Source organism: Chiroxiphia lanceolata, chromosome 10 (genome assembly GCF_009829145.1).
Source record: "Chiroxiphia lanceolata isolate bChiLan1 chromosome 10, bChiLan1.pri, whole genome shotgun sequence".
In the NCBI taxonomy this organism is placed as follows: domain Eukaryota; kingdom Metazoa; phylum Chordata; class Aves; order Passeriformes; family Pipridae; genus Chiroxiphia; species Chiroxiphia lanceolata.
The window spans coordinates 15727518-15833125 of NC_045646.1; the positions used below are offsets into that span (position 1 = coordinate 15727518).

Consider the following 105608-nt stretch of genomic DNA (forward strand, 5'->3'; position numbering starts at 1 on the left):
TTGAGAAACCTCTGGGGGAAGGTCAAGACAGACGAATTGTGAATTGTGAAGCTCTGTACAAAGGCACATACAAGGAACTTCTTCCTTCCCCAATACACATTTTTAGGATTTCAAACTTCTCCAGACTTGGCTGCAGAAACTCAAAATATAATTCCTCAAATTAAAGGTTATAGGGAGATTAATTTTCCCCTTAAATTGTTCTCCTTTGAATAGCTGAACATTCACTGGAGAAGGAAGGTGACTGCAGAATCTAGAAAATAGTGTTGTTGAGATTCAGGAGATCTAGAGCCAAACATTTTCCTCTGTCCCAGGTGAATGGTCTAAATCCCCAGTCTTTGTTTTCACCCTTGGATTTGTCACTGCAGTCCAAGCTCTCATTTCCCTGTGCAGTGTCTTCTACTGAAAAAAAAGTCATGCTCTCTATTAGTCTTGGTGATTTATCTCTAAATCCCTTCTCCCAGACTATTTTATCTCATATTCTATTAATTTTCCATAGATTAAAAAAAATAAATCTCTGCTTTTGGCTGGATTTTGTAGAGTGGGGGAGACCACAAAAATTTGATTTCAAAATTAGAGTATTCAAGTGCTTCTGTCCTCATTTTATCTCATTTTCTCTTGCACAATATTGTTGCATATTTACTACAATTTCAAATGAATCTATTGGTTTTAAAACAATCCTTTTTCATGTACCTTGGTATAGAAATTGCCCATTTTACCCTCACATAAATCTATACAAAATGAAAGTGGAATAAATATCAGCATACTGAAATACCTTAAAGGAGATAACTATAAAATAGAGATTTCTAAAGTCATGATCTGTATACCTAAATATTTTTGATTTAATTGGTTGCTTGAGGCCAGTATCTGCTAATCTGTTGCCTAAGAATTTGTAAACCTAGGCTCAACTTCCAAGCCATGAAGTCAAATGCCTTTGCTAGATATATATGTTTGAATTCTGAAATTAATTAGCACAGTGAAAAGTACCAGCTTACCTGCTTCCTTCATCTGTCCAGTGCCTGTCAGTGTAGATGCAATTTTACTTATGAAAAAGCACCCCTGCTGGCATAGGTTTTTCTACTCTTACTCTAACATAGTCACAGCTAATTGAGAAATTGATACTATGGTACTGTTTTTTTGCTTTATAGCAAAGTTTTTCACACAGTTGCAGCTACATCCACACTACAGCTTTGACTGTGTAAGGAATAAAAGAAAATTTGAGTTGGACAACAGAAACCTTTAGGCTTAGACAAAGCTATGCTCATTTTGCAAGCAAACGAAGCTTTGGCTTCTAGGTCACTTCAAAAAAGGGAAATTAGGTACCTTACAATTTTACTCACTTTTCACCACGAAGAGGCAATTATGTATTGTGTCTAAGGTATGGAATCAGGTAGCACTGCCAACGCAGAGGTCTTTGTGAAAGAACTAAATAAAATGTTAAATCACTTCAGGCAGAGTGAGAGCGAGACTCTGCTCACGTGGTGACACTGAGGCACTAAAGCAGGGCTGCTTTGATCCCTGGGGGATAAGCTGGGGCAGAACAGTAACACACATGGGCATTGTTTCATGTAAGGCTACAATGGCACATTGTGATTAACTTAAAAGCAAGAATGCAGATCTTGTGGAACTGAAGAATCTGTTAAGTCTCCTTTTTTCCTCCTGCCTCCAAACCCAGTTAGATTCTTGGTAAGGAAAATATTTGACTGGCCAAAGGAGATTATTTTGAGAGTCTTGATTGGGTTAATATGCAAGAATGTGAACACTAGGAAATGCAGCCTGGCAGAAGGGACTACACTGGTTCCGGCGGGTGGTGGTGGTGGTGGTGGTGGTATGTACCTCAAAACTGCTGACAGGTTTTGTCCTGTTTCCTTGGAAAAGAAGGTAAAATGGTTGCAGTTAATGAAGCCTTCATTTATTTAGGGTTCCCAGAAGTCTCTGAAGGACAACTTTATAGGAGTAAGCACAAATAATGAAACACATCTGAGTGCAATAGTGCAAGAGTCCACCAAACTGAAATTAAACTAAAGCCATGCCCTGGTGCCATTCCTTATTTCAGGCATGGACAATATGAAATCAAAGAGGTACCAGTTGCTGCCTGCTATGTCTGTGAAATTGGATGCATTTTGTTCTTCTGGCAATTTATTACCTTTCTTTTCAAATCTAAGGTAGGGCTTTCAATGTCCCTTATTCATTTGACAATTGATACGAAAGTCTGTCCTTGCATTTGCTATAGGAAATGATACAAATTACTATTTTGTCTACACTGATAGGTTTACATCACTACAGGATAACAGTTTCCTTCTGATGTGCACTTGTGAGAAGAAAAAATAGGTCTCTCTCTTTGGCATTTATTAGACATAGTCCATTTTTCATCTAAGGGATGTCCATTTCAGATATGCCACAGAGTCTGAAGTGTAAAACCTATTAAGCTGTGCTAAATAAACTGTTCTCCAAGGAAAAAAACATTTTCTCAGACCAGTGTGTACTTGGGAGTTTGTAGGGCCACAATAGTCATCACACAAACCCTCCCTGCCCTATGTCTGCTTTGGTTTTGGAGAAAAAAAAAATTACTATTAATAAATAGCAAGAGATTAAAACAATTTAGTTAGCAAGCAAAAACACAACAGTGACTGTAGCAGAGTACAGCTGTAAAGACAATGGCATATGGAAAGAAAGAGGACTTCCTGGTGTCAAGGCAAACTGTTTTGTGAGTTGCTATTAACAAATATTTCAAGTGCATGAAGAAGAAAAGAAATATCTCAATTTCAAAATTTCATATGTAGCAACTATGAAGTTGCTAATTTTCCCCCACTTCACTCATACTCTGAAGCATCAACCCACTTAAGGGATTAGCTCTGTGTGCATGTGTGCATGATTACCAAAGGCTTCCACTTAAAGCATCTGAAAAACATATTAGTAAAATACAGGAGGAAGATGGAGTAAAAGCTTGGAAAAAAAATAATTGTCTTTTCCTTTGGGGAATGCAGTAGTTATGTTTGAGCACAAAATCTGCTGCCTTGCCATGGCCTCCTCCCTTTTCTCAGTTACATACCTGGTTTATTCCTATTTTAGTATCTTTCCTCATTAGTTTTCCTAGACTTTGCAGGTGGGAGAAGGAATACATAAAAAGTCAAGAAAATAAGAAAAAAAAGTAGCTCAAGCTGTTTCTCACAGCTGCCAACAGCACAGGTGCTTTGGAAGGTAACATCTAGCTTTATACAGACTTGTGCACAGATCAGAGAGACAGCACAAGAGCGAGAGACAATGCAAAGGGAGGGGATGTGCTGAGGGGAAAGCAACACTATCAGAGGGAATAAAATATTACTCTTGAGGATCAGAGTCTTCAATTGTGAGCATGATACTTGCCATTTATTAATGTGATTAAATAGGCAGACCTAGATAAGACTGCCACAAAGAGATTATTCCACTACTTAACAGAACAAAGGATGCAAGCTAAGTGCAAGGCATAACATTCCTTTCTAGATGGATAACACACTGACAGGTTTCACTTAAAACCATTTCTTTTAGTTTTGTCCTCCTTAATTCAGTTTCAAGGTCTTCTTGTTACAATTTCGGGTCTAGTCTATGCTTTAAATTTCTTATGCTTTGTTTTTTGGGTGGTCTTTTTTTTGTTTGGTTGGTTAGGTTTTTTGTGGGTTTTTTTGTGTGTGTTTTTTTCCTCTTTCTTAGAGTAAAGAACCCAAACAACAGAACAGAACAGTCAGACTCCCCGCTATGTGCACAAAAAGTCCTCAAGTGCAGCTGTGCAAAGTAATTTTTAGGGAATTTGCACCTCTTTTAGCAGGGTATGTACACATAACTGGCAATCCTTTTTATTACAGATGAAGTCTTAGTTTAATCATCCCACTGCTCCCTTCTTGGATGCTTCTTATCCTCCTGATTTGTATACATCTGCAACCAGTCTAATCTAATATCTGCTGAAAACTGTTTTCCTATATTCTTATGTGGGCATCTCACTTTCAGCACTGACATCCCTCACTCTAAATTTGGAGGAACACCTAGTGCAGTGGCCCCTAAAATCTCATCACATTTTTTAAGAACAGACTAACACTATCAAAGTGTTTTTCAAAGTTCCCTTTCTGTCTATTTACAGCTTTAATTCCACCTCAGATTGAAAGATAGGAACACTAAAGAATCCATCACATTGTGCAGACATTCTGATATACTTGATTCCTACCTATGTCTCCAGTTTGCAGAAAAAGCTGTGTTAACAAGTATGTCCTATTTCTCAACCAGTCCTCAGCTCAGTACTACAGGCAGCATACTCTCTGAAAAGCTGGTTGACTTTTTTTCCTGTTTCTTCAAACACTAGGTCTTTTTAGTCCAATTTTAATTACTTGTTTTACATGAAACTTAACATTTGTTACCTTTAGGTTTCAGTCTCATTGTAAACTGCAGAGGTGGGAACAATTGCACAATTCAGCTGTAGCACCACCTTAGTGAATGCTGAAATCTATCCTTTCATTATCATTTGTCATGATAATTTGATGTGCACATATATTAAAAACATACATTGCCTTTTCTGTCACATGTATCTGCTTGCTTTTTTGATGCTTTCCAGCTACACAGCTCCTCTTGCCTGCAATCCCCATCTGTTGTCATTCCTTTCACTCTATTGTTCACTATCATCCTATTATGTTATTTAGAACTCTGGCTTCAGACACTCTCTTAGGCTTCTGCAGTATTATTTTGCCTTTTCAACAAATCATTTTGATCATTTTACTGTGCACTACTGTTTGTTCTTCTAGTTCCCACCCTCCTCCAGATAATTTGTGTAATTTAGGTTTCAGCCAACAAATGACATTTACACTGGTTGCACTCAGTGCACAATTTTAATCTAATTTAGTGAAGTCCATCCAAAAGCTGCAGGCACTTTTACTTTGGTTTAATTTAGGCTTATTTCTGTTTAACACAAATTGATTTAGTTTATACTCAATTGAAATCAAGCAAATATTTACAATAAGAATCCATAGAGCAGTTTAGACCAGCAAGTTTGTTTAAAAACCCAGTTTTTAAATTACACTAGTGCATCTTTAGATAAGACCTTTCATAGCCTTGCCCACACTGAGCTAAAAATCCTGATTTTTTTCTAGCTTTGCCTTCCACCTTTCTTGCCTTCTTCCTTTGAACACTTTACTGAGTGCATTTAACTGACTTTTGGTAAATGAACAAAGTGTAAATATATGGTATGCTGAGTTAAGTAAATATCCCTGAAAGTTCTTCATCACAAATGCTACTGTGTATATGGGAAATGAAATGAGGTAAATTGCTCTTGGTTAATAAAGGTAACAGAAAAGAAGAAATAATGATTTTCCTAACTTGAAGCAGAAAAAAGCAAAACAAGACAATAGATAAGAACACAAACTTACCTTTGGTAACACGGAAGTGGAATTACTCTTGAAGAATCCCAAGAGAGAGAACAACATGGATAAGGATGTACTACCTAAGGTAAGGCAAGTGAAAAATATAACTAAATCTTTCTCTGGAAGAAGCACTGACAATAATGAACATGTGAGCAACACTTGGGTAGAGCAGGAAATGCTGACTTAATTAAGCAGAAGGTACTTGTGATTGCTTACCTTGAGAAACTATTATACCTTCATGAACTGGAAATCATCCTTGGCAGGTAGGACGAGATCAAGCATAATACTTTTGAAGAAAGCCACAAACATTAAAATCATGCCTAAAACTTAAAATGGGAGCTTAAACATTGCAATTCTGCGTGATTCTGCTGTCTGTATATTAAAGACTAGTTATGAGGAGACAAAACCCAGCTGACACAAAAGAAAAAAATACATCTCTAGGCCACCAGTAATACAGAAAAACCAGAGTAATAGCAAACAATGGTAACAGAGAATTAACTGAGATTACTTTATCATCTTTAACATACCTTAATTGAAATTGATACAAGAATATTCCACTGCATCTTCAAAGGACAGGTCAACTACTACAGAAAGAATTTTAAAAGCCCACACAACAGTACAGAGTTATCACAGGCTCACAAACAACTGAACTTCACAAGTAATAACTACTTAAGGACTCATAATCAGTTATATTTCTAATTTCAAATAATAAATGAATGTTTCACAGAGTTTCACACAGTTTAGTAAAGTTTGTGCGGAAAAAAACCCAAAACAACCACCCCTCAAAAAAGAGAGAACTGAGTCTTCTGGAAAGGAAAAAGCTCACCACTGACATTGCTGCATGTGATGCTTCTGCAGAGAAATCTTGATCCACCAATAAGGAAAGCCCTGGAATGCCAGCACTGCTAGGGCAATACATCAGAAATTGCATTTCAGTTGTTAAAAGCCCATATTTTCCTATGTCAGTTGGGTTCTTGTGCTGGATTACATCTTCAATTTGCAGCATGACTAAAGAATTCCCAAATCTTCCCCAAAACATTATGGATAAGACCTAGCAACTGCATACATCCAGAGGTGGTGCTTCATGGAAGAAGTGAGAGGTACTAAGAGGCATCCAAACTATAACAACATCACAACGTTGCTAAACCAACATATTTTAGCTTTACACAGAAATACCTGACAACAGTATTCATGTCTTTCCAACACAGCATTAGTTCCCCAGAGAAACTGTCTCCATTTTCCAAGCAGCTCTACTGTTTTCTTCAATGTCTGAATTAGAGACAGCAAAAAAGCAAAGGAGATTTCCCTATGTATTTTAGGAATAACAAACATTCTGCTGATAATAATTGATTAATACTGTGTGATACCATTACCATGAAAGTGTTTGACAGTTTTGGAAATACACTTTTTAAGCATAACAGAGTATTTTCTGAGCTGGGACAAAATGGCTTCTTTCTGAGCTCAAACTATGCTTGAAAGGTTTCTAATTTAAGACAATAACAAGTTCCTAGTTTTATGCAAATAAAGTCCTCCGTACAGATAGTTCATAACAAAAATATAATTTTTTTTAAACTCCCTCTAGAAAAATTTCTGTGCTGTTTTTGTTTGTTAAGAACAAATTCTTGCTTTGAAAAGTCAAAGAAGAGACTTAAATAGAATTGGTCCAGATAGGCAATAATTGGTATGGCATCCTCCAGGTTTCAAATGCAAATAAAATAGTAGAATTTTGAAAAAGGTTCATCTCCCACAGATCTTTACTTAAAATAAGACATCTTTCAAAAAAATTGTTTTGTATAACATGAAATTAATTTCAGCTCAATTACTATTATAACATCTGTTAATTCCCCCCCTTCCAATCCATCTGGCTTAAGCACTTCAAATGGCATCTCCTGTCAATCAAATAGGTTACATATCAAATGTCATCATTAAGACTTAAAAACAAGGCCAGCATTCAATAGTTAACTTCATAATACCTTTTTTCCCAAATGGAGGAGCTATCCTTGCAGGTTTAATAAAACCCAAAGGTACTCACAACCGAAAATCAACCAGCCCACAATCATTACAATAATCACCTATTAATATGTCTCCTAAAATTGAAATTTTATTGAAAATGATAATTTGTGAGTGGGGTTTTTTTCATGTGTGGTTTGTTGGGTTTTGTTTGGGTTTTATTGTTGTGTTTTGTTTTTTTTTTTTAATTTAGTACTTACAGGGATTAGACATAGAGTTGAGTTGTTTATTGAGAAAGGATTTTTAAAAAAAACATTCTTAAAGATTTTAGTGCTGTAGGTTCAGAATTTTTACTTAAAACTAAAAAGCCAGAAAACAACTTTATTTTTTCAATTAAAACAATTAATTATAGGGTCTTTTAAGAAAATACTGTAGTTCTCAGTATCCAAAATAACATGCTGTGTTCAGAATGTATTGATTTAATCAGAAACTGATTGAAGATGTAGAGGCGAACACTAAACAATAGGAGCAATGAGGGGTAAAGAACAAGAACATCCATCAGAACTGTTTGCCTGGTTACTTGCACTGTTTGCTCATCTACATGGCCTGTATATATTTGCTAGAGAATGCAGTTGCTGAGCTCTGACCAAACATCCAATTCTGCAGTTGCATATTTGACAAAGTTCAGCCATCCTGCCTGTTGTAGGAGCAGATCCCGTGTGGAATATCGCACACAATGCCGGTGGTGTTGTGTACGTGGGAGTCCTGCCTTTTACAGGGAAGTAGCTCCACATTTTACTAACATGACAAAATCCTCTGATTAGTGCAGCATTCATTAAATGGTGACAGATGCTGGTATTAATTACATGTTGAGTGGATCATTTTCCCATTACGTTTCTTTTGTTACCAGCCTCATCATTCTAGTTATCAGCCTGCCCTATAAGCAGATTAAGCACCAGACTTTTTTTGGGGGGAGTGGGGGATGTGTGTCTATATTCCTTGTTTCACCAAAATGAGTGACCCGTCTTTTCTACACTACCCCACCATCTGGATTCCTCTCACTGCACTTTTCAAAACCTGTACTTATCATCTGATAGAAAATTTATAAGAAATTTTATTTTGAAGGGTTATTTGTGTGGCTCTTTTAAGCCATCTTACATTTAATGTTGGAGGCCATATGATTTATCACTTGCTTTGTACAAACAGATAACATCTATTGTTTGTGATAAACCCTGCCAAATTATAACTGGCATATCAAATATTAATTTGGCATTTCAAGAGTGAAAAACATGTACAGTGAAAGATAATGGAAAGGCATACGTGACACAAATTGCCATCCCCCATGTCAGTCTTGAGAAAAAAATTCCCATTCTATGTAATATTACATGCACTCACGCAAAACAAAAGCTATTCACTGTTCCCATGAATTCTAGCAGGATTCCTAGTACACACTTTATGGCCAAGCATGTTTTTCTATTTAGTATGTTTATCCTGACATGTACACCAACTTCTTCACAACTCAGAGCAGTGGGGGGGGGGGGGAGAAAACAAACAAACAAAAATAAAAATTGAAAAGTGCAAATGGCAAAGTCATTGATTGGGAAATAATTTCTGCTGCAAACCAGAAGGTTATAAATTGAAAGTGGACAGAGGAGGAAGACATTGGAATAATAACTAATCAAAGGATGATCGTGAGTCATTAACGTGATTGTGACAGAGAAAGTTAAATACAATCCTAAAATTTAAATCACACAGGATTTTCCAGAAGACAAGGGAAGTAACAATGCCTTTGCACACAGCACTTGATAGGCTTATTAAGAACAAAAGTTCTGATGGGAAGAAATGCAGTGAAAAAGATACTGGGAGTGATCAGGAAGCAGAGAGTCTGTTTCACAAGCGGAAACTCAAAAAACAAAACAAACCTATCAAGAGGGCATATTTATTAAATATATACAATACTGTATGTATACAGAATCACAGAATGTGCTGAGTTGGAAGGGACTCACAAGGATCATCGAGTCCAGCTCCTGGTCCTGCACAGGACTATCTCCAACAGTCACACCATGTGCCTGAGAGGATCATCCAAATGCCTCTTGAACTCTGTCAGCTTTGGTGTGTGACCACTGCCCTGGGGAGCCTGTTCAGTGCCCAACCACCCTCTGGGTGAAGAACCTCTTTCTAATATCCAACCTAAACCTCTCCTGACACAACTTCAGGCCATTCCCTTGGGTCCTGTCACTGGTCACCACAGAGCAGAGCTCAGTGCCTGCCCCTCTTCTTCCCCTCAGGAGAAGGTTGTAACTGCAATGAGGTCTCCCCTCAGTCTCCTCCAGCTGAACAGACCAAGTGCCCTCAGCCGCTCCTCATACGGTCTCCCCTCAAGGCCCTTCACCATCTTTGTTGCCCCCCTTTGGACACTCTCTAATAGCTTATTATCTTTCTTATATTGTGGTGCCCAAAACTGCCACAATATTGCAGGTGAGGCTGCCCCAGTGCAGAGCAGAGCGGGACAATCCCCTCCCTCACGTGGCTGGTGATGCTTTGCCTGATGCCCCCAGGACAGGGTTGGCCCTCCTGGCTGCCAGGGCACTGCTGACTCACATTCAACTTGCCATCAACCAGGACCCCCAGGTCCTTTTCCTGGCACTGCTTTCCAGCATCTCATTCCCCAGTCTGCCCGTACATCCAGGGTTGCCCCATCCCAGGTGTAGAACCCGGCACTTTCCCTTGTTGGACTTCACATGGTTGGTGATTGCCCAGCCCTCTCATTTGTGGAGGTCTCTCTGCAGTGCCGTCGAGGGAGTCAACAGCTCCTCCCAGTTTCGTGGCATCTGCAGACTTGCTCAGCATCCCCTGGAGATCTGTGTCCAAGCCATTTATGAAGATGGTGAAGAGCACTGGGCCTAAGAAGGAGCCTTGAAGAACCACACTATTATATACACACATATACAGCATTGTTACCTACACACAAGATATCCAAACAGAAGAGGCTGTAAATTAGTCTGCATAACTGCCTTTCTAACCATCAGAGAAGTGATGGTCTGGAGCAGTTGTTCTGTGTGAAAAACCCTCACTACCTTTGAAACACATCAAATCCCATTTATGCTATGAAGATCTATTATGTGGCTGAATGAAACAGCAGGCACTAGGACTTGATGACCCGGAGTCGTCTTTTTGAGTCTTATATTTCTGCAGTGGAACTGGCAGATGCCCACACAGGGGAAATATGTTCAATAGTTTCTCTACATTTGTAAGATTATGATTGCTGACTTGAAAGAGCTATTTGAAAAAAAATTATTTTCACTGATGGCTCAAAAGATTTCTCCTTTCACACAATCCAGCTGGTTGAACTGTATTCCATGAATGCTCATTTATGCATCTGCACCTATGTAGTCTCCTTTTGGAAAAGTTATTTGCAATGAGTTACAGGGCTCCCCCTTCTTCTTACTCTTCCTCCTTGAAGCAGCCCATGCAGAAACTAGTGTGCCCCTGTAGTGTCACATTCTAGGTTCTCTGTTTGTCTGTCTTGTGCTCTTTATTTGACTGTTGTCCTATACTTAGCTTCAGCAAACTTATTAGTGTATACTTAACTCTACTCTCAGAGACATCCTTTATGTTCATTTACAGTACTTCCTGTTAACTTATTTTTAGCTATACAGCATGTTGAGCCTACTATAGTGACTTGAGGCAGGCACAGCAGACTTCAAAAATGCCTTCTGGAGAACATCCTCAAGCTATCAGGTTGCAGGATAGAAGAAGGATGTCGATTCCCTTGAACGGGGGAAAAAGCTACACAAAAGCCACAGACACTTCACATGACTCATTTGAACACAAAGTCTGCTGCCATGGACTTGTTTTTACCCCTCTGATATGGTCTCTTTGCCCAACTAAATTTCTTGCCCTAAGCCATTCTTAAGATATTCTGTATTTGTACAGGATTTCTGGTTCTATGACAGCTGGACTTGAGAGTCAGTTGATAACTGGAAATCCTGGCAATGACCACAGGTACAAACACTCTGGAGCTGTATAAGACATGCCCAGCAAATTGATAACTTCATCCTGAAGGAGCTGAATTTACTGCTCATGTAAAGCTCAAGTAGACCATTTAAAGTAGGGCAACACTTACAGAAATATGGAAGCCTTCATTCAAATCCAGTATGCAGCCACAAACTCCCTTTTTGTTTTTAAAGAAAACCAACAGACAGTTTTGAAGGCACTTACTTTGAAGAATGGGACTATTCAAAGCAGCAAGTTTCAGTGTCCAGGTAACTGTGTGCAAGATTGGAGGCACAGACTGTGAGGTCTTTCAGGCAATTACTTTCAGACAATATAGTGATATATTCAAATACATATGTTCACTGCACCATACTCAAATGATCTTATCCTCATAAAAATCAAAGCAGAATTTTTCAAATAATCTAAACCAGTTATTTTTCAATGACACCAAATTCCTAGTAAGGCTTTGTACAATGAACATTTGCAGAACAATTTTAACTTCCTTACACTGACAGTTATGTTAACTGACTGGTTCGTTTTCAGGATATATTTGGGCAACTGAAAACCCAAGAATAGATAACTGAAGTGTTTGACAGGAAACAGATATGAGAATCAAAACACTGAAGACTGCAATAATAATAAGGGACATCTTATTTTTATTATCTGAGTGCAAAAATGAATGGTAAATACCCCATAACACTGAATTACATATTCCATGAACAAGCAGGGCACTGATAGGATTCCCATGGGGTCAATGGGACAGGCCCATTACAAGACTTCAGCTGTTCAAAAGCATACATTTCCCAGTTATTGTGCAGCAATTTTTCCCTGAAATAAAATATGTTCATTATTTTGGTTTACTTTATGAAAACAAACCAAAAACTTCCTTCTAGTTTCAAAATACATTGGTGTTTTGTTATGTTCTGGTGAGACATTTTAAAAACTTTCTCAGAAAAATTTTTGAAATTTTACAGCTTCTAAATCAGTATGTCCAGCCAGACACAAGCATTTGTGTTCATCTCTCATGCATATAAAGTCAACTAAGTAAAAAATGTAACAAAAATTATAGAATATTTGCAGTTTTATTTTGTAACCTTATTAACTCATAATGATATCTGTTAAATCTCATTTGTTTACTGTTCAGTATTCCTCATTGATGATTCCTATTAGAGTATTCTGAAAAATATTCATAGAGTGCATTTTGTAGCATATATTAAAAAAAAAAAAAGTTCAAAAACTCTTCCAGGATATTTAACATTGCTTTTCTCCCTGTTTGGAAAACCAGCTACGTACACAGGTGTTAGGCAGGATACACAAACATCTTCAGGTACCATGTGGAAAATATATATAGCCTTCCCATTCCCAGATGTGCAATTTAATTTTATATTCCTGGAACGACAGATTAGACTATTGTTTACCCCCCACCTTAATCTAGTTATTCTGAGAGTGCAGCTAGACTTATCTTAGGAGGAATATTGTGACATTACTTAAGGATTTGTTACTTATTCACTTTAAACGTTAGTACCTCATTTATTTGTGAGGCATTTCTGAGCGTAGACTTCGGTCTATTTTAAGGCTATGAAATCACAGAAGATACTTCTTTGCAAGGCTATTAATTCACCATTTTGAAGGATTTTTATTTCCCCCTTTCCTCTGGTCCTCACCCAGAGCCCCTTCCCAGGTAGAAGGAATCTCCCATATGCGGAGGCTCCTCGTCTAGACGCACTTTCACCAACGCTTAGAAATAACCCTTTTTGTACCCAGCCCTTACCTGCTGCCCAGCTACTCACCGACACCACATCCCCGGGCCGCGGCCCTGCGTTCCCAGCCCTCAGGAGGCCCGGCCAGCAGCACTTACTGGTGGCGCCTCTCGGCTCGCTTCCCGGCGTTAACAGGCGATCCCCGTCCTGCCCCGGCACGGAGGAGCTCCTTGCTCAAGCGCAAGCCCTCAGGAGCCGGGGACAGGCCCCGGCCGCCTTCCTTCTTTCCCGGGCGGAGGAAGGAGTAGCAGCTCCGCGCGGCTACGCCGCCGCCATTTTGGACGCCGGCGGGCGGTCCCCATGGCAACCAGGAAGGGGCGGACATCGCGCGGGGTCACGGCGGGCCCGGCCCCCTCTTAAAGGAGCAGCCCCAGCGGCGCCGCGGTGCCGGGCAGGGTCCGACCCCCGCCGCCGGTGCCAGCGCAGACCCGCGGCCCCACCGCCCCCCGCCCGCCCCGAGGGCGGACATTCTCGGGGACCCGGGGTGACGACCCCGGCGGAGGGATACCGGCCGCCGACAGCGGCCCCGCCGAGCGCACCGAGCGGGCCGCGGTCCGGGCCGCGGCGGGGGCTGCGCGGGGAGCGGCAGCCGGGGCAGGGGCCGCCCGCCGGCCCGGGGGGCGCGCGGGCCCCGGCGGGGCCCCGGCGCCGGGAGAAAGTAGTCCCGCGGCCTCCCCCTCGCGCCGCTGGAAGGGGTTCGGCGGCGGAGGCGGCGGACGAGGCGCCGCTCGGTGCTGCGGCTTCAGCTGATAATTGAAGGGAAGCGAGGCGGCTGCTGCCGGGAGGAGGGAGGCACGGAGCGTCTGCGGAGGCCGCACCGGGACAAACTAGGTACCCGGAGCCCCGCCGCTCGGTCAGGGGGCGCCGCGGGGGCGGGCGCGGGGCGGTGGGGCGCTCGCTGGGCCCCTCGGCAGCCTCCGGGCAGGGCCTGTTGTGTCATTCCCGGCATTAGCCGAGCTGCCCTTCCTGGCGGCCCGGGGCAGGGGGAGGGGAGCGGCGCCATCCCGGAGCATTGTTGCAGATGGGGGGGGAGCGAGGGGGAGCTGGGAACGACACGGCGCCGCGCTGGTGAGTGTGTGTGGGGCGGCCCGGAGGGGGGGAGTGGGGCCCTCGCCGCCGAGGGAAGGGGTGGAAACGTAGCTGACAAAATGGCCAGGCAGTGCCCGGGCCCGCTGCGGGGACAGCCCTCGCCCCTCGGCTCTCCCGGGCCGCCCGGCGGGGGGGGGGGGGGGGCAGCGCGGCCGCCCCTCCGCGGGCCTTGTGTGGCTGCTGATACAAAAGGGCAGTGTCAGTGTTGACACTGCCGTGCCGATTTCGATGCCCTTCCCCGTCTTCCTTCCCCCACTCCGCTGGGCCCCCTTTCCCCCAATGGCCCTTTCTCCCCCCCCCTTTTTATTTTTTCCCCTAAAGGAGCTATCGAATATCTTAAAGGAAAAAACAGCAATTCCTCTTTCTTTCGTCCCTACCCGGCTCGATAAAAATGCCAAATAATCGGCCGACGTCCATATTTCACAAGGTTTTTTTGGGGGGAGGAAGAAGGTGGGCAGAGAACAGAGGCGCCCGTGGGGTCGGAGCCCCAGGGCTGGCTGCCCACGAGGGGGGTTATTTTCGCAGCCAAATGTTTTAGGCGATGTTTTTCTTGTTTTCGGTCGAGAAGCAAGTTGCCTGGTCCTTGGCGTTTGCTTGCATAATGCGTCGTACTTGGAGGCTGATCAAACGCTGGGTTCTGCCTTTCCTGCCTGGCTCTTCCTCCTTCCCCTTTCCCGGGGGGCTGGGCAGGGGGACAGGTTGTGGGGTGCTGGTGGCAGGGGGGGGGTCCCGGCGGTGCCCCCGGGATCCGGGGCTGGGAGAGGATCCGAGGCCAGGGCTCTCGCCAGACCTGCAGGCCCGTCTTCCTGTGTCCAACTTTTTTATTGTTCCCCCTTCCCCTTTCCGAGTGCACGGGCTCTCCGGCGGCCGGGGGTTCGCACGGCTCGGCAGTCCCGAAGTCTAGACGGGCAACCGGAAAATAATAGGGGAAAGAATGGAAAGTTATGTCAAGGGCTTTGAGGGAAAAACATCGACGTATCGAACAAAGGTCCTGCCTGTGTTGGGGAGAGAGGCCTGCATGTGAGGCCTGATTGTGTCGCATTTACACACGGGGAAGAAATGAGTGCTTGGTACTGGCCTAAATTTATTCTGTAAGTCTGGCGTGCAACTTAAGAACGTTTTTAGAGAGTGTGTAGTTTGTTTTGGGAGTGTTTTTATTATGTGTAGCAATCCAATAATAATTTTTATTTGAAATACTTTTTTTCCCCCGAAAAGACTGTTCAGTTGTTTTTTTTTTATTTCCTGTCTTTTTCAGCAGAAATAATATTGATACAGAGCTTCTAACAGTGTAACGCAAAACTTTGCTCAAACAGGGTAACTTTCACGGTTAATGTATTGTGTGTATTATGAATATTGAGCTTCCTGGTGCTTTAAAGGTTGTCAGAAAGAGGAGTTAAGTAGTTGCCACCTGATAAATTTGAATTACATCTATGTTAATGAGAAAGAAGAGGAATTCTGAACACTTAAACTAATTTTACAGGATTTTCTTAGGGGTGCTGTCACTGTGGATGTACTTTTGTAAAACTTTAAAAGCTAACAAGCATTGCTGTGATTACTTCTGTTTATCTCTTGTATAGTCTTTTCTTTCCAGTTCTTTCTCTTCTCTCCCACTCCTAAGACTAGAGTTCTAGTTGTACAGTGTTGGGTTTTTTCCTTTTTATTTTGGTATTTGATTTCTGCAATTGCTGTGATTTATTAAGTTTTTCATTAAACTAAAGGTTTTTTAACATTTTATTTTACATACATATATAAAAATGTGCATAATGGACATGAGAGCAGTGCTTGAAAAATAACTGTATAGCTTTCTATTGTTTGGTATCCTGTTTAATAAATATTGATAGGAATTAAATGTATTTATGAAAATATTAGTGTTTCGGTTTTTGCAGCTGATATCAACATTGTTATGTTTAAGTTTAAAAAGTGTTCTGATGAGTAAATTCTGTAAATAATACTTCAAGTTTCCAGAAATATTTTTTTAACTGATAATATTTTCTATATTTGTAAAATGCAGCTGATTGTGAATGGCCCAGTTCTGCATATACACTGGTTTTGGTCTTAAATGGAAAAGTATTTTTAGGTTTTTATTGTTTGGTGTATTCTATTGTGTTAGAAATATAGGTAATTAGATTTTTTTTTTTCCCCATTCCTAGGGTATTTCTGCAAAAAAATGTGAGTAGTAAACTTGAATTAACAGCTTTTAAGTCTTCAATCTCCAGATGGTTCCATAGGTAGTAACATAAACATTTCTTATCTGTTAGTAGAAAAACTGTAGGTCACCCCCAGTGTGACATTACTACTTATTAATATAGCAGATCTACTTCAGTAGGAGGGCTGACCTGTTGAGTAAAGCTTATGAAAATGGAGTCTTTTGATGTCTTGCAAAAGTTCATCAGGCCAGAGTGACCATTAGGGAATCAACCTGCATCTTCCCAGTAAATGAATAATCAGAACTGTCATTCCCAATCAGGAATCATGCCCAATTTTTTTAATTTTCTTTTTTTATATTGGATTTTAACTGTTTGTTTTCAAAACTAGAATGTAAATATTACAGAAAAAAAATTGTAATCAGAACTTGTACTTATAACATCATTCCTAAATTTGAGGCCTACAGCTGTAGGCAACAAAGACACTATTTCTCTTGCAGAAGTGTAGTAAAAACAATGTGTTTGGCTTTAATGCCATGAATGGAGACATGATGAGTTTTTGTGGGGGTCCTTCACCATTGATAAGTACAGGTATTTACTCCATGGTAGTCCAGAAACATAACCTAAGTTCCTTTTGTTTCTGAGTAATGAAACTGAAGCATAAGTAGGAAAGTTACTGTTTGACTAAACTACATGTTTGTACTTAATTTGCAGCGTAAGTGAATCTCAGAACTATCTGTGTTAATCTTATATTTATAGGCCATGCTATATTTTCTAACAAGCTAATTAGTAAGCAGCATGTAGAACACTTCTGATCATGAGTCTGTCTTTTGTCACACTGAAGCTAAATTATTGTGACAAAGTATAATCAAATCCCAAAGTTGTACACCATGGTGTACTACTGCATTGTCAAAAACACAGCCCATCTCCCATTGGCCTGATGAGCAGTGTCCTGTTCATCACCTGTCAAATTAGTAACCCTCCCTGTAAAGCACTTTGTGGACTCTGACACTCTTCATCAAGCTGCCACTGCCCCAGTCATTACTGACTCTGAAGATAAGAGTACACCCGTGTTGTTTTGGCTTTTTTTTTTTTTTTTTTAAGAGTAGCAGATTACTTTTGGGTCAGTAGGTTTATTTTTCTGAAGAAGTAATACTTACTTTGAATTTGCTCATAATATTTTAATCTGCATATAGCATCATAACAGATTTATGGCAGTATATGAAGCAACCTCTTCCCGAGTGTTTTCATAGCTCACTTTTAACTTGGGGTATGAGGTTGATAGCAGCAAAACAAAGCCACATTAACTCTTTTTTTCCTCCTGATGCATTTTTTTTTTCCAATTTACATGAAATGAAGTGCCTTTAGAGGAACAAAACTATTTTCAGACTTCACACTGGTGATCAGTAATGACAAAAATGCTTGTATGTAGTTGCTTGTTTCAGGATGTCTTTTTTTTTTTTTTTTTTAACAAAATGCTGAATTCGTGCTTTGAAGTTAATCAGTCTTCCATAAATAAAGACATTCTAGCTACATGTCAAGTGTACAGTCTGTGTGACAGGCAGGGCTAAGTCAACTGGCTTCTCCACTGCCTGCTTTCAGATACCAGCAATGATTGCTTTTTTCAGAGTTTAGTTTTGAGGACCAATTGTCCTCCTAATCCTGCCATCAAGTTGGTAGAATCTGGCTGTGTAAATATGCAGTCATATTCTCCTTCAGCTCTGTCTGGCAGCTGAGGTTGGAGCACTCAGAACCAATCTGTTTGCTCTCACTGTCTATAATAAGGCTCCTCTTGCAATGTACTGACTGTTGCCAGTCTTACTTGACTCATGAGTGTGCTCAGAGCAAATATGGCAGGAAACTGCCATGTAAGAGCAGTAGGGAGACAACTCTGGGAGTGAAGGCTTTTATGTAGGAAAAATGGAAAAGTTAGGCGTATAATAAAAAAATTAATCATGGTGATCTAATACTGGACTTTATATTGAAGGTGCAGTTGTCATGCATGAACAATGGTGTTCAAGCCATAGTTGCCCTCAATTGCTCCAGAAAAGCTTCTCTTGTCAAGATTCATATAGTAAGCCAGTTTGGAAAGGACCTTGGAAGTTACTTGGCCCTTCTCCTGTTTAACTTTATCTACCCTCGAATAAAGTTTGTCATTGATCACAACTGATAAAAAGAGCTCCATTTTCTTGAGTGAGAAAGGGAAAAACCCAACAAACCTACAAAGGTATGTGTGGAGAAGAAACTGGAAGGTTTCTGCAGTTGTGTGGTAATACAGTGCTGGCTCGTGGAGCAGGGGGAAATCCTATTTTCTCAGTGTTTTCTGAACGGTCTGCTTTGATAGTGTCCACAAGGAAGTGCACATACTGAACTGCAAAGATCTGACCTTCATAAAAGGTATGAAAGGGTCTGAGTCATCCTCTGGAATGTGAACCTTGAGTTGTAGGGTGCAATTTGGTGTTTCAAAATGGAAGCTGAGGTCCCTGGTACTTGTTGAACAAGAAGGGTGTTTTAAGATCTGAAAGGCGGGGTATATTTTATGTCAGAGCAACTTGTTACTGACAACTTTTGTTCTAGTGTGTGACATCCAAATGCATACACTTATTGTAAAGAAGGGCAAATATTTGCTAGACTTTTGTAAAGATAGAAATGAAAGAATACAAATGTTATTTTTTGATGTACATATGTTTTTTGAGAACAAAGGTGTTAAACTTTCAGAAGGCTGTCTAGTCCTGAGATAGGCATTAGACTCAATACCAGCAATGTGCACCTCCTTTAGATTTGTGGCTGGCTGTTTGAAGCATGGCTGATATAAATTGTTATTAGTGCAGAGCAGTAACTGTAATTTTATACTTTGATTTTTCAGGAGTAGCTCTTAAAGGTAAAACAAGGTAAAACTATTAGGAAAAATAAATCTGTGACAAACTTGTGCCCCAAGATCTAGTCTTAAGCTGTCTTTGTTTTAGAAAGCAAGTATGCAGTTTTGTTTTCCCTCATCTTTCTCCATGTCTGACTTCTGTCTTACTTGCCTTACTTTGAGCTTGTTATGGTTTGTCTTATCGGCTCTGGGTGGGTGAAATTATCTCTGTACTGTGGGCTTTTGTGTACTTGAAGTCTCTTCTGTACCTCTGCTCTAGTCCAAGACTGCTAAGATGTAAAAGTAGAAGTACAGGTGAATAAACATGGAAATAAAAAATACACTCTTATGTAGTATCTTCTGAGTTGAAAGCATGGGTTTTTTTGTAGGAGCAGGAGCAACATAAATGAGTTGAGGCACCAAAACAGGAAAGATGGAAGCAATGCATAGTAACATGGTGGACTTGAACATCTCCCTTGCCTGCCTTCCCCCAGTCCTAAAGAAAAGAAAAAGCACACAACTGCACCCCTCCCACCTCTCAAGGGACTCAAATTAAATGTCCTTGACACTGGTATAATTATTAGTTGCATACTTTAACTCCTGAAGTTAGTGAGGAGGAGCTGTCTTTACATCATACACCTTTGTGGAATATGTGGTGGATGTGTGTTTTTGGACAGGGTGATATTGTAAGATGTGGTTAAATCCCTTATGTGTTAAGATGTGTCAAATCCCTTATGTAATTAGCTTATTCAGTATAGAGAATGTCCTGTCCTGGAAAGTGTGTGCAAGGTAACTGAATCTTCTGATCACAGGTGAGATGTGGCTGTGCATTTAAAGAGAACTAATGAAGAAAGTAACTGAAGGTGCATATTAACTGGCTGTATGCTGAATATTAAATTGGAATTCTGCCTTCCTTAGAGAGTGAGAGTTTTCTTCCTCTTTATTTTGAGGATATACTTCGTTAATAATCAAGTTACTGACTGGGAACTGTAACCTCTCCTTAAAACTTCACTTGTTTTGAGCTCTGCAGTTGTTTCAGTTGTGATGGCTTGATGAACTCATCCACTGTATTGGGGTGAAGGGAAGGTAGGAAGTCGCTCCCTTGAACAAGGACACACAATCATAGTCAAACTTTGTGAATAAGCCTGAGTGAACAGCACCTGAGCAGAAGCTCCATGCCTAGGTGGGTAGGTAGGTTTCAGATCTTTAAATTAAATAACTGGAAAAAACACAATTTCAGCTGAATCTCATTTAATGGAAGTGATGGAAGCTGCATAACTTTGGCAAACTTTAAGCCAGGATTCCCAGTGTTAAAAGTTGTGCTTTAGAGATCTTCTGCAGTCTATTCCACAATATTTTTCATATTTATGTGATGACAGTGTGTGCTGCCATGTCTTATTGTGGTAGTATCCTGCCTGTTGTATATAGCAGATAACTTTGTACTATAAAATACTACTAATAAAAATTAAGAACTGCATTATGTCTTAAGATTGTGGATAGAAGAAGTTAGTTTCATTCCCTTTCTGAGTTACAAGAAACCTGGCAGAAGAACAAATATATTTCTTTGCCAAAAATAAGATAACGAATATGCGTTCTTCAAATTTCTTGTATGGCAGCTTTTAGTTGATACAGTTCTGCTGCATATTTGTAGACTTGCAACTGAGCATAGCGGTGTTTTATCCTGAACTCTTGACAGCCCCCTCAGAACTTTCATCAGCACTTTTTGGATTTGGAAGAAACATTTTAAGAGAAATGCTGTTGCACACCTCAGTCTGCATATTTAAATGCTTCATGGAGTCAGTGGAAACTGAGCTCTCTTCAGAGTAACTGAAGAGGAAAGATGAATTTTGTGAAATTTAGTATGTGAAGGAATGGTACCACTTACATGCCTTCTATTAATGTTGAAATACTCAAGCACTGTGGTCGTGCTTTTTTTTTTTTTTAATAGCTTAGGAGTTCTCTACATGCTGTCTAAAGAGAATTGGAGTTGGAACAGAGTGGGCATTGAAGATTCCAGCTTTACTGTGCTGTATGCAGAAGAACTGAAGTGAGCTAGAACCTGAGAACTGTATATTTAGAAACTTGGGGTAAATAGAGATGTAGTGATGTTAGTTATTGAGAGTACACTTAAAAGTAAAGTCACCTGTGAGACTCCTGAAGTGACAGGCAAAGTAATCTCAATGTGTCACTTCCAAAATGCAATGCAGTGGACACACTTGTTGCTATACTTTATGGCTTCCAGAGGTTGCTTGGAATGAAGTATACTCCCTGGCTGCTTCAGGCTTTGTCATCTGTCCCAGAGTTAGCCAAAAGGTGTTAAAACTATTCTTGTAACTTAAATAAAGCAGATTCCTATTAGTAACAGGTCAGTGGATAAACAATGTAGTTGTGTTATCTAGTTTTTAAAACTCTTTGCTTTATGTATTTTATTCGAGTGAAATCTGAGGTTCTTTCAGATTGAGTTCTCACACTTAAATGCTAACTATGATTCCTGCTGGTAACACCTGTAGTGTCACAGAAACACTTTGTCAACTCCCTCAGCCTGTTCTCAGCAGTCTGATTGTTGCTTGTTTGTGGGATCTATTTTGTTGTTGCAGTTTCACATCCACTTGAAATTACTGGAAACCCTATTAGATCTCACCTGTACTATTAATGCAATTAATTTTATTTGTGTTTTAGTGGTGTTGGAGCATGTTAAAAACTTAATCAGAAGTAAGTCAAGTAGATTACTCTGCATCACAAAATTGAGATTACTCTGCATCACAAAATTGAGTAGTGTGTTTTAATCAAAGAACTGTTCCCTTTCAACTAAGAAATGATTTCTTCCTTAGACTTTCAGATTTGCAATATTGTTTTCCTTCACCAAAATGATGTCGTTCTCTTTGGAAAGTCAGATCAGTATGATGGCAAATCAAAACCAGATAGCAGGTGATATTACTAATTGATCTAATAGCAGAGTTCAAATAATATTTTGACTTGCTCTGTTCTGTAACCCGTTCTGAAATATCAATTCTCTTGAATGTTAGTAACTCAATTACAGAATTTCTCTGGTGCACTTTGATAGCATTCCTGTGTTTTTGTCTACTGGTTCTACATGGAACTCTGTGCAGCAAATGGAGGAGTTGATTTGGTTTCCAGAATATATTAACTCTGGCATATTCCCCCCCCTGCCCCCCCCGCCCCACACATGTGGCAGATATCAAACCTGAACATATGGGCACAGAGTGACACAGCAATTGAAGGATCAAGCTGGATAAACAACCTCTGCACAGACTAACCCTGTCCAAAAGTCTGGTATATGGTTTGTGGTTTTTTATTTTTAAATCCTAGAACTTGCTGCTTACTGCAATAAATTGCTTTGTGGAGGGCTGTCTTCTGCCTCCCCTTCTCCTTCCCAGGAGAAGGTGTGGGAACAAGTTTTCTTTCCTCAGTCATAGCAGAGTTTCAGTGGTAGGTCCCATGGGACAAGAAGGACAAGAAAAACTTTGCAGATTGCAGATAATATAGGTTTGCTTCTTTGCAGTGTCTTCTCTGACTTCTTATACCTTCTGAGAAAGAATGGGTGTTGTGATGATAAGAATGATGTTCCAGTTACTTCCTTAGCAAAAAGATCAAAGTGGGGGAACAAGCTTTTTCTAGGAACTGAGCCTTTAAAGAGATCTTTCTGCCCTAATGTCTCAGTCCTGAGCAACATCTCTCTGCCTTGAAGAACAACAGAACTTGTTATTTGTCGGTTGTCTGTAAGGACAATGAAGACTCTCCAGGAGCTTAATAAGAGATCTTGCAATGTCAAAATGATCTAATGCTAATGTTGTTGATCTATCACTTAGCTGCTTTTTAGATGGCTGAGAGTTAGATTTAAGTGCATGCATTGGTTGTGTTTTCATACTGGCTTTTTTAATTCTTCTTTCCTCCTGGGATATTCTTTCAGCATGTCATTTCTCAAAATTTAGGGTCATCTGATTTCCAGCCCGAAGGTTTCTCATAACTCTTTGCCTGCTAACTGTATCAATACACCCCTCTCTTTCTAAGTTATTTTCTTCTGTTGTTGTTTTACCCTTGGCACTTAAAAAAAAGTATTTATGACCTTGTTGCCAGGCTAAATAATACAGGCTTTATTAGTTAACTCCTCTAAGAGCAGTCTTCTGTTTTTTGGTTGGAATTCATGTCTCTTGACCAAGGCCAGCTGGGATGGGATAGAGTACTCCAGATAACCACTTTTTTTGCAAAAGCACTGAGAATTCTTGGTTACTCTGTAATGGTGTTTATACCTAAGCCTTGGTGCCTCTTCCACACTTCACCTCTTCCATTCCCCTCCAGTACCACTCTGGGAGGGACTGGAACATGTAGTCACTAATGCTTTTGTCAACTGACACGGGCTTGGCTTATAGCAACACTTTTTGGGTTCAGTTCTGAAGCACAGCATCTCCATATTGATTGGTATTATTACTTCATAGCATTGGTAGTGTCTCATGAGAATAATTACTGTTCCAAACTTTTGATTCATACTTACTATTCTGGGGGAGGGACAGAGGAGAGGAAAGGGAACTTGAAAGTTTTGAGCCTAGAAATAGTAGCAAGTGTCCTGAGTTCTGCTGTCAAAAAAAAAATCTTTTGCTTCTGGAGACTCCAATGTTATTACTGAACTAGGATTTCAAGATTTAATATCATGACAAGTTAAACATTACTGCCTGCCTTCAAGTGTTACAAATGTTTAAGAACCCATGGCTTACAGAGACACTCATTTTCAGCTGTTTTTCTCAATGTTGAGCCTTTGAACATTCAGAGTAGCTGTGAATATTTTAAGTCCTTCCATCGCTCAGACATAGCTGTACTTTAGCCAAAAATATTCTTGCTCCAGTGTGTTTGCTGTAACACAGCTTTGAAACTGGTGGGGTGGAAGCTGTGGTCCTCATCAAAGAGTGCTTGTACTCTTTGCTAAACTCTGCTTCAGTGACAGTGTCTATCTACATACCTTCATAGAGTAAACAAATACTATTTCGTGGCATTACTGACATAGGGAAGGAAGGCTGTCCTGTGAAAAGTACCTGAAAAAAACCAGGCTTTCTTTCTTAGGAAAGGAGAGAAATACTCCTGGAAATCCTGTCAACACTGAGGGGACTTCTTTTTAAGTAGTGATTTGTTTTTATTTGTTCCTTTTTTGAAGTGAAGGGGTAATTCTTCCTTATTGTATTTTTGTATCACTTTAGATTGGAGAATTTAAAATGCCAGCTGAAGGCTAACAGGAGGAGAAAAAATAAGGTGCAAAAGTATGTGTAAGTTTTCATACCACTGACTGAGGCTGCATTGCCATAAATATTATAGCTGTACCATGGAAGTTAGTTGCTCCCATGGGGATCTCTGTTCGTGTCCCTTAAGGGAGGGCATTCTAAAGATGTTAACCAGCCATGCCTAAGCCTTGAACAACTGAGGCAGGGAATTCAAGGATCCAGAGTTTTGTGCCCATGGACTCACGAATGCTGCTGGAAGATCACTGGGTGTGACAAGTAGAGGAGATGCAAACTGCTGTATTTCTTCTGATTCTCACGTAACTCGTGTCAGACATTGCTGAGTTGGGGCTTGTAAGTCCCTATCTTTGCTTTCTGTGTGTTACCTGACTTGTTGAAAAGCTCCTTCAGAGGGGTTTGGGCTCCCTGTTGTATCAAAAGCAGGAAGTGACTGGTGCAAGCCCAGACCTGTGGCAGCCAGAAGCAGAAACTTAACCTATTGTACAATAGAGTCATTTAAACGTCTGAGTTTAATTTAGATATGTCCAAAATCAAGATAGTTTGTTACTACTTAATAGTATTCTAGGTTATTGCAACAAACTAGAGTTGCACCTACTCTTGGTGTGTGTTTGCTGCATTGTTGGGAGGGTTGGTGGCCCAGCTTTGAGGCGGAAGAACGCAAAAATACAAATTTGTGATGGCTATCATCTAAGCTGCTTTGTTCTTTGTGCTTGCATAGACTGGAGTAGAGTTTGTGGTGGGACAGGGAGGAGAAGCTGCTGTAATTTCAGGTTGCTTCAGCAGAATTTGAAAAGTTTTACTTGTGACAACTTGTGATAGATCAAAGTATCAGGTTTTAAATTGTCTGTATAAACTTGTACAGATGCAGTCTGTATATTTGACCAAATCCTTAAGTTTCATGTGCTGATTTTTAACATGAAGATGGTCTGCATGTTAATGTGGCATAGGAATGACACTAATGATTGTACTCTATCCCTGTACCCTCTGAGCTATTGGTGTAAGGGAAGGGGTTTGAAATGATGACGTTTGGATATTTATTTGGATAAATATATATAATAGTTAGAGACTGCCTTCTGCCTAGTACACAGGACTTTCACTTAGGTTTGGATTAGAGGAATTAACTTTCTAATTTATCTAGATGACCACACTCACTAGGATGTCTCCCAGGAAGTGTAGTTGGGATTTTTGGCTTCCATCAGTACCTGGTACTCTTTGGAAGATACAGTGGAGCTCAGCTGAGAAACTGCACAGTGCAGACTGAGAGCTCTAATGCCTTCAAGTCTGGCCTGCTTGTTTTCTCTCCTTTGTCTCTACTGTAACTTCAGTAGTAAGTTAAACCTTGAATGAAAATTATAAGGAAGTGTAATCACTACTAAGCTCAGGAGTTAAAAAAAAATTCAGGTGTGTTTGGCTCAGAATGTCTGTCATACTTGAATATATAAAAATGTTTATGTTGTCATTTTATATATCCATTATAAAGCACAGATTGCAGTACAAGATTTGAAGTGTTTTTCTTAAAAATTAAAAAAGTATGCCTGGAACTTTCAGGCTGTTATCATGCAGCTGTTTAATGTAATAAATATTGCCATGTTAGTAATATGCCTATGGCATATGCTGTCCTTGATATATGAAAAAAAAAACAACACCAGACTGCTGATTTGAAATTCAATGTTAGATGCTTTATACCCTCCACTTTCTAACTAGTTAAAATAGGCATTTAATAGAAAATAGTTGAAACTGTTTCTTAGTAGATAACTGCAAGTTTGGTGAGCAGTGTTCTCATCAGCTTTCAGTTCTGTGGAAGAAGTCTGTTGCACAGATCAGGTTGTTTTCAGATTGCAGTACACAGTATCTGTGTCCCAAAATTGTTCTGCCAGGAGAGCCATTAAATACAAATTAAACATACAAATAAAATTTGAAAAGCTTAGAAAAAAGCTTTGTAATGTAATTAATTTGGCAACTTTAGTAGCTGTTGGGGGTTGGAGGTGCTAGGAAATAGTTTATGTGGGAAAAGATATTTCAAGACTTGACATGGGGAATTAGAGGTAGTAAAGGTACTGGTATTAGTAGAACATTTCTTTGTGCATTAATTATGCGTTGGATGGGGATGTGCATGTTCCTAGTGGAGTATCTTTAATTAACAAAGCAGATATAGGGCTAAGAGAGGCTGCAGCCTTTATGAAATACCTACATTTTATATTTACTATGATAACATACTGTGCTGAGGGGCAGGAAGGAAGAAACTGCTCACTTCTGGGCCTACAGGTATTTTCCCCTCTACAAGCCTGTCTACTTCATATTCTTTCTTTTGTCTTTCCTTGAAGTCTCTCCATTCTCTGTGTGTTTTTTACTCAAATGCTTTTTTACTCAGAATTATTCTGCCTTGCACTGTGATGAAGGTGCCCTCTCCAGTTAGATATCCTTTTTTTTGTCTTCGCTACTAGTGCATTTTATTAAATGGCTTATAATAAATAGTAAAGAGTATGATGTGGAGTAGTTGTGGAGTGTCTTGTGGATATTTTTTTAAAGGGAAAAAAAAACAACCCACAAAAATAAACCAGAAAGACGAGAAATCTTGCATAGGCGTTAAGTGAACTTTGCTTCCAATTCAGTGTCATATTAACAGTATGGGATTATTTTCATGTTTGCAAAAATGTCTTTTAGGAGTGTAGCAAGATGGATGCATGGCTTTACTCCAACGTGTTCTATCAGTGATGTACTTGGGAGAAACACTGTCTTCCTTTCTTCTCTTTCTTACCATATTCTCTTTTAGTCCCAGACAAGACCAGAATTGATGTGTTGCTGGGGGAAATAGCTTGTAGGTTTACTCATAAGGCATAGTTAAACATTAGTGTAGGATGAAAGGTCACCTGTATAGGAGACAACTCTTGAGTATTCTGATTGGGTCACAGCAAATTGCAAGAGCAAAGGCTTATCAAATCAGCTATTGTAATATCTAGTTCTTAAATAATCATTTTGCTCAAGCTATAGAAAACTTACAGCTCTACTTATTCCAAATATGTTGGAGCTGTGGAGAAACTGTGTTCTTCTCATATGTATTCTATATCACTCTGTGAATCCTCACAGTACTTCAGAGCAGCAGTTTAGCTGAAGATAACAAAAGACATTGAAGAGATTTCAGCAGCATCTCTTGGGTGATTGACTATTCACAAGGAATTCAGGCTTTGACAAACCTGGCCGTGCTATGACCCTAGGAAAAATACCTCATTAGTGTCTTGTTAATTTAGTGAACTGTAGCATATGGGTGTAGTTACGTTTGTTGCTTGTGCAAGGAGAGTGTGTGGGCAGCCTGGGAAAGATGAGGTAAAAGTCATTGGTGAGGTAAAGCAGAAGAACAGCCTGGTGGTACTTGCACTTATGTGAAGGAAGCGAGGAATTTGTAGCAGACTTTTTTTGTCTGTATCAAGATTCAATGATGGTGAGTTCTTGTCTAGCTTGAAATTAAGACTAAGTCTGGCATCCTGCTAGAAAGCACTTGAAAGAGCTCTAATATAAGTTCAACATCTTAACCTTCTGTATTCAGGTTCTTGAGATACTCGTTTGCCTTTCCCATACTCTGTAATTTCCATGTGCAGTGCCTTGTTCCCACAAACTTGTTTTATTTATTGAGTGCTGGAAAGGTGTGTATGTGTGGAGTGGAGTGGAGTAGACACTTGTCAATAAAGTGTGCCATAAAGTTGTTTAATTCTTTTATAAAGCTCTGCCTTTTGACAACTTTTCCCATGACTCTAAAAGCTTTAACCTCCCTAAAATACAGTTGTGGAAGCTAATATGGTATGTTGTTCTGCATAGTTAACATGAAAGAATAGCTCTGAGCACTGTAAAGTCGTGATTCTATCAATTATAGGATCAGCTTAAAGACAGCTTAATCCTTAGCATTTAACAGGTGTTTCTTGGGGTGTGCCTTCCTTTTGTTCATCTTTACACAGAACTTCTGTTTCTTTATACAGCTGTTTGATAGGTAGTTCAGTTCATGATTTCATACAAGGTAAATGTCTTTAATTGTGCCTGTGTCAGTGATTTAGTATGTGTATTGGAGCTTGCTCTTAATTACATCACTATAAGGTCTAATGTAAATGCATACATTTTTTTTGGTGGAGGAAAAGCTTCCGTGGCACATAATTCCAAGATGCCACTGCTTTGAGCACTGCCCGGTTTAGAAAACATAAATGTGTTTCAATCCCTTTGTTTGTTGTTGCAGTATTCTTGTGAGAGCTAAAGATCCATATGCAGATCCAGGGCTGAGGAAGCCGGAAACTTAACCTGTTTTAATTGGGTTTCTTCCTCAACAACTACAATTACACCATTTTCCAGATTGTATCATGTGGCGTAGGAATCTTGGTATGCATTGGGCCTATGACTTTTTTTGTGTAGCGTTTGGATAGAAGTCTTTGTTTGGCAGGATGGCAAAACCTGCTTAAGACAGTGCAGGAAAGGAGGCCTCAGTGCTAAGTGTCAGTGAGTAGAAAAAACGAAGGAAAACTCCTGAAAGCCTCCTGATTTGTCCAAAACCTGTCTAAATTATATTTTGAAGATGCAAAAACCTGAGACATGTTCTAGGTGAGCAGAGAACAGATGAGTACTCACCCTTCCACCTGCCCTTGGAAACATAAATTATTTTTTTGAAATTGGTTTTATTTTTAAAATGTTTCTCCTTAAGACATGCTAGTGTGAGCAAACAGACTTCTCAACTTTTGGTATTTCTATGTGTAGACCAGTTTAAAGCTGAAGCTGGATATGATCAAAATGAAGACCCAGTCTCCTCCCTCTTTACCTTATTTTCAAGGTAGATCTACATAATGCTCTTAGACCTGTAATCTTGGCTTTATCTGTGGTGCACTTCTCTAATCTGCATGTACAAGTCAACTGTTTTTTGTTTCTTCTTCCAGCACTAATTTCTGTGAGATCTGGTCCCTGAATTTCTTCAGTTTAGGGGCTAATTAAAGTTTTGCTTTTTGTTTTGTTTGACTCCCCCCTTCTAGTTGTCTAGAAGATTGCAGAGATCATCTTGTGTTAATGTAGACTGTGGGTGACCAAACTATGTTTTACTAGCCACTGAGCTCCCTAGGTCTCTCTGTAATTTAAGACAGCTTGGCAAAAGTTGATTAGGAACTTGGCAGGGCTCAGGCAACCTGCCATGCTGCAGCTTGGGGCTTGTATTGTCTAACAGGCTCTGCAGGTAGGACATGGCTTTGTACCATATCAGTATTTGTCTTGTGCTATTGCACTTGGTTTTGCTTAAGGGCTGTGTGTGCCAGATGCAGGTGAATGGCAAACTGCAAATAAGGCACCATCTGGTCTATGGCATTAGAATACAGAAGAGGTTTGGTGTTTTGGCAGGAGGTTCTGCATTCAGACTCATAGTGTTGAAGTAAATAGAGCTGTGCAGCTCGAAGGCAGCTGGGTATTAAGTACTGGGCAGGGCAGATTGGAAGTCAGTGATGATTTTGGGTACTTCTTGGTTTACTTACATGACAGTAATGAAACCAAGCTTCTAAACTGAAATTTGCACTAATCATTCAGCTGATTTTTTTTTTTTTTCCTTCCACTGGTAATAAATGCCCCCTGTCCCAACTTTGCTGCAGCTGTTTACTTGGTCTTAGCTTGACCACCTGCCTTGTAGTTTTCTTCTCCTCTGGCAGTGTCACTAATCTGTTCTTCATGAAGGATTCTGTGCTTTAATTCATGTCTCACAGAAGGTAAAAGCTCCTCATTCAAATTCATTCCTGTCTTCTGAAGAGAATCTTCTCCTTCATTCTTGTCAGGCGGTGTGGTTTTTTTATGATGTTAGTGAAAGGTTAAGCCACCATACAGATACTGACTTCTGGCTTCTACTAAGCAAGGAGGATGGATAAGCTGAAAGTGAAGGTCAGATAAGATTTTACTTTTATTGCTTGTGATGGTTTTATTGAGAGTCTGCAAGAAATGAAGAATTCACATCAATTCACTCTGGGTACAAACAGCAAAGTTTTGGTCAGAATTTGGCTGCTGGAAAATATGTTCTTTTTCATTGGAGAGATATACTTTTGTTTAATTTTAAAAAGGAAAAGAACTGGTATTTCCATTGCTGCTAACAAGCTGGAACCACACCTGTTTGAGCACCAGGTAGCAGAATTGCATACTGAGGCTCTCATAGTGTAAATGTTGCTGTCTCGCAGCTTGTTAGTAAGTAACAGTAGTTTTAAAGTTCCTGTAGAGGTGAAGTCAAGCTCTTGATGTAGAATCTGATTTGGCAGAGAAATTTCGCTCTGTGACACAAGTGTACAGCAGAACAAACTTAGAATGTGCATTTGTTCCTCACTTTTCCTTTCTTTCCCATTGCTGTGCTAAAATGAAAAAGACCTGTCAACAAAGAGATGAAACCTGGTTCATTATTTTGCAGGGAACACTTGCTATGTTTGTGTGTTCTCCATGTGGTGTGACAATCAGTTGTGTTACTGACGTGGCTTGAATACCTCTGGGCTGCTGCTTAAGCTGAGCTGTCTCTGGTTGACTTGCAGCTATCCTGATCAGACTGGTCTTTTACGGAATATGGATTGATTCAGAAGTTTCTGGGTTCTTATGCTTTTCATGATCTTTATATTTGTGCATAGAAAAAAATTTAACTGCTGCAGAGTTGACTGAATTATGCAACAGAACTTAATGTGTAGCTGACTAAAAAACTAACATGAAATAGAACACTGAATTCAGGTTGAGAAACTACAGGTGTTGTAAACGTGAAAATATTTTCCTGAAGTGTTGAGTCCTGGCCCTCTGCCACTGAGAGAGCATTCTGAATCTTCCTTCATTAATGAATTCAAGTCAAACCATACACTGGGGGAAAACTTACAGTGAACTAGTTTGGACATGTTACAAATGGTGACATGGAAGGGTAACAAATGTGGCTTATTTGGAGAACAACTTAATTATTTGAATTTTTTTACAAGGGCAAATTCTTTAAAAAAAGTAATGAATAAATGTTCTAAGAGATTATTTTTATAATTGACTCCATTACTGATATACTCAAAACCAAGAGGAATAGTTGCTGTTGACAACAGTTTTAATATACAATGCAAAACTATAGAGAAGCAAGAGAAAAAATGAAATGCTTTCTATTTTTCCTAACTTCTCATTTGGATGAGGATCAAAGATCTGAATGACACTTGTGGTGTTTTGTGAACCAAAGTGCAGTCCAAAGAGTGACACAAATTGTAGTATTTATGTTCTTGATGAACATAAGAGAAACAAAGCAATGAGGTGGCAGAACTGAAGAGGGATGCCCTCAAGAGAGCATTATATTTGTTCTATGCAACTCCTTTGCTTTTTCTCCTCAAACTGCAGTACCTTCTGGTCTTCCAGAAGAAACAACTATAGGAGATAAAAGCTTTCACTATCTTAGTGTTAGGTAACCCCCTTAGCCAGCTTGCAAGAACTCGGTTAAGATTTAGTCCTGGTCCAATTTTCCAGTGCATGAATAGGGTGCTATTTTTTTTTTTTCTTCAGTGATGAAATGAAGCTGTGGATTCCTGTGTACCATGAACTGGGAACACCAGTTTTACAATCAGACCTGAGACACCTGAGCCTGCCTGTGTATCCTGTGCAACCATATCCAGAATAGAACATGAGCAGGTTTTTTTGTTCCTTTAAGCTATCCAGATAATTGGGAATGTTCTGCTGTCTTAACTTTTGCAGGTGCTTCTTTTTTTTTTTTTCCCCTCCTCTCTAGACAATCCATAGGCTTCTCTTGTTCTTGAGCTGATAAGTTGATTGTACTTGACTGCCAGTGGCACCTGTGCTGCTCCCTAATTTTGAGTAGTGCCCCATTTGCTATTTCAGTTTGACTTTCCACAGTCCAGAAGGACTCACTGAGGTTCTGGCGGTGGTGTTTAGGCCAATCCACTGTTGTGTTGCTAAAGGAGTGATGAGTGTCAGTTCTTTGTAATCGTCATGGAACGGGGTTTTAAGCTTTTTCTGGGTCACTGAAGACATCTCCAGTTTGCTTTTCCATACCAGGTCCTGTGAAAGGTCTCTGCAGTCTCAGACTTCTAATTCAACTGACCTGCTTGAAGCAGAGGAGACTGTTCATCTTCTAAAACTCATAATCACTGTCAGAAAACTGTTTTTATCAACACTGGAGCATGTGGTAGCATGTATTTAGATCTTTCCTTAAACAGTACTTGACCTCTGACTTCCTCAGACTGCGTTCTCAAACCATGGTGTCTTTTGCACAGTTATCTTCCAGTCCTTTCCCCAGAGAGAAGTCAGTAGGTAAGGATGCTGCTTTTCTGGCTTGGGATTGTGGCATGTATGACCTGTTGATCACACAGTCCTAACAACCTGGCCATTCCTCTAGCAAATAGTGTTTGCATCATTTCAGAGGCGTTTTCAGTGTTCTTATCTCCTGTGGGAAATTGTAAATCTTCAGTTTCAGGTAATGAATATTTGAACTTTCAGTTAGCAGTATAGTTCCCCCTCGTTCCAACCGTGAGATCACAAATGAAGATATTTTTGGCTCTTCCCCTTTCTCTTTCATGCCAAGCTTTCTGTTCCCAATCTTTGTCTATATGTCATTACAGACATATAGATACAGTGTGGAGACTCTAAACCTGGTGCTTACATCCTTTCAGGTTTGAAGCCACCTGCTTTGCTGATTCTGTGAAGGTGACCTTTGGCATTTCCACTCTCTTGGCTGGAAGGCTGGGCAAGATCTAAGCTCTTGACAGAGTGGATAAGGGCAAGGTGACTTCCTAATGCAGTAGGGCCCAGAGGCTGCCATAATCTGATGGCTGTTTGTTGTAAAGTCAGTGGAACAGAGGGTAACTCCAGTTTCTTTACTGTTTGTTTTTTTTTTTTTTTTTTTCCTTTTGAGTCTGTAGCTTGAGTGTATTTATGGCCTCCTGGTATTTGAGAAGTTTTCTGCAGTATCTGTTCCTTTCTTTAGTATGTGGGGTATTTTTGAAATGGTTAAGAAATGCTCCCACAAGAATGTAGAGTAGCTGAATTAAAAAGAACTCTGTAAATGAATCTAGGAAGAATATTGTGCTGCAGCTTTTTTCTTTTTTGTTGGCAATTTGAAAAAATCTCTGGATTAACAGCATATGTGTTGTCATGTTTACTCAGTGTAAAAAAGGACATGTGAGCTAGTCCTTAATCTATAGTATCTCCAGAAACTGGACCGCTTTGAAATTTGTATCTTATGTGCCCATTTTCCTTACTTCCTCATCCTAGTCCAGGTTGCTGGATTGTGCTGCTGAGGAGCTGAAGGGGCAGGAGTGCTTTCGGAGCTGTGTGTGTGTTCTGTCATCGTGCTTGGCAGTTGTCACTTCTCAGAATGAGAGATCTCTAATGTGATCTGAGGTTCTACTTTCAGCAAGTGGTTGGACCATGCGATCTCAAGAGGTCCTTTCCAGCCAAGGTGTTTTTAATCATTATGACTTTAACTGTTGTGCTTCAGTTGGACCCTATGTCAAAAAGGCATCTGGTGTGAAGAGAGTTTGCCTCTGTATGCTGTTAAGCTCCACTTGTCTTCCCATCGATACCTTATTAATGTCTTCAGAGAGAAGTGACAACAGTGATGCAGTTCTTTAAATCTGTAGAAATTCTGTGCCTGAGGAGGTGTAGAAATCATTTCTTCACAGTCAGAAGGAACTTCCTTGATACCTACTTATCCGTCTTCTTAACAGTGAGGTAATGTCACAGTATTAGGAGGCTGTACAGTCTTGTTTGTCCTGAAGATTTTTCTGTATGTACTGGATTTGCTCTAGTGTTTGTGCATGCATTTGTGTGTGTAGTTTTCTAGATTTTCTTTAGCACTGGGGAAGGAGAATACAAAAGGAATACAGTCCAGCCTAATATATGATTCAGTATGATTTTGTGTGGTTTCTGTATCAAAAGAAGTTAATCTGATACAAGTCACCATGTGAGTTTTACATCATAAGATGCAGTGCAGCAAGTGAGCCATAGTGTGCTCCAGCATCTTTGAATCATGTAGGCAGCTTATGGCTATTGATGGGGGGAAGGTAGAAATGGGAGCAGATAAGAAAATAAATGGTAGCTTGGTCTTCCTGTGTTGGAAGAAGAAAAGTTTGTTGTTCCTTAAGGCTCAGTGCTTTTCTGCTGCTGAGTAGCCCAGGATTTGCATGAATGCAGATGAAATGCATGCACCTTACTGTACCTTACAGCACCTTACTGTACCTTACAGCACCTTACTGTACCTTACAGCACCTTACTGTACCTTACAGCACCTTACTGTACCTTACAGCACCTTACTGTACTTTACAGCTCATGGGAGAGTATAGTTTTCCCTTGGTTGTGTATAGAAAATTGCTGTCTGGAAGGAGGGAGGCATGATGAGAATTCAGGAAATGTTGCAGAAAAATTTTCTAGTAAGTTTTCAGTATGTTATTTTGTTTACTCCCTAAATTCTTTCATGAGCTACTTCTACAACTAGAAGGGATGAGAGGCTGCTAAATTGAAAATACGAGCTTCTGCCTGCATGGAGCTTTGACATGAAATTTATGTTTCAAGGTGAGGACCTCACTGGAAAAAGAACTGAGCAGAGTGGATGACTACTGAATTTGGAGAGTATAGCAAGGAAGAATATTGTGTCAAAATCAGCTGCACAAGACTGAGTTTAAAGCAACTCTCCGGACTAAGAAGTCAATTTAAGTCAGCTGGTGAAGTAGTAGAAGTAATTGAATGAGTACTTGCAAGTGCTTGCTTGTAAGGCAAGAAAATAGGTGTGTATGTCGGCAGGTAAATAAGGAGAATCTTGTGAGCAGTGAGCAAAAATGAGGTGCAGCTGTGAGATCAGTTGAAAATGAAGTAACGTAGATCTAAAACAATTCAGCGGTTACTAAACCGTGGGCAGTAAGTCCTTCAGTTTAGTTGCAATTAAAGTCTCCACTCTTGAATGTGTTGTATGTTTGTATATTTAGAATGTTGTTTCTATATCTTAAGTGACTAGATTTACCACAGAAACAGCCGATCAAGTAAATTAATGTTGTCTACACTGAAGTAAATGAATGCAAATCTGAAGTCTTAGACGTAATATTTTCTGATATGTATGCCAAACTCTGAGTTCTGGCTGGCAAGATGTGCAAGTTGCTGGAAGAAAATGTTCTGAACTTACAAGGCATATAAACATCCTCCTGTCTTGTCCTTCTCCCCCCTTCTTTTGCCTAATACTGACCTCAGGGCAGCAAGTCTTTGCAGTTTTGAGGCACTGGATTGCTGCAGCAGCATTAAATAAGGCATGGAGTTTTTTGGGCCAAGGTATGAAAAAGCAGGTGTGCTGACCAGTGTACTGAGCTCAACCCCAAACAGATAACAGATATTATAATGGAGCATTGTAGGCAGAGGTGCTAGGCATATCCTGAAATATTCTGGAAATTGGAGTGCAAGAGCCTGAAAGAATTCTTGCGTTACCAAGATTCTTCCAAAGAACTTTAAAACCCAAACAAACAAAAACCCCTAACAAATAGGTTTTAGAGCTCATGCAGGTAGATTAGGAGGCCCTTGTGAGAGAGTTCAGTTCATGTTTTACAGGTGTTGTTACTGGTTTGCCTTGTTACTCTGTCAGTGGCCCCAGAGCCTACTGGAGTTCTTCAGTTTGCTCTCTTTTCTTCTCAGGCTGTGTCATGGTAGCTGCATTACAGTTCCCAGTATCCTACAGAGAGTGATTAGAGTGATAAATAAAAGCTCATACAGGCTTGTTGTGTAGTTGTCTGTTTCCTCTGTTTGCTTCAAAAACATGGAAGAGTGTTACTCATTTCCTGTTGGCTTTTCCACTAGGATAAAGGTAAAGGCTTCATGACAAGTTAACAGGTAATTTTTGTCTTTTGTTCCTGTAGAGCTCTCCAAGCAGTATATTGGCTGTACATTAGCTATAGTGTTTGCAATAGGTGTGTCAGGTCTACAGAAATTAATTCTAGTTGCTTTCCTGTACAGTGACAAAGATGACTGTAAATAGTAATCACATAGTGTTTGCTACAACCCAAGAACACTATGCAGGATAAAAAGCATTGGATACCTGTGCTGTTACATGGCTTCAGAAGACCTGTTGTGGGTTTATTTGAAATGCTGGGGCTTTTGGAATTCATCCTCATTCTAAAGAGTCTGCTTATGATGAGAGCATCTGTAGGCCAGTGCTTTGGCATCATTACAGCTAGGAATATGGAGTTATGAGACAGTAACTACAGTGGTTTGTTTGCAGATAACTTTATGCTAGAAGAGGACCTGAACTTAAAAATTCCGAAATCAAAGTTTGTCAACAGAAGCATGGAGGTTTGATGTACAGTTGTAGCTTTTTTCTTATTGAGTGTGGGTGTGGGGAAGAATGTTCAATGTAGTTGAGGAAATGATCTTAAAATCTGACAGGACTTCACTGGCACATTTGGCTGATCTCTACTGGGTTGCACAGTTCCTTTGAATTTAAGTGTCTGAAGGTGGGAAAGAATAAGCCAAGTGCTTCGAGTGAGACTCACATGTGGAGGGACAAGTCTGAATGAGAGCAGTTCGGATTTAGGAACCTCAGGGCTCTTGTGGTTCTAGCATGTGGAAGACACAGTTGTGAAAAGATCTCTTTGTTACTGGACTGACTGGGCACATGGTATTGTGTGACTTGAGATACTTGCAGTGAGACTGAAGTTAGTGTTTTGATGTTAAAGGTCACAGTTGAATCACGAAGCAGCATTATATTAAAAAGAAAACTGGGAGTCATATGTAACAAATACACAATAAGAAATGCAGTTAAGTTGAAAGGTTTCAATATAGAAAATAATTCTGGACATTATGTTGACTTGACAGATGCCTTACATGATAAAACAGCTGTCATTTCGTTCTTCTACACAGCTGAAAATATCATGTGCGTGGCAACACATTGTGCTGCATAACTTCTAAGCACAGTCCTCTTAAAGTGTCTGGCTAACCCAGTGCTGTGGTTTAACCCCAGCCAGCAGCCAAGCCCCAAGCAGCCACTCATTCACTCCCCCACCAGCAGGACTGGGGAGAGAATGGGAAGGGCAGAAGCCAGAAAAGTTGTGAGCTGAGATAAAGACAGTTTAATAGGGAAAGAAAAAGCTGTTCATGCAAGCAAAGCAAGGCAAGGAATTCCTTCACTGCTTCCCAATGGCAGGCAGGTATTCAACCATCTCCAGGAGAGCAGGGCCCTATGATATGTAACAGTGACTTAGGGAGGCAAACACCATTGCTCCAAATGTCCTCCCCTTCTTCTTTTTTCCCTCCACTTTATATACTGAACATGATACCCTGTGGTCTGGGATATCCCTTTGGTCAGTTGGGATCACCTGTCCTAACTCTGTCTCCTCTCAGCTTCCCTTGCACCCCCAGCCTCCTTGCCAGCGTGGCAGTGTGGAAAGTGGGAAAGGCCTTGGCTCTGGGTAAGCCCTGCTCAGCAAGAGCAAAAACATCTCTGTTATCAACCCTGTGTTCCACACAAATCCAAAACATAGTCCCATACTAACCACTAGGAATAAATTAAACTCTATCCCAGGCAAAACCAGAACACCTGGACAGATCAGTGTTAAACTAAAGTTTCCCTAGACAGGGCCAGGATTGCCTGTGCAGTGTTTTTCTGTAGCTGACTCTTGTGGTGGGGTGTGGAGAAGCCTGTGTTCTGGCCTGAAGTGGGAAAGCATGTGGCTCAGCTGGCAGAGCTCTGAGTGAGCACTGCTCCTTCTAGAATGAAACCTGCTGGAATGCACATTCTTGTCAGTATGAGGTGAGACAATAGTTCTGTGGCAACCATTTTGTAGTAGGACTAAAAGTTTGACATTAGCGAAGAGTTTCAACCTCAGTTGACCTCTTACAGAAGGGGACACTACTCCTTTTAGAAAATAGACAAAATGCACCTCATTTCTGATAGCAAAGAAGAAAATTTTTTTTGTTTGATGTTTGAATACAAGGAAACAGAATGCACAACAATATTTGACAGTGCCTGTGATTGACTTCAGCTAGACCCCCTAGGTAGGGCTGGAACCTTGGTCAGCTTTCAGCCTTGTTAATACTGGGCTTTGTTTCTTGCCTTGGTATTTGAAGAAAATACTGCCACTTACACTCTCCTCAGCTTGACTAATCTGGCTACAGCAGCAAGCTGGCAAGATTTCCAGCTATTCCAGGCCTTTTCTGTTTCATTGTAAATTTTTTTGTGCTCTAAAGTATAAGAAGTTGTAGACTAATGGTGCCATTAAAAACTTTAAACCTTACTGTTCGTGGGAATATTGGTTATGATTAAGGAGTTAGAAATAACTGTGAGGATGGAAAGCTCACCTTTGGAGGAGTAGGGTTTACAGCTTTCTCAGTTCTTAGTCATCAAGACTTCTAGCTATGAGGTTCATCAAACAACTGTGTTCCATGGGACTGTGTATTTTGTGCTTTACTTACATTCTGTCAAGTTCATAAGCATAAGGTAAAAAAACCAAAACAAACCAGCAAAGGTAGAATTGACTTGTTTGTTAATTCTACTTTCTGCTTTTGCTGTCTGCTGCTATGTGGGACCTCATAGCGAAAAGAACATGAGAAACTTAAAGATGCTTTTGACTCTTGTGATATGGGGATTAGGATGGGGAGCAATTCTTCTGCCTAACTTGTATTCTTATTTGATTCTTGGACCTTACTTAAAATATTTCTGGCATGCTAAGTGTGGACTTTTAGTTTGTGTTATTACAGTGTAACAAGACTGGATCTGAGCTAGCAGAATCTTGATCAATAATTTCTTGCACTGTGCAGGTGTCTGGATGATATACACGTTCCTTTTAGTGTGATATGTGAGGTAATGGTTTGCATAATACTAGTTTATGTGTCTGGGTTCTTATGGCCTACGGTAAAACTGCATCACTTAGGATTCTTTCTCCCTGCCCCCTTTGTTCAATTCTGTAGACCCTTTCAGAGGAATAGACAATTAAAGTCAACTATTCACTGGCTTTACTGACAGTGCCAGGTCTGGAGAGTTATTTCATTGGAGACATTTGAATTTGAATTTGCAGTTGAAATGTTTTAAACTTTTTCCTGGCAGACTTCTTGCTTACTGTGCTATTGATATAATAGATACCAAACCGCCATATAGGCTGCTGTGTTCTTAAACAAGAACACACTTCTTATGGCTTTTTTTTTCACCTGCAAATAACCTTTTCTTACCAGATTCCACAAAATTAGAAATAGTAGAACTGGATTTGCTGGTTGTGGTCCTGTTGCTATGCTGTCTACATGATAATACTGATTTAGCACAGCATACAGAAGTCACCTCTCTTCAGTGAGGAATTAAGTGAGACTTGTTCTGGAAATACCGCTGTTTCTGAGGACTGCAGCTGGGTGTTATAGTAGTCTTTCATAAGTAACTACTAAAGTATCTGTAGACCTGTAGCAGTCACAAAGCAATTCCAAAAGCAGTAATACAAGGCCATCATATTGATTGTTTTTTAAAAATAATTGTGTGCACTTATTAATCCTTCTGTCTCAAATAGCTTTTCTCACTCATTAACCTTTTGTGAGCAAGAACTTCTTGCTTATGTAGCTGATCTTTTCCTGAGTTGTTAAGTATCTTGCTTTATGCAAGCAAAAGTTGCATAAATCTGACTACAGAAGCTGCTTTAAAAGCATAGTAGTTAAGTTACTTCTGTAATCTTGTGAATACTCTTGCTTGTTCTTGAAACTGACATTGTCATCTCCTGCAATGAGAATTAAAATACTTGAATACTGTTGCTCTCTATCAAGCATTGAGTTTTTCTTTAATGTTGATAAACACAGGTTCTCCTAAATTACATTTGTCTTTAACATAGTTACAGAAGCCTACCAGGAAAAAAAGCATGTCATCGTAGAATCATTGAGGAGTTGGTAGTTTGGATTGGAAGGGACCTTTAAAGATCATCTGGTCCAATAGGTCAATGGTATGCTATATCTATGTAAAAGTGGTTGCTCTGTATTAAGGTTCTAAATGTTCTTGAGGAGAATCTTGGTCTGTGTGTCTTTTAACTAAAAATTGCGTAAAGGTTTTTTTCTTAAGTTTTTGCTTAGTTGCATTTTACATTTGCCTCTGGAGACATGGCTGTGAGTCTTCATGCCTCATGTCTTATGGCTCTTTCTCTCTTGTCTTTCAGTGAATGATAGTGTCTAGAAAGGGTATGTCCCTTCAGGAGAGAGGTGCCAATGTCCAACCGGCCTAATAACAATCCAGGGGGGTCACTGCGACGTTCACAGAGGAACACTGCCGGGGCCCAGCCACAAGACGACGCAGTAGGAGGAAGGTATGACTCTCATCTATGTGTGTTTTAGTATATAAAAGTAAAATTGCTGTGATTTAATTAGAGAATGAAGTTTTCCACCCTGCAATCCATGCCCTGAAATTTGCGTTAAATCTTTTTGCCCGTGAGATGCTCTCTGTACTGTTACTGTGTGGGGTAAAACCATGGGTAGCTCACTACCATACATGTTCAACCAGAACAGCAGTAGTAGATCTATGGGGGGAAAAAGTGTAGCTGAGTTATATTCCATAAATTACAGGTAGTAACAAATTCCTTCCCTGTCTTCCTTCTCTGATAACAAAAGTATGGGGGGAGAGGGGAACAGGGAGAATCTGTTACTGGAAATCTGGGAAAATCTGTGTTCCTATTAAAGAAGACTGAGTAACTGGTACCACTCTGTTCCTTTTACACTGCATATTAATCCTCTGCAGCTTTTGAATAATTCAAGAAAAAAAAGGTTTGCCATCCTTTAATATGCCTGATCTAGTAAGCAAGTGGACCAGGTTGTATTTGTTCTGCAAGTGATTGCCTCTACAATGCAGAATAAAGATCATTAAAACTTTCCTATGGATGCCTGTATAATTATTGCTGTGAGTGAGTGAAGTCTGTATGGATAAGTGTTTATTTTGTTAAAATACTAGCTAATGAAGGTTACAGTATGATGGTAGGCAACATCTGTCTATATTCTGCTCCCTCAGACATCTTACTGGTGCAGTTGTTTGAATACATGTACCTTGGACTTGATTTTTTTGGGATAAGGGTATTAAAATATTGCAGGTCAGTAGGACTGTCGTGGTTTAACCCCAACCAGCAGCCAGGCCTCAGACAGCTGCTCACTCCCCCACCAGCGGGATTAGGGTAAATGGGAAGGGTAAAAGCCTGAAAATTTGTGAGTTGAGATAGAGACATTTCAGTAGGGGGAAAGCAAAGGCTGCACACACAATCAAAGAGAACCAAATAGCTAATTCACTGCTTCCCAAGGGCAAACAGGTGTTCAACCATCCCCAGGAGAGCAGGGCCCTGTCACACACAGCGGTGACTTGGGAATACAAACACCATGACTCCAAATGTCCCCCTTCCTCCTTCTTTCTCGCACTTTATATACTGAACATGATGCCATATGGTGTGGAGTATCCCTTTGTCAGTTTGGGTCACCTGTCCTGGCTGTGTCTCCTCCCAACCTTCCAACTTCCTTGCCAGTGTGGCAGTATGAAAAGCAGAAAAGGCCTTGGCTCTGTATAAGCACTGCTCAGCAATAACAAAAACATCACGATATTACCAACCCTCTGTTCCCCACAAATCCAAAACATAGCCCCATACAAGCCACCATGAAGGAAATTAACTCTACCCCAGCTGAAACCAGCACAGGCACAAAAGAATTTTTTTGTTTTAAAGCATCGGGCTATAAAACTTCAGGAAGATGAGGTCTATGTCTTACTGGTATAAAGTCTAACTGAGAACAAGTTGAACAACTGTTGAATGGGTGAAGAAGGCCAACTGTTCTTCTAAGGAGCTTCTGAGAGAATAATTCAATCTCAAAAATGCAAGTTCACTTTCTCTAAACTAGTCCACTGTGCAAATGGACAAACAGATTGATAAACACAAGGATTCTCTTCTGGACTAATGTGGCATAAGGAGGGGGAAGCTGCTGCCTTATGCTGGTGATTATTTTGTAAGCTAGAGTTGTTTTTGAAGAATATTTCTTTTAACTGAGGCATACTGAGCCTTTCATTCCCTTCTGTCTATTATGTGTTGTCTCTGAATCTCAGTGGATGTTTAAGTTAGATATTGCCCTTCCAACTCCTTCCTTATACACTGAGCTTGACCTGGGGTGAATCAACCTCTCCCTAGAATAAAGAATTAGAGGCAAGGGGTGGGGGATTCCTCTTCAGATATCTACAATTAATTCAGATTTTATAGCACAATACCAGGGAGAAGCTCTACAGTGAGTCAACCAAATTGAGGAATTTTAGGGGTAGCGCTGTTCTCTTTCAGAAAAGTTACTCATGCATTGTTTTGGTGCATTGTGATCTGTTACTTATGCTGTCACACAGTGATTCAAGATGCAGTTGTGTGGAATGGCTGAACTTCTTCCACCCCTCACCAAATCTGTGTGAGTCAGACTTCCATGAGCAAGAGTGTATTGCACTCTTAAACTATGTTAGACCTTTATCAGAACCAAAGCTCCTTGCTGAAGTAAAGAGGATGGGAGAAGCTTTGAATCTGAGTTGCTTTAGAACAGGAACTCCCCTACCTTTCCATCTCTGAACAACCATTTTGGGCTGGCACAGCATCTAAAAAGACCTGGATATAAAGCATGCTGGTTAATATAAAATTTATAATAAATTAATCATATTTTACTGTCGTCAGTATCTCCTCTTTAGTAAGCTGCTGGGCAGCAATGACCATGGTACAAGGACCAATGTAAGATAGATCTGTCAAGTCCTTGGCAATTTTGTACATGACATGGAAAGAGACAGGCTCTCAGATAACAGTCGCTTTTTTTTTGCTTGCCTGTCTTTAGACACAAACCTCAGGACTCATCCTACACTGCATCTACATGCAGTGGGATACTGTGTTTTAGTTCTGCTGCTGAGCAGTATGTAGGAGAGTCTAGAGCTTACAACTCGATGTGTCATTATACCTTGCTGTACTCCAGTGATACACACTGCTTTGGCTGCTGTATTAAAAGAAAACTAAACAAAAACCAACACACCTTTTCTTACATAAGGGTTTTCTTGCGCTTCCTGACACACTTAATTTATTTCCAACCTTTTTTGTGTTTGTCATCTGTAAACTGAAACTCTTCAGTTTCAGCTGTAAAATCACTTAGAATAAACAAACTGTGGAAAGACTATTTCAATAATACGTTCCTATTGTGCAAATAGCTGTGAACCTGGGATGTATCTGTGTTAGTGTTTTAGTTGGAACTGGGAATGTTCTTTTGAAATAAATCAGTCATCCTAACCTGCTGTGCTTTGGCTAACATCATGGAATGGTCTTGGAGCACTTGGACTGGAATCTTTTTGGATGAAACTGAACTGAAAGTTATGCTCTATAAGAGCAGTTCGTGTATTCTGGTCACTTGGGGGTTTAATCTGGTTTACTTTGAAGTAGAAATCATTGAAATGCAAAGATAGTGGACACTGATCCTTAATGGGAACTATCTTGCTTTACAGATTTTCTTCTGTTCATCTGTACTACTTGTAGTTGTACAAACAGTATGAGATTTTATTCAGCCACTTTATTAGATCCACGTGCTTCTTAAAAAAAAACCCAACAAACAACAGATCAATACACAAAGATGAAAAATGCCCAAACCTCAGACAAAACAGAAAAACTACTATTGCAGAGCGAATTAGACAGTAATGTGAGTCTGTAGGGGGTTGTTGCTTCATGCCTAAAATTAGCCACAAAGTTTGTAAGCAAACTTAAGGGCCACACCTTCTGAAGTGTTGGAGGTTACTTCACTTTGGTCATAGATATGCAATCGTAGCCCTTCGAGCAAGGACAGGTTTTGATACTGTCTGAACTTGTGTACTTGATTGCACTTCTCCTTTGTATAAATAGCTTTCTAAATGCTGGAAGTGCAACAGCTTTTTTTCTTAAGGCTTTTGTGTGGCTGAGCTGCATGCATTTTCAAAATACAAATTAAGTGACAAAAATTTGGAGAGTTTGTGCAGTTTGGCACTCATAAGTTCAGACTTAGATGTGACATCCAGTAATCTAAGGTAAGTGAGTGCTACCTCTTTTATGCTCTGACTGGAGTGAATGGGATAGACTTCAGTTGAGAGAGGTGTTAAAAAGGAGAGAGGCAGGAGAATGACAGTGCTGCCAAGCTGAAGTGCTAATGTGTGTCCTTCTATAGTCTTTTGACACTTTTACAGATTTAAGGTCTTTTAAAAAAAGTTTTAAAAAATTGAACTTGCTGAGCAGCTACTGTCCACTTGCATAAAGACTTTGGAAATTCTAAACTTTTGTATGATCTATTCTAAATGCAGAATCTCCCTCCTGTGACATCTAATATTGACAGATTGGCTTAACCTGGAAGGAACAATGCAAACCCATTTTCCTCTAGACAGGGCTTGTTTCATGTCACTGTAACATCAATACTTGTAGTCAAAATGAGCAGGGAAAGCCTGTAATGGTTTTCTGCTAGAGATTTACAGGCAGTTTCACATTCAGCTCAGGAACTTGATAGGAACTTCAAGTGTTTGATTTGTAGAGATGTATTTGTTTAAAAATATGAACAATGATACTTGGCTCACAGACAGCATAGAAAGATAGATGCTTTATTTCCAATTTGTGCTGCAACAATAGTGTGTGCTTTTCTCTAAAGAAGAAAGAGTTGTGTGTTTGACAAGAGATTAATATAAACTGGTGAACTGGTGGAGTGTTGTTCCTCCCATGTGTGCATGTAACCATACTGGCCTTGGTGAACTTGGACTAATGTGGTTCTTCACTTTCTGTTGTCAGTAGTGATGCTGAAATAACTGTGCTTTGGATTGCTTTCAGCTCTTGTGGGTATTTACTGACTTTACTGCCAGTTTGAGAAGTATTTAGTGTTATCCTAATTTAGAATTACTGTTACAATGGCACCTTCATAACTGTACACCCCATACCCTTGTCTGGAGTATCTTTTCCAGCACTTTCCACTGAAGGATGTCTGCAGGTTTGTAGGGAAGCAATAATGATACTGAAGTTTCCCTTTGCAGCAGTAAACTCAAGAGGAATGGGATGCAGATGCCCTAACACAAGCTTTCTTCGTAGGGGCAGGAGAAAGGGGTGGAAGGTACTTACTGGCACTTTGTTCACTGTGTATCTACATTGTTACCATGTGTGTTGAAGAATTGTGCCCTTGTGGCTTAGCTCCTGGTGATGCTGTAGTATTTACTTGGAATGGGAGCGATTTGGAAGTGGTATTGTGAGGCACACAATAAGATCTTTTCTGGAAGTGGTGCAGTTGACTGTTCCTTTCAGTTGTGATCAATGTTGCACTATACTAGTATGGAGTAATGGAAGTAGTCTCAGATACTGGAACTTTTTACTAATGCTGCAAAAATTGTTAGTATTTTATTAGTGGCATTAATTGCCAGTGGTGCTTTTCTTTTAACCTGCATATTGTTAGCCTTATGAAATCTTTAGGAACAGCAGTATTTAAGTAGGATATCAATTTGACATAAATGACTGCTATGCTGTTGAGTTGTGTATGAAAGTAGGATACTTCATACACAAATTTTAATGATTTTTGAAATATAATATATACATGTTCGTGTGCATATGGGATTGAAGGCTAAATGATAGATGAGATCCTCGTTGGCTGCATGTAGGATGTTGTTATAAGCAGAGGGAATGCTTTTGTCAGTTATACTGCTTTTGTTCTGAACAGGATTGGTTTTGGACCAGTTTTGGTGATATGTTAAACTGTTAAAAACTTACCTGTGACCTGTGAAAAACTAAATTTAATGTTTGTGTTGGTGGGGAAGACAGGTGGAGTATTTCTGAGGAGAGCAAATAGGTGTTTTTCCATAGCTTTTTCATCTGTGCTACTGCTTTTTTTAATCTCATTTTGACAGAAGTAAGAGTGGTTAGTTTTTGCAGACTTAATGTTTGGAAGCATTTAATAGCTCACTCTCAGCTACTGAGAAAAATTACTTAGATGAAACACTTTGTTTATTAACTAACTTCAAAAGGTACTTTTTTTTTAATATGCACAGAGTAACTCTTTGAGAACAGGTTCTAGTTAGTTCTTTATTATGGTTTTGCTCAGGGCTGACGTTTTCCACCATATTGTTTATATAACACAGTGAGCTAAGTGGTGGTTTGCTTGTCAACTTGTATGTGTGCTTCTCTAAACTTGACTGTCTGCCTGTGAATTACAGTGTGTATCAGCAGACAGCTTTGCCCAGTTGAGTGAAGCCTTGGAGTGGTTTATGAAACTGTCTTTAAGTTGGGGGGGAGGTGGAAGGAAAACTAAAAACTCTACGAAACAACACTTGAAGGTGCAGCAAGAGCTCAGTCTTTCTGGACCTGCCCCTGAGAGTGGAAAAGGACAAACACAAGCTCATAAATACTTACCTTGTCATTTTTTGTCATTAATGAGGAACTTAGGCTCTCAAAATACTTGTTGCTGGAATGTTGCTTTAAATGAAGATTCTTAATGAATGATACATTAATGGAAAAGACTAAAGAGCTTGTCATGGTAAGTTACAAGTGGAAAGCCTTGGATTATGGGCAAGAGTACAGGTAGTTTACAACCTTGAATCGACCTTCCAGCTGCTCATGGATCTTTCATGGCCCTTGGTTGTTCTCCAACCACCGCTCTCTGTGTCGAGCTTTACAGACTGTTATGCTTTTGTATGTAAGTTAACTTTTTTAAGGAGACCTTAAACAAGCTGTCACAACTTCATTATAAATTGGGACTGATGCTTGCTGGTTGGTGTATGGTTAAAGTTCTTTTACCTTAATCCTGCAGACTTTCTAAGTTGTCAGGCTTTTTGCTATTGTATGGACCTTATAGAGGGGTAATTAATGTCGTGTTCCTTTTAACTGACATGCTACTGCATGCACAGTTATTGTCTTGTGTACCTTTTCTTTGGAACACATGCGAGGTGAGTGATTAAACTCAGAGGGAGAAGTGAAAGCACAGTAGGTCTTTAAAAATGAAATGAAAAAAATTCCCATCAGTTTTAAACTCCCCATTTGTTGCGTTTCTAGAGTAACCTTTCTGCTCAGTGTTTTTACTGCTCGTTTCATGGATAAAGAAAAAGCAAATGCAAGTAGTCTGCATGAGGCAGCGTTCATCATCCCTAGGATATGGTTGTAGCTTTATTATCCACATAAATTGGATGTTGTTATGAAACTGTATTTGTAAAACTTGTAAGAATCCAAAGGGTTTAAAGGTGAAAGGGGAGGAGCCTGAAACAAGTGGAAACTCTTCAGTGCATGTTTTGCATGTATTGCTTTAGCAATATTTTAGTTGAAAAGATCTTCAGTTATTATGTTCTGTGAATATCTAAAGCAAAACAAAAATCTTTAAGGGAAAATAACCTTTTAAAATACGCTTCAGAATAAGTGAACTCTGATCAGTTTAGCTTACATAAAAAATGAGATTCCTGCCAAGTGTAAATTATGTAATAACGTCTGTTACTCCCATAATAAAAACACTTCAAGGGGAAAATTAAATTTCACGCCTTAATCTTTTGTTGGGAAAAGGAAAATCCAAACACTGAGGATTGGGTGAAACATTCCCATGTTTACCTTGATGGAGTTTGCTGTTGTGACCTAGAGATCTATTTTGTGTCACTTGCTTTTGATAGTAAAAATTACTTCTTATAGTATGATAAATCAAAACAAGTTACTTGAGTATGGAGAAGATGCTGTTAATTTAATCTTTGCAGACTGTCATGCTCTTAGAAAGGTGAGCATGTTATTATCATCTGGGTGGTTGGACTTGGTACTTGTTTTCTATGGACATTGAAGTTTGCATTGAAGTCCTGAAGAGGATAGTGAAGCTTTCTAGTCAGTAGTACAATTAGCTTTGCTTTCACTACCGGATTTCTGGCATTTGGTTGGAAAAACTGTTTGAAAGCTTGTGGAACTCTACTACTTCCACTTAGTCTGTTGGCCTAAATTTTGTGATGTTTGGGGTGATGGGCTGGAGCAGGGCACTTAAATTGAAAGTCAGTGTTCCTCCTCCCCTTACACTTTAGCATTCAGATGTTTGCAGAGCTCAACTCAAAGGAGTAGATAGCTGAGGTTAATAACATATAAACATATAATCAAGAGTTCTTCAACTTTGAAACAGGGCTTCTTTCAGCATTAATACTAGACTAGTTTGAGGTTTCATAAAGGTTGATGGTGCTTGATGGTTCTCTATAGGTATGAAATGTGCAGTGGAGTTTTCCTGGTGGCAGCTGAGTCAAAAGTGTGTTCTGTCCAGGGAAGTGCAAGTGAGATGTCCCTTGCCTCAGCAATTATTTATACTGTCCTGTTCTAAATGCTGATGAGCTCTTTTCTGAGTCTTGCAGATGGTAATTCCGAGTGGTTTTGAAGCTAAATGTGGAATATGTGAAGATGTAACTTAAGTCTTAAATTTTATCCATGGTATAGTATTATCTTTGTCCTTCAGTCAGAGCTCATACAATGAACCAATTTTTGCATGCAACTGAAGGCTGCTTGGAAGGCCTCTTGTAGCTTATCTATGTGAAACTCATTCCTATCTCTGACATCACAGGTTTCCTGTCTCATCTGACTGCCTTCATTGGTAGCATGTGTTTCTTCATTCCTCTTTCCTCTTCATTCCTCAGCTGTTACCACACAGCTCTCAATCCTCTGAACTGGTGGATCTGCAGCCAGAAAATAACTGGTAGGGTTGAGATTTCCTACCAAGTGGAACTGGCTGCATTCCTATTCTGAGCACTTGATTTTTTTAAACTGAAGAACAAAGATACAAACTCATAACTGTATAAAGACTTAATGCATGGAATCTCGAGGTAGATGAGTATATATCTATTTTTGAGAAGAGATCTTTGACAGGTGCTCTAGTCATGTGCCTTACTGTGCTAGCTTAATGCTTAAGTGAATAATTCAGTAATCTTGCAGATCAGAAAAATTTGAATTTATCTGCACAACTCAGGAGTTAGATGATGTTTTATTCATTTAAAATGACTAAATAATTGTGTGCCTTACAAAACAGTTACTGGTAGTGATTTGTAATTGCAACAGGTGATTCTTTTGAAATGCTGCTTTAATATTGGGTGCTGGTATGGAAAGGTTTGTAGCTGTAAATGAATATTTGTAAATGGCCCAAGAATAAATAATAATTCCACCTACAGGTCTGTATCTGTATCTTGAAATCCTGATAGCTTTCTGTTTTGACTTTCTGCTGACAGGTCACATTTAGGGCAGGCAAAACATAAGGCACATAGCCCTCCTGAGAGTAGAAAATCTATTTCAAAGACACCCAAAGTGCAGTCTAATACTACTTCTGAGCAGTCCAAGGGACACTTTTCTAAAAGGTAATTGCGCTTCATATTCATATGTTAACCAGTGTTATCTGCACTTCACAACTGTGTATAATGTGTTGAGTTATACAGAGTTCTTATACAACGTATGACTAATAGATTTGAACTAATCTAGGTGTTGCATTCACTGGATATATTTCAGTGTTTCAAATTCTGTTTCTGTTTTGTTTTTCTAATTCACCAACTAAGAGCATTCCATCAGTGATGGGGAGGAAACGATTTCTGCATAACTAGTCCTGGAATACTTGCAAGGTCTTTCTCCCATTCTTCTGCTTCATGTTGGGGGAAGATTGCCCAAGGAGTTTGGAGCAATGTCCAATATGAATTGAAACATGCAATAATCTAAAGTATGCCTGTGTTCAGAGTAATCATCTTGGTATTGCTTTGTCTGCTCTTCATATGCTTCTGCTATTTACACACTGGAACAGTTTTCTATCATGTAGAAGAGAATTTTACCATTTCTGTGTGAGATTCACTACCTCAATTTTAAGATTGATGAGAAACTATCCTTTCATTAAGAGCCTTTCTTGAACTAGAATCCAGTTATGACTAGTTATGCATTACTGAACACTCCTTACTCTCTTGTGGAACTTACATTCTCAAACATTCAGATAACACCTTCATGGCTTGATTTTTTTTGTTTGTTTGTTTTTTTAAATCAGTTTGTATCAATATACATTAAAAAGTAAAATCAATTCAAGTTATAACTTCCTCTTTAGAAGGCAGTGTACTGTGCTTTTATTTTGCAATTTGTTTAGTTTTTATGCTAGCAAGTATGTGCAATATGATTGTTCTCATACGGGCATGTTGTGGCATTGTTTTTGTTTGTTTCAATGTTAACCTAATCAACAGTTTCTTACGTGCAGTTTCCTTTATTAGAGAATGATGACATTTATCATGCAAAACTGTTACAACTGTGAGGTTTCCTGAGTTCAGCACTAATGCTGTTCCTGCTTACTTCTACAGAGGCTGTAGTTCATCTGCTGTTTTAATACCACAACAAGAAGATCCAGAGAGAGTCAATACTTCAGAAAAGCAAAAAACGGGGCAAGTGCCTAAGAAAGACAATTCTCGAGGAGTTAAACGCAGTGCTAGTCCAGATTACAGGAGGACCAATTCTCCCAGCTCTGCTAAAAAACCCAAAGCACTTCAACACACTGAAACTTCCTCAGAAACCAACAAGCCACATACTAAGTCTAAGAGAAGACACTCAGACCAAGAACAGCCCAAGTCTACACAATTGCCATCAACAAGCAAGGCTCACACCAGAAAGGGTGGAGCTGCTGGTAGCTCCCGAAGTCAGAAAAGGAAAAGGACAGAGAATCTGTCTTGTATAAAGAGTGGGTCATCAGTTGAATCAACTGGCGCTGAAGAGAAGTCAGCAAAAGTCTCCAAGCTGGCTTCAAAATCGGTGACCTCAGCCAAAGCTGGGTGTAGCACCATCACCGATTCTTCTTCTTCAGCTTCCACCTCCTCCTCCTCTTCTGCTGTTGCCTCTGCTTCTTCTACTGTTCCTCAGGGTGCCAGAGTGAAACAGGGAAAGGACCAGAGTAAGGCTAGACGTTCCCGTTCTGCATCTAGCCCCAGTCCAAGAAGGAGTAGCAGGGACAAAGAACCGAGTAAAACAGGTGGCTCTTCAAAGTTTGACTGGGCTGCTCGATTCAGCCCAAAAGTCAGTCTGCCCAAAACAAAACTGTCTCTACCAGGCTCTTCCAAGTCGGAGACATCAAAACCTGGACCTTCAGGACTGCAGGCTAAGCTAGCAAGTAAGTTGTTCTTTTGTGGAAGAATAAGCACATGTGTTTTAAAATCAAGTCTTCTAAACAAATACTTCTGTTTTCAAGCTTCTTGGGATCTTCCTAGTAACTTTTAGTGTGTTCTGCTGAGTTTTTAAGTAAAACTGTGACTGAAACAATTTACAACTAAAGCAGATGATTTTAGTGCAGTCAGCATTCTGTAAATTTAAGTTGCTTCTCTGTCTTTCAAATCAATTTTAAAAATAAAATATATGCAAAATAATTGAATGTTGTGATGGGGACATACGTTATAAAACACTCTTGATTATATTCCTCTTGTCAGATTTTTTTTTCCTCATTTTCTTAAGCCTTCTGTCCCAAAGTGGGAACGATAACTGCTGGAAAACAAGTACATTGTATGTGGTTTCTTCTTTCAAACCTACTTTTCTAATTTTTCATTGCTGTGAGACTCTCTGTTACTTTAAGAATAGTAGTCTTATAAACCTGGTGTACCTAGTGCTGGGGATGTTAGTCACTTTGTCTTTTAGGTTCTCACAAAGTATGTCTTCTTTTTGGTGCTGAATTTGAATAGCAGGTACCATTGTTGGACATGGTCTCTAACAAATACAGGCTGTTTCCAAGCAGAGCACCTGCTTGCTATAGATATGCTTGTAGCTCTGCTGTCTTGAGCAATTTTTTTTTAAAATGTATTATGCTACCTTATCTGTGCTGAATGATTTATTTACAGCATGTATTCTCTAAAATGTAAGAAGTTGGATTCCTAAGCTCGCTTACAAAGTTCCTTTACAAAGGAATTGTGTGCATGAACCTGTAGACTGTTGTGCATGGTCACAAGTAGCCTGTCCCAGCTGGGGCACATCTGTAGCTAATACTAATGCAGGAAATAGGTGGAATAAACAACAGCAACTGGTTGTCTTCCTGTATAATCAACATGGGTCAATTAAATCTAACAGGTATGTTTTGGATAACTTGCATGACTGGAGTATTGATTCTGGAATGACCTAACCTAAGGGGTGAAGAATGGCATTGGGGAAGTGGAGATGACTTACTTGCTTTACAGCAAAGTTTGGGGGTTTTTTTCCTACCTGCTTCCTGGTTCAAGAATTTACTGGGTGATGAATTCCAGAATCAAAACTCTGAATTTGCACAGGGTGGAATGAGGGGGAAGTGAGGAGGAGTCAGGTAACAATGGGAACGACCAACAAGTTCTTGGCGAAGTCAGGCTACAGGCAGCTTTTTAGAAATGAAAGAGAAGCAAGAGGGACAAGAGAGAATTTGCCTCCAACAAGTGAACAACAAGAAGGTGAAGGCAGAGAGTAATTCATGTGATAAGGTACAAAACTTCAGCAAAGAATGAGAAGGGGAAGGGGGAAATAGCACAGTGTAAGGGGTGGGGTGGGGTGTGTGTTCAGTAGCTTGAAAAACAGTGTTGAGAATGAGCCTAAACTGTCTCCACAAATGCTGTACTGAGAAAGCCAGTTTGGCTTAACTTTCAGGTCATGGAAGAGCTAAAGTTATCTTTTGGAAAAAGCTAAACTTCAGTTCAACTAAAATGTTCAAGTCTATGTGACAAAACCAAGTTAATGTGGATTGTAGAGGTGTGTGTGTGTAAGTATAAAATGTCACCGGTAAGGAGCACAAAGCACAGTGAGAGATGTTTCTAGAAGCAGTAGAGGATCAGGTTATTTTATGTAGAGGGCAACCTACTTTGAGGTAGGGGAAAAGTGCTAACAGGTGATACTAGGAAGTCTAAAATGTCTAATGCCTCTTTATTTTACCATAGATTACAGCAAAACTTATTCCAATAAATATAATTATTCACTGAATATCACTAAGAGTAAGAGCTCAACTTAGAAGTGTTAAACTGTGATACTTTCAGATAGTCTCAGTCTTTCAAACAGTGCTCTTTGACAACAGGTTGAAATGATCTTGGAAGCAATAGTAAAGATTGTTAGCTTAGCCCTTTTTTAAAAACAAGCTTGTGTGACAGCTTCAAAATATTGGGACAAATTTGAAGTATTTTAACAAAATACACATTTTGGATAATGCTGAGAAGTGTCATGAAAATATGAAGACAGTAAACCACAGGTTGGTTTTTAAGAAAGACTGGATAAGTTCAAATTTATTTTCTGTAGCAGACCAGTAGCCTGGGAGCAGAAGCAGATGATGTCTTGCACAAATCTTAACACCCTAAAGCTTTCTAAAGCAGTAAGGCAAACAGTGATCTTGATGAAATTGGGGTGTACACTGTCTGCCTGGAAACATGTCCTTAGAAGTCATAGTAATCCTGTATAGAAACTGAAAGCTTAAACTCAGTAGGCTTGTATAGGTGTATATTATGAAACACATGCTTGAAGAAGATGGAACTAGGGCTTATAGAACTAGTAGAAGATAAGCAAAAAGCCAAACATTCTAGAATGAAAAGTGGGAGGAGAGGGGAGATTATTCAGGCTAACATAAAGTCATAGAGTGGTTTGGGTTGAAGGGATCTTAAAGGTGATCTCATTCCAACCCCCCTGCCACAGCAAGGCCACCTTCCAGGTTGCTCAAAGCCCCATCCAGTCAGCCATGGCTGTATAAATGCAGTGCTGTTCCCTTCTGGGTGTTGCAGTTCAGGAAGTACAGGAAGTATTATTAGATGTTGTGATCTTTAAGGGAAAAACAAGAAGAGCTCATCTGGCTTACTCTGCTGAAGAGAAGAACGAGGCAAAACATGGTTACCATCTTTGCGGAAGGTTTTCACATGGTGGGGGAGGATACCCTGAGGTTTCTTGTCCAGTCCTCACTGGATAATTAATAGGTTTTAAATCCAACCAAGGTGACTTTCAGAGTGTTAGCTACACAGTATTCTCTGTAACTGAGTGGTGATATCACTGAATAACAGCTATACAATATGTTGGAATAATAAAACCAGGCTAGACTAAAGTTTTTCGCATCTATTTGAGTAGCTGAGTATTTCTTCATGGGGGGGACAAAAGAGGAAGAAAACAAGTTTCTCATTTTGCTCTCTTGATTTGACTATTTTCACAGCTCTTTCAATCCGTATGTGTTGTAGGGGCTTTTTAAATATTGCAAATTGGGTCATCTTCCTGATTATGTAGCAATATAAAAACAGTAATTATGTTTCCATTATTAGGGAAATCTTTGCTGTCCTTTGTGTAGTGTCTTGTGGCCCTTAAGTAGGAGGAAGCTGGAAACTGTGGCTGGGACAGTGCTGAGTGCAGGGTAACATAGGGTAGCTGTCCCTGACTGAGAAATCTCTGCCTAATGCTGTCAGATCTGGGGGGCTAGAGGGATTGTTGGGATACACTGAAAAGCCACATGAACATAAACACAGAGTATGAATGGTGTAGAACTCCTGGCTTTGAGGGATTTGACAGAGGTGAGGAGAAAAAAGTCTGAAAATAGCTCTGAATTAGTTTATTTGGGATTGTGGGTGACAGTGCTGGCTCGGGTGATGGTTGTTGGAGCCTTGGGGTTATGGACTTGGGATTGCGGAAGTAAGATGGCTGGCTTGGAGATACTTGCTGTAATTGTGGTGATGGGCTGTGTGGGATCGTAATCAAGAGCTGGGGGTGTCTGGGTTGGTCCTGAGGGAGGGTAATAGTGGAATATTAGAATGACAGGAGGCTTTCTTACCTTCCACTGCCACAGCTCCTCCACCTTATCTCAGTGAGGAGAGCAGACCAGCACAGGAGCCAATCTTAAATCTAAACTTCCAATCCTAACCAGTAAATCTCTCCTGATTACCTTTCTGAACTGCAAAAAAAAAGGGTTTTCTGGGTTATGAACTGTGAAAGTTTGACTAACTTTGTTTTGACTTGGGTGATACCCTGACTCAAGTGATTGCAGTACAGCTGCATTCAGGACTTGTTTCTTTCACACAAAGTATGCCTTTAAAAAAAGTGCTGACCAGGAAACAGACTTAAATGTGAAGTTGTTAAGATTTTTCTAGTTTGATTTCTGTTAGGCTGTGCTATTTCAGGTTTAGCCTGTTTGAGTCTATTTTCCTTCTGACTCATAAACATGAGTGTTTGGCATGCAAATAGGATGATGTCAGGGCACAAGCAATATATGCCTTTTAGTTCTGAAGTTTTGGCAGGTATTGAATGTGAACTGCTTAAATGTAATTTTCTTTTTGTTTATTGGAAGTCCGTGTCTGTTCATAACTTTTACTAACACAGATATCCTGATGACTTTTCCTTGGCTGAGGGAATTGGGTTAGAGATCACTTAGGTAAACTTGACACCTGCAGATCCTCCATGGGCCCCAGTGAGATGTACCTACAGATGCTGAGGGAGCAGGCAGATGTTACTGCTAAGCCACTCTCCATCTTCTTTGAAAGATCATGGAGAACAGCAGAGGTGCCTGAGGACTGGAGGAAAGCCGATGTCACTTCAGTCTTCAAAAAGGGCAAGAAGGAGGACCCAGGAAAACCATAGGCTGGTCACCCTCACTTCTGTCCCTGGAAAGATGATGGAACAGCTCGTGCTGCATGTCATCTCTAAGCATATGAAGGAAAAGCTTATCATAGTAGTCACAAGGGGAAATAATGCTTGGCCAGTCTGATAGTCTTCTATGATGGCTGGGTAGATGAGGGGAGAGCAGTGGATGTTGTCTGCCTTGACTTCAGCGAGGCTTTGGACACTGTCTCCCATAACATCTTCATAGGTAGCACAGGAAGAGTGGGTAAGATGAGTGACAGTGAACTGGATTGAGAACTGACTGAATGGCAGAGTTCAGAGGGTTGTTCAGCGACACCATGTCCAGTTGGAGGTCTGTAGCTCACAGCATTCCACAGGGATCAGTACAGGGTCCAGTCCCATTCTACTTGTTTATCAGTGACCTGGATGAAGTGTCACCCTGGAATGCACCCTCAGCAAGTTTGGAGAAGATACAAAAGAGAGAGGAGTGGCTGACACAGCAGAAGGCTGTGCCGCCATTCAGTGAAACCTGGAGAGTTGGATGGAGAGAAACCAGCTGAAATTCAACAAAAGCAAGTGTAGGGTCCTGCACCTGGGGAGATACAACCCCAGGCACCAGTGCATGTTGGGGACTGACCTACTGTGGAGAAGGAGCTGGGGGTCCTGATGGACAACAAGCTGTCCATGAACCGGCAGTGTTGTGCCATTGTGACCAAGAAGGCCCGTGGTGTCCTGGGGTGCATTAGGAAGAGCATTGTCAGCACGTCAAGAGAGGTGATCCTGCCCCTCTACTCTGCCTTCATGAGGCCTCACTGGAGTGCCGTGTCCAGTTCTGGGCTCCCCAGTTCAAGAAAGACAAGGAACTACTGGGAAAGGTTCAGTGGAGGGCTATGAAGATGATTAGAAGACTGAAGCATCTCATGGGGAAAGGCTGAGAGAGCTGCACCTGTTTAGCCTGGAGAAGAGATGACTTATCAATACATGGCTCTATATGATACAGAAATAGTGCTGAATAAATAACTTCTGGAGATGAACATAAATCTAGTCCTCTGAAATCCCTTGCTGTCTGTGGCAATATGACTGATGCTTTCCTTCATCAGGCAGTCACAGGGCATCTCTAATCTCATTTCTCTTAATGCTGGTTGTGCCCTATTTGCCAGTGAAGGCTTGCAACTTTTAGCCTCCTGCAAGTCCTCTAGACACAGGACTAACTTTCAGTTGAGAGGCTGTGTTGGCCATCCCAAATTCTGATGACAGTGCAAGTGAAATGAAGAAGGTTTAGTCTGAAGAAATTAAGTCTTGAAGTTTTGGTATTGGGAAGACTCAGAGAATTCGCAAAAGATGCAGGTGGTAAGATTGGCTTAAGAAACCTTTGTAAACGACAAACTTTGAGGGCAGAGAATGGCAGTGAACAGCAGGAAGAGACAATCTGGAACATCTTTCTTTGCTTCCTTTGTAGCCTTAGAAATTAATAGGGGGAGGATGAAGCTCAAATGTGCCCTGGTAGATGCATCAGACATAGAGAACTAAAGACTTGGGAAAAGAAACATGCACAAAGATCTGACAAGTAGAACATTCTTGAGCAGCAAGAGAAAATGCACTCAACTCTTCCAAGAGCTCAGGCTGGGATGTATTCTGCAGCTCACCCACCAAATGGTAACCAGGTAACTACCTTCTCTACAACTGAGGTAATTATTGAGGTAATTCAGTTTAAAGAGGTGGCTCAGCTAATTTAATGTCTCTTAGTGAAAAGGGACAACCCATTTTATAGCTTCTTTGCTCTACTATGGTGTCTGCTCATCTGACCCTTGTAAAGCAAGCTCAGCTTGCCAAACTGGCAGAATATAAAAGAAGAAAATGTGTGTCAGGTGTGCAGTTTGTACATCTTGGGACTGATTTGGGGACAGTAAGACATGAGTGAGTGTACCATACTGTTAAAAAACAGTAAGTTGTTAAGCTAGCTCTGCTGCTTTGTGAAACCTTTACCCTTAGCAGAAATCCTGTTTTGATCCATTAAGTCAATCTTATGTCACTTACAGTGAATGTGTGGTGTGTCATTGGTGACCTGTTACTAAGCTAATAAGGTACCTGATGTTAAGGTCTGACTGCTTGAAAATGATGACCCACAGATTTGCAGTAATAAATGGTGAGCTACCATAAAGGAGGAAAATGTGAATTTTTTCCCAGTGAACTCTACTGTAACAAGATGATTGATTTATTTATTCTTCTAAATGTAAAGCAAAGGTACATTTCACTTAGAATTTCACCGTAGTGTTACAGGGTTTAAGTAGCCTAGTTTTCCATGTGTTCCATATGTTACATATGGAAAAGTATACCTCTGAACCCAGAGGGGGTAAACATGTTTTGCCTGTGGAGTAGTACAGTGCTATACCTAGTGCCAGTTAAAGCATGCATTCTCTGGTGTGAAATACAACCAGCTTTGAGGGAAGTTCTGCTGTATCTTTGGACTTCTACTACTTGAGAAACTTAGCAACTGTTTCAAGTGATTTTTGTCTTGTATCTCTGATACTTCTTTCTCCTGTCACCCCCCACAAGTGTCTCACTATATGTATGTAGTGTTGGAGTCATTGTGTATTTCTGTTGTAGCAACTTCAACTTATTTTTGCTTTCAAAGCTCATGTAGTAAGAATGCCACTGCTTCTTGAACACTTGAAAAAGCTACGTATTTTGTTTTATATGTACAGACCATCTGAAAATTCAAGTGGCTGGCCTGCTTCAGTTCAGTGCTTGGTGGCTTTTAAATACAATACCCTGTTGTGTTCTTAAGGTTGCCATATTTCTTGGGTTGGTAAGCCAAATGTGTGGTAAATCCGTGAATATCAGGTTAACCTTCATCTACATGGAATTTACCTGCACACAGCATTGTGTTCCCAGTCAGATACACTGTAGTGTTCGAAAGGACACACTGTTGGCCAGGTCAGTAGTAGCTTTTCAGATCAGTTTGCCTTTTCTGTGAAATATCCAGTCAGAAACTGCATAGTTATTACATCCCTCAGTACCACAACTCTGCATTCCTAGGATGTTTTAGGATTAAGGAAGTAGACAGGAGCCAGTTTGATAAGTACTGAACTCAAACACATTGCATGTTTAAAGGTGTTTTATTTCTGCTTTGTTGCCAGAGGGGGGAGCAGTGATCTAAACTCCTCATCTCTTCAAAATTATTTACATCTCTTCTAGTAATAGTATGTCTGAACTTAATGTTATAAATTCCTCTTTTATTATATTGACTTATTGTAGAGGTAAGAGGGGCACTGCAGTGTCAAATTGGGCCTGATAAAGATTTTTAATTTTGACATTTAAATTATCAGTTTTCCAGTTTGGAAGCTGCTATGGGATATTTCAGCCTGATAATAAGCTTGCTGAGAATGTTGTGTCATGTGGTTTTTTTGTGTGCTTAAGATTTACCTGACTCTGTGGTGGGATGTCATCAGAATAGTGGCTTTGTAACCTAGAGCAAATTAGTATCAACTGGGTCATTTTCTGCAGTGCAAATACTTGTAAATGAAAAACTTGAACTCCATTTCCAAAGCCTTGAGGATATGCTTGATTATTTTCATCAAAGGAGGCCTCGTGACAGAGGGGCTGAAGGGGTGTAGTTGAAATAGGAACGCAAATAATACACATGATAGATCTCAGCACTGGCAGTGCTTGACTCCAGGAGAGGAGCGTGGTTTTGATTTAATACAGTTATTTTAAAGCCAGACTAATGTGAATAAAACTGACCAAAAACTGAGATCACAACCACCACTGCCCTCCCTCCCCAAAGTGTAATCTCTTTTTTAAGACTAAAGCATTTTCTTATGTTTGGACATCAAAATGTGGAAATAATAAACTTATATCCCATAATTTGTTACCTATTTAGCATAAGAAAGACTTAGAACTTCTTTTGTAACCGTAGTATGTACGTTAGGAAAAGGTACCTACATAACAACTTGGAGTTTAGTGTTACTTAGCTTAAAATAATAAGTAAAAGTAAATGTCTGAACTTTTCTTTTACTGATCCAGCAGTTCAGTGTAAGGTGACTAAAAGCTGATGTGGGCTTAGTGTGGTTCTTATGTAGAAGCTTTTCTTCTGCATGGAGGTTTCCCATACAGAAAAATTTCTTTGTAGAACTGCTGTGTATTTAAAGACTGATTTCCTCTCAATTCTTTACATATTGCATAGGTCTGAGAAAATCTACAAAGAAGCGCAGTGAATCACCACCTGCTGAGCTCCCCAGTTTGCGGCGGAGCACACGGCAAAAGACCACGGGCTCCTGTGCTAGCACCAGGTAGAACTTGAGCAAACCAATCATGATTTCTGCAGTGAATTGATATTGATGTGACTTGCATGCATGAAAACTGGCCTTGTCTATCTCCTACTTGGCTGTTGTAAAAGTAACTGTAGCTTTGATGGCTCTGTATGCCAGTGTCATGGATAGAGCAAAGCATTTGTCACCAGCAGACTTCCACTATGTCCCTCATCTCTGGAGGTGGAGGGAAAGAAACACCCAAAGTCAGTGTCACAAACTTAAGTAATCCTGTCCTTAGGGAGGTTTTTTTTAAAAAGATACTTAACACAGAGAATGAGAGTGCTGAACTATTGTCCATCATGACTAGTAAAATAGATGCTTGTTTTGAAAACTGAGACTTCATGGTACCACATACCAGTCTGTTTTAATAGTGTGCACTGTTAAGCTGACTCAGCTTGTCAGCAGCTTCATCTGAACAATACTACATTTAAGTGCTTAGTATACTTCCTAATGCAGAGGAAAATTAGCCCTGAATTAGTTATTTTAAACAGCTGGTAGATTAAGTGGGAGGGGAGAGTTAATGTGTCCTGTGGTGCAAAAAACTTTTGTAGCTGTATAGATTCTGGAACTAGACCTAGGAAGCCTGAACAAGTTTTATTTTTGTTCTTATGCCTAGGCTGTGTTTAGTAGTTCCAGCAATACTTTTTTTTCCCTCTTCCACACCATAAAAAAACCCCACTTCTGAAGCCTCGGTTCTGTTGTCAAGTGAGCATTTCAATTTGACTGTTTACTTTGTAGGCATATGTATTTGTAGTGATGATGACAGTAGTGTTTAAAACAGCAGATTTAAATTGGGTCATCCCCTCAAACTTATTCTGGCACTGAAAACCGTATTGAGCATCAGAGTCCTCTTTCAGTAGTTCAGAACATCCTTTAAAGATGGTTACTCTTATTATTGGACTTCTCAAATGTGTACATGATTTGTAACTAACAATCACTTTAATCTTGCTCATTTTTACTGTTGTATTTTAGTGTAGACTGCCTTGTCTTGAAGGGTACAATGTAAGGACCTGGCTGTAATCCATTAGTGTAAACAGATCACTGCATGGTGTGGGGCAAGGAGTGCACAGAAGGGTTGGATAATTTTGTGAAGATTGATTATTAAACAGATTATTAGTTCGTGCGGTGTTGTAGTAGTGATCTGCATAGATGTTATATGGTCTTGAGTAGACTTACACTAATGAATCTCTTGTCATAGTTCATAAGGTCTGAAACTTTGTTTTTTGAACCTTTAGTCGGCGAGGCTCTGGCCTGGGCAAAAGAGGAGCAGCTGAAGCTCGCCGACAGGAGAAGATGGCTGATCCTGACAACAACCAGGATGGAGTTAACTCTTCAGCTGCACGAACAGATGAGCCTCCCCAGGGAGCTGCAGGTAAGAAGAAATTCCAACTAAAGCATTTTTAGTGTAATAATGATGATATAGTAATGATATAGACATCTTTGCATTTGAAAATAATTAAATGGTTCTGAGTAAGCTCATAAATTATTATGGAAGGTTTTTGAGTGAGAGGGATCTTCTCTTTTGCGTTTGGTTTCTTGACTGTCTGATACATGGGTCAGTTATGCTTTCTTGTAGTTTCCAAACTATATTTAATAAACCGGACTTCAGTTTTCAAGCTTCTTTCTCTTTTAAAAAAAGTAACTTCAGCTGATGATACATAAATTACTACCAACTGAAAAGACACTGAATGGTTTAGAATACAGAAGGCATCGTGTACCTGTAAAAGCTCTGTTGAAATTACTCATAAATATTCTACAGGTTTTCTGTTGAAATTGCAAGCATGTCTGTACTGGAGAAATTTGTAACTAAGTTAAATATTATTACTTGCACAGTCCTGTTAAATGATAATTTTATCATCTGGTCATAATCAGTAGTGAGTTCAAAGGTGCTTTCCAGTAATTATGCTGAATGGTAGAAAATACTAAATGTTCTATGCTTAAAGCCAGCCACATCAGTACTGAAAGTTAAAATTAATGAAAACCTAAGTGCAGTGTAATACTCAATTAAGAAAAGCATAAATTTATTAAGGATACTGGCAAATCTGTCTGAAATGTAATTTGTGGATCTAGCTGTACTTTTTCATTATATTGTGTGGATTTAGCCACTCTCTTCAGCTTTTGGAAAGTACTAGACCTGCAGACTGAGCTGCTTTGAAATGGAAGTTTACAGAAGTTGACTGGTGGCAATGTTAGATGCAGAGCACACTTTTGATGGCAAAGACTTTTTTCATGTGAATTTTGTAGCTTTAAAGGCACTGTAACTTGCATTAATCTCTAATTTGTTTCTTTAGCTTCTAGTTCTGTTGCTGGAGCTGTAGGTATGACAACTTCTGGAGAAAGTGAGTCAGATGATTCTGAGATGGGAAGACTACAAGGTATAAAAGTTGTTATTAATTTACCTCTGTCATTTGCAGCCTATAAATAGCCATACCTACACAAATTCTGTATTACATGTAGAGGGAAGGCTGTATTTTGTTTCACTGTCTGTGAATGTGTTGCTTTGCTTACAGTAATTCTGAAGTATGGAGTTACAAGACTTAATATACTAAAGATGCAAGAATTTGGAAGTAATGTCTGGAGGGGGTGACATTCATTTACATGGTGTATAATACACTACTATTGATGGTTTTCCAGGAGGAGGTGGGGGTAGAGAACTGAGAACTCAGTCCCAAGTGTTTAAGCTCAAATATCAAAATAATCTTTGCAAGCATGTTTTCAGTTCACAGGCCAGGTTAAGCCTACTGTACTCTGCCTGCTTCTGGATAACATTTTTTTTTTTTTTTTGTGCTTGTCATTGATACCCATGTTGCTATAAGCTTTGACCAAACAAAACCTGAATGTTCTTAAAATGCTTGCTTTTGTGCTTGGGCTAAAGGACTCGGGTCTCTCAAAACCCGAGAGTACAAACAGGTATAAACTCAGTTTGCATGTCCTGCAATTGGACTAATGATTTTGCTGCTACATTGCAGGGAGTCCTGAAACTATGATCTCCCTTGCAAAGGAGAGGTTTTGGTTAATCTGGATATTTAATGTGAAGTGAGTGCTGTGTCAGTACCAGTTCACTAGCTTGTAGTTCTCAGTAAGCACAGGTATGCAGTAGGAATATAGAGCTAAATTGGTTTTCACTATTGATGATTATTTTATTGATCAGCAGTAGTCCTGATTGCTACAATAAAAGTCAGAATCTGCCAGTTCGTTTAGTTTAAGTAACACTACTGTAAAGTGTTTAAAATCAATCAAAAAAGAAACCCGCTAATACCTAGCAGAGTTCTTCCCTTTCCAGCACATCAGCAGATAAAGATATGAACCTGTTTTTCAGTATCCTTTTTTTTTTTCAGATTAGTAGTGCCATGCAGTTTCTGAAAATGCGAAGATAAGCTTAACCTGTTTTATGTAGTTTGAGTTCAGATTTGAAATTACAGCCTGGTATATCTGCTATTGTAGCTCTAGACTTACAACAGTTTAACAGACCAGATTTCTTCAGTGAAATGCATAACTCTGGACACTCAGTGGGTGACTTCTTAAAGGGCCTTAATGCTCTGATACATACAAAAATGAGTTACTTGTTCTCCAAAGGTCATCTTTTCGGTGTTTTTTTTGGAAATCAAGGTAGCTGCAGTCATCTAATCCTAATTCTTCTTTCTTAAAATATCAAAATTCTAGTAATCTTAAATGATAACATCATGGAATTTAAGCTTTTAAAAATATTCGTAGAAGCTTTGACAATGGCTGTTATCCTCTGTTTGCTTTTAGCTCTATTAGAGGCTAGGGGTCTTCCTCCTCACCTGTTTGGCCCTCTTGGTCCTCGGATGTCGCAGCTCTTCCACAGGACAATTGGAAGTGGAGCTAGTAAGCAAAGTTTGTCTAATTTGACTTAATTCTTTCCACTTCCAGACTAGTAGAATTCAGCCACTAGTAAATCTAATATTTGTATTAGCTTCATAGTTTAATATTTTACGTGTTGGAGACTTGTATGTCATGATAGTGCTAGACCCCCAGTCAAAAATATTAATTTACTTGTCTTCTTTTAAGGAAGAGAAATCTGCTTTAGCCATATTTCTTTTATTTTCTTTTCTTGGGGGCATCTTAATGTTCCATTCTAGGTGGGGAAGGGAGGGTTCTTGCCTTTTCACCCCTTCCTTATCTTTTTCTTTTGCATGATGGGCTGCTTAACAAAAGACCTCTCCAACCCCCTTGGGTTTTTTGCTAGCTTTAAACAAGTGCTTAAGCTAGCTTTAAAACTACTTGTAGATGTCAGTTCTAAGTTATGTTGGTTTTAGTTTCAGAAGTGTCTTAGGTTTGAGACAGAAATAATTCCCTTCAGATGGTGTGTCAGTGAGAACCTGGGTCCTTAGGCTTGTTCCCCCAGGTCTGCGTTATGCAGCTGGATGAGATGTGTACCTTCTAGTCTAAGTCTGTTTGGCTTCCCAGGAGAGCCAGAGGCAGCCTGTTACTGCATGCCAAGGAGAGGATGGGGTCTCATGTGCTATATGATCTGGGAGGGTGTTGAAAAGTCCTTTGCTTTACAAAGGTGGGGTGGGTGGTGTGGGTTCTGGCACCTGCTGTAGGTTGGCAAGATGGCTGTGAGGAGCAGTGTGGCGGACTCCCTGTGCTGACCAGTCTGCACTGGAAAGACAGCCAAGAGAGATTTTGTCTCCCTTTCCTATCCTACCTTTTTATGACAGGGAAAGGAAGTGAAACTACAAATACAGAGGAAAACAAACTATCTCTGGTCTTCCGCTCTGGCAGAAGTATAGCACAACAGTTCCCTTGAACACTTATGTTTTCTAATATCTTCTTTCCTAATTTTTTTTTCTGGACAACTAGGTTCTAAAGCCCAACAGCTTTTACAAGGTCTCCAAGCCACTGATGAAAGTCAGCAACTACAGGCAGTGATTGAGATGTGCCAGCTGTTGGTCATGGGAAATGAAGAAACATTAGGAGGATTTCCAGTCAAGAGTGTTGTACCAGCTTTGGTAAAGATTTAATCTCATGTTTCTATTGGAGGATATGATATTTCATTCAATATCTTGCTTAAATTTTTAAATTTCTATTATATAGACTTCCTTGTATTTATGCATATATTTATCACATTATGTGGTTTTGAGGGCAAGTTTTGCGAAATTTTGGTAGTCCTGTTAATTCTTTAATAGCTCAAGCTTAGGTAGGTTCTTTTGAAACTTACCCACATTCAAAGTCCCGAGTCAAGCTACAGTAGCGATTTGTACCCTTTTTTACGATGATACCTAGATAATTTTTTCTAAACTAACAATACTTTTTTTTTAAAAACAGATAACGCTGCTGCAGATGGAGCACAACTTTGACATTGTAAGTAAATTGTAATATTTCAGAAACTTTTGAAATGCAAAAATGTGTCACCTGAACTTAAAACCAAATATTTGTTTATTTAATAGATGAATCATGCATGCCGAGCCTTAACATACATGATGGAAGCACTTCCCAGATCATCTGCTGTAGTGGTAGATGCAATTCCTGTCTTCTTGGAAAAGGTAAAATGAAATCAAAACAGTGATAAAATAGTACGAAGGGATTTTAACTTTTGTTTTAACTTCAAGAAATACCATTAAGATAACAGCTTCTTTTCACGGCTTACAAGATAACACATAATGCACAAGAGTCTTTTAAAACCACGTTTAATTTTTGTTCCCATCCTCACTGAGTGGTGCAGTCTGATCCACTGAGAGCTTTCTGTCAGGTTGATGTTGCAGACACGCTGTGTAATTGAGCTGTTGTCTCCTGGAGTAGCTTCGTACCCGAGACAGCCTAAACTGGCAGGCTTGGTTCCATCTGGCTTCATCAGCATGTGTGTCTTAGCAGAGACTGTCTGTCCGAGTGTTGATGAAAGTGATTACTTTTACAGATTGGTTTAGAAATTGATCTACAAGCTTTCTTGTTTCCTTGTAGCTGCAAGTTATCCAGTGCATTGATGTGGCAGAGCAGGCGCTTACAGCCCTGGAGATGTTGTCGCGCAGGCACAGCAAAGCCATTCTGCAGGCAGTAAGTGACAAAAACTGCCCTCTTACCTCTACCATTTCCACATCTTGGTGATCTTCTGTGAAGGTGAAATAAGAAAACAACTTTCTGTGAATTCAGCAGCACTGAAAGTGAAAATGTTTGTTTTGTTATAGGGTGGGCTGGCAGACTGTTTGCTGTATCTGGAGTTCTTCAGTATAAATGCACAGAGGAATGCACTAGCTATCGCTGCCAACTGCTGCCAGAGTATAACACCTGATGAGTTTCACTTTGTGGCAGACTCTTTGCCACTGCTTACACAAAGGTTAACCCATCAGGTAAGAAGCTGTTAAAAAATGGAAAGTTCTAATTTTGATGTGAAGGTAGTATAAAGTTGCCTCCAGATACCTAGTTCTTTATTGTGTATTATTTGCCTTTGCAATGTGATAATTGTCTCTAAGTTTCTGTACTATCAAGTTGCAATATCCTAATGTGCATATGGGCTTTTTGTTGTTTGTAAGCGTGCTGTAAGGATTTGACATTTTATAAAATGAGATAAATAAAGTAGTTAAACTTAGATCATGAATAATAGTGGGTTTGTAGTCCTTGTAAGAACTACAAGGACATCAGAAAGAGGAAGTCTAGTAGTATTACTGTTGCTTTTTTTTCCTTAACAAATGTCTTGCAAGGTTCTCTCCCAGTTTTAACTCAGAACAGCTTCAGTTTCAATTTTTGTGTCGTTTTTCACTACTTTCACTTTTTGGGAGGGCTTATGGCTTTTTAAAAAGAAAGTTCCTATTCTTGCACAATAGTTTGAAGTGATGAATCCTAAATCATGGGGCTCCTAAATGCTGCCTATCCTGCAAAGTTGTTGTGTTCATAAATCAGCACTTACAGTGACTTACAAAAGAGATTTCTGATGATCTGCTTGGCTGGCGGATCCCTATTATAAAGATGAAAAATGAGAGGTATATTGTTTGTTGACAAATAAACTTAATGGAAGCTTTCAGGCAATGGTTTTGTGTGTTCTTGTGCTGTTCTTAATTTTGCAAACATCATCTTGCTGAAAGACTATTTGAATCTTTGAAGCAACCTCATAGAGTCAGTTGTCAGCTTTAGATTGTACTTTAGGAGCAGGAAGCACCATTCTTAGCAATAGTAGGGATAGGTACTGAATCTTGCTCTCTGAAGAGAAGCTACAATCCCAAAAAGTAAGATTTCAAGAAATTTGGAGGTGGAAGTTTTCTGGAAAAGAATCTTGAGTTTGCTCAAGAATAGTTAAATTGGATAATTACCTAGTCCTAGCTACCCTGCAAGGTCAGCTAGAGCAGATTGTCCAGGAGCATGTCCAGCTGATTTTTTTTGTTTGTTCAAAATATCTCCAAGGGTGGAGACTCAGTCTCTCTGGGTAACCTACTCTGGTGTTCAGCGTTTGCTGTGGTGGTTGTGCTGCATGATATAAAAAATGGGCCCCTTGTGTTCTATAGAACAGTAACCTTCACTCCTGCTTATTATCAATATCTCCTGTTACTTGGCTTTGTAGCTCCTTTCCCTTTTGTTTCCTCCTTACAGAATCCAAAAAGAATATTATAGATCCATATATTTATCTCTAAAGTTCACTTAATGGTATTAGTGTTGCAAGTGTGGGGTGTTTCCCAGGGAATATGCAGGAGCACAGTCATATCAGAGGTCAGTTTAGAATGTATCAATTTAAAATTGAGTGCTATGATGTTCTGTAAAATATGATTCAGCTGGCCTTTTTGGAGATATTTTATGAATGCCTGGAAATGACAGGATGATCTAATGCAAGTTAATGTATTTCAATTCAAACAAATACTGAACTTTTTTTTTTATAACAGGACAAAAAGTCTGTTGAAAGCACTTGTCTCTGTTTTGCACGGCTAGTGGACAACTTCCAGCATGAGGAGGTAACAGTGTGGATGGGAGTGGATTTTTGTTTCTTACTTCCCTCCCTCTGTTTCTCTTGAGGGCTTACCTTTCAAAGACTAATGTCTCCCATTTTGCTGTTCCCTCCTGAAGAACTTGCTGCAGCAGGTTGCTTCCAAGGACTTGTTAACAAATATCCAGCAACTGTTGGTCGTGACGCCTCCAATCCTGAGCTCAGGAATGTTCATCATGGTGGTGCGCATGTTCTCCCTGATGTGCTCCAATTGCCCTACACTTGCAGTCCAGCTCATGAAGCAAAGTGAGTTCTTACTCTTTCATATTCTAGGGGACCTGTTCAAGTGAATGCCTACAGTCAATATGGGCCTCTCTGTACTTGATTATAGAAATATTTTGTTCTTTCAATTGTTCTCTCTCTTACTATACTTCCTCTGAGATCTAGTTCAGTTAAACTTGTTGAAAGCTTTTATCCAGAGGGTTTTTTCTGCCTGTTCCTATCTAGTTGTTGTGACTGGAGTGCTCACCTAATTTTGAGTCTGTATTAGCTACACAAATTACTCTCATTCCAGCACAAATTGAATAATTCTTTTTGTGGTCTACACAGTGTGTGGGGACCATGTGATTTAAGTACTTTTTCTAAGGTTAAAGCATTAACAAAGTAGGTGCTCTACAACTGTCTTAGTCGTCACTTGTTTTCCTTGTTTCATCTCATAAATTTTGACTTGTCACTTAATCTGCCCTGTATGTTTCCCTGTTTTCTTCTGTGTGCTGTATATTGAGTGACACTTCTCCCCTAGAAGTCCATTAGAGATAAAAACCCCAAACCAAGAAAGCCACAAACCCCAGAGCTGAGAACAAACACATTTCTTACACTGTTCAAAGAGATGGCTTTTGTCTTACTGTCTACTGTCTCTTTGCTTTGGGGAGTAACTGTGTAGTGTCCAACAGGAAATGGAGTCCATATTCTGATGCAGGCAATCTCATGAATAATAATTTTTGTAGATATTGCAGAAACTCTTCACTTCCTCCTTTGTGGAGCCTCAAATGGGAGTTGTCAAGAACAAATTGACCTTGTTCCACGCAGTCCTCAAGAACTTTATGAGCTTACTTCTCTTATCTGGTAAGTTTTGCAGTCCTAGGTTTTGGGTCTGGTTGGTATGTTGAAATCCCTAACTTCGCTAAAATGAAGGCAAACAGTTTTCAGCTTAGATGGACTTGACTGTATATTTCTAGTAAAATACTGTTTTAATGTTCTTTACAGTGAACTGATGCCTTGCCTGCCAAAAGAGGGAATCTTTGCTGTTGATACTATGCTAAAGAAAGGAAATGCACAAAATACAGATGGTGCAATATGGCAATGGCGAGATGACAGGGGTCTCTGGCATCCCTATAACAGGATTGATAGTCGAATAATAGAGGTAGTAATTCCACACATTTGTGTGGTGATGCTTTTAAAATACGCGTGCGGTTGTACAGGGAATTGAGTGCTTTCTTTACGTCTTTGAGAATACCACTCTTGATCTTTCTGAGTAAGAAACACAAGTTTGCTCAAACATCCTGCTGTAGTATTGCACTATTTTGGTATTCTGTCATCCCAAATCACTTAATTGCTTAATCACTGTTCTTACTGTATTTCTGTCAGTCACTGCTTTTCCTACTGTGTTACCCCCTCCTCACCTTTCATATAGTTTCTTTTTTTTTTAGGGATTTCTTAACTTTGAACTCTTCCTTGGTTTTAGGCAGCTCATCAGGTTGGTGAGGATGAGATCAGCCTGTCTACACTTGGGCGTGTCTATACTATTGACTTTAACTCTATGCAGCAAATAAATGAGGATACTGGAACAGCACGTGCCATTCAGCGAAAACCAAACCCTTTAGCCAATACAAACACTAGTAAGTACAGCTCAGAGAAACCTGGTGTCTCTACATATGGCTAATTTGTGCTGGATTGTGCAGCAGTTCACTACTTAACAAATAAATTCGTGGCTTTTGTGGAACATCAAACTGCTCTGATTTATATGAATGAAGACAGCTTCCTAACAAAACTCCTAGTGTTGACACATATGCTTTTTAGCATGTAAACTCTTCCTGGGAACTGAGAATGTATTGGATTGGGAGGGAGCTGGGGGTGTTCCTGGCCTAGGAACTTGTGAAACAGTTTTGTTCATACAACTTTTTTGTTTAACAAAGACTCTGTGAGGGCTCTTACTGTTGTACAGAAATACGAAAGAAAGCTAAAGAAAAAAAGAATGAACTCTTTAAAAGAGGAGGCTTTGTACCTACATTCTTGCCATGATTTTGACTTCTGGTTCTTAAATTATGTCTTTTCAATTTAAGAGCTGAATTAAATCAGCTTTTATGGAAGAAAGTAATCATCAGAACAGAGGTGCAAAGAACTAAACAGTGTTTTGTTGCACACTTTCTCACAGGTGGACATTCAGAATTGAAGAAGGATGATGCTCGAGCACAGTTAATGAAAGAGGACCCAGAACTGGCAAAATCCTTTATCAAAACATTGTTTGGTGTTCTTTATGAAGTATATAGTTCTTCAGCTGGACCTGCTGTTAGACACAAGTGCCTTAGAGCAATTCTTAGGATAATTTATTTTGCTGATGCTGAACTTCTGAAGGATGTTCTGAAAAACCATGCTGTTTCAAGGTGGGTTCATTAACTCTCATGAATGAAATTAATTTTGAGCTTAAAACTAAAACTTGTGATTACTTTTTTTGAATCATCTTTTTTAGGGGGAAATGATACTTTTAAAGTCTCGTATATTTTTCGAAAAGCTGAGGCTGCCAGCTCTGCAGGAAGTTTTTGGCACTATGCAGTAGTTGCCAACACTGGGCATTCTTACTAGAAACTTAGATTATTAGTACCCACAGCCATAGGTAATGTCTAACATTACCCTTTACTGGTTTTTTGATTTCTAAAAGTTGCCTATGAACTTCTCTAAGGGCAAGATAACTTTTGAGGTAGTACAGTGTGAGCAGTAACAGACAGTTTTGGCATTCAGTTGGTAAGTTTTATTCATAAAGCCTCTCCTACATGTTATGCCTGAAGTCAGGGAGCTGGATAAAAGGATACAATCAGAAAATAAACTGAATAGTTTTTCAAAGGAAGTACCGAGCTGCACAACACCATATTTATGAAGGGAGGAAACCCTCTCTTTTTCTTTATGCCATGTTAAAACTTACTAAAAGTGATTTAGGTGGGAAGAAGACTGTCCTTTTATTTATAGCTTTTACAAAAGCTCTGTGAAATTTGTTTGCTTTCAGTCTCCAGTGCTGTATATGCAAGATGAATTGACTTGATTTGTAAAGAAAAATGCAGCAAAAAAAAAGACAAAGCTAATTCTAACAAATTATCTGTTTTAGTCATATTGCCTCCATGCTGTCGAGTCAAGACCTTAAGATAGTAGTTGGAGCCCTGCAGATGGCAGAGATCTTAATGCAAAAGTTACCTGACATTTTTAGTGTTTACTTCAGAAGAGAAGGTAAATCTTGCTTTCTTTTTTTTTCTCTTCACCTCTCTGGGTAGTATTTTAAAAACATGTGTGTATAGAATCCATACCCTTTACCCCTCCTCTCCAGCCTCCCCAAGCTGTAAAAATGGAATATTGTTATTGTAAAGACAAATCTGTGCAAGCTGTCCTCGTATTGCTAGGGAGGAGCTTACCAAGAGTCTGGAAGAGACAAACTTGTGTTTTCTGAATCTGAAACAAGGCTTACTAGATCCTAGTGAACTGACCTGGGCTGAAGATAGCTCATTACATGGGAAGTCTTACTGGAGAAAACTGACGAATCCTTGGCAGGAAGTCTGTGTTCTACTCCATTGGGGATTTCAGGGTTTCTTTAGCTACTGGTCATGCTGCTGTAATTTTTTATTTTTAAACTATGTAGGTTAACTTTCTGGAGAAAAGGTTGAGCTGCTTTTAAAACTTTGTATTGATGGGTGGGGTGAGCCAGCACTGCCAGTGTCAAAACAGAGGTTCACATAAGACTTTTACATTTTTAAACACCCTTTTTCCTGCTACCACACCAGCCCTGCACCCCTCAAACCAACCCACTAAACAAAGAGTTCTTCTTTTGCAAAGGGGTGATGCACCAAGTAAAAAACTTGGCAGAGTCTGAGGCTTTGCTAACGAGCCCCCCAAAAGTGTGCACTAACGGCTCGGGAACGCTGGGCACCACGACCACAATAAGTACTGGAACAGCCACTGCTGCCAGTAACGCAGCTGCAGATCTGGGCTCTCCCAGCTTACAGCACAGCCGGGAGGATTCACTGGATCTGAGCCCACAGGGGTAAGTGTACTTCCTGAAAAGTAACATATTTGGGTTGGATTTAGTGGTTTGTTGTGGTTTTATGTTTTTTTTTTTTTAAACCCAGAGTGACATGGGCTATGGTATTGTTGTCTGCATTTTGCTGTAGTGTTTTCCTCTAAAGAACTAAAGTGGGGTGATGTTGAAACTTTCAGTGGGTAGTTTTGATTAATTTTATATTAAATGTTTAAAAGAAAAAAAAGGACTAGTGACATGATAGTTATGTTGTAATAATATGAAATAATTTGCTGCTTTGGGAGGATGCCAAGAGCCACAGCTGTAGTCTCGTCTAACTCTTGAGGACAGAGTAATTCCTTAAGAGCTATGGTGCATAGGTCCTTTCTGCTGGAGACTGGAGAAAAAAGAAATCATCCTTAAGTTACTTTGTTGGAAGGCAACCATTTTGAACACTTGTAGAATTAAAATCTCTTGTAGGAATAAATTATTTTCATGTTACACAGTTTGCCCTCCTTTTAAAGGTCAAGTGTTTGTCACTTTAAACCAAAACTGAAATATGTGAACTTTGTAAGTGTAGGGATTGGTGAGTAGAAATGCCACAAATTGTTGAAAAAGTGTTTTCTGGACTTTAATAAGGGAGGCAGGTCAAATATCCAGTGTCTTTCGGTGTTCATTCAGTAGAGGTTTGTAGATTTTTTTTTCTTCTTTTTAAGGTTATTCAAATAAGTGAATAAACAGATGGTTACACAAATTAAAACATGAAAATTATGAGAGACCTCTGTTTAGTGTCACTTCTGCATTTGGCTGCTCATAATAAAAAGGTGACAGCAAGCAAACCCCCTTCTTTGTGAGAGTAGTCACTTTGTCCTGTCAATTCAAATAGTGTTCAGGCCCCTTCTCCCAGAGTGAAGAGCATTCTCCATGTTATGGGATAGAACCTGTTCTTTAATTCCTGAGGAAGTAGCTGGCAGATGCATCTTAAAATAAGGGATGGGTATATCTGTGAATATGATGGGTGGGAACATGCTTCTTTATTTTTAACTTTGGACAGAAGACTCAGTGATGTTCTAAAGAGGAAAAGACTGCCAAAACGAGGGCCAAGGAGACCAAAATACTCTCCTCCAAGAGATGATGAGAAAGTAGACAATCAAGGTAAATAATTCTTAAAATGTGATACTTTATCTCCTTCTAAAGTAAGTTTATAAGCTGCCAAAAGTGCTAGCTGTAACAAACCTGTTACTCTCAATTTTGTCTTTGCTTCCTCCAGCTAAAAGCCCTACAACTACTCAATCTCCTAAATCTTCTTTCTTGGCAAGTTTAAATCCTAAAACATGGGGAAGATTAAGCACACAGTCCAACAGTAATAATATTGAACCAGCACGAACAGCAGGAGTAAGTGGTCTTGCAAGGGCTGCTTCCAAGGATACCATTTCCAATAACAGGTACACACACAAAAAAGTCAAAGTACTTGTAACATGATGTTAACTTTGAGGTGCAGCTGTTTATGATAAACCATCAAGGGATTACATACCATGTAACAAAGAAGTTTGAGCGCAGCCACAGTTAAAATAACTCTGGGAAAAGAATCAAGAAATAAAGGTAGAGAAAATAACCTCTTAGTAGTTTAAAGTAGCATGGTGGGGAAAAATTGTAGAACTGAGAAAAATGATGCAAAAAGTGATCTGTAGAGAAAAGAACTTTATGGCATTGGAGTAAGAGCAAAGAGTTTTTTGTCTGTGACTGCTGTTTAACATGGAGAAAGTCATACTCTGGTTGTATTTATTGCAATATTGGTGATGGAAATGCTAAGTGTGGCCAAATGCCTTTTGTGTTCTTCTTTACAGAGAAAAAATTAAGGGCTGGATTAAGGAGCAAGCCCATAAATTTGTAGAACATTATTTTAGCTCTGAAAACATGGATGGAAGCAATCCTGCACTAAATGTATTACAGAGACTTTGCACTGCAACTGAACAACTCAACCTCCAGGTTAGAAATGGCAAACTTAATTAGAGTGGGGAGACATTTCTTGACTGGACTTATGACTCATTATGACTTGGAGTCATTTTTTGGAATGAGTATATAAGCTCTGACACACATCACTTATGATAAAAGACCAGTATTAACAAGGATATTCTTGATTCCTAGCAATATGTCACTTACATAGCAGTTTATTTCAAATTTAAAAGTTCCACAGTTAAGTGTTAGGGTTGACTTTATACCTAAAGAGCAACACAGTTTGTAGTAAGAACTTTGGGGGTGGAGGGAGATCAAGAGGGAAGTAGCATTTTGTTAAAATGATGGAAGAAATACAGATTGAGGCAAATCTGTGAGCATCTCAAGAGGTTGAGCCTTGCTTTTCAAACAGTTGTGATCCTTGATAGGTGGTCTAAACATGTAACATCTGAAGTAGCTCAAGAGCTGAGCCATCTTCTGTGCTTTGATCTAAGCAATCATTAAAATATGTAACTTTCTCTCTTCTTCTCTCCCACGTGGAAGTCATGTAAAATATATACCAGTCTGAGTTGTTTGGGTTTTTTTTTTCTACACTGTGTTTTTTGTGTGTTTTGGGGGGGTTGTTTTGTTTTGTTTTGTTTTTTTTTTTCTTTTTCTGGGTTGTGTGTGTGTGTTTGTTTTTTAAAACAAAACCCACTTGTTTGGAGCTCATCTTTACCTTGTGTGAGACAAAAATGGGACCTTGCATTTTTCTTAAAATAGAGAAAATGCAGATATTGCCTGTAATGTCTCCCCTTGAACAGAGAAGTGCTTATCCTCAGATTATTTGCCCTGTTACTGTTTGTATTAAGTTACAGTATACTCTGGACTTTCCCTTTTTCCCCCTCCCTTTAGAGCTGTTCCATGCAGTAGAAGGAAAAATAGTATTTCTTAAGCCCTAAGTACCTGCATAGTAAAACACTCCCTTCCTGTTTCTCAGGTGGATGGTGGAACAGAGTGCCTTGTAGAAATCCGTAGCATTGTCTCGGAGTCCGATGTCTCCTCATTTGAAATCCAGCATAGTGGGTTTGTTAAACAACTGCTGCTTTATTTGACATCTAAAAGTGAAAAAGATGCTGTAAGCAGGGATATCAGATTGAAAAGATTTCTTCATGTATTTTTTTCTTCTCCGGTAAGTTTTCTTGTTTTTTGTTTTGGAATTCTTGGTTGTCTTTCTCTCAAATTTTCTTTCTCGAAAAACCATCTGAGAAGGTTCAGTGTTGACCTTATTTTAAAGGTAGAGTACAGAAGGAATGTTTGTTTATGCCTAAACTGTATAGCACTGTAACTTTCACATGGTTCTAAGTCTTTATAGGTCATGAACTTTTTCAAATACCCTGTAATTACAGAAAATTCCACACAGCAGTGGAAAAAGTTCCAAAATGGCCAATTAACTGAGTCTTGAACAACTTACAAGTTGTTTCTGTCGTTTAAGAAGTTGATATGGAAAGAGTTTGGATAGTAATCTTATCACTTGTTCTCTTTAGTCCTAAATACTGCAAGAAACTAGTGTCCTGTTTTTAAAGGAATAAATTTCAAGTGAAAGAGAGAAAGGTAGATAACTACAGCTTCCACAAAGCTTATTGCTCATGGCTAAGGGTGAATGCTTAAAATCTGTAGGGCTATTCAATTGAAACCAGGAGAGAAAAGTATGTTCTTTGAAACAGGTCTTTCATAATGTTGTGATGTGTCATCTAGTCATCCTGATACTGCTGGTGCTTTCAGTGAGAACAGTGATTCTTAATTTCCCTTTTTTAAAATAATCTGTGGTATAAATTATTTAAGATGGATTAATTCAGGCACATAATTAAAAGACTGGACTATATTTCAGCTTCCTGGAGAAGAGCCCCTTGGAAGATTAGAGCCATTAGAAAATGCACCTTTGTTGGCATTAGTCCATAAAATGAACAACTGCCTCAGTCAGATGGAACAGTTCCCTGTTAAAGTGCATGACTTCCCTAGTGGAAATGGAACAGGGAGCAGGTAAGGATTAATGCTCAGGTAACAGTTTTGTTGGAAGCTTTTGTTTTCTAAAACTTCTCCAAGAGGTAATGGAAGTAATAGAAACTTCTGACCCTGTTAAAGACAGAAGTGATTACACAGTTGGCTTTCTTATTCAGTGGAAGATGGAATAGTTAACCAAAGGTTTGCCTACCATCGTGAAATTTCTCTGACTTAGATTGGAGGTGGATGTGTAACTTTAAATGCGGTCTCTAAATTTAAAGCTTTAAAAATTCAAAAGTCTTCCTTGTCCCCATGTAACAAACACTGGGAAGAAACCATCTATTTATTGCTGGGACACTGATGTTTTTAGCCAAGTCATTAAACTGCAGAGTTTGTATTACAGTGCTAAACTTTATTACTCATGTAAGTTCTGTTCTCTAGCATGATAATGCATTGAGTGATAACTCTTGGCTGTCAACGTAGTTTAAAATAGCTGTGGACCTGCCCTGAGTCTTAAGATAGAGAATAAATTTGGAATCCAGCTTGTTTGTTGTGCTTTATGTAACAAATTTAAGTGACTGAAGACCTATTTCTACAATTTCTTATCTATGCTTTTCTTTGGTATATCAACACTAGCTTTCATTTTTTGTATCACAGTTAGGAAATCTATTTTAGTAGAAGTTGCAAAGAAGTTTTGCAAGTATTTTTTGGTACTGGCTTAAAGCTCAGTTTGATTGTAGGCATATTCTTATGACTGTGTAGAAATTAGGAGAGGAGGAGCATTGAACATGAATTTTTGAAGGCTCTTCTTTTTAGAAATGCCAAAAGTCTTCTATGTCTCAGGTAGTAAATTAGTGTGGATTTTTTGTCACTTATGGTGACATAACATCCATTATGTTAGATGAATTGGAACCTCAAACTGTAGCATTAATCTAACTAACATTAAAATTCAGGTCCTTATTGAAAAAACCATATAAATGAATACTTGCATTTTGGAAGGAAATGCCCATTTCTGATCCTTATTGCACTGAAGGAAAACACAGCTCTAAATCTCATGTGGCATCAGCTGACAATCTGAACAACTGCAGATTTCAGAGATGGTCAGTATAGGCCATATTGTAATCAGACCTCAGGCTAGGCTTTCTCTTAATCTGTGTAGCTTCCAGATTGTGTCCAACTTGAATTCTGGTGTTCTTGTAGGAGAAAACTTTTAATCTATTTGTCCAAACTGTCATAAGTTATTTTTACAGAAATAGTCTGACAAATAATACACTGAACCAGTGAAATTGTAAATGCATGTATAAGCCTATTTTAATGCAATTATAGTTATTAGATTCTTTGTGTAGCAACTTTTTTCACAAATTATTTTGAGTTTTTCTCTTAACAGAGGATCCCAAGCTTTAAAATTCTTCAATACACATCAATTAAAATGCCAACTGCAAAGACATCCAGACTGTGCTAATGTGAAACAGTGGAAAGGTGGACCTGTGAAGATTGATCCTCTGGCTTTGGTACAAGCCATTGAAAGATACCTTGTAGTTAGAGGTATTTATATATTATACTGTAACTTGTGTTTTGCTTCTTGAAATAGTTGCTACTGTCAGTGTAGAGTTCATAAAAACCTGTGAGGGATTACACTGAAGACAAATGGGAGGCACCTATAAATAAATATATCTTGCTCACAGGGAGGAGACTTAAGACTGTAGAAAATCTTCCCCTTTTCTGGGACAGAGTGTTTCATGTTGTAAACAGGTCAGTCAAAATACTAACAGAAGTATAATCTACTTGACTGTCAGACTGGCTGTAGCTTGGCAGTTTTGATGCCAGATGTTGATGCTGAAATTTGTTCTAGCACTTCTGAATCTTACTGTTTTTAACTGATGCATTTTGGAACGATTTTAAGCAGTGGAATTTATAAAAGTCAGAGTATCAGAGCATTGTCACATTTCATGTAAAAAAAGCTAATGAGGAAATCTTTCTTCTCTCTTGCCTCAGGCTATGGAAGAGTTAGAGAAGATGATGAAGACAGTGATGATGATGGGTCAGATGAAGAAATAGATGAATCTCTGGTAAGCTTTTGGTCTGGGAGCAAGGCGAGGGAGCAGTGTGGGGAGAAGCTTAAAGAAAAGCTGTGCAACATGTTTCCTAACTTGTATGGGTATTTTTTTGTTGTGTTCAGGCTGCTCAATTCTTAAATTCAGGGAATGTGAGACATAGACTGCAGTTTTACATTGGAGATCACTTGCTGCCATACAATATGACTGTGTATCAGGCAGTCAGGCAGTACAGTTTGCAATCTGAGGAGGAGAGGGAATCTACAGATGATGAAAGCAACCCATTAGGAAGAGCTGGGATTTGGACAAAAACACATACCATTTGGTAAGTTGCCTAGAGAAATCAGGGAATAACTTCTCCAGTTTCCTAAATGTATATACATCAAGAAAATCGGAATATAGCTGTCGTTCTTCTTTTTGTTTCCAAAACTGTGGACTTTTGAATTTCCTGATGTGCTTGGGATGCAGGTGTATGTATTCTCTGGCCATACTTTGGGAGGAGCACTGACCTACTACTGTGCCTGACATTTCAGTGTTCAGCAGTGTCTTTTTCTAATCTTAAAATGTGCTAAAGAAAAAAGTAGACAAACAAAAAAAGCAACCAGCACCCCCCCAAACCCCAGTCACTTTGGGGTTTTGTCTATACCTTCTGCTTTTCTCCTTCCAGTTCACAGAGCCGAAGGGTCCCCATTTTTTCTCCCTCATGACATACTTTGCTTCTGAGGGCCTACCTTCAAAGGCTGGATCATATCCAAATGCAAGTGTTCTTGCCTTTCTGCTTTTAACTGTTATTCAAGTAGAATTCCGGTAATCAAAGAACTAACACTTTCATAAATGCTTTCATTTCCATGTTAGTTAGCATTTCAAAAACGTATTTTTAACTTCTGTTTATGTTTTAGGTACAAACCTGTGCGGGAGGATGAAGATGGTAATAAGGACTGTGTTGGTGGTAAAAGAGGAAGAGCACAAACTGCTCCCACAAAAACCTCCCCTAGAAATTCTAAAAAACATGATGAATTGTGGCATGGTGAGTGTGTTGCCTTGCTAATATGTTAGCTTTCCTCCCCTTCCTTGCAGAAATTTCACAGGAATGTTTACAGACACCATAGTGTTTCTTTTAAAGCAAGCATAGTATAAGAATAGTAAACATATATTAATCTGTGTATTAAAACTAAAAATAAGATATATATTGAATTGTTTAACTAAACTGTTGTAGCTAAGTGAATGCCATGACTAATACTACCTAGGCTCCTAACAATTAAATCTTAGGAAGACCACTAACTGATTTGTTTTGCTAAACATGTTTTTTTTCCTGCTAGATGGTGTATGCCCTTCGGTATTAAATCCTCTGGAAATTTACCTCATATCTACTCCACCTGAAAATATAACATTTGAAGATCCCTCATTAGATGTTATTCTTCTTTTGAGAGTTTTACATGCTATCAGTCGATACTGGTATTACTTGTATGATGTGAGTAAAGCAGTTTTTAAATCCCTTTCATCATAATAATACAGATGGTTCTGTCCTCAAACAACTTAAATAACTTTTTTCCCCTGTTTGCTGCCCCCCAACACGATGGAATAATGCAAATTATTCGAGTAATCTTCCCTTGCATGTTTCTCTAACTCCTGATAAGACAAAGGCAGTAAATTCTTATCATCGGCCATATTTTCTCTATAGTGTGTTGGACACACTTCTCGTGCTTTTTCCTTCTTTAGGTTCAAAATCCAACTTTATTCCTGAAAAGAAAATGAACAGTAAAACTCTACTGAGTCCTTCTTTCATGGCTTAGACTCTGGATGGCCAAAATGACGAAGTTTTTTTTTTTTTTCTTGTGATGATAAGCAAACTATAAGCATTAAAGAGATGTCTTAATAAAGACTCGGTACTTCTTTCAGCATTTCTCTAACTAGAAATACATTGCTTTTCTTTAACACAGAATGCAGTCTGCAAGGAGATAATTCCAACCTCGGAATTTATCAACAGCAAACTGACAGCAAAAGCAAACAGGCAGCTTCAGGATCCTTTGGTCATTATGACAGGAAACATACCAACTTGGCTGACAGAACTGGGGAAAACATGGTATGGATGATTTGCTGCATAGTGGCTCTAATTTGAATTGAGTAGGCCTCTTGACTGGGCAGCACAAGTGCATCACACCTTACAAAAGTCTTGTGGCAGAGGAGGGTAAAATGTGGTCACAGAAGTCTTGCCAAGTTACATCAGTGACACTCCTATGGATGTTTACACCTATATTGCATAATTTAAGCCACCTGCTAAGGGGTAGACTAGCTGTGAAGTTTGGGTAACTTCTTATGGGAGTTTCTGAGCAATTTTAAGTTTTCTCATTGAAATTATGGTACTTGTTTATTCAGGTGGTGGTTTTCTCCTGTTAAACTGCTTAATGGCATTCTTACCATACCACTGCATTTATCATGACATATTCACTATGGTACAAAGGAAAATATATTTATCATTATTGATAAAATATTCAAGATAATTTTTATGAAGCTATATTCATAGTACTTTTTAGTATCTTGATACGGAGTATAAGCTGTAAAGCTCTTGCACTTGAAAAAATGAAGAACCAGAATTGACATTCTTGGCTTTTTCAAGCATGTTAATTGCAGCAACATTGATGACAGCTAACTGGACATACATACTCTAGAGAATCTATTTGGCTTTTCATTTTTAAAATAAGGTCTCTAAAGTCCTTCATAAACATTCCAGATAATAGATGATGAGTATGAGTGTCTATTCTTACACAAAAATCTATAGCAGTATTTTTTCCATAAAACTGCCTTTTCACTTAAATGCCAATAGAGAACTACAGTTCACGTACACATGCCTTTGAGAATAGTGAAAGTGATAAATTAAAATAAGAAGTTTCTCTGGTAGTCTTTTACAGATTATTTAAAATATTTTTGCAAGTGGTGGAAGGTAGAATGCTGGTGCTGCTGTAAGCAGGTTCTCATGCCTTCCCATTGCCAAATACAGGAGCTGGAGCCAGTTCTTAAGAATCTTTTGATCTGTTACATTTACTAAACATAAAACAGCTGTGAACAAGGAATTTTATTTTCTGATGTAAACTGCATAGCCGAGGCATTCAAGTATTTTGAGTTACTTTTGAAGAAGAGTTAGAATTTTTTTGTGGCTCCTTCGTTTATTGCATTTCTCTAGACTCTTGCTCGTAAGCATTGTAACTAAAACTAAAGTGTGTTCTGGAAGGCTTCCTTCATGGAGCCTGCTTTCACCACAGTGTATAGTAAAGCACTAATTGCAGGCATACTGCATTTCTGTTTTGTTTTAAACTAAATGATAGTCATAGATGCCACGTGGAACACAGCTAACTAATCCATTGCTCCTTACAGCCCATTTTTCTTTCCATTTGATACCCGCCAAATGCTGTTTTATGTAACCGCTTTCGATCGTGATCGAGCCATGCAAAGACTACTGGATACTAATCCAGAAATCAATCAGTCGGATTCTCAGGATAGCAGAGTGGCACCACGGCTGGACAGGAAAAAAGTAGGTATATCTTGTTTCAAATGGAATGGGCGATCTGCTTATTTTTATACTGTCTTGAAGAATATAAATGTGGGGAAGATTTATTTGTGAAGCTGGAGGTTTTGGTGGTATAGCGGTGAGGGGAGGTGGTTCTTAGTCGCTAAAGCCCCCGAGCAGGAGGCTCAGTGTGTTCCCAGCGCTGGCCACGAGGTGGCAGGAGGGGCTGCGGGATGGCGAGTGCTCCCTCACAGCCAGCTCCATCCTCAGCTGGGCTCCTCACAGGATTCTTGAAACTATGCTCCAGTAATGAATGCTGAGTTTTACGAAAAACTTAGTGATATTTCTACATATTAGCTTGTAAACCTCTGCTTTGCTTGATTTTTCAGAAGAATTCAAGCAGCAGGGTTTAGACCCTTAAGTGTTACCTGAATAAACAAAAATATTTGTGGAAGGTAAACCTCCTTTCACAGCATAATAAGCTGTAACTGTGTTAAATTGAGGTAGTCTTGGATGCCTGCCTTGAGTCTGGAGAGATGTTACCTCAAAATAAGATCTGCTGTATATGCTGTATGATCTTGAATTCCTGTGGGGGAAAAAAGACAAGAGACGTGAGAACCAAGTTAAACCAGAATATAGCTTCCAACATGTGTGAATCCTGGTGGTGTTGGGTTTTCTGTTTGGGTTTCAGCATCTTAATTCTGTTTTCTTCTCCCTATAATAGTTTGAGGTATATAACATCATGTGACAGCACTTCTCTGTATGTTACAGTCCTATTGCCAGCTTCTTGGCAAGAGTAGTACCTATTAGTTATACTGACACACTTGTAAGGCATTGGTTTTTCATTTTATGTGGAGCATTTTAATTCTGAACAGTTTTCATATAGAAGCAAGAATTATTTTATCTCAAAGTATAAGGTTACAAATTGTTGAACTGTGGAACTATTGGCATGGGGTGGAAAACCTTGCATAACTGACTTTTTTCATGTTGTAACTGCCTTGGGAGCTGGGACTTAAAGACATAATTTCACTACTTAAAACTTCTTTAATGTGTAGCGCACTGTGAACAGAGATGAGCTGTTGAAACAGGCAGAATCTGTGATGCAGGATCTAGGCAGTTCAAGAGCCATGTTGGAAATCCAGTATGAGAATGAAGTAAGTACTATCAATGCAGTCTAATTTAACCCCTTTTTACTGAAGATTAATGCAAAATAGCTACAACTTTCCTAGAATGACGTGGTCAGACTCTTCTTCCTTCATGTTGCTGGTGCTACAGAATTTTATCTATTAATTACCCCTAATCCACTTGGTTGTTATTTTTAGTTGCTTGGAGAAGCTCTTTCTGATCTGAATTTCATAATCAATCTTATTCTGCAGAGCACGTTTTTTTCTAACTCTTAAGCGAACAGCTGTGTGCATTTCCTCTATAATATGATAATTAGGTGGTTAATACTTTTATTCCACTGTTATTCCCTCTTACATGTGGTCTTTCCAAGCTGCCTCTGTTGTATTGTAAATGTTGGCGTAGTTACGTTCTCTTAGATGCTTTTTGCAGTGCAGTCTTTTTTATAGCAAATAAGGTAAAGATTTTGATATTCAGACTGATGTAATGGACTAATTTATTTACTTATTTATCTCATTCCCCCTCTTTTCCCATCACCCTCCTTCCCCTGAAGGTTGGCACAGGCCTAGGCCCCACACTAGAGTTCTATGCACTTGTATCTCAGGAACTACAGAGAGCAGACTTGGGCCTTTGGAGGGGAGAAGAAGTGACTTTAGCCAATCCAAAAGGTAATTGCTCTACTGTCTAAATTACCAATATTGATTAATATTGAATTGATTCTAAGCTGACTTTAGTTTTGTAAAGAGCACCTCAGTTTGTGGCCTGGTAATATGCCTCAGGATAGAGTGTGATTATCTTTGTGGGTTTTGGTTTTGGGTTTATTTGTTTGTTTTGTTTGGGTGGGGGTTTTTATAAGAAGCTTTAGGTTATGACTGTCTGCCACTTTCAGACTTGAGTCTGGAATGAAACTAGAAGTGTATGTACTGAACCATTTTCTTTTTCTTCCTTTCTTCCTTCCTCAACAGGAAGCCAGGAAGGTACCAAGTATATACATAACCTTCAAGGCCTTTTTGCACTTCCTTTTGGTAGAACAGCCAAGCCAGCCCACATTGCAAAAGTTAAAATGAAGTTCCGCTTTCTGGGAAAACTAATGGCCAAGGCAATCATGGATTTTAGACTGGTAAGAGTATAAAATATGATTCTGAAGGGGTCAAATTAAAATAGTAATTCTGAGTGTTGAATGATAAAAGCGTTAAGAGTTTAATGGTATTGCTTTCAGCTCTAGAATTAAGTGCAGTTTGGTGGAGGGTGGGGAGGAGGACAGAGATGCAGCTGAACTTTTGAGGGGGGAGAGGGTAGCATATGTTGAAGATCTTTACAGTGGCTTTTGAGCCCATAGTGTAAAAAGGAAAAGCCATTACCTGGCACGTGTTGCAGCCTCTATCCAGTCTTCTTTCAAGATCGTTTTGGGCTTATTGTTCTCCCAGCTGCAAGTTTGCTGATTGCTTTTAATGTATGTGCACTAAGCAGTCAGTTGTGTTTTCTCAACTGTAAATTTCTGAGGCAAAACCAATCAGACACGGTGTTTTGGTGTGTGCTGGAAGGAAGAAATAGTAAATAGTATTCTAGGTCCAGTCAAGAGATAAGATAGCAAAAGATATGGTTTTGGAAGACAGTTCAATACTAAACAGTTCAGTGCTTTGGTTTCCAGGTGGACCTTCCTCTTGGACTTCCTTTTTATAAGTGGATGCTGCGACAGGAAACTTCCTTGACATCACATGACTTGTTCAGTATTGATCCAGTAGTAGCCAAATCAATATATCACCTTGAAGATATTGTGAGACAAAAGAAAAGACTTGAACAGGATAAAACACAGGTGGGAAAGTTACCCTAAGAATGGAAGAGTGCAGTTTCACACATTTGGATTTTACGAAGTGGAAGTAATTCAGAGTGTATGATAGGGCTTAATACTGATGATAATAGTGATAATTACTTCATTCTAATGCAAAGTAGTTTTAATGTTATTGGATCAGTGACTAGTAATTATAAAACAATCTTTTTATGAAGCCTAGTGCGAGAAATACATTATAGGATTCTTTTGTGTGATTAAACACAGTCTAGAAATGTGTAAAACTGTCAGGTGTTTGCCTAACTTCTCTTTTGGTTCACTTTGAAAAGACTAACCAACTTAAATATCAGAGGAAAAAAATCTGTCCTTGATTCTTGAACGTTCAAAAGGTTTGGCTTTATTAGTTGGTTTAGTCAAATTTTCAGGTTTTCTTAGAAGTGCCTTTTGTGTTGGGGTATTTTCCCCTCCTGCCCTGAAGAGCTGTATGCAGAACTGTGTAAACTGTCATAATGCATGAGGGTACAGGTTCTGTCAGACATACAGAAAAGTCTTTCTCAAGGTTATCCACTTTTAGCTGAAAATAGTACAATTCACTGTGGCAGAATAGTGATGAAAGGTCTTTGGCATGCATGCTTTTTCTAGCATCCGATGTTAATAGAAGGTAGCAGTTAATAACCTAATTTTTACTCTTAATACATCTGCTTTGTTACTAGTGAAGTTATTGCAAGCTTGTGGGTCTTTGTTCCTCTTCACCTCACTGTCTCACTATCTCTCCTTTGTCACCACCTTTAATTTCCCAACAAGAGTTTGAAAAAACCTGAAACCTGATGGATGAAGGCTGAAAAATGTCAGTATGCATGCCAAATCTGAATGCTGTTAACTGTTCTAAGGCAAACATGTAGCCTAAGAGCCTTAGCCTATTACACGCTTCCTCATCTTGCAGTAGTATTTTCTAGATACATAATAGGCAAGAAGTCAAAGTAATCCCAAAATTGCTAGAAAAAAGTGTACTCCTATGATCTTTCCAGTTTATCCATTAAGCTGATTTATTTGGTTTGTCTTGATTTACTGTTATGTATGAAAACTATGGAAGGAAAGCAAGGAGTACTGTAACAGTTTTAATGGTAATATTCTTATAGAAACATCTGCTTAACTTTTGGATGAGTTAATTTGAATGAATTGTTCTCATTGGTTTTCACTTCCAATTTTTTAGACCAAAGAAAGTCTACAGTATGCATTGGAGGCTCTGACTATGAATGGCTGCTCAGTGGAAGATCTAGGGCTGGACTTCACACTTCCTGGGTTTCCCAATATAGAACTGAAGAAAGGGGGGAAAGATACACCGGTCACCATCCACAATTTAGAAGAGTATCTCAGAGTATGTAAAAGCAAACCTAGGACTAAAATTCTCTTTATTCTTGCTCCCTGGTAGTTTGTTTCCATATATATTTCAGTTCGTTCTCATGAACTAGGCACTGCAGTAATTTTCCTACTGATCATTTCTTCTCTGTACAAGTTTAATTACTACAGAAAAACTGTTTGAATCCTAGTCAGGGCACCTGACTTGAAAATTTTATAGTACAAAAACTAAGTCATCAGAAGTTTGGTTTTTTGGAGAAAGTGTTGTAAGTGGACTCATTTCAGCTATGGACTTTCAGAACATTTTAACAAGTTCCCACATCTGGGTTATAGTAGTGAATTTGTTAGCAACAGTAATTTAGCATCTGCTAACCCATGGCCTTTGAATTGCTATAATAATAATGTAACTTTTTTGGACTCAAAGAAAACATCAGCTCAGTTGTGAGTCAAAATAACAGCAGTAGTGTTTTGTTAAAAAAAAAAAGGCAATAAAAAAACATTTATCCCCCCAAAACAAATAAATAAAACCCATGAAATATAGACACAAGAAACCCCAAACCATAAATAATAATAGGTAAAGAAAAGATAAAGTATTGCCATAATAAGTTGACAGGACACCTGTGTATTGATTTATTCCTGTGTCAGAAGGCATAGAAAAACAGGAAGTTGATACTGCTGAACAAAGGTAGGAAACTGTTTCTCCCTAAGAAAGTGTTGAAAGGAGTAGGTTAAAAACAGCCTGGAAAAGAGATGAGGAGGGGCAGGAACTTTGCAGTGCTATCCCCTGAAGTCATGAGTGGGATGGAGGTAAAGATCATGGTATTCCAATTACTAAATAATGTTTTTCCTGAGAGGTTGGTTTGCTGCCCTTTCACTCTGATGACTGAAGTTTTAAAGCACTAAGAAAACACATTTGATGTTTTGGTAGAAACAATTCAGTAAGGGTCATAAAGCTCCTGCATGTGAACTGAGAACTTTGCAAAGTTATTCCATAATCCTTACAACACCTGAATATTGAGGAGTTGCTGTTCATCCTGTGGTTCAAAATGGTTACCTATCCAGTTCTCATGTATTTATTTATTGAAAGCGAATTCTGCTAGTCAAGAATCACTTACAAAATTAAATCTATTTGGATATAAAGCTGTTTCCAGACTTAACAGATGGACAATATGAAGTACCACAGTTGGTTAGAAACAGAATTATCAGTCTCTATTTACTGAGAAAAGTTTCATTCAAGTCTTTTTCATACATTTTGCGGGTAACTTGTATCAGGTGTCTGATACACTGAGAAAGGCTTGCAGACAACTCACGTGTCCTGTAGTTGTCCTATTGCAGGCCTCTGGCATTGTAAAGGAAAAGCAGATTACTACAGAAAGCTTACCCTCCTCTTCTTTCTAAGCAACTTTTGAAACTATTTTCTTAAAGGACACCTGTGCAGTTTTTCCTGTCCTTGTCCTTATAGCATTGCACACTTGATGTGAAGGAAATAGAAAAGATTTCAGAGAGAACTAGTGTGCTCTCTATCACAAGTATGATGAATTGCATTTTAGAAACAGTTTATTTATCAGCTGCCCTGTACAGCTCCCTATGGGTCAGCTGTCCTGCTCTTGAAAATGTTATTTTCATTAAAATCCTGTGCGTGGATTAACATTAAAAGTAGTCAATAAAGCTAGAATATCCTATTGTTGCTTTTCATGCCTCTCTTGTCATCATGTCATTCTACCCTCCACCTCCCTTTTTTTCCCCAAAAGGACAGTTCCCACAGGAACTGCCTTTATCAGAAAGTAGAACTACTTCAGCTACCAGTATAGTGAAAGACTTTATTCTCTTTTTTTTCTTTCTTTTTTTGTCCCCTTCTCCCCTGTACTACAGAGAAAGAGGCCAACTTACTGCTTCTAAATTTGTGAACAAAAAGTTTCAGTAGTGTAGGTTTTTTTGCCTAGCAATTTGATCTTTTCTTTGAATCTGCAAAAATACAGTGCAGCTTAATTTTGCCACGTGCTCTTGGTCATAAAAAGTAATCACAATTCTAGGTAAGCAACTCTGCTGTTAGAATAGCCATAGAATGTTCTGTGTTACAGAACAGCTTTCTGTGCTGCTGGTGCTTCCTACCTTCCTCTTCAGGAGTAAAATGTGGTGTGTGAAAGTAGGGGTGTGTATCTTACACAACTGAAATTCAGTCCCTTCTGTAGGAAAGCTTATCAACAGATCCTAATGAGCTTTTGTACTTGAGAGCTTTCTGGAACAAGTAACTCTTCAGTTACTGGGACAGGGTTAAATACGTGCTTCAGGAGTCCAGCAATATCTGTGGAGTTTTTAATCACATTCACATGCAGATAACTTTAATCAACATCACACATTTTAAAACTAGTAGTTCTGTGTTGACAACACGTCTTTTACAACCAGCCTTCATTTTCTGCTAGAGTTGAGGGGTATATAAGGCAAATGTAATCATCAAAAGCACTGACTGACAAAAGAATCTGAACTCGGCACAATATAATTTCTTAATTTAATAGAGCAATACTGCCTGTGGGAGATTATTTAAAAGAAATTTCATCTTGTTTGTGCCATATTCCCTTCCTTCCCCCCACTGATTGTTGTTTTAGTATGTGCTGTCCACTTTGGAAGTGAATTTAATATTGAGGGAGTAACTACAGATACAAAACCAAAACAAAACAGAAGAATCGCACTCAAAAAGCCTAGACCAGTGTCTTACTGCCTTTTGCATTCTGATTCTTAACCATATCCCTGTAACTTGAAATGAAGGTATTTCTTTTGTTCCCATGTATTCATGTAATAGTAAGCTACTAGAATTACTTTTTTTAAACTATGTATTAGAAAAGGGATCCATATGTTTCTGTGTGGGGAACTAATATAATAGCCAATGATGCCCTAAGGATTTCTGTTTCAGTTACTGAATTTTAAATGGTGCAGAGAGAGAACACCTAGGTTAGGCTCCTAAAAATAGTAAGTGTTCAGGTTTGCAGGTTCATTTTAACCTATTCTGAATTCTGTTTATTTGTTCAGTTAAAACCAAAGGCAAATAAGTTGTTTAAATTCTGCGTGACTTTCATGTTTAGGGTAATCTAAGTTATGAATGAAAGCAGAACGAGGCAATGCTGTAGAGCAGCTCCATAAATCCATATTCAAACTGCTGAAACTCCAGTGAGGGTGTGGTGAGACTTCTGGAGTTTTGTTTCTGCAGCTGTACCCTTTTGTACAGTTGTGGTCATTCCACGCTTCCTACATTCAAATTGATTGGTTTTTCCTTCTTATTTTTTTTTTTCTTTCCCTGCAGTTGGTTATATTCTGGGCACTAAATGAAGGTGTTGCCAGACAATTTGACTCCTTCAGAGATGGATTTGAATCGGTCTTTCCCCTCAGTCATCTTCAATACTTCTACCCTGAAGAGGTTGGTGAATGTGGTTTTGCTGAGGTTTTTGTAACCTTATCTGTGTATGGGCAGTCTGAACCTGTGTGCAGGGCATCTGGGACAGTTGATGACATTACATTTCTAATGCACATTAGTAAAACTCAGTGTCCCTGAAATTGCATACTTAAAGATTTCTGTGTTCAGTGGTCATTTATTTAATGCTTTTGTGAGCAGCTCCATTTTCTTTAAAATTGTGTGATTCCGGCTTTTCTGAGAGAAGTGCCTGAATTTATATATGCATGCTCTCTGTGTTGGCATGGATACTCTAATTCCTTGTGTTGCAGTACCTCTGAATAGCTATCCACAGATGTGGATGCTACCTAGATGTTCTATGAAAACAATAAGAAAAGTATTCAGCTCTTTAACAAAGCTTTAGACAATAAGAGATTCAGGTGAAGGGGTAAAGAATGAGGATAGTTTGTCTTGCCCTGTTCTCACCACCATCGTATAAATTTCCTTGTAAAATGCTTGCAGTCTTAAGTGGACTGAATTGAGTCACAATTATGGTTGTCTGGACTAGAAGAGAGAATGTTTTATTATTCTCCCTTTAAGGAGTCTATTTGAAGACTGTACTTTGAGGGGTTTTTTTACCTTTATAAACTTATACCTTTGACTTCAAGAACAAACATTAAAGCATGCTCTGAAACAGTGTGTTAGCCAAGCCTCTCTGTTACTCTCATGTTCTTGGTGCTTTGCAATGTAAGAGTCTCCTAAAGCTGAGGCCTGTAACTACTCTAGTGATTATTCTTTATGCATCTCTGTTGGTACTACTTTCAAAGGCACCACCACTTTTTTTTTTCTTCTACAACAAATTCAAGGCAAGTAAAAATGGCAGGTTATTCTGGTTTATCCACTTGTCCATTTTGTGGTATGTGTGATGCTCTTCTGTCTTGTCATTGGCATGGTTTGATGCTTGCTTCCCCTTGCAATTTTAAAATGCAGATGATAGTCTATTGCTAATCTGCTAATACAGTTGATCAAATTTAAGCCACAGGAATAGTCTGAGATGGAGCTTTTCCCTGATGGAATATACGTGTGTGGTTTCGTGTTCTCTTACTGGTAACTATCCAGCCATTTGAACCTCTTTACAAGCCATGCCTAAACTATTACAAAGAACATGTAAAATTCTTTTATGGACCAAACAGCTACATGTGTCAGACCTCTGGTGTTACTGAGACCGGGGTTTTACAACTCCTTGTGTATCCCGAAGGATGTCAGCAGAAACTTTTAATGTTTTGGCTCCTGTAGCCTGTCACCTCTGCTTGCCCAAATCCGTAGAAAGAACAGGCAAAATAACCGAAGTACAGAACTGCTATCTGACAGATCCATTTCTGTCTAATGACTGTTGTTTTTTCTTTCAGGGAAGATCTCACATTTCTAAAATGTGAGTGTAAACACTCTGTTCTTTGCATTCCTCCAGATTTCTTTAAAAATTGAGATTTCATGGCATTTTTGGTTCTCCAGTGTAAGATGCTTATTAGGACTGTCTCTGTTCTAAGAGAGAGATTCTGCATCTCGTATGGTGGTGGATTGTGTGCAAAGGCAAATTGAGGAAATGAGACAGTCGTTGGGATGAAGCTGTTGAATCCAAAGAATTTGGGTGGATTGCTTGGTGTGACAGAGTTGGTTTTGCACCAAGCCATCCCAGGAAGTGGAGCACTGTAGCAGTGTTTAGAGCAGGCAGTACTCATCCTGCCTCAGGTTCTAAAGGGAAGCACTTACTCCTTCTTGTTTCATTTTATAGTTGGAGCAGCTCTTGTGTGGCAGCAAAACAGACACTTGGGATGCAAAGACTTTAATGGAATGTTGCAGGCCTGATCACGGTTATACACATGACAGGTAACATGGGGTTGGTCTTGTTAAAAAACAAACAAGCAAACAAAAAGACAAAACCAGTAGAAAATACGTATTTAAATAACTTTGATATATTGTTATTCAAACTAAAGGAATTACATAAAATTTATTTGAAAATATTTATACTGCACTGAATATGAATCTGATGCAATTATTCTAATGATAAACAAAGCAATGTCATCTTGGTTCTTTTCCCTCCTCAGTCGAGCAGTGAAGTATCTGTTTGAAATTCTCAGTAGTTTTGACAGTGAGCAGCAAAGACTGTTTCTTCAGTTTGTGACGGGGAGCCCCAGACTGCCTGTAGGAGGTAGGTTTTCCTTATTACATATTGCTATATATGAAATCACTATTAATAATGCATTTCAGAGTAAGTGGATTACTTCAGTGTAGGAAAAAAATTATTAGAGGTTCATACTGGTTTGACATTTCTAATTTCAGAGGTGACTGGGTAGACTTCAGGTATAATTTGTGAAGCCAACAAACTCTTTAAGATATTATGATTGGAATAGCGTTTTTACATATACAGAACACAATTAAAAGTAGAGTGGATTCATCTAACCTATTTCTTCTTTTAAATTCATCTTGGAAATCTAATCTACAGACAGGATTTCAGGTATTTTTTAGGTTGCTGCATGGCCTTATTAAGCCATATCCCAAACCTGTAAAAGTTCAGCTGTGCTGTGTGTGCTGCTGTCACTGATAGATGTCTGCAGTGTCAGCTGTGGGTTTTCAAGAGGAGCAACCTTATTCTGACTGTGTTTTCTCATTACCAGGTTTTCGAAGTTTGAACCCTCCCCTGACGATTGTACGCAAGACTTTTGAGTCTACAGAGAATCCAGATGATTTCTTACCCTCAGTAATGACTTGTGTGAACTATCTCAAATTGCCGGACTATTCAACTATTGAGATAATGCGTGAAAAACTCTTGATAGCTGCAAGAGAAGGGCAGCAGTCATTCCATCTTTCCTGATCACAATGAAAAAATGCAATGTCTGCCTGTTACAGCAAAAGAGAAACTCATGATTCTTTTCTAAATATATCACCTGAGTCAAGGAAACGTGTTACGCCTTCTTGTTGTAGAAAAACGGCTTGCAGATTATAAACAAAGACACTTGGTTGATATTCATTAAAAGCCCCTATGGACTTAAAGTGATCAGGCCCTAAAAGTTGTTGTGACAAGGTTTCTTTAGCAAGTTCTTGTTTAAATTATCATTTATTTGATGAGTGAAGTTTTTAACTTGCTTTGCTGTGTGAAATTTAAAAAGGGATGTTTTTCCAGGCTGGAACAATAAATGTCGCTGTGCAGTTTAATACTGGGCTGTGTGTATCCATCTAGCTAAGTCTGAAGTTTTTCCTCCAAAGACAACTTTTGTACATAAGTACAGAAATTAAAACACAACATGTATTTGACGAATCTAGTTTAGTAGACTAGTTCTGTGTACCCTCACCTGCCTCTAATTTTACCCATCCTCATGTATTGTCTGATGTGCAATTCACTTGGTTCTTTTTGTGTGCAACATTCAACAATTGTTATGTTTGGGTTAGCATGGGCATTTAACTGCTCCGTGCCTCTTTCTCTGATTAAGATAATTTAAATTTTACTGAAATCAAATATATATTGTCAATATAATTCAGCCTTTGTAACTAGGTAGAACCTTTCTTATAGCATAGTTTTACTGTAGTGGTAGGTTATAATGGTGACAGTCGTTACCAGTCGGCGCTCCAGAGCTGTTTACACAGTGATTCAGGCAGCAAAAGCCTCTTACTGGAGGCGAGGAAGAATTATTTCTTTCATGTAGTTGAAGTCCAACAGCTTGGGCTGGCCAGTGTGTATTGTGGTAAGGCCAGAGCATTTCCAATTGATGTAAAGTTTTTTAAAAGACAAATTAGTTGTTCCATTCCCTGTTTGAGTAAACAGTTTTCTTGTTCTTGATCTAAGTTCATGATTAATTTTGTAGTTTTTTCTTCTTTTTTTTTTCTTTTTTTTTTCTTCCCCCCCCAGTGCTAGCTTGGAACAAGCAGTTCAGCCTTTGTCTTTTGACACAGATAAAGCACCTGTAAGCAATGCTCTGTCCAACTGTTTTATGTGCTGATTTCTCAAATCTGCAATAATTTACTTCATCAGGTTAATGTTTTTACCTGAATATAAATAAAAAAGTTTGCTTCACCTTTTTGTTCATAGTTTTGTACTGTATGCCTAAAGCTCAATTGTGTAAATTACTGTAATGCAAGTAAATCATCCTAAATCTACTTGGCTAACAACCTGCAACTTGTGGATGATTTACTACTAAAACAAGACCTTTTAAAGACCTCCAACTCAGAGGGAAATTTTTTCCTTTCTATGGGTTCAAAAAACGGGCAATTACAAATATTCCTGAGATGTACCTGCTACACAGTTAATCTCTATGAAAATGTGATAGTTAATGACTTTTATTCAACTTTGAGAAATCAAAATTCATTTCAGTGCTTAGACATTGTTAAATCCTGGCTAATCAGGCTAGTGTTTCCCCTAAACTAACAAGTTTTCTTTTGTCTAGCTGAAGAACTTGTACTTCCAGAACATGTAACGGACATTCTTCCAGTGAACATTCACAGAATTACATGTGGTTGCTCATACCAGTGCCACTGCAATGTAATACAGATCTGTCATGAGCACGAGTAGAACGTGAAATCCTTGCACAAAGAACCTGATAACTGAACAGTTTTTCCTACTCTTAAACCTGACCGAAGGCGCTTCACACTGTACATACAGTAACGGTAGCGCACAGTGCGGCATAGCTTTCATTCAACTTCAAGGCAGTGTTTAAACTATGGACTGGTGTTTCAATTGTTCTGATAACTTGATCAAACTGAGCACAAACCAAGTGTTTATAGTGTGTGGATAGCAATTTGTTCATTTTCTAAGGTTCTATATTTTAAAAAAAACTGACTTGTGTAAAAAAAAAAAAGAAAAAAGCTAATATTTTGTATTAAAATATCATGTGTATTGATATTTTTTTTTACCCATGTTGTCTCCCTCTAGAATCTGGCTTTCATCGACTTTGAAATTTTGAGGAGCTTTCAAATTTGATATATAGCCTTTGTGTAACTTTCAGTGGGAAAATAAGTTGTTGGTTACCTATTTAAAAAGGAAGGAAGAAAAGAGTATCTGTGGTGATGATTTTGTTTGTTCTGGCTGTCATTTTCAGCACAGAGTAAGGATTTAGTTGGCCTGAAAAGTGAATGAAACCCTTTTGGGGACACTTCTTTTTTTCATACCAGGGGCAGCTTTTGGTGTATTAGAAAGCAAGTTAGTAAATGAAAAGAATAAACTGAAGAGTCACAGTTCACATGGCTGCAGTACTTTCCTGCAAACAAATGTATCTAGGAGCAATTAAAGACAAATGGAGGGGTGGGGTAAGATGTTAAGGATTCCTCCCTTTCAGGAACTTTGGATTAAGGGAAAAGCTCATTAAAATCAATCCCAGGTGTGTGCAGATGCCAGCTGAGGGCTCTGTAGCCCTCAGAAGAACATGTAGTCATCTTGGTACTGCACTGCTTTGTATACCTTTATAAGGTATAATAAAGGGTACAGTAAGAAGTCTTATCTTTTAAAATAGATGCTTTTTTTTAACATGGTAAGTTCAACTGGTTTTAAAGAACACCACCAGTTACTGTTTTGGATGAGTTTCATGTCCTTTTAAATTAACAAGAGCAGCAAAAAATCATTCATGGATGTAAGTGCCATCTAAGCACTTATAGCTGCTGCTGAACTTGTGCAGTAATTTTATTTTTGTTATATGTTGGCTTTATACCAGAATCTCTTGTTTAGGGAATGCTTTAGTATCCCATCTGACATGAATTAGTTACACTGCTGCTTCATATTCTGTAGGAAGATGCACAAGAATTAATTCCAGCTATGTGTAAAACCCCCATGCCATTGCCAAACTTAATTGGATATTCAAGTTTCCATATGCAGACTGCTTGCAAAATTGAATTGCTCAGATTCTTTCCCCTCAACCATGTGTCTTATTTTCTTCTATCTGCTTTCCCTTGCTAAGCTGTCCTCCAATGAGAAGGTGGGTGCCTGAGGGCAGGGACTGGGGAAATTCCAAGTGTCTGCATCACTTGGGCCCTCTCTTTTGGCCACTGCTGGAGATGGCTCTGTCCCACCTGTTTTCAGCAGCCTGTCTGCACATGAGTAATGCCAGTGCCCGTCCTCTGAGCTGCCTGAACCTCTGCAGGGGGCTTTCTAGCAGGAAAGAAAAGTCCACCTGACATGAGGGGTAATGCCTTGGTTTTAATATGAACGTGCCTCCCCCAAGCCAAAACTCTTTTCTGTAGCTAAAGGTATTGGCAGAATGGAGAATAATGAACAGCTTTGCTGAAATGGATTAGAATAAAAAGTTTAGAAGGGGAGGCAAAACCTTGCTGATGGTCAAGCCTTTTCAGGGCTTGCCCTTTCTTTCTCTTATTTTCCTTTCCTAGTCTCTTGATGGCTTGAACTGGACCAGCTCTGTATTATGTGATCTGTTCCAGTGATTATGCAGGAATTTCACAGCTGTGTGTTCCCAATTGCATTGTGCTTTCAGAGCTTTCCTCAGATGAGTGTAGGTAGTTGCCCCGCCCCAGTGCACCAGCAGCAGCTGCAGTCACAGTGTTTGATCAGAATGTTTGGTGCATGTTTATCCAGCAGGTAGGAAACAACTACCATAGCTCTGCTGCCTGTGACTGAGAGTGAATGGCTTGAGGAATAACTGATGCCTTTAGAGAAATATGGTGTCCTTGTCTCCTGGTGCTGAATGTGTGTGTGTGTGTGTGTATTGATCAGGTATTGAACTGCTTTGGGGGTGGAGGGAGGAGCAGACCTTGGGTCTCTTCCTTTGCTGTGTGTTCTGGGGAATAATGAAATCTTGGACAGTAAATGGGAGAAGTAAGCAGAGGGGAAATAGTCACGGCCCATCCAGTGTTTTCAAGGCACTAGATTAAAGTTTCTGATAGCTCAAGAACTAGTTTGGCAGCAACTTCTGGAAACCTGGTTCAAAGAAGAAAAACGTAAAGAAAACCCCAAGAAAATGCAACGAAAAAAGAAAATATCCAAACCCCAAACAAAGCCCAAACCACCCTAGAAGTAATAGGAGACATGAAAGTGTCCCCCTCTCCTTCCATCAGCCTTCCCAGAGGTGGGAGGAATTCCCAACTCCTGTGATATTTTCCTGTATATAAGGGGGGTACTGACCAGTTCGAGCTGTAAGCAGCATGTTGGAGTAGAGCAACATATGTGTTGTGGGTTGGGCTTTTATTTGGTCTCATCTGTCTGTCCTGTTCCCCCTCCTGCTCCCCCTTTAGTATTGGGCTGTGGCAATTGCTGAGACCCTGTAAAGGACAAAAGTAGGTAAGCCTGGGGGAAAATGTGAGACAGCAACCACCCTACCCTGTTGTCTGAGAACAGGAAGAGGTGGAGGAAGGAGGGTTCACACTGTAAAGGTAAGCTTGCACAATGTATGTTCTTATATGATCTGTTTTCTTACACACTGGAAACCAAGGCAGGTTGATGCTATGAGATACTTTAAAGCAGTTATCCCATATCAACAGCTATTTCCCAAATTATTTTACTCTTCCTTTAGCTGTTTCCCATAGTTTGTGCTATACTTCTCAAAAAAAAAAGAAAAAAAGGCAGTATTTAATCTTTATGCCTTCACTTTGTAGCTTGATATGCTTAATTTACTGGAAGTACTGATGTTACTAATCATTCAGAAAGGTTTCCCACAGTTTTGGTATTTCTTTGGTGTGCAAAGGACTGACCAACCCTTGTTCTGGGACACTGAAAGTATAAGTCCTATTCAGAAGGGAGAAAAATCACTTTAAAACTGTAATCCAACAGCAAAATTATTCCACTTTTAGTTCTAAGTTAGGTTCTCTAAGAGTGGCAATTTCCAGTTTATGGCCAGCAGTACTGGCTACTTCTGCTGGACCAGATATTAGTTAAAGGGAGAACTGTCTCCAGAGGAGCTCTGCTGGAAAGGGCTGAGCCCTGGGTCAGTGCTGTGCCCTGGCAGCAAGGGAGCAGCAGCATCCCACGCTGCAGTAACAGGAGCACAGCTGGTGAATCAAGGGAAGGGATTATTCCCCTTTGCATCACATCCCCAGAGCAGGGATTGTGCAATCTCCCCGAGTGTTTCAAGACCTGACTGGATAAATCTGTTTGTTTCACTAAAACGTGTTACCATTCTCAAATGAGCTGTGGTTAGAATTGAAAATCAGAACTGTTTGCAGGCATTTACTGATGGCTGAGCATCAAACAAAGCTGATATGCATCTTAGTCTTACACTGTTTTGTGCTACATCAGTCCCATCAATTTAAATAAGTTCAGTGGAAGAAGTTTATATGCAGAGAGAAAGGTTTTCTAAATTTTCTGATAAAAGAAATAGAAATGATAAGGGTCTTTGCAGCTGCAGATTATGAGCAGCCTCCACTTCAGAGAACTCTGCTTTGACTGGCTGAAAATTGCAGGCCTTAATTATTTCTACTTTTCTTAAAGGGTTTCAATTTTCAAAAGTTTTCTGGCATCTTAGTCTGTTTTTAATATTGAATGAATTGGCATTTATCTGTGATCAGAAACTGTTCTGTCTCTCTGTTCATCTCTGCCCCAGCAGGTAGCTGGTCATTTCCAATTTCTTCCAGAGTCAGGAGTTAACATGATTTGACAGGAATTATGGAGATGCCATAATTCCACATACAGGGTTCTTTAGAAATAGCAGTTTTCACAGGAACTAACAAAACCCAGCATCCTGAAAACTGCCCTGAAATGGAAAGACAGGTAGAATTAGGAGTATGACATGGACAAGATAGGAAAAAGTTCTATCCCATATGTGGAATTGGAACAATGAGTACTGATGAGGTGAGTGACCACAGCAATGCTGTGTATGTCCATGGTGATGCTCAAGGTGTTTATGGTCATGTCACATAATTAAGCTTCTGCTTTACTGTGTTAGTGCAAAATTTTAGTGAGACATTCCTGCAAAATGCATTTTCTACCAAAAGCTCACTATGCAGTTTACAGATTAATGTAACCTTGATCCTATGAAGTGTATGGGCAAAGGAACAGAGAGTAAGATGCTGTTTGGGATCAGATGCCCAAATCCAGCTGTCAGTAACATTTGATATTGTTGTTGAAAGCTGTTGGAGGCCTGATTTTTGGTTGATAGAGATCCTGCATGTCTACAACAACATAAAAAGAAAAAGGTGTATCAAGAAGTTACCAGGCAGTTGAAATCAAGTAGGATTTAATTTTGTGTGTCAGTTATTTCATCAGAGCCATTTATGGTTCCACCAAGCAGTCTTTTTTAATGAATCTTTATAGAAAAATGTTTGTCTTAAGAATGACAGTGGGAAAAAAAAATTATGGGGCTTAAAGCTATAAAGACAGCATGTTGTAGGAGGAATACTTGCTTCATGACCTAACAAAGGTGGCACTCACTCAGCAGCATCTCCCTCTCCTCCAGCAGCATTGATCTCTTCCATAACACTTTCAAAAGTAAGACGTCAGTAATGCACAGGAGAAGTTGCTTTAGGTAGGCAGAGTGGACAGCTTTACAACTCCTTCAGCCTGAATGTGGAAGCAATGTTAGTATAGAATAGGGAGAGAGACAGTACAATACCAACTTCATATAGCTGTACGTTGCTTTTGTCTTATCCTTGTTATTGTTGCTACATACATTATATATTACAATTACTATCCCCATTCTTAGTTTTCTGTTTTTCTCCTTTTATAGCTTATTTTCAGTAATCTTGCACTAAAACACATTTAACTACTTTCCTCATATTAATGATTTAAAAGTTTTATCCTTCTGTGCTGCAGCAGAGTATTTCTGGCCAAATTCCAGTCCTGATGTCCAGATGTTTCATATCTCTAAGTCCAAAATAAGGCTTTTAATCATTCTTCCAAGAGATTTCCTTTTTTTTTTAATACAACCATCCTCCATGTCAACCTGGCCTCAAAAATAGATTCTTGTATCCATGCTGGTATCTGAATGTGCTGATGCTTTGTGCTGAGCAGGCCCTCTGCCATCCACATACATCATTCAATGGATATATCAGATCCATTACGTAACTGGCATTTTTGTTTAGGTTTTCATTTTTTTTTTACTAGTAAAGATAATTTTTCTTATTCTCATTCAGGGGACAGATACACAAACTGTGGCTTGGCTTATGTCAATCATTTCTTCTCTCCATTTGTCCTTCTTAGTTCCCTGTCCTCCACCACAATAAAGTTCTTGTCTTCCAATGCTCCAAAAAAAGAGCTGTTGTTCCCTCTCCCATTTATCTTGCACCTGAACACTTTCTCAGGTTGCCTCAAGCACTCTAAAATTAATCTTTAAAAAGCTTCTTTGCCACAATGTTTGCCCCAGAAATTATAATGAAAAATGACAATTGCCATTTATGCTTATGGCTTGTTGTGATGGTTAATGTTGTGTTGTCATTCCCCTCGTGCTGTGCAGTTTTTCTGTAGTGCCTGACCCTGCCCTCTCTTGTGCTTTAATGGTAAGCAAAGGTGGGGAGGTTGTTTTGGTCCTTTCTCTGTACAGCATTAAACAGAACATGGTTACAAGAACAGTGTCTCAAAACTAATACACGATCTGGAAATAAAAGCAAAAAATTACCAGGTGCCAGAGACTTACTTTTTAATCTTATGTGAAAAAACAAAACCCACTGAATCTAGCTATTAAACTTTAATTTGATTGTTATCTAAGGGAAATAACTTAATAGCAATAATTTTTAGCTTTTAAATAGTTCTCAAATGGAATTAGGCAATTCTGGTTAGTTAGTTGTCCATGTAAACACTCTTATCAAAGATGATATGGCTTTTCCTGTTATTTCTTTTAGGAGTCCTACCTATTTGATTCTTAACCATGAAAATGCATCTCTTCACACCTGAATCAATGTGAAGATCAGAATAATATATGACACTATGTAATAATGCCTTTTACACTTCATGTTATGATCGTATGGCTTCAAAAGGTATTAAGAAATCTAGGCTATATTTGCTTTGTATTACACAATATCAGCAAAACAGCTTTCCAAAGGGTGAATCTGCACCTCTCATTCAGTTTTTATAGTAAAATTAATCTCAGTGCAACGTAATCTTCTTACTTGGCCAAGGCTATTTATGAAATTTACTGGAAAATTCAAGTTAAGCACTCCTCTCCAGAGGTTGCCTGATTTTTCATTTGTTGGAGCTTTGTTTAAGTGCATGCCTTTGCCCTCCAGAGCCACGGGGATTAGGTATTTTGCATTTGCTGACAGGAGGCATTGCAGCATGGATGTGCTCTGTGCTGCTGCTTTTCTAAACACTGGAGTGTTTTCCAGAGGCTGAGTTACAGCACCTCTGCACAGAGCTGAACCTGACAAAGGGATGGCACAGATTGTTTCTGCAATAATCTTTTACTGAAATAATAATAAGTACTTAATATCTTGCCTCTTTGACTATGGAGAGTAGAAAAAAAATCATGTGTCAGTGGAAAACCAGACACCATGTGAATTATCCCTTGCTCTGCATGCAATCAAAAATAGCACTTTGGTTTTCAAGTTCACAGTTTATGTATCTTTGTTTAAAAATGTTCAGTGAACTCTTAAATACCAGTAATTCAGTTCCTTTGGGTTTTATAATTGCACTTTTTTTTCCCCTCAGAATTGATAATTGCTGAGGAAAGGAGCAATTTTTAAGTGATCACCACTTTGACACTTCCTTCTGCAAACCCAACCAGCCATCCTGCCCAAAGCAAAAACTGCATTTATAGAGGTACCACCTAATGCAAAAATGCCTGTCTGCCTGATAGAGGTAATTTGTAACACTCTATAACCTAAGTGTGTGTGCTAGATGTTGAGCTAATTAGCCATGTATCTTTGAGGGAGCATACCAAGTTTTTATGACTTAGATTTCTCATTATTGGAGCAAAAATAGGGACTTCAGTATGTGTATCTCTACCCTGGAGAATCTTGTAGGCATATTCCTTGAGGTTGACAGGCACACAAACACTTTAAATCAAAAAACAAAAAAGAAAAAAGCCGTAAAGCTCAATGTGGAATGTAGATGAATGATTCTGCATTTTCTATTTTGAATTATTGACTTGTTAAATTGTATAAGAGCATGAACTTTATAGCCACTTATGCAACTAAGCAAGAAGACATTAAGAAAAATAAACAATTTGCAATTGCTCTGTTTTTTGAACTAGACAGTAGTGTGGGATTAATAGCTGTCACTGCTGCATTGATGCAAAAATGTCTGGTGTGTAGCCATAAAGATGAAAGTAAACTACTGAATGTTTTTAGTGCTGTAGATTTCTATAATTTCATCATAATTTCAGAAACATAAAATTTATTCACTACAACTAAAAATAAAGGGAGTAATTCCACCCATTAGTGCATTATATAGGATCTGCCAGCCTGAAAAGAAGCCAGGTTGGTATATTCAAGTCACTCCCTAAGATTTTTTTTTTTGGTTGGGGTATGATAAGTCCTCAATTGCTTTCTGTCTGATGATGTCAAAGACTGAATGATTTTAGTACTAGGTCACAGGTTAGAACTGTCTGTATTTTGTATTCCCAAGTCCCAAAAGACATTCAGGGCTCAAGTCATTCAGCCACATTTGTATAATCCTGTTGCTGATCTAGTGAACACATACCACACAGTACCTATCCTGCTATGATTGCTAAAAGCAATTAAAGATCTTTATTTATATTTGAATTAGGAATACATTTCACATCAGATATTCATTTCTTTGCTTATTGTAACTTATGTGCCTGTGACTTTTACACACTCTGGCATTTCTTTCTGAAGATTTGTATAGTTTAAGGAAAAGCCCATGTAGTTTTTGGCCTATTCCTACAAAGTTCTAACAGGCCCACAGTAAGCTAAACATACTCCCTGTTTCCTCAGAAACCAATCACTGCTAGTGGGAGTTAACTGCATGAAGAAAATGTATTTACAGGGATTATATGAGGAGAAATGGTGAAGATTCAACTTTTATTGCCACTAAATGTCCATGTGAGCTATAGCATATTAGTCTTAATAAATATAGTGACCAGAAGATGTTCAGCTCATCTAAAAGCATGTTAAAAAATGGCTTGAACTTAGTGTAGAATCATCTACAAAGTAAAAATGCTATGTAAATCACTCTAATAGTATGTGACTCCTTAATCTGTGAGTAAAAAAAAGGTAAAATTAGATCCAGTGGGTGACTGATGAAACTAGAATAATTCAGATTAAAATTATGATTTCAAATGTTGAGAAAAATATTTGCTTGTGGCCTTCAAATAAAGAATGGATACTGTAATTTATGCGTGTTTCTAGTCTGAACATAAAAAAAAATGAGAGGTTCTTTGTGTGGAAGGCCTAATGAAAATTGGCCCAGAGCTGTCTCACAATATTACCATTTAGTTTTCAAAAGGTTTAAGAAACAGTGGATACAATATATAACAGGCTGTCATTAACTCTGACTATGGACTGCATGGGGTGCCAGTGCACATCCACTGCCTCTGCAAACAGCACTGCTGGCTGCTCCTTGAGAATCCCAAGTACTGCCATTTTGTGTCTACAAGCCAAACTGAAGCATCACTTTTTTTGTTTACTGCTCAGGAAGAATAACAAATATTTAGAAGAGCAAATATTAAGCCTTGAAACATCTAAGTAAATTACCTTGTGATTTTTTTAGGGGAGGTGAAGAGGTAGGGCAAGGTGTCCATGGATATTTTATTTATCTCTCTCCTCTCCTCTGTACAGCTTCTAATGTGTAAGATTCCCCAGTCATCCCAAATATAGATGTCATGTCCTCTGCCATATTCACCTTGAAATTCATAGAAATAGAGTCATTTAGTTACTGGATAAAAAATAACTTTTCTTCAGATATATTACTTCCTTGAAGTTCTTGTGGTCCAATACTTGTTTGATACAAGTTCTGATAGCTGTCATATTAAGCATATCACTTGAATTACTGAAACATCTATGTAAATTCTAGGATAAAGATTTAAGGTAAACTCCCTAGAATTTAATTCAGACTTGGTATAAATATGCAGAATTTTACTATATGTAGTTCACTTAAAGGTAGGTCCAGAATAGTTTTTTCATAAGACAAATTTCTCATTTTATGAAGTACAGTAATATTTGCTGTGGTGTCCCACAGCATGGTGCTAAAAAATATTGTAAGTGTATAAAAAGCTCATCTTTACTGTAAAGGGGCTATGATCAAATTATGTGTACAGCTTTTTGGTGAAAGGTGCAGTAGCTATTGAGAAGCTTTCTTAGATATTGAGAAGACCTTTCTTAGACAGCTGACAGTCATTTTGTTTTGGGAAACATCTATACTGTATATATTTAATTCCACTGTGCCAAAAGTATAAATAAGAACCACACAGGTTGATAAAAGTTCCTGTGAACCAAACAAACAAGTGAAGATGTGGGAGATGCCACCACTGCAGAATTGCCTGACTGTCACTGACAAACAGGCACCATGAATTTTCACAGCACAGTGGTTTTGTGCTCCCTAATAGAATAGTTTAACTTCTGCTCTATGGATTTTGTCTTAAAACATGATTTATGATTCCCAAGAATTTATGGTTCCTGCAATGAGGAACGTTTCTGTACCCAGGCTGGCAGCTCTCTCTTGCTACTGGTTGTATCAACACCTCCCTGCCGGCAGCGCAGCTCCCCCGTGCAGCAGACATTAAACAACGTGTGCTTTCACTCCCATCAGAGGTGAACAAACCAGCGTGATTATCACCAGCTTCCTATAGCAAAGTTAGCAAACAAAAAGAAGAAAACGTGTAAGTTTCAAACAGTTAATAAAGGGGAGCAAGGTAAAACAAATGTAAGTGCAAGAGCTGGAGAGAAAGCAGATGAATTCCTGCTCATTGTCAGGGAGCGGGGTGTGTGTCAGTCTTTGCTGAGATAAAAGAAAAATAGCAATTATTCAGGTACACATGAAAATAATGCAACACTTCCCCTTTACCCACCTACAACAGTGAGTTATGTGCTTTTTAAAATTTTTGTCCTTGTTCAGACCCTTGAACTTTCTCCTGTAGCCAAAAACTGCCCTCACAAACCCACGAAAGTCAGACAAAATAAGTTCCAGTGTGAAACACCTGAGCATGTTCCTTCCAAGGTGTGTACTCTCCTGAATTTTGTGGGCTACTTACATGATTAAATACATACTCCAATATTTGGATAAATGGAGGTGTGGGTCATTCCACTAGTTACATTAAATAGTTTCTATTCCAGCAAACTCTATGTGCTTGGAAAAAGGAAGTTAAATACATGTAGCAAACATTTTAAGTAAATGCATCTTAAGCTGTATGAAACACAATGTTAAACAAACAGTAATAGTTTCTGTGATTCCAGCAATGATTTTCAAAGGGATTTAGCTTTAATTTTGGCTGCTATTCAATATGGGATTGGGAAGATAATGGGCATTTTTGGAAATTTGACTTCAATTGCATGAATGGGACCCTTCTGAAATTTCTCAAATGACTCTAAAATCCCAGTCCTTGTGGTAGTTTGAAACTTTAACTCCTGAGATGCTGTATAGCAGGCACAAGCCGAGGGAGAGATGAGGAAAATGTCAGTTCTGTACTCTGCAAACCAATAGCACAGAGATGTGATTTCAGCCTAACCCAAAACAAGAAACAGAAAAGAATCGCAGTCCAGACACTGTTCAGAAAAAGCTCAACATGATAACTTTGTCATCTAAAGTAACTCCTATGGTAATAAGGAAAAATGTAAGTAATAGTTAATGGTTTTAAAGGAATTCATCAATATTTGAAAACATCATTGTTGTTATGGGAGATATTTAAAGCATATAACTTTCTCTTAGGAAATCAGAGAGATTTTTGTTCCTCACTAAATATTTAATCAGAACAGATTAAAAAAATCTCTTCAAAATCTCCTTCAAGCCACTGGAGGATGAGTACTTCCCCATCCAAATAAATAGTTAAGCTGTAATGTAGCTTATCTAAACCACACTAATAAGCTATTAGACTGGTAATACAATTCAAATCCTAGCAAGTGTAAATTAGGCAGACAGCTTGAATCCTTATTGAATACTAAGATTAGTAATTTGTTTATGGAAAGCTGACTATAAAAGTATTTAAACTATGCATATTGGAATATTAATATGCATAAAAAGGAACAGCATTTCAAAAAATCACTAGCTAATTAGGTAAG

At 39.0% G+C, this 105608-nt stretch overlaps 1 protein-coding gene and 1 long non-coding RNA gene across 10 annotated transcripts; one reads left to right on the plus strand and one right to left on the minus strand.

Annotated features, from left to right (window-relative positions):
* The first annotated feature begins 13778 nt into the window (after positions 1–13778).
* TRIP12 (thyroid hormone receptor interactor 12) lies at positions 13779–94404 on the plus strand. 9 transcript variants are annotated; one of them, XM_032697354.1, is made up of 43 exons: positions 13779–13918; positions 24388–24447; positions 40542–40688; positions 49580–49705; positions 50678–51477; positions 60079–60184; positions 61441–61577; positions 62497–62580; positions 63959–64054; positions 65033–65181; positions 65498–65533; positions 65620–65715; positions 66131–66223; positions 66355–66516; positions 68038–68106; positions 68219–68384; positions 69086–69203; positions 69345–69501; positions 69823–69976; positions 70513–70741; positions 71458–71576; positions 72177–72384; positions 73412–73512; positions 73628–73802; positions 74205–74346; positions 75293–75484; positions 76184–76335; positions 77669–77841; positions 78292–78365; positions 78476–78675; positions 79250–79377; positions 79670–79821; positions 80291–80433; positions 81723–81879; positions 82911–83009; positions 83531–83645; positions 83943–84097; positions 84629–84793; positions 85980–86144; positions 89424–89537; positions 91303–91397; positions 91616–91719; positions 92186–92382. In XM_032697354.1, the coding sequence occupies exons 3-43, from the start codon at positions 40591–40593 to the stop codon at positions 92380–92382; spliced, it is 6201 nt and encodes a 2066-aa protein (XP_032553245.1). In that variant the 5' UTR covers positions 13779–13918; positions 24388–24447; positions 40542–40590. The 9 variants fall into 9 exon arrangements, with proteins under 9 accessions (XP_032553245.1, XP_032553243.1, XP_032553250.1 ...); XM_032697352.1 differs by lacking the exon at positions 24388–24447; XM_032697358.1 differs by lacking the exon at positions 24388–24447 and having other exon boundaries at positions 13794–13918; positions 77684–77841; positions 92186–92723.
* On the minus strand, positions 93406–96763 carry LOC116791430. The gene is made up of 2 exons (XR_004358744.1): positions 96631–96763; positions 93406–96426 (listed from the first exon to the last, which is right to left on the minus strand). It is a non-coding gene; the product is annotated as an uncharacterized LOC116791430 (long non-coding RNA).
* Between the last annotated feature and the right edge of the window lie 8845 nt (positions 96764–105608).

Bases quoted from the DNA above. Each gene is read 5' to 3' on its own strand.
- TRIP12 (XM_032697354.1), top strand. From the start codon at position 40,591: ATGTCCAACCGGCCTAATAACAATCCAGGGGGGTCACTGCGACGTTCA. The intron at 51,478-60,078 runs GTAAGTTGTTCT...CATATTGCATAG, and splicing joins ACTGCAGGCTAAGCTAGCAA to GTCTGAGAAAATCTACAAAG. The intron at 83,646-83,942 runs GTAATTGCTCTA...CTTCCTCAACAG, and splicing joins GACTTTAGCCAATCCAAAAG to GAAGCCAGGAAGGTACCAAG.